This window comes from Astyanax mexicanus, chromosome 15 (assembly GCF_023375975.1).
Source record: "Astyanax mexicanus isolate ESR-SI-001 chromosome 15, AstMex3_surface, whole genome shotgun sequence".
Taxonomy (NCBI): domain Eukaryota; kingdom Metazoa; phylum Chordata; class Actinopteri; order Characiformes; family Acestrorhamphidae; genus Astyanax; species Astyanax mexicanus.
This window is the reverse complement of record NC_064422.1, coordinates 1,201,419-1,345,597: the sequence shown is the minus strand read 5'-3', so window position 1 is coordinate 1,345,597 and position 144,179 is coordinate 1,201,419. Positions and strand designations below refer to the sequence as shown.

General features: G+C 40.3%; 2 protein-coding genes across 3 annotated transcripts; both read right to left on the bottom strand.

Moving 5' to 3' along the window:
* Window positions 1-25,909: 25,909 nt before the first annotated feature.
* Window positions 25,910-98,569, bottom strand: fdxr (ferredoxin reductase). 2 transcript variants are annotated; one of them, XM_049464926.1, is made up of 12 exons: window positions 97,940-98,566; window positions 86,252-86,346; window positions 78,855-78,950; window positions 71,396-71,518; window positions 68,543-68,656; window positions 65,028-65,129; window positions 63,620-63,727; window positions 57,942-58,026; window positions 38,482-38,663; window positions 36,489-36,660; window positions 34,421-34,594; window positions 25,910-28,659 (listed from the first exon to the last, which is right to left on the bottom strand). In XM_049464926.1, exons 1-12 carry the CDS (start codon window positions 98,028-98,030, stop codon window positions 28,529-28,531), a joined length of 1,473 nt encoding a protein of 490 aa, XP_049320883.1. In that variant the 5' UTR covers window positions 98,031-98,566; the 3' UTR covers window positions 25,910-28,528. The 2 variants fall into 2 exon arrangements, with proteins under 2 accessions (XP_049320883.1, XP_049320884.1); XM_049464927.1 differs by lacking the exon at window positions 25,910-28,659 and having other exon boundaries at window positions 34,440-34,594; window positions 36,478-36,660; window positions 97,940-98,569.
* Window positions 98,570-102,780: 4,211 nt separating this feature from the next.
* LOC103025353 (uncharacterized) lies at window positions 102,781-130,717 on the bottom strand. Its single transcript, XM_007239499.4, has 4 exons — window positions 130,598-130,717; window positions 123,284-123,628; window positions 116,799-116,935; window positions 102,781-103,536 (listed from the first exon to the last, which is right to left on the bottom strand). The coding sequence occupies exons 1-4, from the start codon at window positions 130,662-130,664 to the stop codon at window positions 103,462-103,464; spliced, it is 624 nt and encodes a 207-aa protein (XP_007239561.2). The 5' UTR covers window positions 130,665-130,717; the 3' UTR covers window positions 102,781-103,461.
* Window positions 130,718-144,179: the final 13,462 nt, after the last annotated feature.

Below are 144,179 nucleotides of genomic sequence, written 5' to 3'. Positions count from 1 at the left end.
GGGTTTCCTCCGGGTGCTCCGGTTTCCTCCCACAGTCCAAAGACGGCACGTTCAGACTAATTGGGACTTGATTGAAATTGCCCCTTAAGTGTGAGTGTGTGAGTGACTGTGTCTGTTTGTCTGTCTGTGTCCGTCTGCCCTGCGATGTATTGGCGGCCTGTCCAGGGTGTATCCTGCCTTCTGCCCGATGCCTGCTGGGATAGGCTCCAAAGTTTTTCCCGCTTCCTCTTAGTTCTTAATGCATTTTATATATTTTTTTATACTTAATCACAAGCTTTGCTTGCTGCTGTGCAGCTGCAGTGTAACCAGTAGTATTGCTGGTGCTAGCTTTTCTGCTAACGCTAGGATCACGGATTCTGTGGTCATTCTCTGACGTCTGAATTTTATCGGCATATTCAGGGATATATATGTGGACTTTTCTGGACATTACTTCTGCTGCATTTTCCTTTTCTCATGGAGGATCATTTCCATCAACGGAATACATATTCCCGTCAAACAGCGGATTGTTAACTTCAAAGACTTCCTGCTGCAGCTCGGTAAAAACAATCAACACACCATCAATACAGACCCATTTCCCAAGGAAATACTTTGTAAGACTCATTCCATTACGGTAACTCCACTGACCATAAACAGAAAGCAACCAGAAGAGATAAGAAAAAGTTGTAATTAGAGCCAGATTAAAGCAGGAGACATGTAAACATTGGCCGCTCCCCCCTGTCATTCTAGCCAAGGTGCGCTCACTCTGTAATAAGTTAGATGAGATACAAGCTAGTATACACCACCTGCATGAATACAGAACTGCTTCTCTTCTCGCTTTTACAGAGACTTGGTTAAACAAGAGTGACTGGAACATAACAGGACATTGCATATAGATGGCTTATTCATCCCACAACAACTTGTATGAACAGTTCAATTCAATTCAATTCAAATTGGCTTTATTAGCATGACTGTTTTAAAAAACAATGTTGCCAAAGCACACAAATGTCAAAACCGAACCTATAGTGAAACAACGAGGAAAATGTTAACATAAACATCAATTAATTAAAAAAAAATCACAATAATGATAATAACAATGATGACAATAGTAATAACAATAATAATAATAATACTTTATTTTTATATAGTGCTTTTCTAAAACCCAAAGACGCTTACAGTCATCATTTGTGAAAAAGCCCGATCACCAAAGCCACGAAGTTTAGAGTCTGGGACTTTAAGAAGTCCAGCAGTAGCAGACCTAAGGGATTGAGATGGTCTGTAAGGAAGAAGAAGGTTTGACAGATAAGGAGGTGCAAGATTATTTAATGCCTTATAGGTAAGTAAGAGAATCTTGAATTGAATCCTGTATTTAACAGGGAGCCAGTGAAGATTTTGGAGAACAGGTGTAATGTGTTCATGGGTGCGAGTGTGAGTGAGTAAACGGGCAGCTGCGTTTTGTACCATCTGGAGTTTATGGATAGAGGAAGAACTAATGCCAGCGAGCAAGGAGTTACAGTAATCTAGTCTGCTGGAAATGAAAGCATGAAGGAGTATTTCAGCAGTGGACTGAGTAAGGGATCGTCGAATTTTAGCTATTCTGCGCAGATGAAAGAATGCAGTTTTCACCACAGAGTTGATGTGAGCTGTAAAAGAGAGAGTGGAATCTAGAAGAACGCCCAAATTTCGGACTTGGGTAGAGGGAGAAATTACTGTACCACCAAAGTTAAGAGAGAGAGTAGAAGTTTGATTGAGGACTGCCTTAGTGCTGATTAGGATGAGCTCGGTCTTATTACTGTTTAGCATGAGAAAATTATTCTTCATCCAGTTCTGGATCGCAGAGAGACAGCTTTCTAAATGAGTAGTGGGTGGGTTATTGATAGAACTAGTGCTAAGATAAATTTGGGTGTCGTCCGCGTAACAGTGGAAGTCTAGGTTAAAGTGACGCAACAGAGGCCCAAGAGGAAGAATATAGATGATGAAGAGGAGAGGTCCAAGGACTGATCCTTGTGGTACTCTGTGTTTAACCACAGAGGTATGGGAGGAATAGCCAGCCAATGAAATAAATTGTTTTCTGTCAGTTAGGTAAGATGAGAACCAGTCCAGGGCAGTGCCAACAATGCCAAGTTCACAGAGTCGAGATAGAAGGATAGAGTGGTTAATTGTGTCAAATGCAGCACTTAAATCTAGTAGCAAAAGAATGTTGAGAGCACCAGCATCAGCAGCTACCAGTAAATCGTTAATAACCTTGACCAATGCCGTTTCGGTACTGTGGAAGGGTCGGAAACCAGATTGAAAGGGTTCAAATAAGTTTTGTGATTCAAGATAATGTTGCAATTGGCAGGCCACAGTTCTTTCGAGGACTTTAGACAGGAAGGGGAAATTGGAAAATGGGCGATAGTTGTTGAGGTCAGAAGGGTCGAGACCAGGTTTCTTTAGTATAGGAGTGACTGCAGCCGTTTTGTAAGCAGATGGAACCTGACCAAGGAGAAGTGATTGATTGATGAGAACAGTGAGGTGGGGGAGCAAGGCAGGTAAGCAGGCTTTAGTTAAGTTGGTGGGGAGTGGTTCTAGAGCACAGGTTGTGGTCTTAGAAGACATTATAATATTAGTGATAAAGGAAGAGTCAATACTGTTAAAGGCAGCAAGAGAGGCGGAAGAAATGTTAAAATGAGAGAGGTTGGTAGTATGAGAGGAGTGAGAGGGGGGTCCAGAAGAAGCAGATGTCAGGGATCTATGAATATTTGCTATTTTGGAGTCAAAGAAGTGTAGGAAAGTGTTACAGAGGGCTGGAGAGGGTACAAGAGTGCTGTCTGGACTTTTAAATAGCTTATCAACTGTTGAGAAAAGGTGCAGAGAGTTTGTTCTATGCTGACTGTTAATGAGGTCAGAAAAGTAGGTTGTCTTAGCAGCACTAACAGCATCTCTATATGCAGACAAATGTTGCTTATATGCATTCGCGTGAACAGTAAGTTTTGTTTTTTTCTAGAGACGTTCTATCTGATAACCAACCTGTTTCATGCTACGTAGATCTGCAGTATACCAGGGGGAGTAGGTAGAAAAGGTCACCCTTTTTGTTTTCAGGGGGGCTAGTGTATTCAGGGATTCATTAAGGGCAGAATTTAGCAGCAGTGCATGTGATTCAGGAGAGGATGGGGCAGAGGTAATAGGAAAGATGGAAGAAATAGATTGATTAAGAAAAGAAGGATCAATAGACTGAGTCTTACAGAAAGAGATACATTTTTTGGTGGAGCGGCGGGGGAAGATCAAAGGGACAGTAAACAGGATAAGTTTATGATCAGAGAGTGGAAACAATAGAGAGTGAGGGTTGAGAACAGGCAGCGAGGAGGTACAGACTAAGTCAAGGGTCTGACCTTTGTCATGTGTGGGAAAGTGTACATGTTGTGTAAAAGAGAAGCACTCGAGGACAGACAGAAAATCAGAGGCAGCTTTGCAGTCATGGGTTGAAACATGGATATTAAAGTCACCGACCAGCAACAAGCGGGCAGAAATTGTGCCAGCAAGAGTGAGCAGTTCAGACAGCTCGGGCAGGAATAATGGATTAGGTTTGGGTGGACGATAGACTAGTATTGCAGTGACAGAGCCAGGTAATTTAATAGTGAGACATTCAAAGGAATTAGCAGATGTAATGCTTACTTCAGTAACAGTGATCTTGTTGTTAAAAATAACCGCAAGACCACCGCCTCTACCAGTGGAACGAGGTTTACAGATGTACTTATAGTTAGGGGGGGTAGCCTGATTCAGAGAATAATAATCACCAGTTTGTTGCCAGGTTTCGGTTATGAAAAGTATATCGATAGAGTTGTCTAATATAGACTCCTGGAGCACAAGTGCTTTGTTAGAAAGGGAGCGAACATTAAGCAGTGCAACAACAGTACCATTGTTAGCAGAAGGTAAAGTGCTTAAGTTAAATGGGTTAGCAGTACAAGACACAGCTTGTTGTACTGGGCGAGAGGTCGTCCAGAATGAGCAAATGTTAGTCCCAGCAGAATAGTGAAGAGTTCTGTTACGATGCCGTCTCGAGCCCCGATGGACATATCGACGGTGAGGTAGTATGCCAGCTTTACAGGCAGTCACAGAAACAGCTTTTGATAAGCGGTAGGAGTTATTAAATTTACGTAAATCAGTGGGAGAATAGGAGAAGGACTGCAGACTATAGCAAGTCTCAGTGAAACATTGAGTGAAAAAAGGGCCAGGGAGAGCTGGAGCCCAAGATAGCAGAGCCCACATAAATAAAGGCAGCATTGCTGGGTATGTAGTGAACGGTCACTTACTGACTGGGCGTGTAAGAACAGCCGCGCTCAGTAGCTTCACTGAGCCAACGTGAAGAGCAGAGAGTCCGGGGTAAAACAGCCGCTCTCCGTCACACACTGGGTCAGCGCAATGTCCGAGGTGAAGACAGCCGCGCTCGGCCGCTCACTGGGTCCGGGTGATGGGCCGGCGCGCAGAGCCGAGAGTCCGGGGTGAAACAGCCGCGCTCAGTCGCTCACTGGGCCGGCGAGTAGATCCGAGAGTTCAGGGTGAAACAGGCGCCCAAAAAAAAAAAAAAAAAAGGCAAAGACAAGAGACGCGGGGAGAAGCGGCAGTCAAACAGAGGGACGCCAGCGTGCTCTCACCCGTCAAGGCTGACGTCAGACCAGCTCAGCTGCCGGACTCGACTCGCTGATTCCCCAGCTCAGCACCGGTGCCAGCTAAAGCAACTCGACTCAGCGAGTCAGCTGTCTGGTTCGACTCTTCGAAACCTTGGCCCACCGCCAGCTTAAACTACGCGACGCAGCCAGTCAACTATCCGGTCCAACTCTTCGGATCTTTGACTCAGCGCAAGCTAAACTACTCGACTCAGCGAGACAGCTACCCGGTCCGACTCTTCGAATACTTGGCTCACCGCCAGCTTAAACTGCTCGGCGTAGCCAGCTATTCGGTTCGGTGCGTCAGATCCCTGGCTCATCGCCGGCATCGCTGCCTGGCTCTTCGCCGGCGCCGCTGCACGTCTCGTCGGATCCCTGGTTCAGCGCAGGCGTCTCCCAGCGCGATCGCTTGGCTCCCAGACAGCGCGGCCACCCTCCCTCCCTGCCGGTGAGGCCGATCTAATATCAAATTAATACATGGTTCCCTCGGTTTAATTTATTATTCCCTCTATTAAATTTATTCTTTCCTTGATTTATTTTATTGTTCCCTCTATTTATTCATTGTTCCCTAGAATTAATTAATTGTTCCTCCTTTAACTCAATTTATTGTTCCCTCTATTTAATATTTTGTTCCCTCTATTTAATTGTTATATTATTCATTGTTCCCTCGATCTATTTCACTGTTCGATTCAATTCATTTTTCCCTCGATTCATTTATCGTTCCCTTGATCTATTTCACTGTTTAACTTTATTTATTGTTCCCTCTATTTCATTTATCGTTTCCTCTATTTATTTAATTGTTCCCTTTATTAATTTTCTCTTCATTTATTTCACTGTTCCCTCGATCTTTCAGTTCCCTCAATCTATTTCACTGCTAGATTTAATTTATTGTTCCCTCTATTTTATTGTTACCTCGGTCTATTTCTCAGTTGCCTTGATTTATTTCTGTTCAAAGCTGTCCGATCTTTTAAAATTCTTTTGATCCTCTCATCGCTTTATGACCCTTTATGACTTGCCAAGGCTTGAGACAATGTATAATGTATTATTTCCACATGTTTGAAGAACTCACAGATGTTCACTTTGAGCACACACAAGAGTATCCTTACTTTAGGAAAAGAGAAAATGCAAAATGAAGATTTGAGAAGGAGGAGGTAGCATTCTGCTGCTGGGTTGCTGTCTTTCTACTGCGCCCTCCACATCTCCTGGTGTACCGGCCTGCTCTGGACACTGTGCAGACAGACACAGCCAGTGATGAAAGTAACGCCGTTACTTTTTACAGTAACGAGTCATCTAACTAATTACTCTGACTGTAACTATAACGCCGTTACCATTTCCGACACCCCGTTACTGCACGTTACTTTAGCTGCTCAATGAACTTTTTTTTTTTTTACCTTGCGCATACAGACAAGTGTGTGTGTGAGTCACAAGGGAGAGGAGGATGAGATAAACCAGGGTTTCTCAACTGGTGGGCCGCGAAGCACCCTCTACGGGTCCGCAGGCTCATCCTCAGAAGAAGACAGTTGTCTGTAGTGAGCGCTTTAAATCAGGCATCTCAAACTCGGCCACACTAACACTACTATTTAATTTTAAGTCGCGGACCACAGAATATCGCTGTGCGGGCAGCAACTTAAAACTAAATTGTAGTGTTAGTGTGGCCGCCCACATCCTCTCCACCAGCACAGCTCATCCTGTTCATTTCAATAGAGAGCCGCTGCATGAGCGCAGCCCCGCCCTCCGGCAAAAAGTTCAGCTGTGTGTGATACGAGCCTCACACAAACAGAACAGCTGCATTTCAACCAATGAGGAGAAGGCTGAAAACGGATTTATAGAACTATATATCACAGTGAGGTTGATAAAAAAATCTTAAACTTATAATTGACTACACCTGTTGCTTGATTTGAATAAAAAAAAAACGTTACGGATACGCCCACACGGCGAGCTGAGTGATCAGGTGTTCTGTCGAGTTGTGCTACCCGGTCAAACCGTGCTACTCTTATGTGTATATTTAAAGTACGCATAAAGTAACGCAACGTAACGCAATAGTTACTTTTACTGGTAACTAATTACTTTTATAGTGGAGTAACTCAGTTAGTAACTCAGTTACTTTTTTGGAGAAGTAACTAGTAACTATAACAAACTACTTTTTTAAAGTAATGTGCCCAACACTGGACACAGCAAACCTTCTTGTCACATCTCAAATTGATGTTGTACAGCTCACATGGCCATCCTGGATGAGCTGCACTACCTGAGCAACTTCTGTGGGCTGTAGACACCGCCTCATGCTACCTCTATAGTGAGAGAACTGACCAAATACAAAAGTGACCAAAACATCAGCCAGAAAGAATGAGAACAGAGAATAGGTCTCCTTTATAGGGGTTCTTCTTATTTCTACCTGTTGAATGTTCCATTTGCACAACAGCAGGTGAAACTGATACACAGTGTTGTTTCATCGTCATGCCTTGATCTGCCTCAATCTTCCTCTACATCCGTCTGACTTGCTCTACATCACTACATCACTCTGCCTCACTCTACCTTAGTCTAAATAGCTCTGTCTTAATCTGTCTCCCTCTACATCATTCTGTCTTACACTACCTCACTCTACATTACTCTGCTTTGATCTGCCTCACTCTACATTACTCTGCTTTGATCTGCCTCACTCTACATTACTCTACACTACTCTGCTTTGATCTGCCTCACTCTACATCAGCGTTTCTCAACCTTTTTTCTATCACGGCACCCTTTAAATATATGCGAGATGTCAAGGCACCCCAGTTTACGGACGGGGGGGGGGGGGGGGGGGTGGTGCTGGCGCAGTACTTCAGGTGAGAACGAGGGGTGTTGCTGGCGGAATATGAAATAAAATAGCGCGTGCATCGCGTGGGGGGACAAAAACTTTACAGTGTGTCCCAATTTAGGGGCTGCATCCTTCAGAGGCTGTATTCGAAGACAGATTGCGTCACAGCTGCGCAGTAATACGCCGCCTCTGTGGGTCGCATCCTTCAGAGTATGCTGCCTGTGAATTGGGACACACCCCGACACGAGCTGACTCTGGAAAGGAAATATGCACGTGAGGCGCAATATTTTGACGGCACCCCCGATGAAGCCAGACGGCACCCCAGGGTGCCGCGGCACCCTGGTTGAGAAACACTGCTCTACATTACTCTACATTACTCTGCTTTGATCTGCCTCATTCTACATTACTCTGCTTTGATCTGCCTCACTCTACATTACTCTGCTTTGATCTGCCTCACTCTACATTACTCTACACTACTCTGCTTTGATCTGCCTCACTCTACATTACTCTGCTTTGATCTGCCTCACTCTACATTACTCTGCTTTGATCTGCCTCACTCTACATTACTCTACACTACTCTGCTTTGATCTGCCTCACTCTACATTACTCTGCTTTGATCTGCCTCATTCTACATTACTCTACATTACTCTGCTTTGATCTGCCTCACTCTACATTACTCTGCTTTGATCTGCCTCACTCTACATTACTCTGCTTTGATCTGCCTCACTCTACATTACTCTGCTTTGATCTGCCTCACTCTACATTACTCTACATTACTCTGCTTTGATCTGCCTCACTCTACATTACTCTGCTTTGATCTGCCTCATTCTACATTACTCTACATTACTCTGCTTTGATCTGCCTCACTCTACATTACTCTGCTTTGATCTGCCTCACTCTACATTACTCTACATTACTCTGCTTTGATCTGCCTCACTCTACATTACTCTGCTTTGATCTGCCTCACTCTACATTACTCTGCTTTGATCTGCCTCACTCTACACTACTCTGCTTTGATCTGCCTCACTCTACATTACTCTACATTACTCTGCTTTGATCTGCCTCACTCTACATTACTCTACACTACTCTGCTTTGATCTGCCTCACTCTACATTACTCTGCTTTGATCTGCCTCACTCTACATTACTCTGCCTCACTCTACATTACTCTGCTTTGATCTGCCTCACTCTACATTACTCTGCTTTGATCTGCCTCACTCTACATTACTCTGCTTTGATCTGCCTCACTCTACATTACTCTGCTTTGATCTGCCTCACTCTACATTACTCTGCTTTGATCTGCCTCACTCTACACTACTCTGCTTTGATCTGCCTCACTCTACACTACTCTGCTTTGATCTGCCTCACTCTACATTACTCTACTTTACTCTGCTTTGATCTGCCTCACTCTACATTACTCTACACTACTCTGCTTTGATCTGCCTCACTCTACATTACTCTGCTTTGATCTGCCTCACTCTACATTACTCTGCTTTGATCTGCCTCACTCTACATTACTCTACTTTACTCTGCTTTGATCTGCCTCACTCTACATTACTCTACATTACTCTGCTTTGATCTGCCTCACTCTACATTACTCTACTTTACTCTGCTTTGATCTGCCTCACTCTACATTACTCTACATTACTCTGCTTTGATCTGCCTCACTCTACATTACTCTGCTTTGATCTGCCTCACTCTACATTACTCTGCTTTGATCTGCCTCACTCAACATTACTCTGCTTTGATCTGCCTCACTCTACATTACTCTGCTTTGATCTGCTTCACTCTACATTACTCTACATTACTCTGCTTTGATCTGCCTCACTCTACATTACTCTGCTTTGATCTGCCTCACTCTACATTACTCTGCTTTGATCTGCATTACTCTACATTCTTCTGCTTTGATCTGCATTACTCTACATTACTCTGATTTGACCTGGATCACTCTACATCCTTCTGTCTTGATCTGAGGCAAGTAGAGACAGAAGAATGTAGAGTGAGTCAGATCGAGGCAATGGATGAAGAGTGCGACAGATCGAGGCAGAGGGATGTAGAGTAATATAGAGTGAGGCAAAGAGAGAGAAAGAGGTAGAGTGAGGTAGAGGTTTACAGGGAATACTTACAACAAATGTTTTCTTATGCTGGGAAAATAGAGCTGCCAAGTTCTGATTTTTTAAATTTAGAATCTTAATTTATTCTGTTTCTCATCAATATCAGGATATCCAACAGCCATCACATTTCCTGTTTGTAAGTCCACTCCAGTTCACTTCAGGTGGTTTTCCTGGGCATTCCAAATTGCCGCTCTAATTGTAACATTTTGTAAACATTTCTGAATCGACACACAGCAATCAGTAGCATAAATCATCCTGGCTGGCAGTGATGGGATTTTCGGCTCTATTTTGAGATGCGGCTCTAATGGCTCTTCTTACTGTGGAGAGCCAGCTCTTTCGGCTCCCCATATATATTTTTTACATTATTAATTCATTAATAGCTTAAACCTAATTTTATAACATTTTGTTTCATTATTGGCATTTTTAAGCACTTGTGATGAGTAAAAATGCTGCATAACAATGCTTTATTAATAACAAAATTATTATAACCAATTATTAAATTGTCAAAAAATAGCACCACTTCCACAAAAATAACTTAAAATAAATTCAACAGTTAGAAATACATCACCCACCACAGTTGCCACAATACAAATATCAAATACAGGGCTTTTAAATTAAAGGATGAAGGAAAAAAAAGACCATGTGAACAACACCAGTTTTGAACCACTAGAAATGACTTCACTTTGTCCACAGTGGGCTTCATAGCCCTCAGAGCATTTCTCACAAATAGATTATTGGTGTGTGCCAGGCATGGATGGTGTGTCCATTTCAACAGCTGGATGGCTCTTGTAATGTTGGCTGCATCGTCTTTGCACAGCATACAACTTTGTGTTCCACCCCCCACTCTCTTGCCACTCGGTAGAGCCCTTCAGCCAAGTTTTCAGAGGTGTGTCGGTCACTAAACTCAAAACAGTCAGGCAGAGATGACACCATACTGCAAGTTCCTCGTCAATTGCATTCTGTCTTGCTGGAGTTAAAGCCTTCTGCAGGAATTGCTTCATTGAGCTCTGGGTTGTAGATGCAGGAGGGTGGGATTCAGGCTGGGATGTAGGAATGGGGGCAGATGTTGTGGCAGCTGAAGAAGTAGTTGCAGTTGATGCACTTGCACTGTCAGAAGGTTCCCGTTCTGGTCTCGACTCCTCCAGCAATACTGATGAGTGTGATGTCCTCATGTGCCTGTGCAAGTTGTTTGTCAAGCCTGCTCTATAAGAAATGCTGACTTAGCACAGTCTGCACTCTGCCCTGGAGCTCGACACCGAAGGACAAAAAAAAAAAAGACGACGTTGGAATAAACTGTTGGCTCTGTGGCACTTGCAGAGCACAAGCACAACGACAGGGAGGCGGAGAGACAGCGAGCTACTGAAGGAAAAAAAAACAGCCCTTCCATTGCTCAGAGTCCAATTAAGCTTCCTAGCAAATTGAAGCCTTTTTTTTTCCGGTTAGCCTCACTGATTAGTGTTTTTCTTAAGGCTACACAGCGGTTCAGTGCCAGTTCCCTTCACATTGTGCGTGTCAAAATGGTCTTACTGTCACTATTAAACATAACCCTGAGTTCTACTGTTTTTCTTTGATTTGATTTTACCAAATGTTTCAGCAAATCATTCAAGATTTTTTTCTGGCCACATTTCTTCCTCATAGACAATAGGTCCTCACTATCCTTTCAGTTTTTAATAATGCGCTGGACAGTCCTTAACCCAGTTTTAGTTTCTGCAATCTCCTTTGATGTTTTTTCTGCTTTATGCATGACAATGCTTTGACCCTTCTCAAACAGACTGACATCTATTCTTTCGCAATGGTTGTTTAAGAAGCAACTCTTTGCACCAGGCCGTGTATTTGCAGATTCAGATGTACAGATTAAAAAAACTCCTACACACTCAATCTTTTTTTCATTTTTTGTCCATTTCCTGGGGCTTTCAGAAATGATCCATTTCCTTTTGTTCAGGAAGAGATAAGGAGGAATTTACGAGAGAGAAACTGTCTCTTATTCCCATGGGCATGCATGGCATGACTCAGAGAGAGGGAATATTCTGTTAGTTGGAGGTGATCATACAATGTCTACAATTATATTACAAAACAGTTCAAATACAATTTAGATGAGTTAGATTTAAAAGTCTTTAATATAACAATTAATTTAGATACTAAAATATCTGTATTTTCCTTACTATAGTAAAATAAAGAAAGTTTGGAACATAAAATTGCTAAAGCTTGGACCTAAAACACTGCGGTTCCCTTTTCAAAAGACCATCCAGCACAACCAAAACAGAGCTGTAAAACAGACCAATTCCAAAACTGCTCGATTACAGTCTTGACTCACTATATATACACACTCTCAAAAGGTACAAGTATTGGAACAGTGATTGAGGTCAATCCTTTAATTTTTGAAGATGCAAAATCAATCAGAACCATTGCAAAAAGATTGGTCATAGTGAGTACATCTGTTTGGAGTGTTCTGAAAAAGAAAGTCGTCACTGGTGTACTAAATACTGATGTTGAACAGGTAGACCAAGGAAAACCACAGCAGTTGATGACAAACATTGTAAGTGCTGTAAAGAAGGGGGGAGAGAAAACAGAGTGTCTATTTGCACCCGGGTGCAAATAGCACGTGCCACACAGCAAGGCTATTTTCACCCCTTAATTTAAAAAAAAGAAAGAGAACTCATCTGCGCATGACTATCAATGAATGCGAGGGAGCGAAATTCACAGATGGGGAAACGGAGACCATAGGAAATGGTAAGCAGAATTTGGTTATTATTTATGTATAAAAGGCCCATCACTCAATTTAACTCTACATTTTAAGATAAATATTTAAGACAGAGTGTGAGAATTATTATCTATCGAACACTGTTGACTGAAAACGAATAAGCTAAGCTAGTGTTTTGGTGGATCTCAGTTTAAGTTATTTGATTGAATTAAAGTTTGAGGCAGTTAGGTAACTTGTATCTAACCTTATTTTAGTTATTAAGTAAAAAGTTTTGTATTTTGTTGCTTATTCTGATTAATTTAGCTAGCTAGCTAGCTTATTGCTGGCTAGTACAGAGGCCGGGAGGGGCCGTGGGTAAAAAAAAATAATTAAATCGAGCGAAGGATGTAGCAGTTCATGCCAACAATTTCTCTAATTCGTGCGAACGATTTCTTTTATTCCAGCGAACGATTAAGCCAACTCTTATTTCTAGATAGCAAAATGAATTATATCAGTAGTATAGTCCACAACAGACAGATGATGTGTATTTAGAGTTTTGAAAATGTGACTACAGTAAACTGTGAATTTGAAAAAGAGAATATTTTGACAAATTAGCCGTTGCAAATGTTATGTTGCCATGTATTTCCCTGTGCTGAGGGCGCAGTTGTGAAATAAAAGTAGCTTGTTATTCTGGAGTTTGATCGTAGGGTAAAAAGGTATACTTGTTTGCTCTCTCAAAATTCTTTCACTTCTGATCAAGCACTAAATTGTAGGCCTGGCTTAAGTCCAGTGTTTTCCAACCTGATGTTCCTGGAGACAACCTGACCTGCAGATTTTAGTGATATTCCTGTTCCACAAAACACTTGAATTCACTAACCAGCTTCTTAAAAAGAAGTGGATGTGTGTTCACTCTGTGTGTGTGTGTGTGTGTGTGTTTGTGTGTGATTTTTCAGAATGCTGAAGCCCTTTTGAAATTTGGAGTTCCTGCATCCATAAGCCACAGCCAATTGAACGAGATCCGGCTATACATTCGGGATCGAATTGTAGCAGCAGGGACTAATAAAGACTAAATCTTGTGAGGTCCCCCCCAGCCCCCCTACCCTCCCATTTCCCCCCCACCCTCCCATTTCCCCCCACCACCCCCACCCCCATTCTTCCCATTGCCCCCACACTCCCCCACTCCACATCCCACCTCAACCTAAAAATACCATAATTCCAGAGAACACAGTTCCACTTCTCTATAGCTCAATGCTGGGGCTTTATACCCCACTTGCTCACGCCTGGTATAGGCATGTTAAGAAACCTTGTTCTTTGGGTTGTTTGTTACATGTTTTTAAACATGATGTAAATAATAAAAAACCCAGTTCACTTCTTTAAAAAAATTACAAACTATCTAGAAAAAAATAATTAAAAAAGTCAAATCTGTCATCTGCATTCTGTGAAATTAAATTAAATTAAAGTGGCTGATAATAATGTACTGGTAGAAAGTAATTTATATATATATTTGTATTTGATCCCTCTTGCCAAACACACTCAATACTTAGTGGCAAAGCCTTTGTTTGCAAGCACAGCGGTGAGACGTTTGTTGTAGTTAACCACAAGTTTAGCACACACACCAGGGGGAATTTTGGCCCACTCTTCTTTGCAGATCCTCTCTAAATCATGAAGGTTGGTGGGCTGTCGCTTGGCAACTCTGACCTTCAGCTCCCTCCATAGATTTTCGATCGGATTGAGGTCTGGCGACTGGCTGGGCCACTCCATGACCTTAATGTGATTTTTCTTGAGCCAATCCTTTGTTGCCTTTGCTGTATGTTTAGGGTCGTTATCATGTTGGAAGACCCAACCACGGCCCATTTTCAGATCCCTGGCAGAGGGGAGGAGGTTGTCCCTCAGGATTGTGCGGTACATGGCTCCATCCATCTTCCCAGTGATGCGGTGAAGTAGCCCTGTACCCTTGGCAGAGAAACACCCCCAAAACATTATGCTTCCACCTCCATGCTTGAAGGTGGGCACAGTGTTCTTGGGGTCATAGGCAGCATTTTTCTTCCTCCACACATGGCGGGTGGAGTTGAGGCCAAAAAGTTCAATTTTGGTCTCGTCTGACCACAAAACCTTCTCCCAATAACTTGGTTCATCTTTCAAATGATCATTGGCATACTTGAGGCGCGCCTCCACATGTGCTCTCTTCAGCAGGGGTACCTTTCGGGCACTGCAGGATGTGAATCCATTGTTGCGCAAAGTGTTGCCAATTGTTTCCTTGCAAACTGTGGTCCCAGCTGCCTTCAGGTCATTTGCTAACTCCTGCCGAGTGGTTGCAGGACGATTTCTGACTGTTCTCAGCATCATTGCCACCCCACGAGGCGCAATCTTCTTTGGAGCACCGGGCCGAGGTCTGTTGATTGTCATGTTATACTCTTTAAACTTTCTGATAATTGCACCAATAGTTGTTACTTTCACATCCAACACCTTACTAATCTTTTTGTAGCCCATTCCAGCTTTGTGAAGGTCAACAATTCTGACTCTGAGGTCCTGTGACAGCTCTTTGGTTTTACCCATGTTGGAGACTTGAAATCTGTGTGATCTGTCTGATTCTGTGGACAGGTGTTTTTCACACAAGTGATTAGTGAGAACAGGTGGCTTCAGGTCAGGTAACAAGTTGATTGGGAGTGTCTAACTGGTCTGTAAAAGCCAGAACTGCTAATGAATACTAAGGGATCAAATACTTATTTCACTCCATGAAATACAAATCAATTAATATATATTCCTTAGATTTATTTTCTGGATTTTCTTTTTAATATTCTGTCTCTCCATGTAAGAATACATCTACCATTAAAAGTATAGAATGATCATGTCTTTATTAGTGGGCCAACGAAGAAAATCAACAAGGGATCAAATACTTCTTGGACTCACTGTATACACACACACACACACACACACACACACATTATACAGTGTGCTACATAAGGGTGCTACAGACTTTATATTAACTTACATTTTGTTTTAATATTATAATTTATCACTGGCGGTGTATATTATAATGTAGTATATACTGTAGCATGTGATTACTGTCATTAGTGGCAAGCGACTTAGGATAATTAAAATGCTATTCAAATTCTAAGAGCATGGTAAAGAAAAACAAAGAAGAGACTCCCAAGTGAAAAACTAAATTCAATAAGAACAAACTTTGAGGTCCACCCCATAATCCCAAACAAAAGTATGTTCACCTCTTGTAAAATAATCTGTAAGTAAAATTTGTTTTGTCACAAAACACAAAAGAATAGTACTAATCTCTTCTAAAACCATAATGTCAGGTGCAAATAGCACACACTGCTATGTAAAGCCGGGTGCAAATAGCAAACACTGCTGGATTTACCCGGGTGCAAATAGCACACACTGCTGCGTACACCCGGGTGCAAATAGCACACACTGCTGCGTACACCCGGGTGCAAATAGCACACACTGCTGCGTACACCCGGGTGCAAATAGCATGTGCCTAAAGAAAAAGCCTAAATCGACAGTTAGTGACATCAGCAACAACCTCCAGAGGGAAGGAGTAAAAGGATCACAATCTACTGTTTACAGAATCAAATCAAATCAAATTTATTTGTATAGCGCTTTTTACAACAGGTGTTGTTACAAAGCAGCTTTACAGAAACATGATTACAGGACAAAGAATCAGGCAAAACATTAAACATAGAAAATACAGAATACAGAACCCCCAGTGAAAAACTCCCTCAGAGCTGCAGGAGGAGGAAGAAACCTTGGGAGGACCAAGACTCACATTTGAGGGGGGACCATCCTACCACTGGTCAAACAGCTTTTAAATTAAAATTTAAAAAGTCTTTTATACATCCATATAGGTTTTATGTACTCAGGAGTGTAATAGTGCCACTAATGGCTTGGATGTAATCAGTAGTGGAGAATAAGATGGACGATGAGCAGCTGATCTGTGGTGGTGATGGAGAAGAGCTGACTTCAGAAACTTCCATCAGTCTGGCCGGACAGGAGACGCGAGAACCTGAGGGTCCAACATCGGTATCGGGTCAGACAGGTGGGCAGTCAGTAACTCGGAGGAAGGCAGAGAGATGGAATTAGTTTTGACTGGATTTATGTAAAACAGAGAATATAAAACATTATCAGAGTGTGACTAATGACTCCGGCAGAACTGAATAAAACAGCCTAACTAAAGGCAGAGAGCCAGAAGGTAACATAGACATGAAGGCTCCCTGAAACACCAGAATCCACCCACTCCACCGTCCACAAACCCGAGTGACCGTGTGCAGTGGGAGAACAGCAGCACCAGCATCTCAGTTTACCCACAATTCCCTCTGTCCATGAACCCCTGAATCTGTAGCCTTATCTAAAGGAAAAACATTAATTACCAAAAGCTAAACTAAACAAGTAAGTTTTCAGTCTAGACTTAAAGATTGAGACTGTGTCTGAGTCCCGGACATATTCGGGGAGATTATTCCAGAGTTGAGGCGCTTTATAAGAGAAAGCTCTTCCTCCTGCAGAGCTCCTCTGAATTTTAGGCACTACTAATAAACCAGCACCCTGAGATCTGAGTAATCGCGGTGGTTCATAACAGGAGATGAGGTCTTGTAAATACTCAGGAGCGAGTCCGTGTAGGGCTTTATACGTTAACAGGAGAATTTTATAGTCTATGCGGAATTTGACTGGAAGCCAGTGCAGTGCTGATAGTACTGGACTAATATGGTCAAATTTTCTCGTTTTAGTAAGGACCCTGGCTGCAGCATTTTGAACTAGCTGAAGTTTATTTAAGTTACTGCAGGAACATCCAGACAGTAGCGCATTACAATAATCTAGCCTTGAGGTAATAAAGGCATGTACTAATTTTTCTGCGTCATGCAGTGATAGGGCATTTCTTAGCTTGGCGATGTTACGTAGGTGTAGACAAGCTGTTCTAGTAACATTAGATATGTGTTTATCGAATGCTAGATCTGAATCTATGATAACTCCAAGGTTTTTAGCTGCTGAACCAGGGGTGGCTGAGAAGTCGGCCAGATTTAGCATTAAGTCTGATAATTTATTTCTAGCAGCTTTGGGGCCTAATAGGAGAACTTCTGTTTTTTCACTATTTAATAGGAGGACATCCACAATTTCACATCTTCTACACAATCCTCAATTTTCTTTAATCTCACTCTGTCGTCAGGTTTGGCTGATATGAAGAGCTGCGTGTCGTCCGCATAACAGTGGAAATTTACGTCATGTTTTCTAATAACTTTGCCCAGTGGGAGCATATATAGTGTAAATAATAACGGTCCTAATATAGAGCCTTGTGGAATTCCATATCTTACCTTAGTAAAACTGGAAGACATATCATTTATCCTCACAAACTGATAGCGATCGGTTAAGTATGATTTAAACCATGATAAGGCAGTTCCGGTTACACCGACCATGTTCTCTAGTCTTTCTAAAAGGAGAGTATGATCTATTGTATCAAAGGCTGCGCTCAGATCCAGAAGTACCAGTAGGGAAGCACAGCCTTGGTCCTACACACTCAAATTTTTTTTCATTTTTTGTCCATTTCCTGGGGCTTTCAGAAATGATCCATTTCCTTTTGTTCAGGAAGAGATAAGGAGGAATTTACGAGAGAGAAACTGTCTATTATTCCCATGGGCATGCATGGCATGACTCAGAGAGAGGGAATATTCTGTTAGTTGGAGGTGATCATACAATGTCTACAATTATATTACAAAACAGTTCAAATACAATTTAGATGAGTTAGATTTAAAAGTCTTTAATATAACAATTAATTTAGATACTAAAATATCTGTATTTTCCTTACTATAGTAAAATAAAGAAAGTTTGGAACATAAAATTGCTAAAGCTTGGACCTAAAACACTGCGGTTCCCTTTTCAAAAGACCATCCAGCACAACCAAAACAGAGCTGTAAAACAGACCAATTCCAAAACTGCTCGATTACAGTCTTGACTCACTATATATACACACTCTCAAAAGGTACAAGTATTGGAACAGTGATTGAGGTCAATCCTTTAATTTTTGAAGATGCAAAATCAATCAGAACCATTGCAAAAAGATTGGTCATTGTGAGTACATCTGTTTGGAGTGTTCTGAAAAAGAAAGTCGTCACTGGTGTACTAAATACTGATGTTGAACAGGTAGACCAAGGAAAACCACAGCAGTTGATGACAAACATTGTAAGTGCTGTAAAGAAAAAGCCTAAATCGACAGTTAGTGACATCAGCAACAACCTCCAGAGGGAAGGAGTAAAAGGATCACAATCTACTGTTTACAGAATCAAATCAAATCAAATTTATTTGTATAGCGCTTTTTACAACAGGTGTTGGCACAAAGCAGCTTTACAGAAACATGATTACAGGACAAAGAATCAGGCAAAACATTAAACATAGAATATACATAATACAGAACCCCCAGTGAGCGCGGAGGCAAGGAAAAACTCCCTCAGAGCTGCAGGAGGAGGAAGAAACACTGGGAGGACCAAGACTCACATTAAAGGGGGGACCATCCTACCACTGGTCAAATGGCTTTTAAATTAAAATTTAAAAAGTCTTTCATACATCCACATAGGTTTTATATATTCAGGTGTATAGCAGCTCCACTAATGGCTTATAGAGTGAGATGGATGATGAGCAGCTGATCTGTGGTGGTGGAGAAGAGCTGACTTCAGAAACTTCCAGTCTGGCCAGACAGAGGACATGAGAGCCTGAGGGTCCAACATCCCTCGGTATCGGTCAGACAGGTGGGCAGTCAGTAACTCGGAGGAAGGCAGAGAGATGGAATTAGTTTTGACTGGATTTATGTAAAACAGAGAATATAAAACATTATCAGAGTGTGGCTAATGACTCCGGCAGATCTGAATAAACAGCCTAACTAAAGGCAGAGAGCCAGAAGGTAACATAGACATGGAGGCTCCCTGAAACACTGGCATCCACCCACTCCACCCTCCACAAACCTGAGTGACCGTGTGCAGTGGGAGAACAACAGCACCAGCATCTCAGTTTACCACAATTCCCTCTGTCCATGAACCCCTGAATCTGCAGCCTTATCTAAAGGGAAAAACATTAATTACCAAAAGCTAAACTAAACAAGTAAGTTTTCAGTCTAGACTTAAAGATTGAGACTGTGTCTGAGTCCCGAACATATTCGGGGAGATTATTCCAGAGTTGAGGCGCTTTATAAGAGAAAGCTCTTCCTCCTGCAGAGCTCCTCTGAATTTTAGGAACTACTAATAAACCAGCACCCTGAGATCTAAGTAATCGCGGTGGTTCATAACAGGAGATGAGGTCTTGTAAATACTCAGGAGCGAGTCCGTGTAGGGCTTTATACGTTAACAGGAGAATTTTATAGTCTATGCGGAATTTGACTGGAAGCAGTGCAGTGCTGATAGTACTGGACTAATATGGTCAAATTTTCTAGTTTTAGTAAGGACCCTGGCTGCAGCATTTTGAACTAGCTGAAGTTTATTTAAGTTACTGCCGGAACATCCAGACAGTAGCGCATTACAATAATCTAGCCTTGAGGTAATAAAGGCATGTACTAATTTTTCTGCGTCATGCAGTGATAGGGCATTTCTTAGCTTGGCAATATTACGGAGACGTAGAAAAGCTGTTCTAGTAACACTAGATATGTGTTTATCGAATGCTAGATCTGAATCTATAATAACTCCAAGGTTTTTAGCTGCTGAACCAGGGGTGGCTGAGAAGTCGGCCAGATTTAGCATTAAGTCTGATAATTTATTTCTAGCAGCTTTGGGGCCTAATAGGAGAACTTCTGTTTTTTCACTATTTAATAGGAGGAAGTTGTGCAACATCCACAATTTCACATCTTTTACACAATCCTCAATTTTCTTTAATCTCACTCTGTCATCAGGTTTGGCTGATATGAAGAGCTGCGTGTCGTCCGCATAACAATGAAAATTCACATCATGTTTTCTGATAACGTTGCCAAGTGGGAGCATATATAATGTAAATAATAACGGTCCTAATATAGAGCCTTGTGGAATTCCATATCTTACCTTGGTATAACTGGAAGACATATCATTTATCCTCACAAACTGATAGCGATCGGTTAAGTATGATTTAAACCATGCTAAGGCAGTTCCGGTTACACCGACCATGTTTTCTAGTCTTTCTAAAAGGATAGTATGATCTATTGTATCAAAGGCTGCGCTCAGATCGAGAAGTACCAGTAGGGAAGCACAGCCTTGGTCGGCGGCTATAAGTAGATCGTTTGTTATTTTAACTAAAGCTGTCTCAGTGCTATGATAAGGCCTAAATCCAGATTGAAATTTTTCATAGATCTGGTTTCTTTGCAGGTAAGAGCAAAGTTGTTGGGCTACAGCTTTTTCTAAAATCTTAGAAATAAAGGGTAAGTTTGAAATAGGTCTATAGTTAGACAGTACACTAGGATCAAGATTTGGTTTCTTGATCAGAGGTTTTATTACAGCTGTTTTTAAGGCTTTGGGTACATGGCACAGGGTGAGTGATGAGTTTACTATCATTAACAGAGGTTTAATTACACTACCGTTCAAAAGTTTGGGGTCACTCAAACAATTTTGTGTTTTCCATGAAAAGTCACACTTATTCACCACCATACTTTGTGAAATGAATAGAAAATAGAGTCAAGACATTGACAAGGTTAGAAATATTGATTTGTATTTGAAATAACATTGTTTTTACATCAAACTTTGCTTTCATCAAAGAATCCTCCATTTGCAGCAATTACAGCATTGCACACCTTTGGCATTCTAGCTGTTAATTTGTTGAGGTAAGCTGGAGAAATTGCACCCCACGCTTCTAGAAGCAGCTCCCACAAGTTGGATTGGTTGGATGGGCACTTCTGGCGTACCATACGGTCAAGCTGCTCCCACAACAGCTCAATGGGGTTCAGATCTGGTGACTGCGCTGGCCACTCCATTACCAATAGAATACCAGCTGCCTGCTTCTGCTGTAAATAGTTCTTGCACAATTTGGAGGTGTGTTTAGGGTCATTGTCCTGTTGTAGGACGAAATTGGCTCCGATCAGGCGCTGTCCACTGGGTATGGCATGGCGTTGCAAAATGGAGTGATAGCCTTCCTTATTCAGAATCCCTTTTACCCTGTACAAATCTCCCACCTTACCAGCACCAAAGCAACCCCAGACCATCACATTACCTCCACCATGCTTAACAGATGGCGTCAGGCATTCTTCCAGCATCTTTTCATTTGTTCTGCGTCTCACAAACGTTCTTCTTTGTGATCCAAACACCTCAAACTTGGATTCATCCGTCCACAACACTTTTTTCCAGTCTTCCTCTGTCCAATGTCTGTGTTCTTTTGCCCATCTTAATCTTTTTCTTTTATTAGCCAGTCTCAGATATGGCTTTTTCTTTGCCACTCTGCCCTGAAGCCCAAAATCCAGCAGCCGCCTCTTCACTGTAAATGTTGACACTGGTGTTTTGCGGGTACTATTTAATGAAGATGCCAGTTGGGGACCTGTGAGGCGCCTGTTTCTCAAACTAGAGACTCTAATGTACTTATCTTCTTGCTTAGTTGTGCAACGCGGCCTCCCACTTCTTTTTCTACTCTGGTTAGAGCCTGTTTGTGCTGTCCTCTGAAGGGAGTAGTACACACCGTTGTAGGAAATCTTCCATTTCTTAGCAATTTCTCGCATGGAATAGCCTTCATTTCTAAGAACAAGAATAGACTGTCGAGTTTCAGATGAAAGTTCTCTTTTTCTGGCCATTTTGAGCGTTTAATTGACCCCACAAATGTGATGCTCCAGAAACTCAATTTGCTCAAAGGAAGGTCAGTTTTGTAGAGTCTGTAATGAGCTAGACTGTTTTCAGGTGTGTGAACTTGATTGCACAAGGGTTTTCTAATCATCAATTAGCCTTCTGAGCCAATGAGCAAACACATTGTACCATTAGAACACTGGAGTGATAGTTGCTGGAAATGGGCCTCTATACACCTATGTAGATATTGCACCAAAACCAGACATTTACAGCTAGAATAGTCATTTACCACATTAGCAATGTACAGAGTGTATTTGTTTAAAGTTAGGACTAGTTTAAAGTTATCTTCATTGAAAAGTACAGTGCTTTTCCTTCAAAAATAAGGACGTTTCAATGTGACCCCAAACTTTTGAACGGTAGTGTATATCTGGTAGTACCTGCTTTAATAATTTTGTGGGGACTGCATCAAGTGTGCAGGTTGTGCTGTTTGAAGAGGAGATCATTTTCTCTAGTTCTAGCTGTGGAAGTGGGTTAAAGACTTCAGTAACAGGGTTTTGTTCTAGATCAGCCAGACCAGATGACAGAGAGGATGTAATATTTATCTGTTTAATTTTATCCCGAATGTTTTCAATTTTACTATTGAAGAAGTCCATAAAATCGTTGCTGGTGTGAATGGCTGGAATCTGAGGTTCAGTACCTGCCTGGTTTTTAGTTAATTTGGAAATAACACTAAAGAGAACTCTAGGATTATTTTTATTTATCTCGATCTGTGAGGCCAGATACGCTGAGCGAGCTTTATTAAGTTCTTTTCTATATTTAACAAGACTGTCTTTCCACGCAGAGTGAAACACTTCCAGTTTAGTTGATCGATATTTACGCTAAATTTCGTACTAACTGCTTTAAGGTACGAGTTTGATCATTGTACCACGGTGCGAGCTTTTTCTGTCTCTCTATTTTGTGTTTGAGGGGTGCTACAACATCTAAGGTAGAGCGAAAGGTATTTTCTAAACCTTCGGTTAGTTTGTCTAGTTCTACTGGGTCTATAGGAGAATACATTAGAGTTGATAAGTCTAGAAGCTTATCTGTAAATTGTTGGGCTGTAAAAGGCGTAATTGAACGTTTTACAGAGTAGCTAGGGGATGTACGTATATTATGACTGAGATGTAATTTAAATGAAATAAGGTAATGATCTGAAATTGCGGAGGTTTGAGAACGAATATTCGGGTTATCTATGCTCACACCCAGGGTCAAAACTAAATCCAGAGTATGATTACAGTAATGAGTAGGTCCTGTTATATTTTGAACAGTTTTGCAGTGCATCATAGTATTTTGTTAATTTATTTATATGACTGAGCTTTAATATAGGTTTATAACTTACTCAACTTTTAGAATTATATATAATATAAAACTCTAAGGCGTTAAATTAAGGCTTTAATTAGTATTGGGTTTCCTTTGTCCCACAAAATTACACAATATATAAAAAAATCAGACTTCATTAGCAAAAAAAACAGCTGAAGAATGTAAATAATAGACTTTAAAAGATACATCAGCAACTTTACATGGCTTCCTTTACAAAACTAAATAATTAAAGACATATTAAGCCGAATCTGTGCCATTTCTGTCCTCAGGAAATTACATGTATGAATGTGCACAAAAATAACTTACAATTTATTATTAACCAAATACATTAACCTAATTGCAAAAGCAATACATAATATGTAATTACAAAATAATAATAAAAACTACATAGAACACTGAAAAAATACACATTTATCTGTCCCCACTCTCTAACTATAAACTTTACCATGAAATATAATTATTAAAATCCTTCAGAGATGTATTTTTTTGCAATGTTTTGTAACTCCAAATCACATATATGCTTTAAAAATATTTTATTCATAATAAATCCATATTATTTCAGTTTGAAAACATTTTAGTTCCTGGGTTTCACTCAGTCATGCTATTCCATCTGAACAATCTGGAACAGTCTACAAGGCACATCTACAACAGGAAGTGACATCAGTTGGCTCTTCTGAAGATCATGGGAAGACCAAAATTACCGGTAAATTCTCTCATTAGTTTTTCTGTATATTCGATCTTACTGTAACTCTGACTGAGGGATATTATTATTATTTTTATTTTTTTTATACAAATTTTGGGAAGATCACCAGAGTGGGCTCAGTGTCCTCATGCTATTAGCATAGCCGCCATTTAGCAATTTTTCATGTTTTTTTGCTAATTCAATGCTAAACACTAATTTCTGTTACTCAAAACATAAAAAGTAACAGGAATGATTTCCAGTAACAGGAGTGCCAGTAACTGCAGTGAGTTCCAGTAACAAGAGTAAGTGTCAGTAACTGGGGAGAGTGTCAGTAACAGGAGTAAGTGCAGTAACAGGAGTGAGTGCCAGTAACAGGAGCGAGTGTCAGTAACAGGAGTGAATTCCAGTAACAGGAGTGAGTGCCAGTAACAGGAGTGAGTGCCAGTAACAGGAGCGAGTGTCAGTAACAGGAGCGAGTGTCAGTAACAGGAGCGAGTGTCAGTAACAGGAGCGAGTGCCAGTAACAGGAGTGAGTGCCAGTAACAGGAGCGAGTGTCAGTAACAGGAGCGAGTGTCAGTAACAGGAGCGAGTGTCAGTAACAGGAGTGAGTGCCAGTAACAGGAGTGAGTGCCAGTAACAGGAGCGAGTGTCAGTAACAGGAGCGAGTGTCAGTAACAGGAGTGAGTGCCAGTAACAGGAGTGAGTGCCAGTAACAGGAGCGAGTGTCAGTAACAGGAGCGAGTGTCAGTAACAGGAGCGAGTGTCAGTAACAGGAGCGAGTGTCAGTAACAGGAGCGAGTGTCAGTAACAGGAGCGAGTGTCAGTAACAGGAGTGAGTGCCAGTAACAGGAGCGAGTGTCAGTAACAGGAGTGAGTGTCAGTAACAGGAGTGAGTGCCAGTAACAGGAGCGAGTGTCAGTAACAGGAGTGAGTGCCAGTAACAGGGGCAAGTGCCAGGTTTGGGTCTTCTTGAAAAGATAATAGCTTTCCTGCATATATAGTGATTTGTTTGTCATAGATATTCATTATTTGAACATGGTCAAACATTTCTTTAAAATAAAGACTTTATTGAGAGAAAATCTAAGGAATTAGTTTTTAAATGTCAGCTTAGGAACCTTATAAAAAATTGCCTGAGTTTGACCTGTACATGTTTAGAATAGTTATATTTATGTTATTAGATTCAGAGTTTTAAAAAAAGATACAAAATTTAGTGTAATTTGGAAGAGTAATAAAAAGCAAATGGCACCCATTTGGTGAAATGGCCCTTAAATAGTTCCATAAACACTATAAATGGACCTAAATACTTCATGTTTTAGAACAATTATATTAAAGGTATTTTTCAAAAACCATTGCCCAAATAAGACACAAGTTTATCAGTTTACTATATGCTATTCCTGAAGCCATTAGAGGCATTTCAATATTAAAATCAACCACATTCCCTTCTTTTTCCAGTTAACAAATAAAGTTTGGTGTACATTAATACTATCTTTCAATCTACAGTATTAATATATTCAAACATGTCTATAGTTCCTGCTCTTGAAGTTTTTTCTTTTTTAATCTCATCATTTGTGCTGAATAAATTATTCTGTACCAAGAACTGATTCTGGGTTTGTTTGGGGGGCGAGAGGAACTTTTTTCAGAGCTCTGGATTGATTGTGCAGTTCCATTCTTCTTAATTCTGAGTGAATAATAGCTGTTTGCTGTTGTTTTTCTATTTTACATTTCTCATACAGTGAGGAACAGCAGCAGGAGCTCCTCAGATAAAGTGCTTTGGTGGTGCTGTTCTATACAGTGCTCCGCAGCACCTCTAGTGCCATGGTGTAAAAATGCATTTCTATATACTGTATGAAACGATGTACCACCCAGCACTAAAATACGCTAAATGCTAAATTAAATGTGCAGTTTATCGAATCAATAACTGACTTAACACCCACACACGCATTTTCATGATATACTTTTATTAATTATATTAAAATGATTATCTCTCACAATTAAAAGAATAGCTTAAAAGAAGTGAAATACACTACTGTACATTAATATTAAAATACTATTTATGTTTGTCATTTCTTAATCATATAAAAATGCTAACTGAACAAAACAAAATGTCCAAAAAACTGCAAGATTTCAGAACCTGGATCTCACAGAGAGCTAATTAAATGCAGTGTGTTGATGCAGAAAAAAAAACAGAAAAATTCCAACTCCAGTTTTAAAACAAATCATTTCACAGATTGTGGAAATCACAGTGTGGCTGACATCACGTACAGTTAATAAATTAATAAATAATTGGACAATGACATAATCATTGATTTGGGCTCTGCCTGTCACCATACTGGATTTAAAATTAAACAAATGAGATGTAATTGTGTTTTTTTAAGGGGTTGAACAACAACAACAAAATTCTATAAAGGGTTTAGGAATTGCAAAAAAATTTCAACAAAGTCTCCTTATTTCATGGCCCCAAAGTAATGGGAAAAATGATCTAAAAAGCTATTTAATAGGCTTCATGAGCTTTTTCCTCCTTATTCCATCATCAGCTAAGCAGGTGGAGGGTCTGAAGCTGATTACAGGTGTGACATTTGCATATGTGAAAAAAGAGCGCAGTGGAACTTGGGAGGTCTTGGACTTGGAGGACAACAGTGATGATTGATCAAAAACTTCTTTCCATGGTGAAGAAAAAACCCTTCACATCAACCATAGTGAAGAACACTGAGTATCAGTATCCAGGACTACCATACAAAGAAAACTTCATGAGAGCAAATACAGATGAAAAACATTAACAGAAAGGCCCGATTAGACTTTACCAAAAACATCTAAAGAATCCAGAAGAGTTCTGGAACAGTATTATGTGGACAGGTAAACTAAGATCGACCTGTACAGAAATGATGTAAAGTAGAAAGTATGAAGGCTTAGAACAGCTCTACACAAAGCTCACCACATCCTCTGTAAAACATGGTGGTGGTAGTATAGGCGTGCATGGCTTGCAGTGGCACTGGGTCACTAGAGTTTATTGATGATGGGACAGAAGGATTCATTCTGAAGTGTACAGGGATCTACATTCTGCTCAGATGCAAGATTTGGGTCATAGACAGGGACCCAAAATATACGGTGGACGAGACAATCATCAGATCTGAACCAGGTCAGCATTTCACTTCTCGCTTAGAATAAAAATAAAAGTAGAAAGGCCCACAAACCAGCAACAACTGATGACAGCAGCAGTAAAGGCCTGGCAAAGTATCATAAATCCAGATATTTTTAAAAACTGAGGTTTTTGTATCCGTTTTTAAAAATCTCTCTGTCCACACAAGCAGTGTTTATAAAAATATCCCCCGTCCACACAGAAACACCACACCAAATAAACAAGCCAGCCTACCAAGTGCTTGCTTGTCCAGGCCTGATCCAGGTAAAATTTATACCTACAGACAGGAGGATCAGAAAAAAGTGCACGCAGCGTGTTTTAGTGCCTCCGCTGCGTTAAGTAATGTGAGAGTAACATTAAATTAAGCTGTAAATCTGTTATTAATCTGCACATCTCAGACAGAACAAAACCAGTCCAGGTGCTGTCCCTGTTCCAGGCTCATTCTAAACAGGCTAATCTAATGTAAACAAAAGGCAGACAAACGACTCGTTAAGTTTTCGGAAATGCAGAATGCCAAATTGGAGACAAACATATCTGGAGTCGTGTGGACGGGGCTCCAGCATTTGGTGATGTTCATGGGTTCCATACTTGATGCGGTCATTGCCTGCTAAGGTTTTTCTTTAGTACTAAAAAAGTACTAAAAAGAAAAGCCTCTGAAATGAGGTGGCTTTGTTACAACATGGGAGCAATTCCTAAAATTACATTTTTGACGCCCCATCTGACATTTGTGCCCTTTAAATAAACCTGAAAGTCCAGACTTTAATTACATTTCATTTGTTTTATGGTATATGGAGGAGGCATGTGTTAGCCCTCCTAGTGTTTGGAGCATTTCTAGTGGTGGATGAGTGGGTTGGTAACTGTCCTTTCAAATTAGGGAAATATTTTCTGTTCCATGACTTTTGGCATGTCTGTGTATTATACCACGAAATGTAAACAAGCACATATGATGTTTCTATAGTCATAAAGCCCAAGCAAGTTTAAGGTAACGGGCGACACTTTCCACAGTTTCACAGGTTTAGTACAAACTGATCCTCCTGTCTATGAGTTTTTTTGTTGGGCCAGGAAAGCCAAGCTGTCCAAGTACTAAATGAAACGTTCTGTCAGACTATAATTCCTACCCTCTTCAACTGTAATGAATTTTCCATACTCCTACTCCCCACAAGACGTGTGTGTGTGTGTGTGTGTGTGTGTGTGTGTTTATTTGTACAGCTGTGTCAGCAGTGAGTGAAACATAAAGTAATTCAATGCAGCATTCATTAAAAGGGGTGTCCAAAAACATTTGGACATATAGTGCACATCCTAAAAAGTAAAGGAATGGTTCAAAACGTAAACTGGTCGTCATTTTATTTTGTTGAACTGAGTCCCTGCAGTTAAAGTTGCGGTGGCACTGAATGAGGTCACTGATGCCTTCTCCAGATGTGCTCATGACCAGGCTACTGCCAGCATTTCTCCTACATCCAGTAACTTCTCCCTGGCCTTTCCAGCAGCTTCGCCTCTTTGGACTTCCTCCAAGTTAATCTTCTCCCACTCAGAGAAGGACACAGTTCTCACACCTGGGAGTATGAAAGAGTGACACACTTAAGACAGGAGTCAGTTTTAATGATGCAAGATTTTTAACCCCAAAAAAGTTGGGACAGTAAGTAAAGTACAAACTAAATAAAAAATGCAGCCTTACTTATATTAATTAACTATTAACTTTCATTTGATTGCAGACAGTATGAACCCAATATATTTAATACTTTGTCTGGTAATTTTTTAACAAATCATTTGTCAATTTACATCCATTTCTGCATTTCAGCTCTGCTACACATTCCAAAATCTGTTCAGGGATAACAGCTAAATAACACACAAACCACTTCATCACTTGATATCCTCAGTGCTAAAATGTCTTTTAAATTTAGTGATATAAATAAAAAAAGATAATATTACAAAGTAGTACATATTTTTCCAGCGTTTTTAAAAGGTTCCAGAAAGGTTAGCCTGTAACATTTCTTGAAATAATGTTCCAGACACAGTCTGAAAATATGTTACATAATAATGTTTTGCATCACAACGTTATTAGAACGTTTTCCCCATATTAGATTAGAGTGCTTTTTGGGAGTAATTCCCACAACGGTTCCAGACAGATGAACACTAATGAAAACAATAAGAGTAACATTTTCCAAAACTAAAAATGAAAAGCTTGACACAAGTGACTTTGCAGAAACGTTACCAGAACATTTAGACATTTAATAAAAATATTCTATGAACATTTGAAAACCTTGTGCAGAAATTAGTGGTCATATTAAAGTGCTTGTTGGGTGTAATTCCTCACATAAAATAAAAAAACTTTTTTTTTTTTTAAGATTGTAATTGTATCCATACATTCTCTTTCAGGGACCTGTCAGGGCTGCAGGCAGGCCAGTACCCTCTTCTTCTACAACAGCCGTTCCTGTATAGTGTGTGCAGTATATGGTTTAGCACAGTCTTGGGATTTAATAAACTTGTGGTAGCAGTGAATGTACAGCACCTCTGTATTTTCATGCTTGAAGAAAGTTAGTAATCTTTTGTTCATGTGGTTCCATCAGCTATTTTTAAACAATGGTTCTTGATGCAGTGTGTCTGAAGGATTAGACCTTCCTCCTTCCTCCTTAAATGGTTTAATGATATTATTCACTGTAGATGAAGAAATCAGTTCATTCAGTTTTTCTTTGAGGAACTTTGTTTTTAAACATTTTTATAATTTTTTCACACATTTGTAACAAAATGGTAATGCTTTTTTTAATCAAATGATTATTATAATCACCTATTTACATTATCTTTTTGAAAATCAACATCATCATTAGTTTTGTTATCTCTATACTGGCCAAACCCAAAACTGCCCTGTCCAAATGTTTTTTTTTTTTTTATGTTTTGCTGGTCTGAAATGAATGAATTAACACACAACATGTAAGTTTGGCAGACAAAACATAATATATTGGGGTTATACAGTCTGCATATATACAAATCATTGTAAATGTAAAACAAAATGTTTTAAAATTAGCATTTTCCATACTACCATTTTTTCTGATTTGTGGTTGTACTATTAAGTTTTATTTATTAAGTAGTATTTTATTTTACATTTTACATTTTATGTGAGGGATCACACCCAACAATAACTATTAGGACCACTTACACTGAGTAGGGCCTATACTAGCTCTTAAAACAATTGAAACAACTGCAAGATGTTGAAATCTTTCCTAGAGTCTCTGGACCATGTTAACAGGATTGCGTAATGCATGAGAAAATTGTTCAGTTTTATAACCCACAAAACATTTCATACGCTGTTAAATACCAGTACAGCCCAGCTGCTGTAGATCCAGATATAGAGGACTTTATGTACTGAACTGCTTTCACCTGATTGGATTAAATGATTAGATAACTGCATGAATGAATGAGAGAAGATGTAAATAATGAAATGCTTTATAACTATATACCTTCATGCGCTGTTGGTGTGTAAGGTGTGTGTGTGTGTGTGAGATATCATTGGTTGATTTATTATTTACATAGAAAAATAATAATGTAATTACAGGAAATACAGTTAATACTATAACAAATAACTTTAACTCTGTTTAAGCATCTATTAACACATGCACATTACTGGCGGTTTACATTTTCATTTCTGGAGGACAATGTTAGATAAATGGATAGATAAATAAATAAATAAATTAATAAATAAAATCCACTAGTCCACACACAGGGAAGTGAAGAGAGCACCACAATAGAGAACGTCACAATAAAGTTTTCAGCCTAGAATTCATACTACTATTACTTTTACTACTCTCTACTGCTACTACCACCAAAACTATTCATAAAAACACTAAACTATTACTAAAATTACTACTATGTGTACTACTGAAAAAAACTACTTCTACAACTGATACTACATTAATACAACTACAGCAGCTTCTAAAACAACAACTATGATTACTAGGACAATCTTTACTACTACAAATACTACTACTACTACTAATAATAACCTGCCACCACCACAACTATTATTCCAATAACTAATACAACTACTACCACCACCACCTCAATGATAAACAAAAACTATTACTTAAAGTACTACTATTACTACCACTACTAAAACCACTACCATTGCTACTAAAACAACAACTACAAATATTATACAACAACTACTACAACAACTACTTGAACTACTACTAGTACTTTATTACTACAAACTTAACAACAACCACTACCACTATCCCCACTACCAGAACATTTACCTCTACCTCCCACTACCACAACTACTATTCTAATAACTACTACAACTAACAAATCAAGACCAACAACCTCTACTACAACTACTAAACTAATACATCTACAGCAGCTCCTACAACAACCACTGCAACTATGACTACTAAGACTACAGCCACTACATCTACATTTACTACTGTAAATCATAATACTAGAACAACTACTACTACTACTGCTACTACTACTACTACTACTGCTACTACTGCTACTACTACTACTGCTACTACTACTACTACCACTGCTACTACTGCTACTACTACTGCTACTACTGCTACCACTACTACTACTACTACTGCTACCACTACTACTACTACTACTACTGCTACTACTGCTACCACTACTACTACTACTACTGCTACTACTACCACTGCTACTACTGCTACTACTACTGCTACTACTACTACTACTACTACCGCTACTACTACTACCACTACTACTACCACTACTACCACTACTACTACTGCTACCACTACTACTACTACTGCTACCACTACTACTACTACTACTACTACTGCTACTACTACTACTGCTACCACTACTACTACTACTGCTATCACTACTACTACTACTACTACTACTACTGCTACTACTACTACTACAACTGCTACCACCACTACTACAACTGCTACCACTACTACTACTACTACTGCTACTACTACTGCTACTACTACTACTGCTGCTACTACTACTACTGCTACTATTACTACTACTGCTACTACTACTGCTACTACTACTGCTACTACTACTACTGCTGCTACTACTACTACTACTACTACTGCTACTACTACTGCTACTGCTACTACTGCTACTACTACTACTACTGCTGCTACTACTACTGCTACTACCACTACTGCTGCTACTACTACTACTACTACTGCTACTACTACTGCTACTGCTACTACTGCTACTACTGCTACTATTACTACTACTGCTACTACTACTACATTAACACTAAATCTACAGCTTCTACAATAACCACTACATATAGGACTAATGCCACTACATCTACATTTACTACTGCAAATCCAACTACTAGAACTACTACTACTACTAACCTGCCACCACTACTGGAACAATTACTACAACTACCAGTACATTTAACACCAGGACTAATATATTAAAACAGCTACTATTAAAACAACAAATACTGCTACTAAAACAACAACCAAAATTACTACTACAAAACTACTACAAACACTGGAACAACTACTACAACTATCCCCACTACTAGAAAATCTACTGCAACTAACTATAACAAAAATAGTAATCTAGTGATATAATCACTCTGAAAACTACTAAACAACTAAAACTACTACTAATTAAATACAACTAGTAGTATTACAATTTCAGTTCAGTGTATCAGAAATGCTTTACACTTTGAGGTGAAGGGGGTGGGTTGGAAACATGATTTATGAGTTGTGCAGTTTAATATGAGACCTATTATGTCTGTACATCACGCCGTTCTTAAGTTATGGAATTCAGGACACAGCTTGTGCAGAAAGAGTCAAAGTAAAATATCCAAAATGTGTTTTAAAATCATATCACCATTATTTAAATATTTTCTATTGCAAAAAATATTGATACTGAATTATTGTACAGCCCTAAGCAAAGACTAATGTTAATTTTATACATCTGACCTGGAGCTCTCTAACCCAAATGCTGAAATACTAGCAGTTTTTTTTAAGGAGATTTCTTTTAACAAAATAAAATGTATTACACAACCCCTCTCTCTCTCTCTCTCTCTCTCTCTCTCTCTCTCTTTATCTCTTTATCTCTTACAGCTGTGTTTGCAGTAACATGTCTGGCAATAACAAGGGTGTGACCCAATGGATAAATTATTAAAATGAAAGATGTTAAGATAAAGCAAACTGACACGTTTAATGTAGTATTGATTACTGATCCATTTAGTTCAGTTTTTCAGTTGATCAGCTTCTCATTATTTATTACTACACTGCTTTTTATGTGAATTTAAACATATACAGTCAAAAGTCAAAAGTTACAAAACACCTTCTCATTCAATAGTTTGTCTTTATTTCTTTACGTAATGTATTTTCTACATTGTAAATTAATATTTAAGATATGAAATCAATTAAGTGATATGGAGTTACATATTAAACAGTAAAAAAGTGTTTGGCCTTCACAATCCCCTGACTTAATGCACCTGGAGAATCATATAATTGTTGTGTGGCCCTGTTTTAATTTGTTTATTTAAGAAAATATGCATATTTAAATCTAAATCATTTATATGGCTAATTCACAAAATAAACAATTGCTATGTTTTTTTACAACATTGTTTCAGTAATATTTAAAAATGAATGAAGAAAAAAAAATCTTAAGGGAAAACCTGGATGTGTTATTTCTTTTTTTCTCCATTGCAAAAGGATTGGGACTCATTTTCAACAGATACTCAAAATGAAAAGGCTCACACATGCACTCGGGAAAAAAAAAAGAAAAAAGGGTATCGGAACATTCCTAACTGAGATGGGTAATGGGGTGTGAGGGAATGAGCTGGAGCAACGATTGTTCAGCACCTCCAGGAACTCCTTCCTTCAAGATGCTGAGAAAACTTTTCCAGGTTACTCTCCCTCATAAAGACACTGAGATTAAAATACCAAGAGTGTGCAGATCTGTCCGAAAAAGATAAATGTGCTACTCAGAAGAATCTATAGTATAAAACATATTCTGCTTTCTTAATTCGACTTGTTCCTGCATAACTTAGATTAAATTTACAATATTAAATTTACAATGCAAAAAATCAAAGAGAAAGAAAAGACAATGAATGAAAAGAACTTTCCAAACTTCTGACTGTCACTGCATACGAGATGCAGCCGGTGTCTGATTGGTCCGTTATAGCTGCATAAAATTAATCAATGAACAAGGTTTTAACTTTATCACAGTGCATTGAAGAAAGTATTTTCAGAATTTGTCAGAATGTTTTGAATTTTTGGGAATTTGTTAACAATGTGTTCTTCTTTCTGCTAAATAATGTACAATCAGCATTTATTTTTTTCTGTGTGTTTCTGTGTGTATTACCTCGTTCTTGGAGTAATGCTGTGATCTCCTGAGCACCAGGTTTGTTGACAGACAGGTCCAAAGTTCCTTCCTTCATGTCCTTCAGCAGAACTCGTGCTGTATCAAAGCTGTCGTTCATAGTGGTGGCGATCACACCGGTCGGCCCTCGCTTCACCCAGCCACTGCAGTACAGCCCTGCACACATACACACACTTAAGATCTCACAAAGCTATTACAATTACCACTAGATCAGACGCACACACAAACACGTTTTCATAAAAATGGTATTGTCATAGTGGCAGCACTTTAGTCAGCTGGAGCACTCAGAGACCCAAAAGGTTTCACTCTTGATAAGAAATGTTACTGAAAATCCTGAAAAGTCCTCCAACCCTTTCATTTCATTACAGTTTCTATGTCTATTTCCAAACATGCAAAATTTGGGATTGATTCTACTTCACTTAATAATGTCAGATTAGTAAGAGGAGAGTGGACAGGCATAGATAAAGCATTTTTTTTTATCTACACTTGTAGCCATAGACGGGCCACTGTCTGTTAAGGGTTTAGAACAGAACATGGTCTCCATGAACATCTCAACATGTCTGCACCTGAATGTCAAACACGTTTTCATCAAATGTCAATTTTCGTCCTGTAAAGCTCTGCACTGTTGTGCAGGTTGCCAGATATCTAATGTTCAGTGATGAGAAAAAGTGTTTGCCCTCTTCATGATTTTTTTTTGTTTTGCCCAGATAAGGTTTATCACACCTGAGTTTCATTTCTCTAGCCACACCCAGGCCTGATTACTGTTCTCAATCAAGACATCATTTAAATAGGACCTGCCTGACAAAGTGAAGTCCACCAAAAGATCCTTAAAAGCTAGACGTCATGCCGAGATCCAAAGAAATTCAGCAACAAATGAGAAATAAAATTAATTGAGATTTGTTAGTCTGGAAAAGGTTATAAAGCCATTTCTAAAGCTTTTTGACCCCAACATGTGATACAGTGGTGAACCTTCCCAGGAGTGGCCGGGTGACCAAAAATACCCTAATTGTGCACAACGCAGACTCATCAGAGATGGCACAAAAGACCCCACAAGACCATCCAAATAACTGCAGGCTTCACTTGTCTCAGTTAAGGTCAGCATTTATAACTCCACCATAAGAAAAAGACAGGACAACAACGGACAGCATGGCAGAGTGCCAAGACAAGAACCACTGCTGAGAAAAAAGGACATTAAAGCTCGTCTCACTTTCGCAAGAAAACATCTTGATGATCCCCAAAACCTTTGGAACAAATAGTCTGTGGACTGACAAGACAAAAGTTGAACTTTTTTGAAGGTGTGTGTCCTGTTACATCTTGCGTAAAGGTAACGCCACATTTAAAAAAAGAACATAATTTCTACAGTAAAACATGGTGGTGGTAGTGTGATGGTCTGGAGCTGCTTTGCTGCTTCAGGAAGTGAAAGACTTGGTGAGAAAAATAGTAACTCTGCTGTCTACCAAAACGTCCTGAAGGAGAATATCTGGCCATCTGTTTGTGACCTCAAGCTGAAACGAACTGGGGTTCTGCAGCAGGACAATGATCCAAAACACACAAAATGAAGACTTTGGAGTGGTCTAGTTAAAGTCAGCCTGACCTGAATCTTATTGAGATGTTGTGGCATGACCTGAAAAAAGGCCGTTCTTGCTGGAAAACCATCCTGAGTTCAATTCTGAATTTAAGAAGAGTGGAAAACAACCAATTACTAAGTTTAGGGGGGCAAACACTTTTTCACACAGGGCCATGTAGGTTTAGGTTTATTTTTCTTTCATAATAGTAAAAACCTTTATTTAATAACTTAATTTTGTGTTTACTTGTGTTGTCTTTGACTAATATTTAAATCTGTTTAATGATCTAGAACATTTAGTGACATGCAAACTGATATTTTATCATTTGGACACTTCTTGATAAGTAAAAAAAAAAACAAAAAGAAAAGAGCAATATCAAGCTAAGCAAAATGACGGAGATTATGTCTATAAATTGTACAATAGAGCAATAATATTATTATAGTGACAAGTCTAAACAAGAATGCTCACTTTTACCTTCCTCTTACCTGCTGTATCTAGCACTCTTCCCATGTCATTGGGTATGATGGCACCGCGATGCTCAAAGGGAACGCAGGGGTCAATAGGTAAACTCTTGTATCCAATGCTGCTGATAACCATACCACACTCTAGATCCTCCATCTGGCCAGTGGGCACAGCCTTAGCATCTTCTCCTGAACCCTGGGGTAGAGAGACACAGGGGAAGCAAAACCTAGAAACACATTACCTCAAGAAAACGCAAACCAAAGATACATGCAACATGTGGGTATTTAATATAATAAAACAGGTTTAGACAGTGCAGCAAGCATATAGACCTGCATCATCAGAGCATCTTCCTCCAGTTTAGTGACTGAGAGAACTAAAGAACTTTACTACATCCTGTTATCATCACTTACGTGGGCGGAGACTTCTTATACATGACACTGATTGGTCTAAATAATGTTTTCAATCCGGCCTTTGAGAGCAGGTACATTATACATCAGAACGAGCATAACAGATTCTCTTCAGATTCTATTTATTTCTGTTTATAAATAAGAGTTAAACTACAGTGGCTTGCAAAAGTATTCATACCCCTTGAATTTTTCCACATTTTGTCATTTAACAACCACAAACGTAAATGTATTTTATTGAGATTTTAAGTAATAGACCAACACAAAGTAGCAAATAATTGCAAAGTGGAATAAAAAGGACACGTTTTTCAAAATTGTAATCCGTTTTTTTAGTAGTGTGACGTGCTTCTCATTACAAGTCACCTTTCATTACAATTACAGCTGAAAGTATTTTGGGGTTTGTCTCTGCCAGCTTTCAGCATCTAGAGACTGAGATTTTTCTTCTTTAATTTTTCTTTGCAAAACAGCTGAAGCTCAGCCAGGTTAGATGAAGAGCGTTTTCATGTCTTGTCACAGATCCTCAATGGGATTTAGGTAAGAAGCTTGACTGGATCATTCTAACACATGAATATTCTTTGATCTAAACCATTCCACTGTAGCTCTGGCTGTATGTTTAGGGTCATCGTCTTGCTGGAAGATGAATCTCCTTTGTAGTCTCAAGTCTTTTGCAGCCTCCAACAAGTTTTCTTCCAGGATTGCTCTGTATTTAGCTTCATCCATCTTCCTATCAACTGTGACCAGCTTCTCTGTCCCTGCTGAAGAAAAGCATCGCTACAGCATGATGCTGCCACCACCATGTTTCACAGTGGGGATGGTGTGTTCAGGATGATGAGCAGTGTTACTTTTCTGCCACACCTAGCACTTTGCATGTAGGCCAAAAAGTTCAACTTTGGTTTCATCTGACCACAGAACCTTCTTCCACGTTTGCTGTCTCTCCTACATGGCTTGTGGCAAACTTCAAACAATACTTCTAAAGTCTTTCTTTTAACAATAGTTTTCTTTTTGCCATTCTTCTATAAAGGCCAGATTTGTGGAGTGCACAACGTCTTCCTGTGGACAGATTCATCCACCTGAGCAGAGTGACCATGGGCCTCTTGGCTGTTTCTTTGACTAGTGATCTGCTTGCTCAATCTGTTAGTGTGGGTGGACGGTCTTTGTCTGGGAGGGTTTTCATGTTTTTCTTATTAAAATTATTAAAATTAAAAACACTTTACAACTAAATGCTACTTTGTGTTGGTCCATTACTTAAAATCTCAATAAAAGAAATTGAAATCTGTGGTTTTAAGGTTACAAAATGTGAGAGAGTTCATGGGGTATAATTACTTTTGTAAGCAACTGTTTATTGGGTTACAATAGTCAGCCTCAATTTCCTGTAATTGATCCCAAAGACTAAACCATCCAAAAAAGAAGTGTTTTCACACTGCAAATGAATCAGACCACATTTCAGATCCAGACTGAGAACAAAGGTTTGCTACTGTGCTCTGAGTTATAGCAGACAGCACCTTTTTCACCTGCTGTCTTTGGTTTAGACCAAACTGAAACATCAGAAGCAAAGCTGTTCATTATTAATAACTGATTATTCTCTGGGATTATTAACTGTAACAACTCAAACCTCAAGCTTGTTGACAGCCAGTCGAATCCCCCCAGCTCTTTTTCCATCAGCCCCTGGCAACACTTCCACAGGACTGCGTAAGAAACGAAATCCCCATCGCTTATCAGCACCGTGATCTCCCGCATCATTTTTTACTGTCTTCATCAGAAGCTCCGTCAGCCTCTTCCTCGGCCTGGGGAGGTCTAGACGAGCACAAAAACAAACTTACTCATGACAGATCACTGGGAATGACGCCACTTCAGTATTACCTCATTGGTTATGCAATGTGTCTGTTAAACCTCGCCACTAAAGCTAAAATTAGACACTTTTGCAGTGAAGAATATTTCTCACTTGTAGTTGTGTAGGTTTCTGAGAAATATTATTTTGAGTGTGGAGGATGGTATGGCTAAAATACCAGAAATAAACATTGAAATTGAGAAAATGATCTTTAAATACTGGTACAAACAAAATTACTTGCCCATGCAGCTAAATCAAAACATATTAAATAATGTAGCTGAAGTTCAGAAATAAGCATTAAATCAGTTAAAATGTTATCTGTACATTGATGTAACACAAATCAGACACGCACACTCACGCACACGCACGCACTCACGCGCACACTCACACGCACACTCACGCGCACACTCACGCACACACTCACGCACACACTCACGCAACAGGCACGCACACACTCACGCACACACTCACGCGCACACTCACGCGCACACTCACGCGCACACTCACGCGCACAATCACGCGCACGCACGCACACGCACGCACTCACACGCACACTCACGCACACACTCACGCACACACTCACGCAACAGGCACGCACACACTCACGCGCACACTCACGCGCACACTCACGCGCACACTCACGCGCACACTCACGCGCACACTCACGCGCACACTCACACACACACTCACACACACACTCACACACACACTCACACACACACGCACATAAAGTCTGTAATAATAGAACTACAAAGTGTTCTTCCCCCTTGGAGTGGGAATTACAGGGCATCTTACAATAACGATTACATCACAATATTGTGATTCTGCACTTTTCCTCAATAAGCAAATACCAGGAATTATGGATTTATTGCTGTCAGTTTTACACAATTTAACAATTGATATTTTTCACTGCAGTGAAATTGGGGGGGGTTTGTTGTCCTCAAAGAGCTCAGACCACCCATAGGCTGGGAAAGTCCAGCAGAGAGGGGACTTTACTACAGACTGTTAATCAACTAAAGTACATCATTTATCTGCATCTGTTAACAGTGAGATGTAGACAAGTACTTTCACTTTCAGGCCTGAGGACACGCCCACAGCCTTACACCTACACACACATAATTTCCCCTTTATCTGAGATTACACATAACTTCCTGCAATCAGCCGGACCAATCAGTCACCAACACTATACACAACATTCAGATTACATATCACACTCTCTCTCACACGCTCTCACACACTCTCACACACTCTCTCTCACACGCTCTCACACGCGCTCTCACACGCGCGCTCTCACGCGCTCTCACACGCGCTCTCACGCTCTCACACACTCTCTCACACTGTCACACACTCACACACTCTCACACACTCTCACACGCTCTCTCACGCTCTCTCACGCTCTCTCACGCTCTCTCACACGCGCTCTCACACTCTCTCACACGCGCTCTCACACTCTCTAACACGCGCTCTCACACGCGCTCTCACACTCTCTCACACACACGCTCTCACGCTCTCACACACTGTCACACGCGCTCTCACACACGCTCTCACACACGCTCTCACACACGCTCTCACGCTCTCTCACACGCTCTCACACGCTCTCACACACGCTCTCACACACGCTCTCACACACGCTCTCACACACACTCTCGCTCACAAGCTCTCTCACTCTCTCACAAGCTCTCACACTTTCACACTCTCACACGCTCTCTCACACGAGCTCTCACACGCGCTCACACTCTCTCACACACGCGCTCTCACGCTCTCACACACTGTCACACACTCTCACACACGCTCTCTCACACACTCTCACACTCTCTCACACTCTCTCACACGCTCTCACACGCTCTCACACGCTCTCACGCTCTCTCACGCTCTCTCACGCTCTCACACGCTCTCACACGCTCTCACACACGCTCTCACACACGCTCTCACACACGCTCTCACACACGCTCTCACACACACACTCTCACCTCACACACACTCTCACACACACTCGCTCACACACACTCGCTCACACACACTCGCTCACACACACTCGCTCACACACACTCGCTCACACACTCTCGCTCACACACACTCGCTCACACACACTCGCTCACACACACTCGCTCACACACTCTCGCTCACACACTCTCGCTCACACACTCTCGCTCACAAGCTCTCTCACAAGCTCTCTCACAAGCTCTCTCACAAGCTCTCACGCTCTCTCACAAGCTCTCACGCTCGCTCACACGCGCTCACACACGCGCTCACACACGCTCTGACACTCTCACACACGCGCTCACACGCGCTCTCTCACGCTCTCACACACGCGCTCTCACGCGCTCTCACACGCTCTCACACACGCTCTCACACACGCTCTCTCACACACTCGCTCACAAGCTCTCACGCTCTCACACTCTCACATGCTCTCTCACAAGCTCTCACACTTTCACACTCTCACACGCTCTCTCACGCACTCTCTCACGCACTCTCTCACGCACTCTCTCACGCACTCGCTCACACACACTCGCTCACAAGCTCTCTCACAAGCTCTCACACACGCGCTCTCACACGCTCTCTCACACGCGCTCTCACGCTCTCTCTCACATGCTCACACGCTCTCACACACACTCTCACACACACTCTCACACACACTCTCACACACACTCGCTCACAAGCTCTCACGCTCTCACACTCTCACACGCTCTCTCACACGCACTCTCACACGCTCTCACACACGCTCTCACACACGCTCTCACACACGCACTCTCACACACTCTCTCACACTCTCTCACACGCGCTCTCTCTCACACTCTCTCTGACACGCTCTCACACACGCTCTCACACACGCGCTGTCACACGCGCTGTCACACGCGCTGTCACACTCTCTCACACACGCGCTCTCACGCTCTCACACACGCTCTCTCACACTCTCTCACACTCTCTCACACGCGCTCTCACGCTCTCACACTCTCACATGCTCTCTCACAAGCTCTCACACTTTCACTCTCACACGCTCTCTCACACGCTCTCTCACGCACTCTCTCACGCACTCTCTCACGCACTCTCTCATGCACTCTCTCACGCACTCTCTCACGCACACTCGCTCACACACACTCGCTCACACACACTCGCTCACAAGCTCTCTCACAAGCTCTCACACACGCGCTCTCACACGCTCTCTCAAACGCGCTCTCACGCTCTCTCTCACATGCTCACACGCTCTCACACACACACTCTCACACACACTCTCACACACTCGCTCACAAGCTCTCACGCTCTCTCACACGCACTCTCACACGCTCTCACACACGCTCTCACACACGCACTCTCACACGCTCTCACACACGCACTCTCACACACTCTCTCACACGCGCTCTCTCTCACACGCGCTCTCTCTCACACTATCTCTGACACGCTCTCACACACGCTCTCACACACGCGCTGTCACACGCGCTGTCACACTCTCTCACACAGGCGCTCTCACGCTCTCACACACGCTCTCTCACACTCTCTCACACGCGCTCTCACACTCTCTCACACTCTCTCACACGCGCTCTCAGACTCTCACACGCGCTCTCACACGCGCTCTCTCACACACGCTCTCTCACACACGCTCTCAGGCTCTCTCACGCTCTCACACTCTCACGCGCTCTCACACGCGCTCTCACACGCGCTCTCACACGCGCTCTCACACGCGCTCTCACACACGCTCTCACACACGCTCTCACACACGCTCTCACACACACGCACACAAAGTCTGTAATAATAGAACTACAAAGTGTTCTTCCCCCTTGGAGTGGGAATTACAGGGCATCTTACAATAACGATTACATCACAATATTGTGATTCTGCACTTTTCCTCAATAAGCAAATATCAGGAATTATGGATTTATTGCTGTCAGTTTTACACAATTTAACAATTGATATTTTTCACTGCAGTGAAATTGGGGGGGTTTGTTGTCCTCAAAGAGCTCAGACCACCCATAGGCTGGGAAAGTCCAGCAGAGAGGGGACTTTACTACAGACTGTTAATCAACAGTACATCATTTATCTGCATCTGTTAACAGTGAGATGTAGACAAGTACTTTCACTTTCAGGCCTGAGGACACGCCCACAGCCTTACACCTTCACTACGCCTACAGCGTACAGCGAGGACACGCCCACAGCCTTACACCTTCACTACGCCTACAGCGTACAGCGAGGACACGCCCACAGCCTTACACCCACACTACGCCTACAGCGTACAGCGAGGACACGCCCACAGCCTTACACCTTCACTACGCCTACAGCGTACAGCGAGGACACGCCCACAGCCTTACACCTACACTACGCCTACAGCGTACAGCGAGGACACGCCCACAGCCTTACACCTTCACTACGCCTACAGCGTACAGTGAGGACACGCCCACAGCCTTACACCTACACACAATTTCCCCTTTATCTGAGATTACACATAACTTCCTGCAATCAGCCGGACCAATCAGTCACCAACACTATACACAACATTCAGATTACATATCACACTCTCTCTCACACGCTCTCACACACTCTCTCACACACTCTCTCTCACACGCGCTCTCAAACGCGCTCTCACACGCGCTCTCACACGCGCTCTCACACGCGCTCTCACACTCACACTCTCACACGCGCTCTCACACGCGCCCTCACACGCGCCCTCACAAGCTCTCTCACACACTCTCACACACACTCTCACACACACTCTCACACACACTCTCACACACTCACGCGCTCTCACGCGCTCTCACGCGCTCTCACACACACTCTCACACACACTCTCACACACAATCTCACACACTCTCACACGCTCTCACGCTCTCACGCTCTCACACTCTCACACACGCGCTCTCACACGCGCTCTCACACGCTCTGACACTCTCTCACACTCTCACACAAGCGCTCTCACACACAATCTCACACACACTCTCACACACTCTCACACACTCTCACACACTCTCACACGCTCTCACGCTCTCACACTCTCTCACACGCGCTCTCACACTCTCTCACACTCTCTCACACGCTCTGACACTCTCTCACGCTCTCACACACGCGCTCTCACACGCGCTCACACGCTCTCTCACACGCTCTCTCACACGCGCTCTCACACACGCTCTCTCACACGCTCTCTCACACGCTCTCTCACACGCTCTCTCACACGCTCACAAACTCGCTCACAAACTCGCTCACACACTCTCGCTCACACACTCTCGCTCACACGCTCGCTCACACGCTCTCTCACAAGCTCTCACACGCTCTCTCACACACTCTCTCACACGCGCTCTCACACGCGCTCTCACGCTCTCACACACTCTCACACACTCTCACACAATCTCACACACGCTCTCTCACACAATCTCACACACGCTCTCTCACACTCTCTCACTCGCGCTCTCACACACTCTCACACACGCGCTCACACGCGCTCTGACACTCTCTCACACGCGCTCTGACACGCGCTCTCTCACGCTCTCACAAACGCGCTCTCACACGCGCTCTCACACACTCTCACACACTCTCACACACTCTCACACACGCTCTCTCGCACACTCTCTCACACACTCTCACACACTCTCTCGCACAATCTCACACACGCTCTCGCACAATCTCACACACGCTCTCACGCACGCTCTCACGCGTTCACGCACGCTCTCACGTGTTCACGCACTCTCTCATGCACTCTCACACACACTCTCACACGCACTCTCACACGCACTCGCTCACAAGCTCTCTCACGCTCTCTCACACGCACTTTCACACGCACTCGCACACACTCGCACACTCTCGCACACTCTCGCACTCGCTCTCACACGCTCTCTCAAAAGCTCTCACACTCTCACACGCTCTCTCTCACACTCTCTCACATTCTCTCACACGCTCTCTCACGCTCTCTCTCGCGCTCTCTCTCACGCTCTCTCACGCGCGCTCTCACGCGCGCTCTCACGCGCTCTCACACGCGCTCTCACACGCGCTGTCTCACGCTCTCACACACGCGCTCTCACACGCGCTCTCACACGCGCTCTCACACGCGCTGTCTCACACGCGCTGTCTCACACGCGCTGTCTCACGCTCTCACACACGCGCTCTCACACGCTCTCTCACACACGCTCTCACGCTCTCACACGCTCTCTCACACGCTCTCACACACGCTCTCACACACACTCTCACACACACTCTCACACACACTCGCTCACACACTCGCTCACACACTCGCTCACACACTCGCTCACACACTCGCTCACACACACTCGCTCACACACACTCGCTCACAAGCTCTCACACTCTCACATGCTCTCTCAAGCTCTCACACGCTCTCTCACACGCACTCACACACTCTCACACACTCTCGCTCACACACTCTCGCTCACGCGCTCTCACACTCTCTCACACTCTCTCACACGCGCTCTCACACACGCTCTCACGCTCTCTCTCACACGCTCTCTCTCACATGCTCACACGCTCTCTCACACGCAGTCTCACGCACTCACACGCACTCACACGCACACTTGCTCACACTCGCTCACACACACTCGCTCACACTCGATCACACTCGATCACACTTGCTCACACACACTCGCTCACACACACTCGCTCACACACACTCGCTCACAAGCTCTCTCACACGCTCTCACACTCTCACACGCACTCTCACACGCACTCTCACACGCACTCTCACACGCACTCTCACACGCACTCTCACACACTCTCACTCGCTCTCACTCGCTCACACTCGCTCACACTCGCTCACACTCGCTCACACAAACTCGCTCACACACACTCGCTCACACACACTCGCTCACACGCTCTCTCACACGCTCTCTCACACGCACTCTCACACGCACTCTCACATGCACTCTCACACGCACTCTCACACGCACTCTCACACGCTCGCTCACACACACTCGCTCTCAAACGCTCTCTCACAAGCTCTCACGCTCTCTCACAAGCTCTCACACTCTCTCACACGCTCTCTCACACGCTCTCTCACACGCCCACAGCCTTACACCTTCACTACGCCTACAGCGTACAGTGAGGACACGCCCACAGACTTACACCTACACACAATTTCCCCTTTATCTGAGATTACACATAACTTCCTGCAATCAGCCGGACCAATCAGTCACCAACACTATACACAACATTCAGATTACATATCACACTCTCTCTCACACGCTCTCACACACGCGCTCTCACACGCGCTCTCACACGCGCTCTCACACTCTCTCACACGCGCTCTCACGCGCTCTCACACGCGCTCTCACACACGCCCTCACACGCGCCCTCACACGCTCTCTCACACGCGCTCTCACACGCGCTGTCACACGCGCTGTCACACTCTCTCACACACGCGCTCTCACGCTCTCTCACACGCACTCTCACACGCACTCTCACACGCACTCTCACACGCACTCTCACACGCACTCTCACACGCACTCTCACACGCACTCTCACACACACTCGCTCTCAAACGCTCTCTCACAAGCTCTCACGCTCTCTCACAAGCTCTCACACTCTCTCACACGCTCTCTCACACGCTCTCTCACACGCCCACAGCCTTACACCTTCACTACGCCTACAGCGTACAGTGAGGACACGCCCACAGACTTACACCTACACACAATTTCCCCTTTATCTGAGATTACACATAACTTCCTGCAATCAGCCGGACCAATCAGTCACCAACACTATACACAACATTCAGATTACATATCACACTCTCTCTCACACGCTCTCACACACGCGCTCTCACACGCGCTCTCACACGCGCTCTCACACTCTCTCACACGCGCTCTCACACTCACACTCTCACACACGCTCTCACACACGCTCTCACACACGCTCTCACACGCGCTCTCACACACGCCCTCACACGCGCCCTCACACCCTCTCTCACACGCGCTCTCACACACACTCTCACACACTCACGCGCTCTCACGCGCTCTCACACACACTCTCACACACAATCTCACACACACTCTCACACGCGCTCTCACACACTCTCACGCTCTCACACTCTCTCACACGCGCTCTCACACGCTCTGACACTCTCTCACACTCTCACACAAGCGCTCTCACACACACTCTCACACACTCTCACGCTCTCACACTCTCTCACACGCGCTCTCACACTCTCTCACACGCTCTGACACTCTCACACGCGCTCTCACACACTCTCACACACTCTCACGCTCTCACACTCTCTCACACGCGCTCTCACACTCTCTCACACGCTCTGACACTCTCTCACACTCTCACACAAGCGCTCTCACACACACTCTCACACACTCTCTCACGCTCTCACACTCTCTCACACGCGCTCTCACACTCTCTCACACGCTCTGACACTCTCTCACACGCGCTCTCAGATGCGCTCTCTCACGCTCTCACACACGCGCTCTGACACGCGCTCACACGCTCTCTCACACGCTCTCTCACACACGCTCTCACACACGCTCTCTCACACGCTCTCTCACACGCTCTCTCACACGCTCACACTCTCGCTCACACACTCTCGCTCACACACTCTCGCTCACACACTCTCTCACAAGCTCTCACACGCTCTCTCACACACTCTCACACACACTCTCACACACTCTCAAACACTCTCTCACACGCGCTCTCACACACTCTCACACACTCTCACACAATCTCACACAATCTCACACAATCTCACACACGCTCTCTCACACTCTCTCACACACGCTCTCTCACACTCTCTCACACTCTCTCACTCGCGCTCTCACACTCTCTCACACTCTCACACACGCGCTCACACGCGCTCTGACACTCTCTCACACGCGCTCTGACACGCGCTCTCTCACGCTCTCACAAACGCGCTCTCACACGCTCTCTCACACGCTCTCTCACTCTCTCACACACTCTCTCGCACAATCTCACACACGCTCTCTCGCACGCTCTCACGCGTTCACGCACTCTCTCACGCACTCTCTCACGCACTCGCTCACAAGCTCTCTCACGCTCTCTCACACGCACCTTCACACGCACTCGCACACTCTCGCACTCGCTCTCTCAAAAGCTCTCACGCTCTCACACTCTCACACGCTCTCTCACACTCTCTCTCACACGCTCTCTCACACGCTCACACTCTCGCTCACACACTCTCTCGCACAATCTCACACACGCTCTCTCGCACGCTCTCACGCGTTCACGCACTCTCTCACGCACTCTCTCACGCACTCGCTCACAAGCTCTCTCACGCTCTCTCACACGCACCTTCACACGCACTCGCACACTCTCGCACTCGCTCTCTCAAAAGCTCTCACGCTCTCACACTCTCACACGCTCTCTCACACTCTCTCTCACACTCTCTCACATTCTCTCACACGCTCTCTCTCACGCTCTCTCTCACGCTCTCTCTCACGCTCTCTCACGCGCTCTCTCACGCGCTCTCACACGCGCTCTCACACGCGCTGTCTCACGCTCTCACACACGCGCTCTCACATGCGCTCTCACACGCGCTCTCACAAGCGCTGTCTCACGCTCTCACACATGCTCTCTCACACACGCTCTCACGCTCTCACACACTCTCACACACACTCTCACACACACTCTCACACACACTCTCACACACACTCGCTCACACACTCGCTCACACACTCGCTCACACACACTCGCTCACAAGCTCTCACGCTCTCACACTCTCACATGCTCTCTCAAGCTCTCACACGCTCTCTCACACGCACTCACACGCACTCACACGCACTCTCGCTCACACACTCTCGCTCACGCGCTCTCACACTCTCTCACACGCGCTCTCACACGCGCTCTCACACGCGCTCTCACACACGCTCTCACACACGCTCTCACACACGCTCTCACACACGCTCTCTCTCACGCTCTCTCTCACGCTCTCTCTCACACGCTCTCTCTCACATGCTCACACGCTCTCTCACACGCAGTCTCACGCACTCACACGCACTCACACGCACACTCGCTCACACTCGCTCGCTCACACTCGCTCACACTCGCTCACACACACTCGCTCACACACACTCGCTCACACACACTCGCTCACAAGCTCTCACGCTCTCACACTCTCACACGCACTCTCACACGCTCTCACACACGCACTCTCACACACTCTCACTCGCTCACACAAACTCGCTCACACACTCTCACTCGCTCACACTCGCTCACACACACTCGCTCACACACACTCGCTCACACACACTCGCTCACACGCTCTCTCACACGCACTCACACGCACTCTCACACGCTCTCTCACACGCTCTCTCACACGCTCTCTCACAAGCTCTCTCACACGCACTCTCACAAGCACTCTCACACGCACTCTCACACGCACTGTCTCACACTCTCACACTCTCACACACTCTCACACACTCTCACACACTCTCACACACTCTCACACACTCGCTGTCAAACGCTCTCTCACAAGCTCTCACGCTCTCTCACAAGCTCTCACACTCTCTCACACGCTCTCTCACACGCTCTCTCACACGCTCTCTCACACGCTCTCTCACACGCTCTCTCACACGCTCTCTCACACGCCCACAGCCTTACACCTTCACTACGCCTACAGCGTACAGTGAGGACACGCCCACAGCCTTACACCTACACACAATTTCCCCTTTATCTGAGATTACACATAACTTCCTGCAATCAGCCGGACCAATCAGTCACCAACACTATACACAACATTCAGATTACATATCACACTCTCTCTCGCACGCTCTCACACACTCTCTCACACACGCGCTCTCACACGCGCTCTCACACGCTCTCTCACACGCTCTCTCACACGCTCTCTCACACACTCACACGCGCTCTCACACGCGCTCTCACACGCGCTCTCTCACGCTCTCTCTCACGCTCTCTCTCACGCTCTCTCTCACGCTCTCACACGCGCTCACACGCTCTCACACGCTCTCACACACGCGCTCTCACACAGGCTCTCACGCTCTCTCTCACACGCTCTCACACACACTCTCACACACACTCTTGCACACACTCTCACACACACTCTCGCACACACTCTCGCTCACAAGCTCTCTCACAAGCTCTCTCACAAGCTCTCTCACAAGCTCTCTCACAAGCTCTCTCACAAGCTCTCACGCTCTCTCACAAGCTCTCACACTGTCACACTCTCACATGCTCTCTCAAGCTCTCACACGCACTCACACGCACTCACACGCTCTCACACACTCTCACACATTCTCGCTCACACACACTCGCTCACACACACTCGCTCACACGCGCTCTCACACGCGCTCTCACACGCGCTCTCACACTCTCTCACACTCTCTCACACTCTCTCACACTCTCTCACACGCGCTCTCACGCTCTCTCACACGTTCTCACACACTCGCGCTCTCACGCTCTCACACACTCTCACACACGCTCTCTCACACTCACACGTGCTCTCACACTCTCTCACACGCGCTCTCACACTCTCTCACACGCTCTGACACTCTCTCACACTCTCACACAAGCGCTCTCACACGCGCTCTCTCACGCCCTCACACACGCGCTCTCACACGCGCTCACACGCTCTCTCACACGCTCTCTCACACGCTCTCTCACACGCTCTCTCACTCGCTCACACACTCGCTCACACACTCTCGCTCACACACTCTCTCACAAGCTCTCACACGCTCTCTCACACTCTCACACGCTCTCTCACACGCTCTCACACACGCTCTCACACACAATCTCACACACACTCTCACACGCGCTCTCACACACTCTCACGCTCTCACACTCTCTCACACGCGCTCTCACACTCTCACACGCTCTGACACTCTCTCACACAAGCGCTCTCACACACACTCTCACACACTCTCACGCTCTCACACTCTCTCACACGCGCTCTCACACTCTCTCACACGCTCTGACACTCTCACACGCGCTCTCACACACTCTCACACACTCTCACGCTCTCACACTCTCTCACACGCGCTCTCACACTCTCTCACACGCTCTGACACTCTCTCACACTCTCACACAAGCGCTCTCACACACACTCTCACACACTCTCTCACGCTCTCACACTCTCTCACACGCGCTCTCACACTCTCTCACACGCTCTGACACTCTCTCACACGCGCTCTCAGATGCGCTCTCTCACGCTCTCACACACGCGCTCTGACACGCGCTCACACGCTCTCTCACACGCTCTCTCACACACGCTCTCACACACGCTCTCTCACACGCTCTCTCACACGCTCTCTCACACGCTCACACACTCTCGCTCACACACTCTCGCTCACACACTCTCTCACAAGCTCTCACACGCTCTCTCACACACTCTCACACACACTCTCACACACTCTCAAACACTCTCTCACACGCGCTCTCACACACTCTCACACACTCTCACACAATCTCACACAATCTCACACACGCTCTCTCACACTCTCTCACACACGCTCTCTCACACTCTCTCACACTCTCTCACTCGCGCTCTCACACTCTCTCACACTCTCACACACGCGCTCACACGCGCTCTGACACTCTCTCACACGCGCTCTGACACGCGCTCTCTCACGCTCTCACAAACGCGCTCTCACACGCTCTCTCACACGCTCTCTCACACGCTCTCTCACACTCTCACACACTCTCTCGCACAATCTCACACACGCTCTCTCGCACGCTCTCACGCGTTCACGCACTCTCTCACGCACTCTCTCACGCACTCGCTCACAAGCTCTCTCACGCTCTCTCACACGCACCTTCACACGCACTCGCACACTCTCGCACACTCTCGCACTCGCTCTCTCAAAAGCTCTCACGCTCTCACACTCTCACACGCTCTCTCACACTCTCTCTCACACTCTCTCTCACACTCTCTCTCACACTCTCTCTCACGCTCTCTCTCACGCTCTCTCTCACGCTCTCTCTCACGCTCTCTCACGCGCTCTCTCACGCGCTCTCACACGCGCTCTCACACGCGCTGTCTCACGCTCTCACACACGCGCTCTCACATGCGCTCTCACACGCGCTCTCACAAGCGCTGTCTCACGCTCTCACACATGCTCTCTCACACACGCTCTCACACGCTCTCTCACACGCTCTCACACACACTCTCACACACACTCTCACACACACTCGCTCACACACTCGCTCACACACTCGCTCACACACTCGCTCACAAGCTCTCACGCTCTCACACTCTCACATGCTCTCTCAAGCTCTCACACGCTCTCTCACACGCACTCACACGCACTCACACGCACTCTCGCTCACACACTCTCGCTCACGCGCTCTCACACTCTCACACGCGCTCTCACACGCGCTCTCACACGCGCTCTCACACGCGCTCTCACGCTCTCTCTCACGCTCTCTCTCACACGCTCTCTCTCACATGCTCACACGCTCTCTCACACGCAGTCTCACGCACTCACACGCACTCACACGCACACTCGCTCACACTCGCTCACACACACTCGCTCACACTCGCTCACACTCGCTCACACTCGCTCACACACACTCGCTCACACACACTCGCTCACACACACTCGCTCACACACACTCGCTCACAAGCTCTCACGCTCTCACACTCTCACACGCACTCTCACACGCTCTCACACACGCACTCTCACACACGCACTCACACACTCTCACTCGCTCACACTCGCTCACACAAACTCGCTCACACACTCACACTCGCTCACACACACTCGCTCACACACACTCGCTCACACACACTCGCTCACACACACTCGCTCACACGCTCTCTCACACGCACTCTCACACGCTCTCTCACACGCTCTCTCACACGCTCTCTCACACGCTCTCTCACAAGCTCTCTCACACGCACTCTCACACGCACTCTCACACGCACTCTCACACGCACTGTCTCACACTCTCACACTCTCACACACTCTCACACACTCTCACACACTCTCACACACTCGCTGTCAAACGCTCTCTCACAAGCTCTCACGCTCTCTCACAAGCTCTCACACTCTCTCACACGCTCTCTCACACGCTCTCTCACACGCTCTCTCACACGCTCTCTCACACGCCCACAGCCTTACACCTTCACTACGCCTACAGCGTACAGTGAGGACACGCCCACAGCCTTACACCTACACACAATTTCCCCTTTATCTGAGATTACACATAACTTCCTGCAATCAGCCGGACCAATCAGTCACCAACACTATACACAACATTCAGATTACATATCACACTCTCTCTCGCACGCTCTCACACACTCTCTCACACACGCGCTCTCACACGCGCTCTCACACGCTCTCTCACACGCTCTCTCACACGCTCTCTCACACGCGCTCTCACACGCGCTCTCACACGCGCTCTCACACGCGCTCTCACACGCGCTCTCTCACGCTCTCTCTCACGCTCTCTCTCACGCTCTCACACGCGCTCACACGCTCTCACACGCTCTCACACGCTCTCACACGCTCTCACACGCGCTCTCACACAGGCTCTCACGCTCTCTCTCACACGCTCTCACACACACTCTCACACACACTCTCGCACACACTCTCGCACACACTCTCGCACACACTCTCGCACACACTCTCACACACACTCTCGCTCACAAGCTCTCTCACAAGCTCTCTCACAAGCTCTCTCACAAGCTCTCACGCTCTCTCACAAGCTCTCACACTGTCACACTCTCACATGCTCTCTCAAGCTCTCACACGCACTCACACGCACTCACACGCTCTCACACGCTCTCACACACTCTCACACACTCTCACACATTCTCGCTCACACACACTCGCTCACACACACTCGCTCACACGCGCTCTCACACGCGCTCTCACACTCTCTCACACTCTCTCACACTCTCTCACACTCTCTCACACTCTCTCACACGCGCTCTCACGCTCTCTCACACGTTCTCACACACTCGCGCTCTCACGCTCTCACACACTCTCACACTCTCACACACTCTCACACACGCTCTCTCACACTCACACGTGCTCTCACACTCTCTCACACGCGCTCTCACACTCTCTCACACGCTCTGACACTCTCTCACACTCTCACACAAGCGCTCTCACACGCGCTCTCTCACGCCCTCACACACGCGCTCTCACACGCGCTCACACGCTCTCTCACACGCTCTCTCACACGCTCTCTCACACGCTCTCTCACACGCTCACACACTCGCTCACACACTCTCGCTCACACACACTCGCTCACACACTCTCTCACAAGCTCTCACACGCTCTCTCACACGCTCTCTCACACGCTCTCTCACACACTCTCACACGCTCTCACACACGCGCTCTCACGCTCTCACACACTCTCACACAATCTCACACACGCTCTCTCACACTCTCTCACACACGCGCTCACACACGCTCTGACACTCTCTCACACGCGCTCTGACACGCGCTCTCACACGCTCTCACGCTCTCTCACACGTTCTCACACACTCTCTCACTCGCGCTCTCACGCTCTCTCACACTCTCACACACGCTCTCTCACACTCACACGCGCTCTCACACTCTCTCACACGCGCTCTCACACTCTCTCACACGCTCTGACACTCTCTCACACTCTCACACAAGCGCTCTCACACACGCTCTCTCACGCCCTCACACACGCACTCTCACACGCGCTCACACGCTCTCTCACACGCTCTCTCACACGCGCTCTCACACGCGCTCTCACACGCGCTCTCTCACACGCTCTCTCACACGCTCTCTCACACGCTCTCACACACGCTCTCACACACACTCTCACACACACTCTCACACACACTCTCACACACTCTCACACACTCTCACACACTCTCACACACTCTCGCTCACACACTCTCACGCGCTCTCTCACACGCTCTCTCACACGCTCTCTCGCACAATCTCACACACGCTCTCTCGCACGCTCTCACGCGCTCTCACGCACTCTCTCACGCACTCTCTCACGCACTCGCTCACACGCACTCTCACACGCACTCTCACACGCACTCTCACACGCACTCTCACACACTCTCGCACACTATCGCACACTCTCGCTCACACACACTCGCTCTCACACGCTCTCTCAAAAGCTCTCACGCTCTCATACGCTCTCACACTCTCACACTCTCTCACACGCTCTCTCACATTCTCTCACACGCTCTCTCACAGACTCACACACGCACTATCAGACGCGCTCTCACACGCGCTCTCTCACGCGCTCTCACACGCACTCTCACACGCACTCTCACACTCTCAGACACTCTCACGCGCTCTCTCACACTCTCTCACACGCGCCCTCACAAGCGCTCTCACACGCGCTCTCACACTCTCAGACACTCTCACGCGCTCTCTCACACTCTCTCTCACACTCTCTCTCACACTCACACACTCTCACACACTCTCACACACCTCGTAAATTTGAATTAATTGATAAAATCAATATATCACTCATATGACCTTTACATTAGTGGTCATTCTGTCACAAATTACTTTTTCTAAAAACTTCTCCTCAAGACTAAGGTTTTAATAAAGGAGATTTAAATGAAATAATATATATTAGATTGACAAAACTAAATGATATATTAGTAGAATCAATCTCTTAAAAAATAAGTGTATCAATATTGTTTTAAACAGTATTCAGCCATTTGATGTTTTTTTAATTAGAATGTTTCTTATCTGCGGAGTTAAATTAAGAGCTTTAACAGAAGAAACATCAGAACACATTAAATAAAAAATCAAATCCCATCTACTTTTCATCTCGACAGTAAACAACGCTGTGTTGTATATCTTAATAAAAACAGAATACATCATGATCTGTAAAAAAAATCACATCTGTTAACGTGTTAATGTGACAGCCCTATTTTAAATACTAGTGAAATGACCAATCCATGCAGTAAGATCCTTTTACCGGACAAAACATCCTAATGTTACATAACTGCAGTTCAGAAATGAGTATTGAATCAGTTCAGATGTATTTGAACACTAATGAAGCAGACCAACTTTATAGAAACTCAGTAAAAAAATAAAAATAGATTACACAAATGAAAATAGGCTGTGATAATTCTAAAGGTACAAAAAAAGATACAAATTCTGTTTCTGAAATTGTTCATATGGGATCAAACAGGCTATACCATAGTAATAAAGCATTCACCATAGTAAAAAACACTGATTATGAGACAATCATTCTTCATTCCATTTCAAAAGGCTAGAAAAAAAAATCTATTAGTCTGGAAAGGGTTATAAAGCCATTTCTAAAGCTTTGGGAATCCAGCGAGACACAGTGAGAGTCATTGTCCATAAATGGCGAGGACATGGAACAGGGGTGAACCTTCCCAGCAGTGGCCAGCCGCCCAAAATTACTGCAAGAATGCAGCGATGACTTATCCAAACATCATCCAAAGAACTGCAGGCCTCACTTGCCTCAGTTAAGATCACACTCTCACGCTCTCTCAAGCTCTCTCACACGAGCTCTCACATGCGCTCTCACACGAGCTCTCACACGCGCTCTCACACGCGCTCTCACACGCGCTCTCACACGAGCTCTCACACGCGCTCTCACACGCGCTCTCACACGCGCTCTCACGCGCTCTCACACGAGCTCTCACACGCGCTCTCACACTCTCTCACACACTCTCACACACTCTCACACACACACGCGCTCTCACACGCGCTCTCACACGCGCTCACACACACGCTCACACACACGCTCACACACGCTCTCTCTCACGCTCTCTCACACGCTCTCACACACACGCGCTCTCTCACACGCTCTCTCACACGCTCTCTCACACACGCTCTCTCACACACTCTCTCTCACACACTCTCTCTCACACTCTCTCACACACTCTCTCACAGGCGCTCTCACAGGCGCTCTCACAGGCGCTCTCACAGGCGCTCTCACACGCTGTCTCTCACACGCTGTCTCTCACACGCTGTCTCTCACACGCTCTCTCTCACACGCTCTCTCACACGCTCTCTCTCACACGCTCTCTCACACGCTCACACACACGCGCTCTCACACGCGCTCTCACACGCGCTCTCTCACGCGCTCTCTCACGCGCTCTCTCACGCGCTCTCTCACGCGCTCTCACACACGCACTCTCACACACGCTCTCTCACACACACGCTCTCTCACGCGCTCTCACACGCTCTCTCACACGCTCTCTCACACGCTCTCTCACACGCGTTCACACACACGCGTTCACACACGCGCGCTCACACACGCGCGCTCACACGCGCTCTCTCACGCGCTCTCTCACACGCTCTCTCACGCGCTCTCACACACGCGGTCTCACGCGCTCTCTCACGCGCTCTCTCACGCGCTCTCTCACGCTCACACACGCGCTCTCACACGCGCTCTCACACGCTCTCTCACACGCTCTCTCACACGCTCTCTCACACGCTCACTCACTCGCGCTCACTCACTCGCGCTCACTCACTCGCGCTCACTCACTCGCGCTCTCTCACTCGCGCTCTCTCACTCGCGCTCTCTCACACGCGCTCTCTCACACGCGCTCTCACACGCGCTCTCTCACACGCGCTCTCACGCGCGCTCTCACACGCGCTCTCACACGCGCTCTCACGCGCGCTCACGCGCACTCTCTCACGCGCTCTCTCACGCTCACACACGCGCTCACACACGCGCTCACACACGCGCGCTCTCACACGCGCGCTCTCACACGCTCTCACACACGCGCTCTCTCACACGCTCTCTCACGCGCGCTCTCACGCGCGCTCTCACGCGCGCTCTCACGCGCGCTCACGCGCGCTCGCTCACGCGCTCTCTCACGCGCTCTCTCACGCGCTCTCTCACGCGCTCACACACGCGCTCACACACGCGCTCTCACACGCGCGCTCACACACGCGCTCTCACACACGTGCTCTCTCGCGCGCTCACATGCCCGCTCACACGCGCGCTCACACGCGCGCTCACACACGCTCTCTCACGTGCTCTCTCACGCGCTTGATGTTCCGAAACATTTAAGTGTGACAAACATGCAAAAAATCAGGAAATCAGGAAGGGGCAAACACTTTTTCACACCACTGTACAGTGTACATGTTGTAGGTGAACGTAGAGTCAGGAGTGGCAGGCTTGCTTGGCCGGGGAATCAGACCCCAGTCTGCCACAGTAGAGGGCAGTGTGATATTACTACTCACTACATTATTGGTTCCCGTTGCGGTATTATTTTCACTTTGCTACACAAACCACAACCTTCTGAACACATAGTAAATATTTAGCTTATCAAAATAATCTGGAGCGATTCTGAACAGCCACCTTTAGCAAATACAACTATGTTCCACTGTTCTGCTCAGCATTCCTACCTTTCAGGGTCTCAGATATGCCTTTAAAGTCAGCAGGAAGCATGTCAGCTGTGGTATCAGGTAGATTAATCATTTCCCTCACCTCCTGAAGAACAACAGACAAAAATATTTATTTGATACACTTCCAATTTTGCAAGATTTCCCACCTACACAGAATAGGGAGGTCTGTCATTTTAATCATATGTACCCTAACTGACAGAATCTTAAAATAAAAACAAAAAAACACACAAAATCACACTGTATGATTCTTAAATAATTAATTAGCTTTTTGTTTGCATGAAATAAGTATTTGATACAATAGAAGAACAGAACTTAATAATTGGACACACTACAGCAAGGATTTTGGCCCAGTTCTCCATACAGATCTTCTCCAGATTTTTTAGGTTTCGGGCTGTCGCTGGGCAACATAAAATTTCTATTTTTTCTATTTCAGAACCTTAAAGTGCTTCTTATGCAGCACTCCTTGGTTATCCTGGCTGTGTGTTTTGAGTCACTGTCATGTTGGAAGACCCAGCCACAGCCCATCATTAATGCTCTTACTGAGGGAAGGAGGTTGTTGGCCAAAATCTTGCAATACATGAGCCTATCCATCCTTTTTTTAATACGGTGCAGTCGTCCTGTCCCCTTTGCAGAAAAGCACCTCCAAGGGATGTTTCCCCCACCATGCTTCACAGATTTAAAGTTCTATGTGGAGTTTTTGGTTGGATATCAAAAAGCAATATTTTTGTCACATCTGACCACAAGACCTTCTCTCATGCCTCCTCTGGATCATCCATATGGTCTTTGGTGAACTTTAAACAGACACATGCTGGAGTAAGCAGGCGGACCTTGCCTGCCCTGCAGGATTTTAATCTGTGTGTTACTAACAGTAATCTTTGAGACTGTGTTTCCAGCTCCCTTCAGGTCATTCATAAAGATGTCCCATGTAGTTCTGGGCTGATTACTGATCTTTCTCAGAACCATTCTTACACCACCAAGTGAGATCTTGCATGAAGCACCAGAGGGAGGAATACTGACAGTCATCTTGTGCTTCTTCTATTTTCTAATACTGCTTCTCTGCAAGCTGTTGTCTAATGTCCTGTAGCCCATCCCAGCTTGTCCTTAGACAGCTCTTTAGTATTGACAATACAAACCCCTACAAACTCAAATCCAGAGCAAAATGTTGCTACACTCTGTGATGGATTTTTTTGATGAATTATAATCAATGAGGGCATAGCGTTTTTTATTTCCTTTTTATAATTTTATTTCTCACCCGTGTATTTAGTCGATACGTGACAGTGTTGCAAAGACTGGAATGTGTGTACGAGACCACACAAATTTAGCCTGATTTGTAACTTTACCTTCGCCACAGGCTGTAGAAATGCACTGGACCGGACCAGTCGAGACCGGCCAGGTGAGGCACAAGGAGACATGGACTTTCATACTATTAAAGGCAATATGCCTGAGGAAGAATAAAAAAAACGCATGCTGTGTAATGTATTCTGTCTTTTCTGCAATTAAATAATTCGCTAATTACTTGATACAGACTCAGATTTTGTGTTTTGTTTTGTCACTAATCTTTTTTTCCACCACAACTCATACAAATAATTGTGCTACAGCTCGAAAGCCAATCTATTGTTAAAAGGGTGAATTAGTGCCTATGGTTTGGGCAGCTTCCACATCTGGAAAGGCACCATCAGTGCTGCACAGTATCTGGAGGCATACAGGTATACACATGCTTCTATCCAGAAAATGCCTTTTTAAGGAAGACCTTGCATATTACAGCAAGACAATGCTAAACCACATTTGAGATACCTCCAAGTCCAAAAGAGTTAATGTTTTTACTGAAATGTTAAATATCTTGCCTACTGTGAATAAAATACAGGTCTAAAAACTTTCGAATAATTGAATTTTAATTGTATTTACATTTATTTATATATTCTCCTCCTCTAATTCATATGAAGTCAGATGCCACCTCTTTTTGAACTGCTACAACACACTCTCCAGATCTCCAGCTCTGATAAATCGCACATCTGGGCCAGAGGTGAGAAGGGGAGAAAGCGCCACCCACTCACCCAACCAGAGACAGATGTGCAGAAATGTGCTCTCTCAGACTTGGTTCTTTTCGTATTGCCACACAGATGTTGCCACTACGGAAATCAAGCCAAGAAAAGCAATACTTTTGCAAGCAAAATAAAACTGCCAGATGCCTGAGCCCAATGTAGAAATTCAGCCCATGTGCAGAACGTCTTAATGGGTGAAGGCAGGTCAGAAGTGAACAGGTCAGAGGATTTCAGGCATCATTTTATATATTTTTACCATTTTCAACAACAAGAGAAACAGTTACCTTTATTTACACAGCCTAGTACTTTACCAAATACATGTATCGATTTTTATATTTATATAATTATAAATATTGTACTCAACCTATGGTAAATCCGAATCTTCGGTCAGCATCGAGCTGGTCTACTAGGCCTCTGAATGAAAACCGTTTTATGGTTCTCTTTACAGAAACTACATCCTGCTATATTGTGCGATTATGTGTAAATTTGCAGGATCTCGCAGGTCCTGCTGCCCATCAAAGCACAACTGACAGGTGTTAACGGAAAGAGGAAGACTACGCCATAGAGGCCAAACATGTTGACTCGATGAAGAAGTGTACATAGACCTAGGGATGCCTCCACTGATAAAGGAAGAGTGAATTTCTCTCTCTAAGCTGTTAATAGTCAGTGAAATGGTACATGTCACTAAATATTTCTAATTTTTTAATATGGGACCCCCCTTCATAGTTACAATACAATTTGCACTTTTTATATGATGGATGGTATGGGATGGTGGTGGGTTTTTTTTTTGCATTACTTTGTGTGTATAGTATATACAACACAAAAAAGTAAGAATTTTGCCCTGACAAAAATATTATATTCTTATAAAGTGAATATAAGTGAATAGATTAACTAAAACAGTTTTTCTATGCTGTTTCTATCACAGACCTACACAAACAAAGGACAAAGGCAAATTTCACATCTCAAACAAGAAAAGTGAAAGTGCAAACAAAAACTGAAACAATGTGGGGAAATACACAGAGACCAAGAAAGAGAAACTGAATGGACCCAAAGAGATAAAAGTCAAGAAGATATATAGGACATTTTTACAAAAAATATAATTTATATTATATGTTTATATTAATTATAACTTTCTGCACTTTCACATCAAATACAACTTATCACTTTTTATCAAAATTGCAAATTCTGAAAAATGGATCATCCTCAGCCATATTTAGGCTACATAAAACAAAACTTTAAAACAACAAAAAACACGTTTAAATTCTCATTATTTACATATGGGCCATTCCACCAAATGGGTGCCATTTCCTTGTTGTAACTCATCTAAATTAAACTGTTCTTTTAAATATAATAACATGTATTTAACTACCGTATTTTTCAGACTATAAGGTGCACCGTATTATAAGACGCACTATCAAAGAACGCCTATTTTCTGCTATTTTTCCATACATAGGGCGCATCGCATTATAAGGCGCGTTAAGTGACACTAGAAAGGGTGCCTATATCAAAGTGAACAGGGGTGGCGCCATGTTTCCCTTCCCCCACCGGGGGTGGTCGCTTGCCGGTGGAGCGTCTCAGTATATATAAATCTAGCTCTTTCAAAGTCAAACGAGTGCTGGATATTAATCTACACAGATTCCTCTCCTGAAAACTGTTTATTTGGGTGAGTAACGTGCTTCAGTTTATTTACAGTAAGCTTAGATTTCCAGATGTCCACTAAGGCTTGCTGCACCAGCGTTAGCATAGCTATCCGCTAGCACGCTAGCTAGTCACCTAAACTAGTAAAGTTAACCCAAACTTAAACGACAGCGTTACACTGAGTAATCCTACGTGTTCTGGTAAGACAGTGAGATATTAGCTAGCGATTCGTCCCCCGTAGCTTGTTTTAACACTGTAAACAAGCAGATTACAGGCTGATAAAACTCACCTCTGAGAGAGTTAGCGCTTAGCGATTAGCATCTAACTCTAATAATACTGCTCCAGCAGTATTAAAAGTGCTAAATTTAGAAAATACTGATCTCTGAACAGTGAAAAAGCTAGCTAGCTAAGCGGTTAGCATCTAGCTAATGCTATTGCTGCTCAGCCTCGGAGCTGCACGGCTCTGGACTCTGTATAGCACTGAAACTCTCTATAACGCTGCACGGAGTGTGTGTTTACTGCTCCTTACAACCTGACGAGTAAAATCCATACAAAAGGCGCACCGTATTATAAGACGCACTGTCAATTTTTGTGAAAATTAAAAGTTTTTAAGTGCGCCTTATAGTCCGAAAAATACGGTACTCAAAATATGTACTAATCAATCTCAGGCAGCTTTATTTATTTATTTTTCTAAGTTGAAGGTGGTTACAAAATGTGTGACATTTAAAAGGCATGTTTAAAAGCAAGTCCATTCATTCCTTTGAACTTCTCTTGAAAAAGCCTTTATTTTAAATAAATGGTTGACTGCATGTTCAAATAATTGATACTTATGACAAAAAAAAAAACACTCCTGTTAATGGCACATATTCCTGTTACTGAAGTTTACTCCTGTTACTGGAATTCACTCAGTCCTGTTACTGGCACTCAGTCCTGTTACTGGAATTCACTCAGTCCTGTTACTGGAATTCACTCAGTCCTGTTACTGGAATTCACTCAGTCCTGTTACTGGAATTCACTCAGTCCTGTTACTGGAACTCATTCCTGTTACATTTTATGCTTTGAGTAACAGGAATGAAAGTAACAGGAATGAGTTTTTAACATAGACTTAAAACATAAAAATTGCTAAATGGTGGCTATGCTAATAGCATGAGGACACTGAGCACATTCTAGTGATCTTCCCAAAATGTGTTATTAAAAAAAAATAACAACATCTAAGAATTAGTTTGAGACTGTTCTCCTCAGTAGTTACAATAAGATAAAATATACAGAAAAACTAATGAGGGAACTTAATTTTGGTCTTCAGAAGAACCATCTGATGTCACTTCCTGTTGTAGATGTGACTTCTAGATGTTCCAGATGTTTCAGATGATCAGGGTAATGTTTTACAGTAACAGGATTGAGTGAAAAACCAGGGACACAACTATAATATTTTAACTTAAATATTATGGATTTATTATTATTATTTTTTAAAGAATAGATGGGATTTCGAATCACACAACAATGCAAAAAAAAAACATCTGTGAAGGATTTTAATTATAATATTTCATGGTAAAGTTTATAGTTAGAGAGTAACACATTTTGTCAGTGTTCTAAGTAATTTTTATTATTATTTTTTAATTACATATCTTACTTTTGCAATTAGGTTGATGTACAAGACACTATGCGTAATAATAAAATGTATTTTAAAGCCACTTTGTGTGCACATTTATACAATTTCCTGGGGACACAATTGGCACTCATTTGGTTTTTGTGGTAAACAGACAACGATAAGTCTGCGAAGTAAATGCTGAAACTTGATTGGCTGATGGTGGCCATGTTTTTTTCAATTACGACATCAGATTCACAGATGCTGATCCAGGATAGTTATCACTGTTATCATTGTGCCAATTTAAACGTCAATCGGACAATGTTTGGTTGCCTAACAATTTTTTGCTTATAATAGCGCCACCTAGAGTACCACAAAACGCCTATGTGACGAAAGAAGAGGGGGTGTTGTACCTTAATTGTGCCAGCGATTTGCAAAGGTCCCCTTCGTCCGACGATTAGAACCCTGCGCACTCGGCTGGCAGTAAGAGCTTCCAGTGCATGCTGGGTAATGTCTGTCTTCTGTAGAAAAAGTGGAGGAAATGGGGATCATTTAGTGGTGCAGCACACATGGACTTCTGGGACCTAAACCAACAAAATACACTCCAGATGTGCTTCTTCTCCCTTTTACAGAAATAGTGGTGTGTCAGACACTTTGTAGTGCTGTTTAAAATCTCAACAGAACATTCCCTAAAAAAGTTCACTATCCTGCACGCTGCACATGATCACTCAGGTTTGTGGAGGGTGGAGTGGGTGGATGCCGGTGTTTCAGGGTGCCTCCGTGTCTATGTTACCTTCTGGCTCTCTGCCTTTAGTTATTTTATTTTATTCAGATCTGCTGGAGTCATTAGTCACACTCTGATAATGTTGCATATTAACTGTTCTCCATTAATCCAGTCGAAACTAATTCTATTTTTCTGCTTCCTCTGAGTTACTGACTCTCCTCCTGTCTGTACAATAGATATTTGACTCTCAGGTTTTCCTGTCCCCTGTCCAGACAGAAGTTTCTGGAAATCATTCATCCCAGTCACCCACCACAGATCAGCTGCTCACTGCCTAGTTTTTTCCACCCGTCATAAGGTCTATAGTGTTATATTAAAATTATATTTTTCAGCATTAATATTTGAATATAATATTATAGTCATTATGGCTTTTAGAACAAATGTGTTTTGGGGAAAGGGTGGAGTGCACTATAGGCATTTATTTCCTTACATTCCTTACTTTTACTTTTATACTTTTAGTAATTTTGAAATTGTCTGAAGAGCCAAATCAGAATTCATGCGACTTTTAAATTAAGGAAAGAAAAGAATAGCCAGTGAGAAGATGGAAAAAGGGGCAGAAAAACTACTTTACAGACCTATAATACTAAGACTGATGTGTTCCAATTATATCAGAATGCTTTCCTGAAACTCCTTCATAGTTCCAATACATTTTTTGTAAAGATTAAAGGGAAACTTAAGGTCAAGCTTTGATCTTTTACACATCCACATTCAGAGAGATGTCAGATATGGGTCATATTTAAAAGACTGCTTAAACAGCCCTGGTTAGAAATTTGGATTTGGGCTGCTTTTATCTGCTGTGCGAACTTAACTACTGTGCCTCAATAAAGGGCCAACTATAACCCTGAGGAGTAAATTTATCTAATTATTATTCTCTTATTTTTTAAAAAGCACTAATGCTAATATTTGTGTGTAAAGGGGGTATTGCAAAATATTTAATAATGTGCAACACAGAATTTTTGTGATAAAATTTTAGTGATAAAAATATAATGCGATTATCTCAATATAATATTTTAACTGGAATAAGTTTGCTGCTTAGTGACCTTTAGCATGTCCAGTGGAGATAGCAGAATCCGGGCCACGTCCAGCGCCACATTCCCCTGCCCTAAAATCACCACCGTCTCACAGTTCAGGTCTGGATTGAGCTGTAAAAAAACCCAGAAAAAAACAGAAAAAAAAAACCAAGTTGTGACCTGTAATGGGTATAATGAGTTTCAGCCCTGAGGAACTCTTGCACTGCTACAGCATTACGTGTAAGTAGCTTCCTATCTACTTAGCTTTCTTAAATATGCACTTTAAATATACTTTTTCCTTACATAAATAACTTACATGAATTTGCTATCCCACCTTAAATGCTGCTAATTTACCATTCCGCCTTAAATGCTGCTGTCATGACACAGCCTTCAGGCTGTAGTAGATACGCTTTTAAGGTGGAACAGAACATTCAAATGGGAATCCATGTTCTGTTTTATATGGACTGTTGGTGATTTCTGCACACCCTAAGCAGAAATGTGTAAAACTATATTATCTACTACAGTCTAAAAAGTGAACTGTGTTTTAACACAGAGAAAATCTGTTTTTATCAGAGGAACTGTTAAGGTGGAATGGAAATGTGTTTTAAGGTGGAAGGTAGCCTAATGAGGAATTAGTTACTCAGATGAGCAGTTTTACAGTAAACTGGTGCATTCCTACATCTCCCCTTAACATTTAATGTTGTAGTCCAAGTGTCAAAATATGTGAATGAGGTGGGGCAAAATCTTTATCTACAGGGAATTTCAGTTAGATTGTTATTTTCTATTTATTTAAATTAAATAACAAGTGATTCCCGTGGGAGAGATCCTGTAGAATATGAATTAAAATTTAATGGTGAGAAAGCTGATATGAGACAGCAGCCAGTAGCATTGTGTGTGTTTTTGCAGGATTAACTGTGGATTTTGCTGTATAATATATTATTGATGACTATAAAGGTTAATGTGTGGTATGTGCTACATAAGCTGATGTAATGAATTTATCTTTGACCTGCTGTAATGTTAGACATTACAGTTCGGAAGCGAGACATTTGTAAGATTTCAGTTTAGTGAAGGACAAGCCTCCGCTGTACTGGTTTCCATTTACACCCCGGAGAAATACTTGCTCCCCAATTATCATTGTATAATTTGCACCCTATGCTAAACTATACACTGATATGCCAAATGTTATGGGACAACAGAACACAAAAATAGATCATGAATTATTACCTTAGGGGATGCCCACACCTAAAAGTGGTGAGGTATTACAGTAGTTAAAATATGTATTTGATGCACTGCAATTATAATTCGATAAGTTGCAAGTGTTTCTACCTACAAAGGATAGAGAGATCACACTGTATGAAATTTAATTGAATGAAATAAGTATTTGATTTTTTTGCATGTTTGTAACTCTTAAATGATAGTCAAACAAATTTAAATATAAGTTAAAGACAAAATAAGTAAACACAAAATGCAGTTTTTAAATGAAGGTTTTTATTATTAAGGACGTAAAAATAGCTGTGTGAAAAAAAGCTGAAGAAAAACAAAGTGAAGACCTTGGAGAGACCTAGTAAAAGTCCTGTTGGAAAACCCTCTAATGATGGTGGAATTACAACAATTATGTAAAGTGTTGACAAAATTGCTGCTGTGAAAGACTCACTGCAACTTACCACAAAAACTTGTGACACACAGGGTCAGGTAGGTTTGGATTATTTTTTTTTTGGATAATGGATTTTGGACAATGGAAACCTTAAAAATTGCATTTTGTGTTTACTTGTGTTGTCGTTGACTAATATTTAAATTTAAATACGTTTGATGATCTACAACATTTAAGAGTAACAAACACCCAAAATTAAGAAATCATGAAGGGGCCAACACTTTTTCACTCCTGTTTATTTTTCTTGCAGAAGCCCATCTATTCTGCAATCATTACCTGTATTAACTGCACCTGTTTGAATTAAAAGACACCAGTCCACACACTCAAACGATCTCACTCCAATCTCTCCATCGTGGCCGAGAGACCAGAGAGCTGCCTAAGGACACCAGGGACAAAACTGTAGACCTGGGCCCTCATGTACTAAAGGTGCATACGCACAAAAGCATTGCATACGCCATATTTCACACTCAGATGTACTAAATGTGACTTGAACGCGAGAAAGTGTGTTTTCCCACGGCACTTTAATTTCAGGCGTACGTATGTTTCTAATGTGTTTTTGTCATTTGGCGACATCTAGAGGCGATGCATTGAAATTACATCTATGAAGATATCCTTTACGCACACATTAAAGTAAGCCATTTTTGTATATATAAATAAAGTAAATTAATCAGACAATTAAACAGTAAATTAATAAGGTAATTTCATTGACCTACTAAAATAATCGTTCAACTTGTTTTCACTTCGCCTAGATTATAATAACACGCATAAAATGTTGCGCTGGAGTTGTTGGAGATGGCAGCGTCAGCATTATTAAAAGATATTGCTAATGGCCGAATTGGTCCGTGACCATGATGATGACTGGCTTATAAGCCGTTTCAGAGCTATGCTCTTGAAACTCTGTGCTGAGTTGGGTCCAGTTTTGGAGAGAGAAACGGCGAGGAGTCGTGCAGTGCAGTTCCTTTACAGGTGCTGCAACGTTCGGCTTCCTGGCAACTGGCTCGTTCCAAAGAGAACCGGCAGACGGGTCGGGGATGTCCCAGTCCTCTTTAAGCCGTGCCATGCCAGCTGTTTCTGATTGGATGGGATCATCTGCATGTCAGCTAGATATACAAGGTACCCATATGATGCGATGGACCAATGAGAGCATTAAAGCGCAATTTACAGCGATGGTCGGTTTTCCTAATGTAATCGACTGCACATGCATTGCTATACAGCACCATCTGAGAAGGAATTTGCTTATGTACTTTCATTCCATAAACGTGCAAAAATGTGCCTTACTAATAGTGGCACGATGTCCTGGATCAACCCATGATTCTTACATCCTAACAAACAGCATGGTTGGGATAAGATTACAAGCTGAGTGCGTGAGGTGTGGCTTCTTGGTAAGCAACTCATTTAAAGCATTTAAAGAAAAGCCTTTTGTTATCCAGCTTAGAATAATTTATTTAAAACAACATGGGTAATTGTTTAATTACTTAGAAGACAGTGGCTACGCGCCTTGCAACACTTTCTGTACGGAACATTTTAGCAGGAAGTCCACGCAAGTCTTAGTACATGAGGTGATGAGGCGATGTCAAATATGGGAGTTGGAATGAAGTCTGATAGTGTGTGTAAATGGATGAGATATTCCATTTCTGAAGTTGTGAGGGGATTTTTTCAACACTGGATCCACAAAGACACTTTTGTTCTGGGAATATGTGTCACAGTATGGCACAATGGATGCTAATGATTAAGACCAGCAGCTTCTGGTTGGAATGGTCAGCACAGGTCAGCACAGAGATCTTCAGTTTTTAATGGGATATGGCAAAAATTCATGGGACACAATACTAGTCCTATGATATTTGGCATGTCAGTGTACATGCTGTATTTGGTGTATTGGTGTATAGTAAAATACCTTTTGGTTGCTGGGAAGTCCATTGTACCATCCTACAAAATCTCTGGCTGAGAACACACCGGCCAGGTCTTCCCCTGGAACTCCCATACAGCGATTTGCTTCTGCACCATAACTCTGCACAGACACAAAGGATTTATTAGGGATATCGTATCATATCACAACACTTTGTTTTACAACAGTGTTCCAATTTTTACAATTACAGCAGCATTTTTTATTATTAGTTTGCATGTAAAGATTGGAACCAGGCAGTGGTTCATTTAGTGTTGTGTGTAAACCAAGTCCAGTAAATAGCAGTGTTATACTCTCTCCCACTCTTATGACTGCATAAAAGTAAATGTTTATTGTACTCAGATTTTAAAAATAAGACAAATAAGTGTTTTTTTTTTACTATGACCGTTTTCCTAAAAGTGTATTAAAACAATCGCAATACACTGTATCACTATGCTTACAGCGTTACAATACATCACTATATATAAAAAAGCAAACCCTGTATCGTGATATCTTCTTACGCATTATCAATTACTTTGTGATACGATATATTCATTTCCAGATCATTTTGAAGCATTTCTTTTGGTCTATTTATTTTCAAATTCTGACAAAATGTGGAAAACACAACTGACAGATGCACATTATGTCAAAATGTAAAAAACATATACAGCCTGCACCCCAGAAAGTATTTCTCAGAGAAAATTTTTGCAATTACATATTTTGCTACACATGTTTATTTACGTTTTGTGTATTGGAACAGCACAAAAAATGCTATAAATTGAAAAACTCATGCTAAAATGGGCCGACTCCAACTATACTGTAGGTACTGTTCTATTCACTGTAGGCCTCACTCTGTAAACAGTAGAATTATGTTACTTACTTACTCCTCTTTGTTCCTTTTGGAACCACTCTTCTACACCAGGGGTTTAAGTCTTCCATGTTTTTTTTCAGGTGGTGTCTATCTTAAAGAAACTCTTGGGATGCAGATTTAGTGTCTTAATGTAATGTTTGTATTGATTGTTGATTTTCTTGTTTAGATGTTGGTTGGATATTTTGTTGGGCCAAAGGACCTGGCAGAGGATTTGATGTGTTGTAAGTCAAGTCTCCTCACATCTGTAGAGACACATTCCACCACTCTGAACCATCCAGGACAGACTTTTTATTGATGTTGAATTGCTGTTGGGATTGGGTATATGAACATCATCAAGTTTTGGGGGTGTCTGGCATATTTGTTTAGCCTGTCAGATTTCGTTTGCATGTTACGATGATTTACTGAAAGCTGATCAAGGTCATCTGCAAAGTCACGGTCCACCGGATGTCTGGGTTTATCTGCTGGTGTGTTTGCTGTGATCCAGTCTGTTGCTAGTAGGAAATGGAAGGAAGAGATAAAACCCCGATCTTCCTCTGGATTGTACAGGAAAACATTCGGTCAATGTGTTTCCTAAAAGGACAATGCTCTCAAGTTTTTTAAAGAAGATTTTTATGATTGTAATCATAAAGGTGGAATTCCGTAGTAATAAAGTATCTAACAAAGAGTGTTATTTTTTCAATGGACACTGTCAAATGCTTTCTTGAAATCCACGAAGTTGATGTGCAGAGTGTTTTTCACTATAAGCACTGCTGTACGGTGTTTTGCAGTGCAAATCCCTGATCTACACATCCTCTTCTTCTTTCCTGATGTTCTTGTCTGAGTCTGGAGTCAATAGCTGGTGGATTCCTCACCATCGGTCACAGTTTTTGGTATCGCCTTTCTTTAGGATATTGACTAGGAGCCCTTTAGACCAGTCTTCTGGGATAGTGTGACTATTCCAGATGTTTTGTTAGTAAGGACTTCAGTGGATGTTAAAATATCAGCCTTCAGCATCTCTGCATGGATTGCATCCAGGCCACGTACCTTGCTGTTCTTTAGGGATACAATGTCATTTTTAATCTCAAAAAGGAAGCAGAAAGTAAGCAGCTCCTCAAAATATTCGGCCCATCTGACTGCTTGCGCACACTCTGATGAGCATATGTTGCCGTTTTTATCCTGAACACAGTCACCCCGGTTTCCCCTCTGCCACCCTCTGGCTACTTGCCTAAGACCTTTTTCACCATGGAAAGATTACAGCACAAGAGAAGCCGAATGATGTGCTTTAACTTGGTCTCTTCAGTCCACAAGAAGGATGTTAGCTTACTTACATACATTTTGGTAAACTGTAGTCTATATTTTTTTATGTCTCTGTATTAGCAAGAGGGGCCTCCTGGGTCTCCTGCCACAGTGTTTAATTTTATTCAAACATATGTGGACAGTTTGCAGTGACACAGATGCACCCTGAGCCTGCAGGGCAGTATGGATTTCTGTGGAACTTGATTGGGGCTGCTTATGCACCATCCGGACTATCCTGTACTGCAACCTCTCATACATTGTTCTCTTCCATCCACTAACAGGGTGGTTAGCTAAAGTGCCATGGGTTGTAAACTTCTTGATTATATCGTTCATTGTGGGCAAAGGAATAATAAGAACTCTGGAAACGGACTTGTAATCTTGAGATTGTTTATATTTTTCCACACTTTTTGTTCTTTTCTCCTCTTCTGTTCTCCAAGCCCAATGAGGCACACAGAGACCCACAATGCAAAGACTGAGTAACCTTTTCTCCTTTTTGCAGCAAGTGAGTTTAACAAGTTGAAATAAAGTGATTTACCCAGTATTTTGAATTGTTGCCAATAATTTGTACATTTTGCCTATTTTCCTATGCCGTTTTTGTGTTGTTTCAATATATACAAATGAAATAAACATGTCTATAACAAAACATGTAGTTGCAAACCTTTTCTGGGAGAAATACCAAGTTGATTCAATTCTAATCAATAAAAATAAAAGTTCCTCACAAGCACCACAGCATGATAGGCTTTCTTCAGCTCCTTCACAGTGACGTCCACACCCACGTTCACATTTCCATGGAAAAAGCAGCGCTCGTGCTGTGCCGTCTGCGTGAATGTGTTAATGACATTCTAAAAAAAAAAGAAAATATGTTAAAGCATTCTTTCTTAAGGACATAGTTCTAGGCTGCTGAAGGAGGACTATCTGTCCCCCTGACAGAAGTCCTTGTCTGAAGGACAACACTCTCACCCACCCACACACCCACACCCCCACACACACACCCACCCACCCACCCACACACCCCCCCCCACCCGCCCACCCCCACACCCACACCCACACACCCACCCCCACACCCACCCCCACCCGCCCACCCACACACCCACCCCCACACACCCACCCCCACACCCACCCCCACACATCAGTCAGTAGCGCAGTTGTATTTCTCGCCACCAAGATAAAAAACACGCCAAAAATGTACCTAAACACATGTCACTTACAGACCACCAGGCCATTGGCATCAATTTATTTCTAAACTCAAACAATATTTTAACGATACGCGCGCATAAACATAGACTGTTGACGGACTGCTAGATAGCAATGAGCATCCCGACGCACCTTTTACAGGGTGTACAATAGGGCCCTAAATCATAAAGTACACAGTGATATGGGACAAACAATGAATTGGATATAAAATGCAAAGCACTGTGATATAAGAGATTTAACATGCGGAGTAAAGAGGAATCGAAATGCATATAAATAATGACCGTGTGATCTAAAACACCTAATAATGTAGATTGTACAAGTGTTTTCCGTGCTGTAAAATTCAGGCAGGTTCTATTAATAATAATACTTACTTTTAATTTCTTTACTAGAGTCTCAATATGTACAGGGAGAACCTGTTATCTAACCAAATACAAGTACTTGTAGGATGAAACACATTAATGTTGTCTCAGAATTTTAGCAGAATTAAGATCTTAGAGTTACCCCTGGAAAAGATTATATTTTTGTTTTTCTTAGAATTAAGAACCAGTTTTAGATCATTAAGTGAGACTTGCAACTGATTTAAAGGCAAGCTGTAGCTCATCAGTAGCCTGATTCACAGAGGAAGCAACTGCCATCAGCAGCCAGTTCACTGATGTAACATGTAGAAGTCCTACTACATGCTCTGCTGCTCGATATCCCTCCACCGAAGGAGTCACCTTTTCCTTGTTCACTCCTCTCACTGAGAACGAGACGAGGCTCTTCTAACACGTAGCTGTCCTACTACATGTCCATTTAACCCCATTACTACAGACCTACTACAAACCATTGCACCTATTTGTGTTTGCAGTTTGGAAATGTATGTTTTGAATTAAAAAATATAACTTATCTAAAAAAGAAAATCAATTGGTCATTCATTATTAAGTGAATTTTTTTTTTCTTGTGTATTTTTTAATTACTCTTTAAGCAAACAAATATGTTTTATCCGATTACTCAATTAATCGAATACATTTTTCAGTAGAGTACTCGATTACTAAAATAATCGATAGCTGCAGCCCTACTCTCTCACAGAATGCTGGACCTCTCGGCACCTTGAACACGGTCAACCACGACTTCCTCCTAACTATACTCTCAAGCATGGGTATCTCAGACAATCTCAGCGCGGTCATGGTTTAAATCATACCTCATTCAAGGTGTTGTGGCAAGGACAGCTGTCCTCAGACCACTCATTATCCACTGGGGTTCCCCAGTGTTCAGTACTGGGACCCCTTTTCTTTTCTATATATACACCGCTCTAGGTATAGCTGCTGGCACAGGTCAAACAGGTGCAATTTTTCAGTTTTAATGTCTTTGTTTGGTTCACTGGAATGTGTGCTCTCCTTGCCATATTACTTTCATTTGATTTAATATAAATATAAAATGTTTTAAAATGGAAATAAAAATTTAATTAATCCATTATGGATTGCTATAGATTATTTACTACCAAAATGCATTGATAATCGTTTTATAATCACATCGCAGACCTCTGAATCGTAAATGAATCGAATCGTAAAGTGATGCAACAGGCCACTCAACTCCTGGTACAAGCTGTGGTAATCTCACGCCTCGACTACTGCAATGCCCTGCTAACTGGCCTCCCAGCCTGTGTAGTAAAACCACTCCAGATGATCCAGAACGCAGCAGCACGTCTGGTCTTCAACCAACCAAAACAGGCTCATGTCACTCCGCTGCTCATTGAGCTCCATTGGCTACCAGTTGATGCTCGCATCAAATTCAAAACTCTTACAATCGCCTACAAGGTGATACAGAACAGCTCCTTCCTACCTGCACTCACTCCTCATCCTGGTGTGGATACAAAATTTGGAGATAGGAGATGCATATACATACATTTAGCTTAGCTTTGGTTTAACATTGCAGTTTAATAAGTGGCTTAACCCATAAGAGCCCAGAACCATTTCTGAATATTGATGACAAATTCAAAATTGAATCAGATCAGAACTAGTTATATGGTAAAACATTTAATTAAAGCATCTTAATTGTTAAACTGGTTAAAACAGAGCTGTAGAAGCAAAAATATACACTTTTAAAAGGAGCTAGTTTAGTTTTATCTCCATCACTAACCCAAAACACTCCTACATTCTGTAAACAAGGTCAGATAAATGAACACAGATTTACACACTGTCCTGTGATGATTCTCTTAGGATGATCACTATGTGTCATTTAGGAACTTTGTAATTTAAAGTAAAGAACAGAGTGCTGTAAAGGAATTTTAAGCATCTTTTAAAGGGGCTGTGACACTATGGGAATCCAGCTCTCTGTAAGCACATGCTAGTTACACAGCAGAATGAGCAGAACAGATTCCCCTCGGATTTCTTTTATTTCTGATTATTAATAAGGGCTAATATCCAGTTACACTAGATACAGAAATCACCAGCATGATCTGTTATACCCATACTGTTGTGTCTTGAGCCGGCATGCTAAGGGGAAGCGAATTTCAACACAACGTCTCCGCTTTCAGTCTTTTATTGCTTACTGGTTGATGGTATCCTGCCTCAATTTCCTGTACTTGTTCTAAAAGTCTGAACCACCCAGTTTCTCACTCACTCATCGTCAACCACTTAGTCCATTTCAGATCGGGCGGGGAGCTGAACCCAATCATAATAGACTGTTAAATTGTTTTTGTTTTTTTTTTAGATTTTTTTAGTTTTTTTTCAATTTTACCTTGTTAAGATCATACTTTAACACACACACACACACTATATGTCAAATGTAAAACACCACATAAAAATTTCATAAAAAGAGTTTCTTTTATTTTACCTAATTAAAAAGCTCTGGAATATAATCAAGAGGAAGATGGATGATCACAAGCCATCAAACCACCAAACTGAACTGCTTGAATTTTTACACCAGGAGTAAAGCAGCATAAAGTTATCCAAAAGCAGTGTGTAAGACTGGTGGAGGAGAACATGCCAATATGCATGAAAACTGTGATTAAAAACCAGAGTAATCCAACAAATATTGATTTGCTTTGTTCTGCTTCTCTGCTCTGCTGGTCTGCTGCTGAAAGCTTGCTCTACTCTTCAACTTCTAAATTTTTCTCTGTTTTCTTCTATTTACTCTTCTCCATACTAATCCACTTTTAGTCTGCTTCCTCTTTGCTCTACACACCTATTAATCCACTCTCAGTCTACTTTTATAGACTTTTTCCTCAGGTTTGCTGGATTAGCTGCTGCAGTTTGTTTGTGTAAGTTTCTAATTTCAACTGAAACAAGGTGAGTGCTTTTTTCTCCATGGCTACTGCTGTGTAGACTCTGGCATGTTTAGCTTAGACCCTTTGTCCACCGATACTGGTAACAATAGTGGTATTTGTACTAAGTGTGAGATAGTTAGCACCTTGGTGGATAAGGTGAATAAGTTAGAGCTGCACGTCCGGGGTTTAATAAGAGATAGACAGCAGGATTCACTGTTAGCAGCCCCTCGGCGTCTCAACGGCATAGTCAAAAGGTTAATGCTAACGCAAAGGCCACAGCCAGAACAGCCTGAACACCACGCTCCCCCAGTTCACGTGTCAAACACCTGCTGAGGAGCCTGTTAAAAGGTACTCTGGTGATAGGACACTACATGTGAACATCTAACATCCTGATCTCACTTACACTCTTGTTGCTGAATGAAAATCAATCCTAAAAACAACCAAATGCTCCAAAATCTATTACAAAGCTTTCCAGGGACAGTAAAAACAGTTACTTAAACAAAAAAACAAGATCCACTCTTTTTAAGATGCATGATTTCAGAAAAAAACAGCTACCTAGCTTGCTAGTAAAACAAACTACTAGGGATTAGTTTACACTTATTATGAAGAAAATGGCCACAAAACTACACATTAAACTATGGTAATATAGTGGATTTCGTACATTTTAACATGTAAAAACTACTTAAAATTGAGGGTTTCTTTGGTTGCTTGTGATGCCATCCTGCCAGTGATTTCTCATAGTTCAGAAACCTAGCTGCTGCTGGTTAACTAGTTAACTTTAGGGCTTTAATTGTTTCTCTTCAGAAAGGGGGCAGGTGGTTCCACAATTATTATTTTTTCCATTTCTTAATCCTCTGTGATGTGGAGCATTTATTAACCTTTATTAAATTTTCCTGTTCCACCTTAAATGCGGAAGCCTCTGCCGTCTGTTGCACCATTTAAGGTAGAACAGGAAAGTCAGCTAGCTAGCTGAAACAACTACTAGGGATTTGTTTATGTTTAATATGAAGAAAATGGCCATAAAGCACTCAAACTTCTAACCAAACTATGGTAATATTAAGGTTATCAAAATTGTTAACAAGGAAAGTACTCAGAATTGTGGGTTTCATTGGTCATTGGTCGCAAATGTCTTTGTTAAGTGAGAATAACCTTGTAAATCAAAGATCAGCAGCTGAATATATAAGTGCCACTGCTCCACCCTGAATATTATATTAACGTCAAAAGCAGCAGGTTTCTATAGGACGATGAACAGCAGAGAAAAGAAGGATTATAGAGGAGTGGTAAAAAAAAATAACAACAAATGACTGTGTACTCTAATCAGACCAGAATAACTATAACTGCCAGTCCTTTTATAGGAGAGAGAATGCATTGAAATACAACAACAGATGAAATGAACTCAACAGAATAAGAAATGAAGATAAAGCGATAAAGATAAAAACAAGAAAAAAAGCTGCACCGTCACCTTCAAGCACAAATTCACTTTATGTTCAAATATTTGCCTTTGAGTTTTATGCATTTAGCCATTTTAGTGTGCTCTTAACATAATGTTCAAATAAAGAAAATAAAAACAAGTGTTTAAAATATTCTTATTTCAAGTCATAAAATCTGAATTAGACAAGAATGCCTGTTAATGATTTCTACACATACAAACTTGTGAAAAATAAATCTGTAAATTCATGTAATGTGCACCTTCATACACATTATTCACTCAGTTCCAGACAGTGGTAATATTGTATATTTTAAATATCAGAAATGTTTTAGGTCATGATAAACACTGATCAAGCATAGAATTATGACCACCTCTTTGTTTTTCCACCCATTATCCATTTTGCAGTTCTGTAATTACAAATTGTAGTCCATCTGTTTCTTCTTACACTTTGTTCTGGTATGAGAGGATCAGACACAGCAGTGCTGCTGGAGTTTTTAAACACCTCAGTGTCACTGCTGCACTGAGTCACCAACAGTGTCCTGTGGAAATGATGAAGGACTAGAGGATAACCATACAAACTGTGCAGCAACAGATCCAGAGCTTTTGGGCCATATTTTAACGACATGTAGGCAAGCCGTCAACCTTGAACTGCGTAGCTTGATTTAGGACACGTCAGTGTGTCTGCTATCGTAACCACAGGAGGCACAGCTCGAAACGTGCAAAAGGCATGAACTTCTCTTAAGCCAGGTGCACTCTGACTTTGGTGGATTGCTTTTTTAATGGTGCTGCACTTCTGGGCTTTTCAGCAGAGGAAACTGACCTGCTTGTTCACGCTGCGATGGCACAGCTGCATTGCCAAGATAGCAATGAACATCTGACGGTTGACTGTTGTCAGGGTTCTAATCAGACAAGCACCTTCAAGCACCTGTGTTTTCTATTGCCAAGATAGCAATCCGCCAGACATTTACCTGAACACACCAGACCATTTCCAGACCACAACGCCCATCATAGAGCTGGGCGATATGGCCCCAAAAAAAAAAATCTTCGATTTAAAAAAACAAAAAATCTGATTTTCGATTTAAATAGATTTTTTCCCCCTACTTAAATCTCCTAGAAGTCGCTAAATGACGCCTAATTTGCATAATACATGTTTTTGAAGCTGTAAAGGATTAACATTGTGAGAGAGAAAAAAGTGATTTGGCAGTCACGTCTCAAAATAACGTTATTTTTACGTGAATTACATAAATCAGTTTTTTGCCGTGTTTTTAAATGTTATTATAAGAGCAGTTTTTTTTTTATTAATTTTTTCTTTATTTTTTAAACCTATAATAGACAAATTGTTGAATAGCTTTTTACAAAAGAGGGAGACACTGTGGAGGAGGTGAGTGACAGGCTGTGTGGTGAATGAGGTGAGTGACTGACTGAGACTGTGTGAGTTAAATTCAGTGATTTATTTTCGTGTCACACTGAAGACACAGTTATATCTATATTTGTGCTCTGTAAATACAGAGCGGGGTCAGTCAGCGGTGGCTTTGGGCGTGCGCAGTTCATTTGCAGTGTGTTGGTGGAGCAGTGTGTGTGTGTGTGTGTGTGAGACTGCACTGTGAGTGGTGTGGGCGGGGCTCACGACACCCGCTGCAGCGCGGAGGACAGTAACTGAAGAGCGCATGTTCATCTCAGAGTCACCAAAAGTCTACAATAACACCACAAAAACTCACTAGATTTGTCGCTTTTTTACAAAAAAAGTCGCTAGAGGGTCTGAAAAAAAAGCTAAGCTAAGCTCAGGGGAGCGTCGGTGGTGAAAATGAAAACTCAGAGAAAATCGATTTTCATAAAAAACACATCGTCCTTAACTGTAAATTCGAATTAATCGATAAAATCAATTTATCGCCCAGCTCTAGCCCATCATCGTAGATATATTCACAAGCATCTTTACTAGTTAAACGACGCAAGCACAGGTCATGAAAATAGACTGTGTATAGTAGCAATGAGTATTGTGACGCGCCTTGCGCAGGATGTAAGATCCTGCCTTCCTGTCTCTGATCTACTGCAGGTAGGAGGTTCTAATAGAGTGGAGGACAGTAAGTGAACACATTGTTTAAAAACTCTAGCAGCACTGTTGCTGTATCTGATCCTAGAATAAATCTGTTATTATGCTTTTTTACCAAACTTGTAACAAACCATGAGGAGAAATATCATTTTTTTAATAGTTACAACACAACCGTAAACACAGTGTAAACAATATATATATATATATATATACACTGTCCAGATTTTTCAGTCAATTAAAGAGCATTAAAACACCAACCTTAACCTCTGGGTGATCTGGCGCCACCCCAAACCGAACCAGGCCAAACGGGACAGGCAGGCGTTCGTATACATCCACAATTACATCATCCCGGGCCTGAGAAAAAATACAGACACAATACAGGCTCTGCTCCAACATGTTCTCTGTAGATCCCAGGGTTTTATATGAAGTCACATATCAACTTCACATCACATCACATTATTATAAATCATTCCTGTAAGCAGTAAAAGAGTTTATGCTGTAAAACTCCAGATCAGTAAAAAGAAAGAAGTTGTTCTCATTTTCTAGAAATCACCTGATTTACCATCATCAAGCTCTGATTTAACAAACCAGCTGTTATGATGAGAACTCTTTTTTATATGCAATAATTATTTCAATATTAGAATAGTCAAACAATTCTAAAGTATTCAATGTAATCAATGTAAATATCTCTTAATATTGAAATATTTAATCCTTAAAAAAAATTATCCCTTAAAACTAAGTTTATCAGTGCTCTTCAGGACATCATCCAGCAAAAATCCCTCAGTGTTTCCAGGTATCCTCTGTTTTATGTCACGGCACCCTTTTTCTAAAATAGAGTATTAATATTTGTACATAAACACTAAACATATACATATAAAAATGTTTTTGAGGTAAATCACTGTGCAGTTTGAGACACAGGGTCAGAGCAACAGTGTTTTGTTTTTATTTTTCAGACCATTTGGAGATAAATGTAAAAACTATTTCACTTTGTCCATTAGGCATAAAACCTTTTATTTATTTATTTACTTATATTTTTTGGCTGTTTTTCAATTTTTCTACTTTTTACATTTCTGCTCCTCACAACTTAAATATAAGGAACAAATTAAAGAAAAGTATTGTACTATTTTGTTTTGCTTGCCTGAATATTTGACATCATTAAATGACGTCAAAATTTCCTGACCTTGATATTACCCGCTGAATTCAATTGCATGTGTTTTTTTTTGAGACATTATTTCTCAGCCGACGCCCGTATGGTGTCACACACACACACACACACACACACACACACACACACACACACACAATCACAAACATCTGCTTCAACACAAGAGAATCACGGGACTTTCATTTGCAAAGCGGCTGACCGAAAATATGTGGCCACTTATTCCAGGCTGCAGTGGTGTTTTTAATGTGCGTCACTCTTAAATGTTTCAGATTAAACTAGTTTAAATATTAGTCAAAGACAACAAACTTAAACACAAAATGGCATTTTAAATGAAGGTTTTTATTATTAAGGGAGGAAAAAACTAAACCTACATGACCCTTTGTGAAAAGGTTTTTGCCCCCTAAACCTAATAGCTGGTTGTTCCACCCTTAACAGCAACAACTGCAATCAAGCGCTTGCTGTAACTTGCAGTGAGTCTTTCACAGAGCTGTGGAGGAATTTTGGCTCCACTCTACTTTATAAAATTGTTGTAATTCTGCCAAATTAAAGGGTTTTTGGAGAATGGAGCACCTTTTTAGGTCACACCTCAGCATCTCAATAGGATTCAGGTTTGACTTTGACTAGGCCACTTAAAAATCCTCTTTTTTTATTAGCCATTCAGAGGTGGACTTACTGGTGTGTTTTGGATTATTGTCCTTCTGCAGAACCCCAGTTCAATTCAGCTCGAGGTCACAAACAGATGGAAGCAGAATTCATGTTTCATTTATGGAAGCAAGTCTTCCAGGTCCTGAAGCAGCAGAAGTCCACACAGTATTTTCCCAAAAGTCGTGAGGATCATCAAGATGTTTTCAGGCAAAATTAAGACAGTTAAATATAAAATAAAATTAAATAAAATTAAGTCTTAAATATTCTTATTCTTAATGTTTTGCTCAGCAGTAATTTTTGTCTTGGCATTCTGCCATGCAGCCCATTTTTGTCCAGTCTTTTTTATGGTGGAGTCATGAATGGCCTGCAGTTCTTTGGATGGTGTTGTAGGGTCTTTTCTGACCTCTTGGATGAGTCTTTGCTGTGCTCTTGTGGTAATTTTGGTCAGCCGGCCACTCCTGGGACAGTTCACCACTATTCCATATTTTTGCAATGTGTGGATAATTGCTCTTACTGTGGTTCGCTGGATCCCCAAAGCTTTAGAAATGGCTTTATACCCTTTTCCAGACGGATAGATCTCCTTTCCTTTATTTCTCATTTGTTTCTTTGGATATTGGCTTGATGTCTAGCTTTTGAGTATCTTTTGATGTTATTTGCTTTGTCAGGTAGATCCTATTTAAGTGATTTCCTGGGTGTAGCTAAAGAAATTAAACTCAGGTTATGTATTTTGTGTTTACTTGTGTTGTCTTTGACTAATACTGAAATGTAATTATCTGAAACATTTAAGAGTGACAAACATTGTACACCACTGTAGATAACTCCTGACCTGATCCACACCCCTGCTCCATTTTATGTGGTAAATAACCAGGAATCTTTCTGAACACAGAGTTTCTGAGGCAATCCTGTAGGTACCCTAGCCAGCCAGATGAAGAAATAGGGGTGTGGCTTCGCAGATTACAAACCCGCTCTTCCTCTCAGAGTTTACCCCTCCACAGGTAACACTGCTTTTTTCTCCCAAGACAGCTCGGAAAAACAAGGAAAGCAGCCAGATGCAGTTACAGTGGAGACGCCACGCTTAAACTCGCTCGCTGGCATGTGCGTACCCGCGAGAACTTTCCTTTACATATGCAATCTCTCTCTCTGTCTCTCTCTCACACACACCCATTGCTAAATAACTGCTGTTTGTGATATTTGTGTTTAGATTAGTTTGTGTTAATAAATGTTCTATGTTGATTTCATGAATGCTGGTTGCTGCCAATAACTGTATAAAATAATTCACATTTATGAAAACCTTCAGAATCTTTAGATCTTTAATATTGCTTTCTCTAGTTAGAAATTAGATATTGTGATATTAATGATTCTATTATTTATATGAGACTTATTTTTAATTAATTAATGAGAATGATTTACTTTATTATTTGAGAATTCTGAGGCTGGGCATTAAACCTAAGGCCGTAATAAACACGCCCTTTTTTCTGTATAAATGCCTACATATTTTATACACCCCATTTCCCCCCTACAATGTCATTAAATGTGATTGAGCTGGTATGTCAACTTTACTCAAACGTGTTTTTAATGTATTTATTTGTAATTTGTAATTTTGCTATTATAGATAAGAGAGGAGAACACTGGGGAAATGTGTATATTCATATATAAAATACATATATAAAAGTGTTATTGTGACAGGATAACTTGTAACAAAAGTAGGTTGTAGGTTATGCAATCAAACTTTTGTTACAAAAAGGAAAATTTGTTTTTTATTCAGTTTTCAGAATTCCAGGTCATGATGGGCAATAATGAAAAACTAAACTTAATGAAAATTGAACATTGGAAAAATAATCGAAATCCGACTTTTTAAATGATATTTATTCAAACTATATTTAAAATAGAAAAAATATAATGAAGTTTTACACCCAATTTTCTATTTTCAACAGATTAACTGAAAAATTACAGTGACCACACAGCCTCTGAACAATCACTCTGTTGTACTGTGCTACCAGAAAGCTGCATGTATGATAAGCAGCTTATTGTATAGAGCAACCCATGCGTTTATGCTGCACATGAGGCGTTTTTGGTCGAGTCTAAACAAGCATAAAATTAAAGTATTTCAGGGTTGACACGGCAACACATTTAATAGATAAATAATCTGTAAATACAGAAAATACAGAAATACAGTTAAAGCATATGGTGAACTGCAGAAATCCTATCACATGATTCCTGTGAATAAGTGTTTGTAGAATGTAGGTCAAGTCGAGTCAAAAATAACATGAATATTATTAGAGATTTGTTCTAAGTAAAAAGAACCCTGAAAAGAAGGTTAGATAGATTATATACATATAAAGCACAGTTATGCAGTTTGGTGCTGCTGTTTTATTTTGGTATAATAAATCCACTCCACTAATATTTGTATTTGTAGAACTAGAGATTGCAGACCTTTTGTTTCTCTACATAATGCATTTCCTTCCTTTCCTTTCAATATCTCATTTCCAGGAGTTTGTGTGATTGAAATCATATCCACAAACTACTGGGGTTTTCTGTCATTGCAGGATGTGTGAGCTCATGCTTGTGTGAGAGATCTCCACCCTGCCTGGAAACTGAAGAATTTAACACAACAGGTTGTTATAGCAAAAAAAAAGAAAATAGAAAGTGTTAAAAAGGAGTGGTTAAGAAACACCACCACACGTACCAATCCTTTCGGTTCTATCTGATACACAATAGAAGAACATGCAGTGAATCATTCAATCTAGTCAGACAAGAAACTATTGAGCTATGAATAGACATCAATAGAATAAAGAAATGAGGGACAGGGAAAGTAAATGAGGTTATAATAACCTCCTGCTCTCAGAGCTTTACTGTGTTTTTTTTTTTTATGTAAGCCAGAAAGCAACTTCAAAACTGTAAACATCTAATTTCCTCCACCTACGCAAGCTCACACAAGCAGCTTAGCTGGGAACAAAAATGCAAAAAAAAGGGACACTGTTTCCAACATAACTGTTAAACAAACAAAAAGGGATCTTTTTTACAGTAGGGGTGTAATAGAATTCTGATACATAAACGTACCGTGATTTTTTTGTTTTACAATACAAAATGTATTGATTTTCAGTGCTTAGTTTACTATAAAGATAGTTGGCAGACAATGGTTGATTTTGTGTTGTGTTTTTATAAATAAAAAATAAGTAAACCTTTTTCATTCTTTTCCTAAAATTTGCCTTGATAAATCGCAAAATCTGCCTTGTTTACTGTACTGCAATATATTGTGATAAAATTAAAATCATAACCCCTGTATTACCATATATATCGGCTCACCAAGTACTTGCCAATGCAAAATTTACACTATAACATCAGTTGGGGGGAAACCAACATGGAGGCTACCTTTTTTCCCCCCCACAATTGTTTAAGCATAGGTGTTTATATGAGCCCAGTTTCGAGTCCAAAAGATGGTTTCGAGGTCTTTTTCTCAGTAAGAGTGGAGAGCTGATAGTAGTGTAAGAGTGCCAGAAAATATTGGTATATTGATTGAAATATTGATATAGTTGTTCATTTAGTTGTGTTTAAACCTCACCCACTAAATAGCAGTGTTGTACTCACAGTGTCATTAAATCCCACTGTTCTGGGGTGGGTTTCCCAAAAACGATCAATCTTAGCGAATAACGAACGAACGAGTGACGTGAGTAAAGAACGAGCCAGTTCTGCCAGTGTTTCCCAAAGAACTTCACAAAGTGAAAATTAACAAACAAGTTTAAAGAACGTCTTTATTGACTCCTCCCCCGAAACAGCGCACTCAATCCATCCACAAATATAGATTCAACACTGCCAAATATGCAGTATTTATTCACTATTACACCCTAAAAACGTAGAAATGTGTTGTAATCATCAACATTATACATATTCTGCTATTTAAATTACAAAAGGATGTACATTGGCATTGATAAAATACTACTAAATATACATATGACTAAATATGTATTTTAACTTTTTTAAACTATTATTGTTAATATAGATTATAGAGGTGTGCCAAAAAATCGATTCACATAAGAATCTTGATTCTCATTTACTACGATTCAGAATCGATTTAAAATGTCCCAAAATCGATTCTGAGGGGCGGGTTTTAGACTGATTTTGGGCTGGGTATTTTTGTTGGACCTGGCAACCCTGGGGATAGCGCTTGTCCCTTTGGAGATCTTCCAGACACACACAGAGCGTAGGTGTTTGAGAATCACCGGTAAGATGGCAGAACAAGCACTATATTACCTTAGATTAACGTGTAGTTTTAATGTTTTATGGCAGAATGCTTCATAACAAGCATAAAAAAGATCGCTAGTAGTTAGTTTCAGTAACTGTTAGCTAGCTAATTAGCTAACTTTCCAGTTCCACCTTAAATAACGCTACAGGTGGCAGCGGGCTGCAGCATTTAAGGCGGAACGGAAAAATAACAATAAGCTAATCAGAGCTAATTTCAGCTCCTCATCACAGAGGAATTAAGGAATGGACAATATGAATTAATTTCTCCACCTCCTGCCCCCTTTCTGAAGAAATACAACCACCTTAAATTAACTAGTTAATCAGCAGCTGCTCCTGAACTTTAGCGCTCCACTGCTAACATTAATAGATAGTATACTAAATTAATTAAATTAAAAATATTAAGAAAAAACATTGAATGAGACGTGTCCAACTTTTGACTGGTATTTATATATTTGTGAGCTGACACACCCCAGAGTTTGCCCAGATGAACGGCCACAATGTTGGTTAGAAGCACCTGATTAAGGAATAATATTAAATATTACCTGCACATTCACCGATACCCTTTACAATACGTGTAGGTGTGATTAAAGTGATCGGAGTCTATACCAGCAGGCATCGGGCGGAAGGCAGGATACACCCTGGACAGGCCGCCAATCCATCGCAGAGCAGACAGACACACAGACACATCCACTCACACTCACACCTAAGGGGCAATTTTATCCGCCATCCAGTTAGCCATCCAGTTAGTCTTTGGACTGTGGGAGGAAACCGGAGCACCCGGAGGAAACCCACGCAGACACGGGGAATAATATAATATAATATAATATAATATAATATAATATAATATAATATAATATAATATAATATAATATAATATATAATATATTTTAAGATAATATAATGTAATATAATAATTTTAATAATTATATAATAATATAATTTATTATAATTAATAGTAATGTAATATAATTGGTTCAACCACGGAAATGATAATTTTTCTTCCTCAAAATTGGCGGTCCCTGGTGTTTAAGGTGCTGAACTGCAAGTCGAGATCCCCTAAAGAAGCTCTTTAAGAATAAAGATTGGGTCAGGTTACTCGTTAATCTGCGAGCGAGATTACGTAGTACTTTAGTTACGCACGGGTTTGGGGAAACACTCTTTAATTAACGATCAATCTTAACTACGAGTTAACGAAGTTCTTAGCGTTACGAAAGAAGGAAACCCAACCCTGATTGGTTAAAAAGTACACTTTTACTTTACTCAGATTTTATAAATGACAGAGTTTAATACTACAATTGTAAAGCTAAATGATTTAAAGATAAAATCTAAATTGTAAAGATATGATTTAAACAATCTATTACAATATACCATCTTTCTTACAGTATCACCATATACTTGCAATATATTATGATATATTAAATCACAACTCCTGTATTGTGATGTGTTTTGTATTACCAAGTTACTGCCAATACAGTCCAGTAGCATTCCACACATTTTCATTCAGGGACAGGTCTGGCAAAGCCGCTGGCCTTAGCACATATCTGTTGAAACCAGTGTAGGTGAAAACGAGTGTAGTGAAACGTGTTACAGAATGAAAACTCACCTTCAGGAGATGCTGCGCAGTATAAAAGCCCGCTGGACCACCTCCAACTATGCATACCTTCGGTCTGGATCCACTAGATAAGGACAGCTTACGCACTGCAGTGGAAAAAACAACAAGTCTGGTCATGAGTTATTTTCATTGTTAAAACATAGTTAATAGTTTAGTCATCTGGTCTTTTTTATGTATCCTACAGCAGGCTTTCTTCACTGAACCGCTGGATGTCGACGTGGTGCGCAGAAAATCACGTGGGCTTTATAAATAACTGCCTACAGTTTGAGGGCAAGCCTGTTTTTTAGGTAGGGACGACGTCCACATGCTGCTGATTATCCAGAGCCGGGACCAGGCCGCAGACAGAGAGGCGTAACTGACTGTCTGTGAGCTGAAGAGAGACGTTACCAAGAAACCAGTGTATTCAGACTGTGTCTGTCCCCCGAGTCAAACAAAAAAATTTGAAGAATTCAAACAGTCAATCTAAATAACTTAACTTATATTAAACAATCATATCCAGACTGTAGTACTAACACTTCAAACCTAAAGATTGGTTTACTTAATATTAGATCTCTAAATTCAGCAGTTGTAGTGAATGAAATGATAACTGATCAGAAATTCGGCTTCAGAAAACTGGCTGCTTATTGTCAATGTCAATTCATTTCTATGTAAATAATAATCTCTAGTGGTAAAACTGAGATCTGGCTGACAGTATTGTATAACATTATTTTCCTCACCATTTTTAAATGCTAAATTTACTTTTGCTATTTACTGTAAAGCTTAAAGAATTTTTTGTCTAATTGTTTATGATAGCAGTTTGTATGCCTGTACTCATTCAAAGAACAACGCTTTAATAACTGCAGTAGGTGAAGAAAAAAGTATATATTTCCTAAACAATGAGAAAATAGTGTGTTGTCTTTATAAGAGAGTATTTTTTTGTAACGCTATTCTGTTTTTTATTAGGTCAGTGACATTTAATGGTCTTAAATAACATATAACATTATTGTTTATCACATAATTTCTGAGACAATATATCATCCACAAATAGTTCTTATTGTGACAAGACTATTCTGCACTTTAATATTGTGGTGGATTTTTGTTTTGTATGTTAAATCATTTATTTTTTTCCTTTATCATCATTTTAAACCAGATCAGTGTCTTGGTAAGTTACTGCTGCTTAAAAACTTAACAAGACTTTACAGACAGTCTCTGTGTCTAATAAATGTTTAAAACTGTTACATAAAAATATACAAAACCTTAAGAGTTATTTTGTTGCAGTACTACATTCCTGAAATTAATACATTATTTTCAGTGTTTTGTCAAGATAATAATAATACAAAATGGGTAAGCTACTGCTAAGGCCCCCAAGCTTTAAGCATCCCAAGGAACACTGTTCAATTCATCATCCAAAAATGGAAAAAGTATTTTACAACTTTTTGCAATTTTGCAAACCTACCAAGACACCCAAACTGACAGATCAAGCAAGGAGAGCACTGGAAGCAGCCAAGAGACCCATGGTCACTCAAGAAGAACTGCAGAAATCCACACCTTAGGTGGGAGAGTCTGTATACAGGACAACTATAAGTTGTGTGTTCCACAATTCTAGCCTTTATGGAAGAAAAAAACAATGCTGTAAGAGAGACATCAGAAGTGCTGTTTGAAGTTTGGAACAGAGCAAACATGTGGAAGAAGGTTCTGTGTTCAGATGAAAGTTGAACCAAAGTTGAACTTTTTTTGGTCTAAATTCAAAGTGTTGCAGAAGAAACACTGCTCATCACCCTGAGAACAGCGCCCCCACTGTGAAATGGCCCTACACAGCCAGAGCTACAGTGGAGTGGTTTAGATTAAAGAATATTCATGTGTTAGAATGGCCCAGTCAAAGTTCTGACTTACAGTGAGGAAAATGAATATTTGAACACCCTCTCTCCCACTTAGAAATCATAGAGGGGTCTGAAATTTTCATCTTAGGTGCATGTCTAAATCTAAGGTGCATGTCCACTGTGAGAGACATAATTAAAAATAAATAAACAGGTGAAACTTTCGTGCTACGCATGACTTTAAACTATGACGTCTTTCTTGTGTGCATTACCCACAGTAACCTTGGAAACAGTGGTGCAGGTCTCTTCCGGTCACTACCCAGCTTCTCCCGTGCAGTTCTGGGCTGATTCCTCAGCTTTCTTAGGAACATTCATGCGCCACGAGGTGAGATCTTGCATGGAGCCCCAGTCCGGGGGAGATTACCAGTCATGTTTAGCTTCTTCCTTTTTCTAACAAATTGCTTCAACAGTTGATCTTTTTTCACCAAGCTGCTTGGCGATCGTCCCGTAGCCCTTTCCAGCCTTGTGGAGGTCTACAGTTTTGTCTCTGGGGTCTTTGGGCAGCCGTTTGGTCTTCTGGCCATGCCAGTGGTTGGAGTTTTCCTGATTGTGTGGGGTAGAGAGGTGTCTTTATGCAGCTAACGACCTCAAACAGGTGCTTCTGATTTAGAGTAATAAGTGGAGTGGAGGTGAACGTTTTAGAGGCGGATTAACAGGTATTTGATGGACAACAATTTTTGCTGATTGGCAGCAGTGACACAAATAAATATAAAAAAAAAGAAAATCATACATTGTGATTTCTGTTTTTTTTTTTATTTTTAGATTATGTCTCTCACAGTGGACATGCATCTAAGACGAACATTTCAGACCCCTCCATGATTTCTAAGTCACAGGGTGGTCAAATAATTATATTTCTCACTGTAAATCTTACTGAGCATCTTTGACAAAACATTAAAACTGCTGCTTACAGACGCTCTCCATCCAACCTGACTGAGCTTTTACGTAGAATGGGCTACATTTTGGCCTATCACTTAAAATCTTATTAAAATACATTAAGTTGTTGGTTGTAAGGTGATAAAATGTGTATATATATAAAAAGGTTGTGTAAAAAGGGGCATGAATACTTTTGCAAGCCACGGCATGTAGGGCAAAGGTGTTGGAGAGGAAGTCTAGTACATTTTGTTATTGACTCAGAGCGGTTATTTCATCACCGTTAAACAATAATAAATGTTTTTGTTTCATTTTTAAAAACAGTCAGTTGAGCCGGATCATTACTCACACCCCACAGACAATTCATGCTTCTGTCTTTTACTCCTACACACTTTTCCACCTTAATACATCACTCATCACCCAAACAGAGAGCCAAAAACACTCTGGAGAAGATAAACATCAACCTATTGACCCCAACATCCTGATCTCACTAACGCTCACTAACTACTGCTGATGACTGCAGTCAAATCCTCACTGCAATGCTCCAAAATACTGCAAAAAGTCTTTTCTGGACAGTAGAGGCAGTTACTCCAACAAAAGCAGGATCAACTCTTTAACATCATTAATTCTGCAAGAAAAACAATGAATGAGCAGATACACCTCCTGATACACTGCACTAGAGAATGTACATCCTGGAAATAGTAAATCAGATATGGGCCCTACAGTTTCCAGTTTAATTCACAGGACCTGAACTTAATTCACTGCCCTATTCACCCCTCCTTATCTGGATTTATTTACTGATGCAAACAGAGAGAACAGCTGACATTCTTTCAGTCTTTTTGAACTTTATCTGATTCAATTATTGTTCTGTTCACAGATGCAGCCTGGCCTACTTCTATCTTTTCCCAACAGAGGTAATGGAGGTTTCACCCTAGAGCAGAGTAAGCCATGGAGAATTTATTTTGTGGGTTAAATATAAATTTAACTTTTTTTTATTTTATTTTATTTTATTGTCCTGTACAGTTTTAACTCTGTTAATATGGTTTGCATATTTGAAATCTCTAAATGGTGAGGTTTGTTATTATTATCATCATGGTACATGTGTACATTAGAAAGTGTAGATTAGTCCTTATTTATAAACAGAAATAAAAGCAATCCAAAGGGAATCTGTTCAGTGTCAAGTAAACCTAAATGCAGCAAATGTTTCAACCGGTCTGACACTGCTTTTGGATAAATTTATGCTGCTTTACTCCTGGTGCAAAAATTCAAGCAGTCAGATTGGTTTGATGGCTTGTGATCATCCATCTTCCTCTTAATTATATTCCAGAGGTTTTTAATTTGATAAAATCAAAGAAACTCTTTTTTTAAGTGGTCTCTTATTTGTTCCACAGCTGTAGACCTTTAGGAGCACATACAAGTATGAGGGGAGCCTGTCCCATTATCACCTTGTAGGCAACCATAAGGGCTTTTTGTTTAATACGAGCAACAACCAGTAGCCAGTGGAGATTAATGAGTAATGGGGTGACAAAAGTCTGTTTTGGCTGAGTGGCCTGTTGAGTTAGAAATGGTCAAATATGTCTAATGCTGTAAAGCACAAAGCAGCAAGACCAAGCAACTGAAACAACATGGTGTGTAAAGAAGAGCAGGTCATCTACCATTATTACAAGTTTTACTGTTATAAAAATATTTGATTAAGCTATCACATTCTCTTAAGCTAAAGTTTCATATTCTGTTTTCCCAGCTCATTATTTTAATTTGCTATGGGAACTTATGTTAAGGCAGAGCCTGGACAATTGGGGGGCATTCGCAGACCTCAGCAGGTGAGGGGCAGGCAGTGGAAGAGGAGCCGCACCCACCCAAACCAAAAATGAATGGCATGGTAGAAATAATTGCAGGGTAATCAGAAAACAAAATACTGTCATGCTAAAATGTGTTTTGTGCACAAAGTTAATTATAAGACACAAGCTAAATAGCTTTCCCTGAATTCCAGTGCAGTGAGCAGATTATACATCAATTAACTACATTAAAACCGCAACATTAAAACTCCCTGCCAGTACAGTAATGGAATCTGTGTGGAGCTGCCTCTAACTCATTCCCCAACAGTAACTCCACCACTGAGGTTGCCAGGTTTAATAGCAAAAAAGCAGGTCTGCGGTAATGGAAGCTAGCAAGCAAACCCTAGCTGCTACTCAGCCTAAAAAGCCTGGGCATATAGCCAGAAAGCTCAATGACCAAAGAGGGAATACAACAGGAGTAAATATCGACAGCAATTCTGACAGAAGTCAACAAGAAAGAGGACAACAAGCCATAGGCTACTTTTCACCTGAACAGGTATCTACTTTAGACAGTTTATTCATCATCACCACTAGGTTAGCTTACTAGGGACAGATTTTAAATAACTTAAAAACATGAGTGTTTACATTCATATCAGTAGTTAGTGTGCAGCTGGGATAACAGGGTAGAGGGTAAATGAGATATATACATCAGAAACTGTAAGTTAAACTTATACTCACTCAATTTAACTACGAATGTGATCATATGTTTAGAAAATTCTAGCCTCCAAAGCAAGTAATGGTAAACTTTACTCCTGACCATTCCTAGCAACTTGCTAGCGTTAGCTATTTAGCTGCTTATCTTCAGTCTGTACTGACTTCTCTTGACACCAGTAAGCAGTTCATAACTGAGATCTATATCAGGCTGCAGATTTATGTTATCTGCTAAATATCACTGAGGTCTGTAAAATAGTAACTTCTCATGAGCTGGTTAATAACCTTGCTTCCCACAGTAGAAGTCTTGCACTCGCTCATGTAGGTTAATGCCGACCTTACACCAAACGATTCTCAAGTGATTTTACTGACGCAAAATTCCAGTATAGGGATAAAATGACGAGAGTCTTGCTAGAGTCGAGTTGTGGTCACGTCACATAGATCGTTTAGTGTAAATTGGTTAGGAGTTACGGTTTAAGCGAGTCTTTTTCATTCCCATAAACTCAACCATGTTTACTATTATCGTCTTGAGACTTGGCTCATGCTAATAGAGACATAATCAATGTCATCAACCAATAGGAGAGCTACGGGAAGCCGCAAGGCGAGAGCAGGAATGTTTGCAGAACTGGACATGAGTAAGACTCCAATAATGATTAGGAAACCATGGTTCAGAATAATAATAATAAAAAAATTTATATGGGTCAATGACGTATAAGGATTTTCAACATGCCAATTTTAAAATACAAAAAATAAGAGTATCGGTTGCAATTGTTCAAAAATTTGTGATATAAAGTGTTGTGAACACATAAACTCATTAAAATTTTAGATTAAGTGATTTTAGAGTATTTTTATTTAGAAGAATTGGCCTTGGCCTTACAAAATGTCATGTGGTGCGACTGTGATTTATGTTAAAATTAATTTCCTTAATATATTTTATTTTTATTTTACAAATTTCCACTAATATAAAGTGTCTATAAATAAAATATTTGCATTATTTTTTTGTTTCTGTGAATAATTATCTGAATTTTGTTTTTCAGTGTCACAATCACTGGCTATAATGTAGTTAATAGGGTAATTTTGTAAATCCTATAAAACTGTTAAATGTGTTCTAAAATACCATTAACTTCAGCATACAGTATCAATAGTTAACATTTCAGCAACAGGAAATGGATACTTTATTTTAAATTTAATACAGTTTCTGTGAGGTTGCATCACATGATGAGTGGTCGCTCCAAATGACAAAGTATCGTATCATTACTATTACTATTTAATTATTTAATTATAAATACAAAAATAGAATTCCATACAAAACCAGAACTGTTTTAAATTTTTTTCCCAATTTTTCCCTAATTTACATGACCAATTACCCAACTCACTGAAGACTTCCCCTATTACTAGTGATGCCCCAACACCAGGAGGATGAAGAATAGCACATGCCTCCTTTTTTTTGTTTTTGTTTACAAAAATCTCATCACAATATAATATGTGTAAAACATAAGTGTTATGATGTGTTGTAAGTGCAGCGAATATTATAGCTTTGTTAAAAACATTTAATTCTAGAATTGAAAAAAAAAAACAGGTTTGAGGGTGCATTGCGTCAGTACCTAAACTATGTTGGAGAAAGCTTTCTAAAAGTTACTAGATGTTCTTAATTGTTACAATAGTTTTTCTGTTTGTTTCTGGTTGCACTTTAACCACTAAAGGGAAATTTGAGTAAAAACAAAAATAAATGTTTTTAACCATTTCTTTATCATCTCTAGTTTAATAAAACATTTTTGGGGCCATATTGCCCAGCTCTACACCTCCCAATAACTAATTTGTGCAGCATCTGAAGACAAAACCTGGTGAATTTTAAGGTGCCCCTAACCGTGGTTAATTTGCCTGGAAATATTACATCATGTTTCTGAACGCTCTCAATAGCAAGTAATAGTTGACCCTGATTTTTTGGCCAGCATCTCATCTCAAGTCTAATATCTGCGGGATTAGAATTATGGCGAGCGTTTTTCACTCTGCTTGACAGCGGCATCTGGTAAAATAGATTTACAGTTGTAAAGAAATAGATAAAAGTTAAAAGACCTGCTTGTTTTTTTTTCCATTTTTATAATTATATTTGACAAAGATTAAACATAAGCTGTAATTTGACTCAAAATGACTTAAATTGCATTAAAATATTTTCCAAAAAAATACTAAAATATAGTACTTTGTGTGTACATGTCATCAACTAAATATAAAAGCACAAAAAGTGACAATCTAGCCCATATATCCATCATGGAAAACACTCTGCAATGGTCGCACCATATGATGTTTTCAAGTTTAATCAGAATTTACAGGCAGAGAATTGGCCACCTAAACAAAATAAGCTAACTTCCCACAAAAGGTCACTGTGAAATTTATAATTAAAGTATATATATTTGTAGAAATAACTTAATATTCATTATTTTTTTGAGGTTGTACCACATGATATCCAAATGTGGCAACTACATACCAGCTGTTAAAAAGGTTATTTTTTATCAAATTTGAGAGAGAGTTACAAACTTGCATGCAGCTTCTACAGGTCCCTGGCAAACTGGTAAATGATGTAACTTCCTGTATTTAAATTGGTTTTAACATAAAGGTCCCAAAGTAGTAGTTTCTTGATGGTCGCACCACATGATATTCTATTAAATGGAGATTATCTGGGAAATGTTGCGTATATTACGATGGAAATAAAATTACAAATGCTTTGCAGTTTTGTACAGGACTAAAAAACACTTTGAAAATCATGCTGAAAAAGGCAACAAAATAAAATATATTGGTTAGGGGTAATTACAAATAAATTGTCAAAACAATAGTCATGGTGGGACGGACGCACCACATGATATTTTGACACTTTAAATGACCAAAACTTTCTGATGAACTAATTATTTTGAATAAGTTAAAGTAAGTACAAATGTGAGAGAGAGACTACAGGTGCTGGTCAACGAATTAGAATAATTTGAAATAGTGCAATCATGAAATTCTTTGAATGCATTTTTTGTGCAGAAAGCAAATCAGGTGTTCACCGCACCTGTCCTACTCGTTAGACTAATCACAGAACTCGTTACCTGGAAAAAAATTTGCTCAGCTGAACTTTCCAAAAGGCCCATTTAGGCCATTTAACTGTGACACTGTTGTTTTATTGAATTAGAATAATGGAGAAACCGTTTCATTGAATTAGAATAATTTTTATTATAATTACAATCATCACTTTCTCAGTATTTTGTGGCTGCTCCCCTTGGCTTGTATGACTGCCTGAAGTCTCCGCGGCATCGATTTGACCAGCTTGTCGCAAGTTTCCGCACTCACAGCTTCCCAGGCAGTGGCGATGTTCTGCTTCAGTTGGTCCAGCGTAGTAGGCTTTCTGTCGCGAATTTTCCGCTTGACGATGACCCAAAGGTTTTCAATGACATTGAGGTCAGGCGAGTTGGCCGGCCATGCCAAAACTTCAAGCTGTTTTTTAGTGAACCAATCTTTGGTCGACTTTGCCGCATGAGCCGGTGCAAGATCCTGTTGAAATATGAAGTCTTCTTCGCCGAACTGTTCCTCAACAGTCGGAATCAGGAACGTTTCCAGAACATCTTGATATACGGCAGCATTGACAGTCTTCTTGAGGAAGCAGAGTTTCCCTACACCTCGAGCGGACATGCATCCCCAGACCATAACGCTCTGGGGAAACTTGACGGATCTTTTCACGCACTCGTGGTTGTAGGTTTCGCCACCACGACGCCAGACACGAGGACCTTGGTCACCGAAGGAGATGCAGAAGCGTGATTCGTCACTGAAGACCACTTTCTGCCAGTCTTCAGCAGTCCACTCGCCGTGTTCTTTGGCCCACTTCAGCCGTTTCTCCATTTGTTTCTTGTTCAGCATCGGTTTTACTGCTGGAACGCGAGATTTGAAGCCGAGTTCGCGCAGACGACGGTAAGTGGTTGATCTGGAGACGTCAGCGCCGGCCTGCTTGTTCCACAAGTCGCCGAGCTCGGAAGTGGACTTGAACCGGTTGCTGACTGCGATCTTTCTCAGCTGCTTGTTGTCGCGAGCAGAAGTTTTTCGGACGCCGGAACAGTTGGTGCGCTTGCTGCAGTTTTTCTTGAGAGCTTTGCAGACGGAAGACTGGCTGATGCCGAGCTGCTCAGCAATTTTAGTTTGGGTCAAGCCTTGTTGGCGAAGGGCTTGAATTTGAGCCACTATTCCGGTTGAGAGGTCGCGCTGCTTACCCATGATTGATTTTACAACTTAGAAATTCTACTCAACCCTGACTTTATACTGCACAGTGAACACTCTTCACAGAAAACAAAAATTCGAGCATTTATTCTAATTCAATGAAACGGTTTCTCCATTATTCTAATTTAGGGCTGGGGCGACGCATCGACATAATCGACGTCATCGATTACAAAAATACATCGATTTGCATAACGTGCGTCGGCGCGTCGTAAACATGGCGGCGCCTGTGGAGAGCATTAGAGGTTTTAGAGGTTAGATCGGGCCCAAAAATTCCAACTGGCTGTTTTCGGGCTGTTTTAATGAGCGAAATATGATCAGAATTATGTTAATTAACACGGTAACATAGAAGCATAGAACTATTATTTAATTAAAATGATTTTTAAGAACAGCTAAACACAGTTCTGCAAGTCAAACGCGGAGGAGTTCACGTGCGAGAGAGAGAGAGAGAGAGAGAGAGAGAGAGAGAGAGAGAGAGAGAGAGATTTGCTTGTTCTACTCACAGGTGAAGATTCTGCAGCTCCCTCAGTGTTTTCTGCCGTATTTTGCGGCTAGCGCGAGCGCTTACAACTGACACCGCGGACCGCGAGGTGCCGCCGCGTTTGTGCCGAATCCGACTCTCTGCTGAATCTGACTCCCGCTTCGCGGACAGAATCGGCACAACACCCCCGCTGTAGAACTGCGGTAGTGAAAACAGCGCTTATAAATAAATTAGTTTAGTTTCACTTTCAGTTTTCGTTTTTTTTTTTTAAATAAAAATATAATTAAAAAACAGACGCCTACATCTCGGACTATTTTCTGGAGCCCGGGTCGGATTTACGGGCGGGCCTCGGGTCATGTCGGGTTCGGGCAGAGAATCTAAGCTCTAGAGAGCTTGGACTCCGGAGAGCAATCTCCAGCTACAAAAAAACGCCAGCGGGCATCTAAAGTTTGGGAGCATTTCACGCAAAAGGGCAACAATGTGGTCCTCTGCCATATGTGCAAAAGGAGCACTTGAAGCGCAAACATCCAGGAGCACTATGTCAACAGGGTCACACAGTAAGTTACCGTTTACATCAGGGTCTCCGCGGGTGTCCTTAAAAAGACTTAAGGCTGTCTACCAAAGGTTTTAAACCTGCCACAGGCAGAAATTATACATTTTTGGTTTATATTTGTGCATGGCATTTCGCAGTTTCCAGAAACAGTAGCATTATTCATAAGTTCAGGTGTTTAGCTAAGCTAGCTGCCTTAAGTTATTTTAGCTAGCGCCGTCGGCGCTGCGGTGTCACACCGTATTCTGTCACCGTCGGAATTTTGTGACCAGTGCTCACGGTTATGAGCGTTCATTGGCAAAACGGAAGCTTTCTATACCTACACCTTACCCTCAGCCCTAAACTGAACCGTTTTGGCCAGTCGGGGTAAACATTAGAAACGAACACGTTTCGAATCGGCCAGTGCACCGGTCTGCTGAGAACTACTTGCCAGTGGTCACAAAATCTAGCGGTCACAGAAAACAGTGCAACACACGGTTGTGGTGTATGGGAGCTTATCCATTTTTAGCGTTATAGATCTAAACAACGTGCTGTACATGTAAGGGATTATAAGTGTGGGGTTTGGTTTAGTAGGCTTGTGGTGTTGTTGTTGTTGTTATTATATATAAATATAGTAATTTATCGTTTGCTTTAAAACGTAAAATAATTATTTAAATATGTTTCTCAATGAATAGATTAGTCGACTAATCGAAAAAAATAATCGTTAGAATAATCGTTTAAAAAATAATCGTTAGGGACAGCCCTATTCTAATTCAATAAAACAACAGTGTCACAGTTAAATGGCCTAAATGGGCCTTTTGGAAAGCTCAGCTGAGCAAATTTTTTTTCCAGGTAACGAGTTCTGTGATTAGTCTAACGAGTAGGACAGGTGCGGTGAACACCTGATTTGCTTTCTGCACAAAAAATGCATTCAAAGAATTTCATGATTGCACTATTTCAAATTATTCTAATTCGTTGACCAGCACCTGTACATAACTAACTTGTAATGCTTTTAAACCTTTTTTTAATTGAAAAAATTGTAGTTGGACACAAAATTTAAGCATCACGTCATTGACCCATATATTAAATTGTATACTCAGTATAAATTTAGTGCAAATTTACATAATTAAAAAACATAATTTAAGTACAGACCTATTTCAGCATAATGAAATACTTTATAAATTATTTCTATGAGGGTAGATAAGCTGGGAGACTTACCAAATGATGACAAAGCACCATGAACACCATGGACACCAGATGTCTGCAGCATCCACCTTAAAGCAACACAGGATCCCCTGATTCTTCTCATGTTCACACATCTACAAGTCCAGCTGAAGTGAAGGCGGGGGTCGTGGGAAACCAGTCCCACACAGTTATAAGCTGCTTATGCTTCTGCAGTACCTGAGCTCTGATCCTGGGGCAGGGGGGTGCAGAGCCTGATTCTCGCAGCTCTGCTTGAACCCAGTGGGCTTTGCAGCTACAGCCCAGCCTTTAAACACTTAGAGAGGCACAGCGGGCACAAGAAACTCCTAACAGCCTCACACACACACACACACACACACACACACACACACACACACACACTCAGCAGAGTCAGTCCCAGCTCCTGAACACCAGCACAGCAACTCTAACCCTGCAGACTTCAGCTATAATAAAAGTCCTGCAGAGAGACGAGCTCCAGCCCCAACTCCCCTCTCTAAAATATCTACACCCCTCTATATAATCACAGCCCCCCGCAGAGCTCACACAGACCCGCTGAACCCGTTCATTTATTAATTATTAAATTAATCCTGATATCTGACCATCACCAGCTCTACACTCACAGCGGAGACCGCCCTTCAAAAACAACCGCGGAGAAACCATGGCCTTGAACAAAGGTTCCGGATTTTATGGTCCCCCGCTAGCCTTGACTGAAGGTTCCTCTCTCTCTCTCTCTCTCTCACACACACACACACACACGCACGAACACGAGCACATATTCGCACGAACACTCACACACGCGTGCACGAATACGCGCACATACTCGCACACACACACACACACGTACAGATTTATTTGCTTTCTTTATTAATCTTCAAACAGAAATTACAACAGTATAAAATAAAGATACAAAAATAAAATCCCCCGAATGTGCCATTTGCTTGTTGTAACTCTATATAATCTAATAACATAAATGTAACTATTCAAAACATGTACTAGTCAAACTCAGGCAGCTTTACATAATTTTTTTAAAGGGTTTTTAATTTGAAGATGGTTACATAATTTATGTGACATTTAAAAAGCATTCCATTTCCTGATTTTATTTCAGGAAAGTCTTTATTATAAAGAAATGGTTGACTGCATGTTCAAATAAAAACACTCCTGTTTCTGTACTCACTCCTGTTACTTTTTATTTTGAGTAACAGGAATTGAAATAGCAGGAATGAGTTTTTAGCATAGAATTAGCATGAAACAAGTAGAAACAAATAGAAAAAACATGAAACAAATGGCGGCTATGCTAATAGCATGAGGTCACTGAGCAGATTCTAGTGATTTTCTCAAACTTTGTATTTAAAAAATAAACAAATAACATCTAAGAATTAATTTAGGGAACAGGACACAGTGTTAAGACTGACCTCCTCAGTCATAGTTACAATAAGATCAAATATACAGAAAAAACTAATGAGGGAAATTACTGGTAATTTTGGTCTTGAAGTAACTTCCTGATGTAACTTCCTGTTGTAGCTGTAACTTGTAGAATGTTCCAGAGTTTTTAGTCGGGGTAATGTTTTACGGTAATGGGAACGAGTGAAACCCCAGGGACACAACTAAAGTGTGTGTTTGAATTATATATATATAATCTCTTAAGGAGTTTAATAATTATATTCCATGGTTAAGTTTATAGTTAGAGAGTGTGTAAATTTTGGTACCTCAGCAGAAAATTACCTTAATATTAAGTAGATCCTCCTTTTGCAGAAACACTATAGATTATTCTTCTTTACAAAACATCTCCAGTTCAGTCAGGTTGGAAGGGTTCCATGCATGAACAGCCCACTTTTTAAACACAACAGATTTTCAATAATATTCAGGTCTGGGGACCGAGATGATCGTTCCAAAACGTTGTTTTGTTGCTTTGTATGAAAGCTTTAGTAGATTTTGAAAAGGTTTAGGGTCGTTGTCTTGTTGAAGCATCCAGCCCCGAAGCAACTTCAACTTTCTCACTGATTCTTAAACATTGTTCTCAAGAATCTACAGATGTTAAATGAAATCCATGCAACCCTTAACTTTAACAAGATTCCCAGTATCTGCACTGAACACACAGCCCCACGATGAACCACCACCAGATTTTACTGAGGGGGCAAGTGTTTCAAGTGTTTGTCTTGGAATGCTGTGTTCTTTTACCACCATAAATACCACCTTCCAAATGACTCAATTTTAGATTCATCAGTCCACAGAACCTTATTCCATAATGAAGCTGGCTTGTCCAATGAGCTTTAGCATACCTCAAGCGACTCTGTTTGTGGCGTGTGCTCAGAAAAGGTTTCTTCAGCATTTCTCTCCCATACAGACTCTCCTTGTGTAAAGTGCACTGAATTGTTGAACGATGTACAGAGACTCCATCTGCAGTAAGATGATGATGTAGGTGTTTGGAGCTGATTTGTGGGTTGAGGTTGACTATGACTCCTCTCACCATCCTTCTCCTCTGATTATCTAAGATTTTTCTTGTTCTGCCACTTCAGTCTTAACTAGAAGTGTGTCTGTGGTTCTTCCATTTCCTCACTATGTTTCTCACAGTGGAAACTTACAGCTGAAATCTCTGAGATTGCTTTTTGTATCCTTCCTCTTAAAGAGGACATGAAACATTTCTGTTTGTACAAGTTTTCTAAGGGATTAAATATAATGGAATTTATTTGGGGGGGGGGGGATTTTTATATAAAATGTTTACTCACTAAATTATAATATATTTATGTTTGTTACGTTTGCGCTAGGGCACCGCCATGTTGCCCGTGCAGCACTGGTGACGTCACGAGGTTGGTTGGTAGAAGAGTCCAGGTACATAACTAGTGTAAAAGAGCTTGTTGTTTGTGGAGATTATGGATGAAGGCGAAGCTGAACTAGGCTAACGTGGATCATTTGCTCAGAGATCTTTCCTGCAGAAACCTGACAAGATGGCGCTGCGCTTACTTAAGAAAATGACATTTAGATTCAGATTCAGTTTCACTGACAACTGTTAACGTATAAAATTTGTTAGAGTGAAAATACATCTTGTGAATTATACTAAATACTTGAAGTGTTTCATGTCCCCTTTAATCATGATGTTGAACAATCTTTGTTTTTTTAGGTCATTTGAGAGTTGTTTTGAGGCTCCCATGTTGCCACTCATTTAGACTTTATTAAAGTCATCTGCTTTATTTGGTAGCTTATAAGAACAGAAACAACAATGTGAAAACTAGGAAATAAAGATAATAAAAACAATGTGTAACTATATACAGTACAGGCCACAAGTTTGGACACACCTTCTTATTCAATGTGTTTTTTTTCATGACTATTTACATTGTAGATTCTCACTGAAGCATCAAAACTATGAATGAACAGCTTTGGAACATTCAAACATTCAAGGGCAAGACTATCCTGCTCCCAAAACTATGTGTGTGTGTGTGTGTGTGTGTGTGTGAGTGTGAGTGTGTGAGAGATAAAGAGAGAGTGTGTGTGAGAGAGAGAGATTTTCATTTATAAATGAACATGTGTTCATTTATAGTTTTGATGGCTTCAGTGAGAATCTACAATGTAAATAGACATAATATATATAGGAAATGTAGGAAATACATAGGAAATGTATTTTATGCCAGTAACCACATTATATTATATTATATTATAATTTCTGTAAGTAAAAAAAAAGGTTATACTGATATATAAAAAATTAAGATCTCATTACAACAGATGCAGGTAAACACAAAATTATAATCCTCCAGCATGCTCTAAAATCAGTGAGAGAGTGTTTATTACAGTGTGGTAAGTGGTCACTAGCCTGTAATATAGGTTACTCATAAACCTTGTGTCTGAAAAATGACAGCTTATAGTAGGAGAAAAAGTATTGCAGTCAAAAGTCTGTGTAAAAAAAGGTTTTTAATTCCAGTTTATTTTGGAGGTGCTAGTAGTAACTGGTAGATTTGCATATAAAAACACACACATATGTTTATATTAGAGACTTCACATTTAGACATGGCTATCTTCCCTGTTTTTGTTATCTGTATTTCAAGGCTTTGGAACATTCAAGGGCAAGACTATCCTGCTCTAAAACCTGTGTGTGTGTGTGTAAAAGGTAAAGATAGAGAGAGAGAGAGAGAGAGATAGATTTTAGAGACTTTACACTTTTATATAACATCCTGACTATCCTGCTCCCAATAAAATGTATGTGTAGGTTTGTGTGTGATAGATAGATGTATAATAGTGTATAACAGAAAAGCTGTGTTTACACTGTTACATGAAACATCCACCAGACATTTTATATATTACTTTAGGTTATTTGGGTTCATTTTTAATTATATAAATAACTGGCAGATTTATCAAGTCAAAAAATAAAACATGTCAAGGCCAGGAAACATTCAAGGACATTCCGTTCAGCTCCCAATGCTATGTGTGTGTGTGTGTGTGTGTGTGTGTGTGTAAATGTATACAGCTTGAGAGGTTTGTTTAGTTAACAGTATCTAATTACAGTTGGACACATGCGTCAGGCCAAGTTTATTATTATAAGCTCAAACAAAAACTTACTCAGAATAACTGTTAGTAACTGTTTTGTTTCTGGCTTTGTGCTTCAAAAGTGCTTTTGGGTATGATAGCTATTGTAGTGATTGTGATTACCCTTTACGAGAAGCCTTTAATGTAAGATTAAACAGATACGAGAAGCAGACTGGAAACATGGGTGTTAGAACAGGATGTTAGAACAGAACTGTCAGCAGAATGAAAAACAAACGAGTACAGAAGAACTAGGACAGGATATTGCGTGACCTTTTTTTTAAAAAAAGGAAAAAAGCTTTTTTTATTCCACCACATACAGTATAAACCCAAGATATTTCATGTTTCATCTGATTATATTCATTTCATTTATTGACAAAGATCCATTCCTGCGTCACATTCCAAAACAAAATGACATAGTAGAATTTTTTTCATTTTGTGATGTTGTCAGTTCTTTACACATGTCCTACTGTAAACAGATCAGATCAGTCCAGTACACATACCCTTTTTATTCATAGTCATTTTTATTATGTGTGCAGCATCTGGATTTACATTGTCTTGCTGAAAAATGCACAGATGGCCCTGGAAAAGATGAGGTTTTATAGGCAGCAAATGTTTCTATAAAATATCAAAATACTTGTGCCCTTGCCCTTTACAAACTGAAATACCTCCCAATTCCTTGAACAGTTTAATAATATCAGTTTAATGGGCTGGAGAGGAATTATTCATTTACAAACAGATAATTCTCTGACCATCTTGACTCTCCAAAGACTGCTTTTGTACCAAGTCACAAATATAATCAGCTCTTGATATCGCCTGTTTAAAATCATATCTTTATTTGTTAGATTTCTTTTCTTTTACCTCATTATGAGCCTCAAATTGCCCCCGTTTAAAACTTTTGGAATAACACTGCATATTGCATAACACTGGTAAAATTTGATCATTTCAAAAGAATATGACATTCAAGCTGCTGTTATGTTCTGCTGTTATGTTCTGCTGTTATGTTCTGCTGTTATCTTCTGCTGTTATCTTCTGCTGTTGGGACAGTGGGGTAGGTGACTCCTTTGATGCACTTTATAAGGCGTATAGCGCTTATTTGACTGTAAAAAAAAACAAGGAAACAAACACAAATTACAAGATCATCCACAGTAAAATACTATAAGTTTACATTGTTACTCCATACTGTATCATTACATTAAAAAAGGGCTACTCTACACTGTAAAATATTTTAAATCCCACCAACTTGCGCCTATTTTCTTAGTTGGTCTAATTTAAGTACTGTAAAATGCATATTTTAAGTTCTGCTGACAACCCTACATTATGGTCCAATTAAAGAAAATATGTTGCGTCAATTAAATATTATCTGTTAAACAAAGACACCTAAGTCCAACTACCCAGGCAGCATATGCTCACTCTGAGCAACACAGAACACAGCAACTTGCTCTTACAGCCTTCAACAATAAGACCAGGCAGTTAACTACTATATAACACATACAGAATATAAACCCCAAAAGCAGCAGCAGCAGCCTGTGGGGAATGACTACACACTGATGATGAGTGAGAGGTGGGAGGACAAGCCCAGTGTGCAAATACAGTGACCAACATCAGGTGAAAACCCCTGCAGAATTGCTTAGTAGATCCCATTTAAGCATTGAGCACTGAGCATGTGCAGAGTAATGCAGAGTAGTTGGCTTGACCACAACTAGAGTTCAACTACAATTTGTAAAATTTGCAAACACAAATGACTTTTAACAAAAAACTTAATAATGTTAGCTGAGGTAATTAGCTTGCTTTAGCTCAATATTTCTTGTTCAGCTGACTTAAAAATCACATTATGGAGAGCAATTTTAAGATTAGTTTTTTTGTTTTAAATATATAAAAATAAAAATGTCTATGAAAAAGATTCACTTTTGATTAAAGAAACTTTCACTTGGCCTTTTAAAAACATTTAAAAACAAAAAAGGATCTTCTTGGACATCACCCCAAAAATCTCTGGCAGCAATTTTAGTTTTGACTACCCCTTAATCTTTCAATTTGTGTGTACTGATGTTTTCAGCAGAGGGCAAGAGCAAAAAAAAAAAAAAAAAAAATCCAAATCAGCAAAGGAAGCTGATTTGTTTATTTTCACATTATCATCTAAATTCAGACAGGATATGTAGAGCATAGAGCATACAATCTGTAGCTTGATCTGATCTTTTACCATGGGTCACATAACTGTGCCCACTGTGTGCAGTTTTTAAAGAAAGGTTTTTATTAAACCCAATCCCAATTAAATCCAATCCTACATGGCCCTGTGTGAAAAAGGGTTTGCCCAAGATGATTCAAGATGGCGGCACGCATGAGTGCAGCAGCTCAATGCTCTCTTGCTTGGGTGCTTTTGTTTATTTGTTTATTTGTATCAGTGAAAAGCGCTACATACATACGGCCGTCAAAATTTGGTGATTATCAGCCTGCAGTGCAGTATTGATATCAAAAGTGGATTTCAGAAGGCTCAAAACATTGCAGATGACATCGCTCGTCCACCGGGATCTCCTTGGATTGTTAGCCAGCCTGGCAGGCGAAGACGATTGAGAGAACGCAAGCAAAAACGAGGATGTTGAGCAGGAGCACAGGCTAGGCTAAGGAGGCTAACTGAAAGATCCCGGTTCCGAGCATCTTTCTTACGAACGCTAGATCCATTACACATAAAATGGATATATTAAGGATGTTTACTACCGACAACCACCTCATCCGGACCTGTTGTGTGATGATTATAACTGAAAGCTGGCTACAGACACTGTGGTGCAGCTAAGAGCAGAGGAGGGGGGATCTGTATTTACCTAAATAATGACTGGTGTACAAATAGCAGAGTTGTATCCCAACATTGTGACTCTGATTTAGAAGCTCTCACTGCGATATGCAGACCCTTCCATTTACCCCGAGAACTAAGTGTGGTAACAGTCACTGCTGTGTATGCCCCACCTGATGCTAATGTTAGCAATGTCCTTAACCACCTGCTATCTATTATAAACAGACAACAGAAAGATTATCCGGATGAAGCACACATTACCACATGGGGATTTTAATCAGGCATGTTTGAAAACTGTCCTTCTCCATTTTTATCAGCATGTGGATCATGGGGAAAAATATCTTGGACAAGGTTTACTTAAACATCAAACAGGCTTACAGGTCAGTAGCTCCTCCTCACCTTGGTCAGTCAGACCATCTTTCACTATTCCTGTTTCCTGGATACATCCCACTCAGGAAAAGAAGTGTGCCAGCTATTAAAATCATTCGAATCTGGCCTGAGGATGCTATTCCACAGCTGTTTTCAGAGCACTGATTGGGACCTATTTGATCAAGGCAATCTGGAGGAATTTACAGAGACTGCGCTCTTCTATTTCAAATTCTGTGTCAACGACAATGTCACAAACAATAAAACTATCTGGGTGTTTCCCAATCAAACACCCTGGATGGCAAAAAAAACTTCCAGAGGCTCTTAAGAAACTGAAACATCACCTTCAGAACAGGGAACAGGGTACAGTATAGCACTGCTAGAGCTGAACTGAAGAGAGGCATTAAAGAAGCTAAGGAAGGAAAGAGGATCAAGAACCACCTAGCACAAACAACCCTGAGAGGATGTGGTAAGGAATACAACATCTAACTAGCTACAAAAGCTGTACCAACAGCATTATGAAAGCAGATGCCCCCCAGGCGAAGAAGCTGGACTGCTACTTTGCCCGGTTTGGGGTGGAAAGGACAGGTACAGATACACCTGCTCGACCCCCTCTTATCTCTAACACCGATATTCATGTACCAGCACTGCAGGAATATAAGGTGAGACGTGAGCTGAAGATGGTAAATCCAAGGAAGTCACCTCACCCGGATGGGGTACCAAATAAAATACTTCAGGCTTGTGCCACCCAGCTCGGCGGGGGGTCCTAACCAGGATTTTTAACAGCTTTCACAAGCCAGGGTACCATCCAGTCTAAAGTCAGCCACCATCACCCCAGTTCCTTAAAGGCCAGTCACAGAGAACCTAGAGTACTACAGACCTGTAGCACTTACACCATAAAGGGCTTTGAAAAATTGGTCCAAAAACGTATCAAACCAATCTACCTACCTTCTTCGATCCACACCAGTTCGCCTACAGACCCAACAGGTCCACAGAAGACGCCATCTCCACTGCAGTTCACATCGCACTGAATCACTTGGAGCAGCGGGGAAGCTATTTCAGAATGCTGTTCATAGACTACAGCTCTGCATTCAATACAGTCATCCCAGACATCCTGGTAAGCAAATTGCTTAACCTGGGTATACCCTCTCCAATCAGTTTCTGGATAAAAAAATTTCTCACAAGTTGTTCACAGTCTGTCAAACTGGGCCCCCACATTTCTTACACCATCTACATTAACACCATCTACATATTCTCTGTCTTGACTTAGTAATATGAACTTAATACACATCAACAGCCCACAAATACAGCTACAAACCACAAAAGTATACAATAGACCCAACAATTAATGCTTAATGTTCCTACAAGTACAACCGTTCAACAAAGATCACTCATTTGTGTGCCTACAGTTCACCAGGCAGCCAAAACATTAAGTACACACAAAAACTCACTAGTCGAAGGAGTTCCGGTTACGTCACCAGCTAGATGGCGGCATAAGAACTTGTCTCCCGACTAAAAGAGCGAAAAAACGCCCCAGAACTTGAAAGTTACTATTAAAAAGTGGATATTACCTTTGCATGGAAGACGGGGCAGGAATGGCGACTAGGCTTAAGGGTAAAAAAACGACCCAATATCCAGAAAAGCGCGAGGACGAAGCTGAGCCTGGCGATAGCACTTCTCTTGCTAACGCTACAGGCCAAGATGGTGGACGAGCGGAAGAAACGGCAGAAGGAGCTAATCTGGAGCTGATTCTTAGAGAAATACGGGATTTTCGACAAGACTGCAGATCCCAGCTCGAATCCATTAAAGGAGAGATTTCGAAAGTGAATTCTAGGATGGATGAGGCAGAAACACGAATCTTACAGAACGAAGAAAGAATACAAGTCACGGAGGATGTCCTGGCTGAGATGCTAAAACTTCAGGTGCAGCTACAGGGGAGGCTAATGGACCAGGAGAGCCATTCAAGACGTGAAAACGTGAGGATATATGGCGTTCCAGAAGGAGCAGAGGGGAGGCAGACTCTGTGATTACTTTTGTTGAAAAGTTGCTCAGAGAGAACCTCGAAATACCACCGCGCTCTGGGTCCGCGACCCCCCCCCCGGGGGCTCCGCCGAGATCACTGGTGGCCAGATTTCTTAGCTACAGAACGAAGGAAAACATCCTAAAACTGGCATGGCAAAGGAGAGGCTTTGTGTGGAACAACAGCAAAATAAGTCTGGATCATGACTACACATCCGGAATCCTCATCAAACAACGAGAATTCGCAGAAGCACGAAAAGCTCTGAAAGATAACAACATAAAGTTTCGGACTCTGTATCCAGCAAAGCTGAAGGTATTCTATGACGAAGGGACAGTAATCTACGAGTCAGTGGAGGAGGCGACACGAGACATGGCAAACCGGGGACTACCTGTAACTGTGATCTCTCAGCCTGACAGGCTTCTGGACCAGGTTCGGCGTTTGACCTGGCACCCAAGCAGACCACCGTCCAGACGGGGCGGTCGCGATAAGGGAGCTGCTGGCTTTAAAGAAAAATTTAGTGCCTTTAAGCGCTAGGCACTAGCGAGGTGACAAGACCAGAACAATCTCTTCAATCAGGTACCAGGGTTTAGTTATGGAAAACGAACAAACGGCAGGAGAAAATGCATCCTAGTATATTAAAGTGAACTAATTTAGTCGGGATTGATAGGAGATGCCAGTAAAGGCAAAACATGGAGGGCCCTCTTAAAAGGACAAAAAGTAGAGGTTATCCCTCTAGATCTGTTGACTTTTACAAGGTCTGCATTAAGACCTCATTCTCGGAACTACCAAAGTCATTTTCATTTGTTCTTTGCTTAAAATTGTTTTACTTATTTCTAGTGAAATTGCAATTGTTCTTATTGCGATGGGGATTTTCTAACTATGTTACAGAGGAAATTGGAGGAGGTCGGTCTATGTATGTACATTTATCTGTATTTGCTTATTTTCGATACAAAGGGGAATGCAAACAAATAATGTTATAAAAATTATTTCTTTCAATGTCAATGGGGTCCTAAATCCAGTTAAGAGACGTAAAATTTTGTCCAAATTAAAAAAAGATAAAGCACACATTGCGTTACTTCAGGAAACGCATCTAAACAAAGCAGAGCATGTTAAGCTAAAGTCAATGGGTTTTAAGCATTTGTATTTTTCCTCATATAAGGCAGGACATAGAAGAGGAGTAGCAATTTTGGTGTCAAATGCACTGTCATATGAACATATATCAGATGTTACAGATGAGGATGGACGGTTTGTAATGGTTACAGGCAAAATAGAGGGATCAGTAATAACACTTTTAAATGTGTACGCTCCTCCAGGAAGTGATTGGAGTTTTTTTCAAAAGGTTATTTGATTTGATGGCTAGTTCCCAGGGTACACTGATTTGTGGGGGGGATTTAAATATTCGTCTGAATCCAAATCTAGATTCTTCTGGAGTAAGCATTCAACAAAACTCTACATGTAAGAAAATAAATATGATAATGGAAGAATTAGGATTAATAGATATATGGAGAGAAACATATCCATCTAGTAGAGATTATACACTTTATTCTTCACCACACTCAACATACTCAAGAATAGACTATTTTCTTCTGTTTAGTCGGGATAAGTACAAGGTTAGGGATTGCGATATTGCTACAATAGATTTGTCTGATCATGCCCCGGTTTATTTATCATTAATCTTGGATAGGAAATGTAGATCAACATTATGGAAGCTGAACTCAACTATTTTAAATAATCCTCAGACAGTTCAGGGTTTAAAAATGGACGTAAAAGAGTACCTAGCACAAAATGACAATGCAGACACGATTAAAAAAATTACAGACAATGAATTACAAAACATCCCAGACAAAACTGAAGCAGGAAATAAATACATTAAAACATGAAATAAAGGAGATATATAATTTGGAAATACAGCAGAAACTCTTGTTCTTAAAACAAAGACATTATGAAGTGGGGGGGGGGGGGATCTGCAAAACTCTTGGCTTATAGACTGCGAAAACAGCAAGCGGATAATACTATTTACAAAATTAGAAACCCAAAAACTAAAGTGATTGAATCTAAATTGGATACAAGAAAGTTTTAATACATATTATAAAGATTTATACTCCCAACCCACTATGTCACATGACCTACAGATTGATACATTTCTAGATACTTTGCATTTACCAGTAGTAACAGACTCACAAAATGAAACACTTCTAGAGGAAATTTCAGTTGAGGAGTTAAATCTGGCCATTTCTAGATTGAAACCGGGGAAATCTCCAGGAACGGATGGATATACCTCTGAGTGGTATAAATCACTCAAAGAGGAACTTGCTCCAGTATTGTTATCAGCTATGAACTGGATTTTAGAAAAGGGTGAAATCCCACCTTCGTGGAAGGAAGCAATTATCTCAGTTATACCCAAAGAAGGAAAAGACAAATCAGAATGGGGTAACTAAAGGCCAATCAGTGTACTTAATTTAGATTATAAACTATTTACATCTATTCTAGCAAGACGAATTGAGCAGTTTTTGCCTAACCTTATCCATTTGGAACAGACCGGATTTACACAGCAACGACAAACACAGGATAACATAAGAAGAACCCTACAAATAATGCCATACATTAAACAAAATAAACTTGAAGCAGTGTTAGTGAGTTTAGATGCAGAGAAGGTGTTTGATTCGGTTAGATGGTTTTTTATATAAAGTTTTAAAAAAATTTGGCTTCCATCAGACGTTTATTAAAATAGTACAAACAATATATAATAAACCCAGTGCAAGAATTAAAATAAACGGGGACCTTTCAGACTCATTTGTGCTAGAACGTGGAACAAGACAAGGTTGCCCAATTTCTCCCTTGTTGTTCTCTTTATTCATTGTCAAGCAATTAGACAAAATCAAAACATTAAAGGAATTGATGTTTATGGTGTTGAGCAAAAGCTTGCATTATTTGCGGATGATGTCTTAGTATACTTAGGGCAGCCCACTCATTCGTTTGGGAGACTGATGACTATGCTGGAAGAATTCAGGCTTCTTTCAGGATATAAACTTAATATACTAAAAACTCAGGTGATTTCAATTAACTATGTCCCACCAAAAACTCTATGTGACACATATCCATTTAAATGATATAAGGTATTTAGGAGTAGTTTTACCAAAGGATTTGTCTGAGCTGCTCCAAGCAAATTACGGTCCCTTAAATGTTAAAATAAAAGCAGATTTGCAAAGATGGAATTTAATTCCATGCCTTACTCTAATTAAGAGAGTAGAGACAGTCAAAATGAATATACTACCTCGATTACTTTATCTTTTCCAGAGCCTACCAATAGATATATCTGATCAACAATTTAGAGAATGGGATAAATGGATTTCTCGATTTGTTTGGCAGGGAAGGAAACCTCGAATAAAATATACCACATTACAGCTGGGAAAAGAGAAGGGAGGTGTCGCCCTCCCCTGCCTCCGAGATTATTTTTATGCTTCTCAGCTAAGGCCTTTAATATGTTGGTGCGATAACTATTATGCAGCAAGATGGAAAGAAATTGAAAATGCAATGGCACCCAATTTTCCATTGAGTATTAATGAAACAACTTTTGGATACAGAGAATCCCTGGATTGGCTTAACTTTGAAGATTTGGGAAAGGATAATTACTCTAAGTGATACACAGGGTTCTATAAAATTGTTGAGATGGTGTGCCCATGACAGTGACTTCTCCCCCAATAAAGTGGATAGTGGCTTTAAAATGTGGGCTAAGAGGGGTCTAACAACATACATTACTTTTTACAAAAGGGAGTATTTCAATCATTTCAGTCTTTAAAAGAAAAATATGGATTTTTATAGATATCTTCAAGTACGAACCTATTTTAATAAATTAATTAAACAGGCCGACCCACAAGCGCATGAGAAAGGAAATCTTAAGTTTATTTGGTCAACTATTACATCAGGTGTCTGTCCTGGCCTCATCTCGAGGCTTTGTAAAGAATTCAACTCTCTTAGGAATGACAAAACACTTTACATTAAGGAAAAATGGGAAAAAGAGGGGGGGGGATGTCGCTGTCAGAGGAGGATTGGAATAAAATATGTCAAATTCAGTGGGCAACAACAAGTTCCTTAACCTGGAGAGAATTCTGCTGGAAAAACATCCTTAGATTTTTTGTAACTCCTGTGCAGAAAAGGCATCAGGGTTCTGGGTCTAATTGCTGGAGATTATGTGGCACAGACGGTGCAGGTCATTTTCACATTTTTTGGGATTGTACTGTATTGTCTGGATATTGGAGGGCTATTTATCAGGCTGTCTGTACTATATTTCAGTTAAATATACCCTTTTTCTTTACCTGGGGCATCTCTCTTTGGACATGTGTTCAAATGATACAAAATGACTGAGTATCCTGCTTGCTGCAAGTAAAAAGGTAATCACACGGAAGTGGTTATCTACTAAGCCTCCTCAAATTCAAGAGTGGTATGATGTTGTTTATGAAATTTTTATAATGGAAAAACTTACTTATTCATTAAGAATCCAAACTGATCAATTCAATCGGATCTGGTCTAAATGTCTAGTTTATATAAGACCCCAACGACCTGATTTTTTGTAGACCCTATGACCTCTGACTTGAATCTTTCTTTTCTTTTCTTTGTACTGAAACTTCCCCACTTTTATTGTAAATAGTTATTTGCCTTAAAATAAATAAATAAATAGATTAAAAAATGGTGATTTACATCCTAGGGAAGTCAGATTACATTGTTAAATAGAATTACCTTTGTTATTTTATTTTGTACAACATTGTCAATTGTTCGAGATGTATGGACACAGAGCATAATGAAAGTTTTTTGTATTATCTGTTTCTCTTTGATGGACTTCTCCAATAAAAAAAAAAAAATAATAATAAAAAGGCTTTTTAATATGATGTGACACAATATCTGTCTCATTTACAGTCGCTATTCTTTGATAGTTAGCTTACTACTTACTATTGAATTAATCCAGCATGAACTCCATTTTACGACTAAGAAGGGATTAGACAGCCATGGCCCCGCCCCCGTAGTGAAAATCATGAATCTGATTGGTTAGATTGTCCTTCGACTTTACTAACAAACTCACTACTACACCCTTCAAAAAATAGAAGAAGGGTCCATGCAGACACACAGGGGCAGAAGCCATTTTAAAAAGCTTTGATTGGTTAGTACCGCTGTCAGTCAGATAAGAGTCCTGTAGCAACTGAAAAACACAGATTAATGCTTTGAATTAGTTGCAGTTTTTTATTGTAGTTAATTTATAAAATAAATGCTTTGTTAATAAAAATAATAACAATACAGATTAGTATTCATGCCTCCACCATCAGAAAGAGACTGGGCAAAGTTCTGAATGGCTAAAAAAAAAGTGGCTTAGTCAAAGTCCTGACCTGAATCCTTTTGAGATGCTGAGGTATGAGGTAAGTTGGTTAATGGTCCAAAACCCTCCAAAACTCACTGGAAGTTACCGCAAACGCCTGATTGCAGTTGCTGCTATGATTTTAGATTTAGTGGTTAAACACTTTTTCACACAGGCTCATGTAGGTTTGGATTATTTTTCCCTTAATAATAAAAACTACATTTTGTGTTTACTTTTGTTGTATTTGACTAAAATTTAAATAGATGATCTGAAACATTTAAGAGAGTCAAACATATGCAACATCCAGTGTTTCACAAAAGTGATACAATCAGACTTTGACTAGGTCACTTTAAAAACTTCATTTAGTTTTTTTAAGCCATTCTGAGGTGGATTTGTTTGTGTGCTTTAAATCATTGTCTGGTAAACAGCAGAATTCCTGGTTTATTCTTTTACAGCAAGTTGTCTCGGCCCTGAAGCAGAAAAGCTGCCCGAGACATTAAACAGACATTAACTGGTTGGGGTTAGTAGTGAAATTGGACTCAGCTTTCCAAAAAGTGTGATTAATCACAGTTCATTTATGGGGGGCAAACACTTTTTCACACAGGGTTAGATTGGTTTGGATATTTTTATCAGTATGACAAAAATGAAAAAAAGGGCCAAATACGTTTTCACGCCACCGTATAAGAGCAAGTCACAACTTACTCTGCTGCTGAGAGTGGCTTTATGATGGCTTAAGGCAATAAAGACAACTCATGCATAACGTAATAACTGGTGAATATTACTAGATTATAAGTTATATAAAGACTATGATTTTAACTGAATTAATCTATTTTAGTTCAGCTTTAATGAGTTAAAAGTGATGTTGGTTTAACAAAATATAGTTGTCTGTATTTTACATCAATTTAAAGCTATTAATCAATATAAATCGATATATATATATATATATTGGTTAAACAAAGAAATTCATTTTGAGCAGCTTTCCTTTGGCACAGTGCAGCTTTTTCCTTTGCATGGCAATGAGCCCTGAAAGTGGTCTGATGCAATGTCACCAAATAAACTTTCCCAAGCTGCTTTTTTTAGAGATTACCAGCTACCAGTAAGACCGATCCAGTGTGACTTCATGTTGTTTATGCTAAAACAGCAGATTTTTGTTATCACTGGCTTCCCTGATTTAATGTAGACATCATCTATTCAGGAAACAATAAAGTCTGAGGTCTATTTCTGCATTTCCTGACCGGGTCATCTGGTAGCAGCAGTTACAGGCAGTGAGCTTCCCCTGAGCTTCCTGCCTTTACACTGACACACCAGCCTCACAAAAACACCTAATGAACTTTCTTAACACCACCAGTTCATTCATCCTTTTCATAAGAAATCCCCCCCCCCACCCCCCCTCGGGTCAATTTGACTTTGATTATTAAATATCACAAGTTTAACATCTCTAAAAAATCTGATTTACAGTTAACCCTTGTGTGGTGTTCGGGTCTGTGGGACCCGTTTTCATTTTTCATCAAATGATACTAAAAAAATATTTTTTTAACTTTTTTTAATTTTTTAACTCAAACTCATTGTCATTGGCTGATTTTCGATAAACACACACTGTACACCCCAAGGGCTAATAAACATTGCTTCATTTGTAAATTTGAAACTAAACAAATTTTCTACTCATATCTTGAGTTTAATTCATTTTCTTTTACATTTTATTAAAAAACTAATAAAAAAAGAGTAGCACTTTTTAAAAGAAATGTAACATAAGAAAGGTAAAGAGCAAATATTAACCATGTAAGCTGTTTATATTGCTTACAATTTAGGTGAAGCGAGCATGTGTAAAGCATTTTAATGTAAAATTGCTTCATTTTGCTGAATTAAATACAAGTAACAAAGTAAACGAGGAACAAAAATATGATCACCACACAAGGGTTAAAGACAATTCCTAATTCAACAAAGATAACTAAGTAATACTGGAGTTTGTACATCTTTACATATTGAATATTACATTCATATTTTACAATTAAACATACGTTTTATATAAGTTTAAAACAAGTTGTATTGTGCTTGCACGTTTTTTACTTCATTGACAATACATTTAAAAGAAACATAAGTTTCTATATTTGAAAGCTCTAAATGTGTTTGTTCTTATTATTTTGGCAAATCTAAAAAAAACGGTATAGAACTGTAAACTTTTTCAGTTGTTATGAAATAACTAAAAAAAATAATACAGCAATTGAGAATCATATTTGAAGAATATAAAAAATATATATTATATATAAAAATATAAAATTTTGGAAACACCTTCTCATTCAATGTCTTTTTTTTTTCCAAATATTGTTAATGAATAATAAAGTCATTCAGACTTTAATCTGGGGCTGATAACTCTGATGAGGAAATTCTTGCTCTTATTTTCCTGGGGCGGTCCTGATGAGAGCCAGTTTTATCACAAAGTTTTTGATGGTCTTTGCGACTGCACTCGAGAACACTAGTTCTTGATACTTTTCAGATTGACTGACCTTCATTTCTTAAAGTATTTTTTTCTTTATTAGTTGCGTAGTTCTAGCTATAATCTGGATTAGAACGTTTTTTTAAATAGGGCTATTCACTGTATACCAACTTTACTTCTTCACTACTTTACTTTAACTGATGCTCTCAAACACTTTATTAAGAGACAAGAAATTCAAGTAATTAACTCTTGATGAGTTCAGCACAGCTGTTAACTGAAAGCCTGAATTCCAGATGACTCTACTTCATAAAACTAAAAAAATCCAGCCAATATGTGCAAAACTGTCAAAACAAGCAAGAGATGCTACTTTAAAAAATCTAAAATATTAAACATATTCTGGTTTGGGTGACATTACCTTGAACCTATGCAAAAAAAAAACCTTTAAATGTATTTGTTTTAGATAATATTGAGGTCACTATTCAGGTCACCCTCCCCTTTAGGCTATAGAACACTATACATATTAAAACATTTAAACATGTTTTAATACAACAAAAGGATATGATTTGCAAATATTGAATGCCTATATTTATTTTCAGCAGATCGTAAAACATATTTCCGTTTTTGAAAGTGAGATGTTTACTATTTCACAAAAAAATTAAATATTTAGAACTTAAAAAGTTGGGACAATTTGCAAACTAACTTAGGGTATAAAAACAGCATTTCAGTCTCTCAGAAGCAAATATTCTACAAAATCTGTCTTAACATTTTAACAAAGTTCCAAATAAACAAAAATACAATTGGTAAGACTTTGGATATCCAACCATCTACCTGTAATATCCTCAAAATATTCAGAGAATATGGAGAAATTTCTGTGTGTATAGTATTGTGTATAGTGTATAGTGTATTGGATGCTGGTGATGTTTGGGCTGTACTGATTCTGTACAGGAAATCACTGCATGGACTTAGCAACACTTCCAGGAATCTTTCCTGTCTGTGAATACAGTTTGCTGTGCACTAATCCATACATGCAGGTTAAAGCTGTATCATGCAAAGAGGAAATCACATGTCAACAATATCCAGAAACAGAGGTGTCTTCTTCTCTAGTTCAAAGATCTAAAATTTAAAATTGACTGAGGCAAAATGGAAAACTGTTCTGTGGTCAGATGAATGAAATGCACAGTCATGTATATATGTATAAATTAATCCCATACTTTTTTTAATTGGGGGTGTAGCTACATACATAGAAACATAAAATATCTAATGCTGAAACTTTTTGCTACATTTAATCACAATAATTCACTAGAGGTTTAAATTGTGGGGGTGTTAGAATGTGTTAGTAAACTAGAGGACAACCCGAGGGTTAAGCTACAAAAACATGATGCTACAGAAATGAGGGGAAAATCTTACCTGTTTTACCTGCTGGATTCTCCATATCAGCAGACCAGCGCATATAATGAACATTGTGACAGTTATGGCCACGCTGATCATGAAGAGAACGTGATGAATCGTGCGTTGTTTGTTGCATTCTTCTTCTGGGTCTCCATCTGACAGATAAAATTCAAACAGACTTATTCACACATATAATATAGTTACTGACCTCCCACCTACACGCCTGTGAGCTTAACTCTAAACATCAGAGCTAAACTGATGGTGAAAAATAAAGCAGCTCTCAGCAAATGTTTGCATGCTGTATAAAGTATAAATAAATGTGGTCCCACTTTATATTACAGTGGATTGCAAAAGTATTCATACCCCTTATTCACATTTTGTCACCTTACAACCACAAACCTAAATGTATTTTATTGATATTTTAAATGATAGACCAATGCAACGTAGCACAAGGGAAACAATGTATGGTTTTAAAATATTTAATAAAACAAATCTGTGAAAAAGTGTGAAATACAAAAATATTTAGCTACCCTATATCAATACTTAGTAGAGTCTTCAGGGGTATGCCTCTGCCAGCTGTGCGCATCTAGAGAATGAGATCTTTGCCCATTCTTCTTTACCAAATACACTGCCTGGCTAAAAAAAGAACTATACAAAGCGCTGTGGTGACTGGTATTAGTCAGCATTAGTCAATCCTTATAGAGTTTAACTCTTCTGATATGTAATGTCTGGTTGTAAAACTCCTTTACCCTCAGAGCTGTGGTGTTTTGAAGTGTCACGTAACATTTGAGTAATGTGCAACATTGTAATAAAAATCAATATATTGAATTTACATTGAATGATTGATAATTAGGACTGATCCAGAACTAGTTGGATTAGTAGTGTACTTTTTCTATTTTCACAAAGCAATCAATACAATACAAACATCAATCATTATACAACCTTGGGGGAAACTCTGGACAAAAACAATGTTGTGACTTTTCAGAAGCTTAATCAGAGTTGCCAGGTCCAACAAAAATATCCAGCCCAAAGTCAGTCTAAAACCCGGCCTTTAGAAGCTTAAACTAGCCCAAAATATATGTCTGTTACAAGTTTGAAGCAGAGGGCAAAACAATTATGAGTGTACAACTTATTATTTTGTTTGTAAGGGATTTATTATCAATATTGCTTTTTATCATAAAGTCATTAATAACATTGTACTATTAGTGTTTTTTTAGATCTTTTAAAACAGTTTTATATCCAAGTCAAGAACATTTAATATTTACATTATTAGCAAAAAAAGAACTGATTTTTCTCATTTCTGTTCTTGCCCCTCCCTGAACGTTTTTTCTCTCCTTTTTAACGTTTCTCTCTCTTTCTTTTTCTCTTGCTGGCTCACTCTCTCTCCCTCTCTCCTTTTCACACTGTCCTCCCTTATGTCATTTTGTTCACCTGGTTCTTATTATTGTAGTCAATCTTCCAAGAAAGACTGATGTAAGTGTCGAATTGTACACGTTTTCTTGCATGTTTTGACGCAACATCCAAGGCAATACCCCCGTTTTTTTTGTTTTTTGGTGGCTGTGTAAAATTCAGGGCCGCCCCTGTACATTTACCCGTGACTAGATTTTCATACGGGCGGCACGGTGGCGCAGTGGGTAGCACTTCCGCCTCACAGCAAGACGGCCTGGGTTCGATTCCCGGCTGGGGCGACCCGGGTCTTTCTGTGTGGAGTTTGCACGTTCTCCCCGTGTCTGCGTGGGTTTCCTCCGGGTTCTCCGGTTTCCTCCCACAGTCCAAAGACGGCACGTTCAGGCTGATTGGAACTTGATTGAAATTGCCCCTTAGGTGTGAGTGTGTGAGTGAATGTGTCTGTGTGTCTGTCTGTGTCTGTCTGCCCTGCGATGGATTGGCGGCCTGTCCAGGGTGTATCCTGCCTTCTGCCCGATGCCTGCTGGGATAGGCTCCAGCCCCCCCCGCGACCCTTCACGGATAAAGCGGTTGACGATGAGATGAGATGAGATAGATTTTCATACAAGCCCAATTTGGTGGTAAAACTGTGAACGTTACTAGGCACTGGTGTTTAAATTAATATAAGAATTGTGAAATTGAGTTCACATTACTATTAGTGGTCTGTGTGCAGCTGAGACAAGGCAGAGGGTGCCTGAGAGAGAGACAGATCGGTTAGCAAGGTTAGCTAAAGTGATCTGGACTATGCTAGTTAACGCAGTCGTGCTTAGGGTTGCCACCTTTCAAATAAGTGACACCCACCACGGCTCCTCTGGGCCATGTCCACCACAGGCCCGACACTTGTGAGATGGGGCACCCGCAGCAGTGGTGTGTTTTACTTTGTGCATATATATAAAAAATAAATATTATTAAAAAATAAAAAAATATTTATTTATTAACTGTTAATCTATTAGTTTGATCAGTTCTTTAAATTGCCATATATAATACTTATTTGTCTGTAGATAAACTGTGCACAGAGGAGCAGAGCGGAGGGAGGAGGGGTTTAGTTTTGATTTTTAAGAGATATACTCGTGGATTGGACATTTATGGAAATATGGAACAAACTGCATCCCTTATTGGTTCAATACAGGACGCAACATTTAGTTGCCAAATAAAGGACAATTCCGTATTTTACGGGACGGGTGGCAACCTTAGTCATGCTACACACACTAACATGAACTGACCTCAGAAACAACGTTGGAGCAGCCGTGTCACATCTGATTAATACCTCGGTAGTGATGAGTACTCCAAAAATGTACCCCAGAAACCTAAAGTTAGTCTTTATATTGACTTCTATGAATGTGTCTATGTATTGAGTGATTTGTTACGTCCAAAACGATTAATGGAAAACATAACTCACTTCAATATAAGCTAGATACAGATTTTAGAAAAAATTAAAATTTCATTTTGTGACTTAATCAGATGGTATGATCCCAGCCTTCACTGGCTTTGCTTAACAGCAGTGAGGGCAGGTCATAACTGATATCTAGATCAGGCTGCAACAAGATAAAACCGTTGGCTACTCATATGTATGTTATCTGCTAAACTACCCAGTATATTACAAGGACCTGTAAAGTAGTAACTCCAACTTTAGGGTGTGTATTTTTGGAGCAGTGGGATTTTTCCAGTATAAGCTTGGCTTAAGCTAAAGCAGCTAGCGGTGCATAAATCTAGGTTAGCTAACTGAGATGATTTGTAATGTGCAAACAATAAAAACACTTTAAATGTATTCATTAGCTGATTAACAGAGTATGACTTGTCATTGCTTGCCATGGTAGAAGTTACAGAACTTGCCTGGATTTTGTAGATTCAGCCTTCATAACTTGGCAACCCAAGTGAGCTTAGAGACTGGGGAGGTGTGGGTGTTTCTCTCTGTGGTGTTTTGAAACTGGACTGCTGTAGGGAGCTAATTTACATGCTCGCTCTCATTTCCTACTGAATGCTCCTTTAAAATGAACTCTTAAATGTACAGGCAGACAGTGGAGGGAGGCCAGAATGGGAACTATATGCTCTCTCTTTTGTAAACCAGTTAAAAGTCGGACAGCAGCATTTTGCACTGGAGGCGTCTGAGGGAGGACTGACTGACTCCAAAATAGAGTGTATTACAGTAATCCAGCCGGGATGTAATGAAGACATGAATTACTGTATAAAAGTGCTCCTGTGTGAGAACTGAGTAATTATTGGTTTGTTATGTTAATTCCTGTTAAAGCCAGGCATTCTACAGTGACTGCTTTACAGGGGATGCTTTCTACTCCTGCCCTTTATAGTGAGCGCCCTTGGAGGCAGCAGTAAAATGCATTTAATTGTCTTGTTTAGTGTGTAGGTTGTGTGTTGTAGAGTTTTTTTTTTTTGGTATGTTCTGTAACTGATCTTGAAATTTTCTGTTGATCTTGAAGAATCACCTCTTCTATTAATGTTTATAATGTTTATTGTTCTTATAATATCATACGCAACAGTCCAGGATGGTGTAGTATATGGAAGAAGTTGAGTAAAACCAGTCCTTCATTGTTTTTTAAGTTACGTAAGTTTCTTTTCAATGTTGTGCAAATATTTAACAAAAAAATAACTGTTTTCTCCCTAATTAAGAATAAATACAGTATAGCATGAAAATACAGCAGCATGAAAAAGTATTTGCTTTTTGTTTTTTTTTGTCATACTGATATATTTTTCTGATTATCAGAAAAGCTTTAATATCAGACAAAGCCAATCTAAACCAATTTAGCTCTGTGTGAAAAGTGTTTGCCCCCTAAACCTAATAACTTGGTTGTGCCACCCTTGGTGGCAACACCTGCAATCAAGCTTTACCGACCTTAACTGATGCAAATGGACCTGCAGTTCTGCTGGGTTCTTTTGTGACCTCCTGGATGAGTTGTTCATGCCCTTTTGGAATAATTTCAGTCGGCTGTTCACTCCTGGGAAGGTTCACCAGTGTTTTATGTTTTCTCCATTTGTAAATAATAATAGTTCTCACCGTAGTTTACTGGAGTCCCAAAGTTTTGTAACCTTTTCCAGACTGATAGAGGATAAATGAGATTTTTCATCAGTTTTTAAATCAGCATTTAAAAAGTGTCAGAATATCTTTGTCTGATATTAATGTTTGATTATCTGAAAAATGTAAGTGTGACAAAAATTCAAAACCAAATATTTTTATTTTTTTTTTTGCCACTGTATATATGGTTATTTAGTGGAATGGCTCATATAAGGGCTCATTTGAGAGATTAAAGAGAATGTTTCTGATGTATTTTCACAAGTGTTAATCATGAGGAATCCTAAATATAAGGGGTAGTTTCCCAGACAATGAACAGTATTTAAAAAGAGAGTTTTTCCATTGAAAGGAAAGTCATCAATTATTGGAAACTGGCACTAAATGTTTAAAAATAGATTGAACAGCCCCTGTTTAGCTTGCAGTTTAAAATTAGTATAAAACTATTTTAGAGTTTAGAAGGTACATGGAAAAAATGATCTCATATGAAAGTCAGTAATGAGGAAGTTTACTCAGCTGTTACATTGCCACATGATGGAAGAAGCAGCTTAGCTGGTTATACTGCCAAAAATCACCACTATTGACTAGAGAGAGTATACCACGCATTTTGGAAGATAGATGGTGTGAGGCCTCATGTTCTGCATGTGGATGTGATTTTTGTTAAAGTCGCTTACGGTCCCATTGCAACAAGGCAAGCAAACCAATCAACTGTCTCGGGCTGACTGGTTATGAATTGAATGACTGGTTATGAATGGAATACAAAAATGAACTGTGTGAGCGCTCCTTTAAATTTAGTTACAGGCCAATGCAGGAAAGTACAGCAACATTCTCCCCACGGTCGAGAAATGTTATCAGTGCTGTTATGCAAGTGGAGCCTGCTCGCCCACCACCACCCACACCCACCAACTAACGCTAATAAACTCTTACCTTAGACTTGGTGATTCAGTGCTTGGACAGTTTCACCACATCGAAGCCCCAGAGTCTGCTTTATACCATAAAATCTGACGTGAACAGCGCTCGCTTTGACCGGTGTTCTGTCAAGTTGTTCTACCTTGTCTAACGGCGCTTCCCTAGTGTATATTTAAGGTCTCTGTAAAACACAGAATCAACCAGTGATCCGATTTAAACCTACAGTTACTTACACAAGATAGCCAACATGAACTAGCTGGTGTAAACTGAACTGTTAGCTCTTTAGCTGGCGAGAGGCTCTGCTGCAGCTCGGCTTTAGCTCTGTCTGTGGGCGGTCCCGAGCCGAGGTGGGCGAGTTTTCTGATTGAGTATTTTCTTTTACTAGCTCCTGCAGACAATGGAGGTTGAAGAACAGTTTCATGCATGTATATATAACTCAGACCTATTGTATTTTATAAAGAACAAGAAAAATGGATTTTAGCTGAAGGAGACCTTTAGAGGAGCCCCTCCTACTAGTAGCCAGCAGTAACAGTAGCTCGCCAGATTATCATTTCTGTAGCTGGTAAAATATGAACCCTTAGCAATTATGGGGCAATAGAGTTATCCATCATAAGCCAGAGAAAAAAGAAGAGAAAAAGAAGAGGAAGAAAAGACAAACAAGACAGCAGTAAGTAATCATGTACACTGGATACAATAGGCATACGTGTTGTGTACAAGCTGTGTAATTTAGCAGCACACAGACTAGAAACAACATATATAGCTATATGGGTAATGTTTCTGTTAGCTAACAGCTACCTGACTCGCAGTGACAAACTAGAACAGTGAGAGCAACTTTTTTGAAAGGGCTGATAATATGATTACTCACTGTAATATGTTTTATTTACATATAAGATGTTCCAGATTCACTGTTTATCGTATTTAATCACATGATATTGCAATGACTGACTCTTTCATTTACTTTTCATATATTCCATACTTATGTTAAATAAATAGGTCTTAAGAAGAACAGGAGTGATTCATTTTAGATTAATCACAGAACAATGTTGTGATAAATATGATAACGTTTTTAAATGATTGACACCACCACATTCAGTTCTAATATTGTGCATGCATGGAAATATTATACCTCTTATTATGATGAGTGTCTCAGTGGATTGCACTTGGTTGATTCTGGGCTCTGTTAGCACCCATTCACAGTAGTATCCATCAGAGTCTCCGATCTGCAGCTCAGTCAGTACGATGGCAAACTCACAGCACTTTCCTTTCACTGATACGCGCTGTTTGTAGTCAGGGTGGATTGTTGTAGTTGAGTGTTTGAAATACAGATACAACACTTCTCGCTTGCTGGAGTAGCGCTGTTTCAGATACAGGGCGACGACATTTTCGTGTGTGGTGGAGCAGTGCAGCTCAGCTGTGGAGTTGAGCTGGTTCAGGACGATGGCTGGTGGACTCTGGGAGAGTATAGGTTCATCTGCACAAACAGAGAGGAGGAGAACGGGGGGGCAATCATTTACAGTTATGTAAAAAAGTGTTTATGATTTATTTTTTGCATGTTTGTCTCTCTTAAATGTTTCAGATGGTCAAATAAATTTAAATATTAGTCAAAGAAACTCCAAATAAACACAAAATGCAGTTTTTAAATTAATGTTTTTATTGTTTAGGGAGAAAAATAATCCAAACCTACTTAGCCCTGTGTGAAAAAGTGCTTGCCCCCCACCACTTAAAGAATAACATAACTGTGGTTTATCAAACAGTTCAGTTCAGAGTTCAGATTCTCCAGCCACACCTGTTCTCAATCAAGAAATAACTTAAATAGGATCTGCTTAACAAAATAAACTCAAAAGCTACACATCATTCCAATATCCAAATAAACTCGTGAATAAATAAGAAAGAAAGTAATTGAGATCTCTCATTCTGTTATTATGCCTCGTTCATGCTGTGAAGGTGCACTAGCAGAAAAAAATTTACAGGAATAGCAATGTTGTTTTATCTCGTATTCTGTTTATTGTTGATGTAAAAGTTTGTGAGGTTTATGAGCTGCTGCACGTCCATGTTTGCGTAACAAGCGTGAGTTTACCAAGATATTAATGAACGTCTGACTGGTGACGTTTTGCTAGATTGTTTCCAGTCAGTTATTGCACCTGTGTTATCCAATGCCAAGATAGCAATATGCCAGAAATTTACCTAAACACACCTTATTTCCAAACCACCACGCCCATCAGCGGAGATAAATTTGGCGAAATGTAAGATAGGGTACAAAGAGACTGTAGATTTAACAGGACAGTTTATTCTCAACTGCAATGAACTCTGAGAACAAGTAGCATAACATCTCCAGTTAAATAATTAATCTATTCAAAATTCCTGATATTGAAATACATTCCTTTTTTGTATTACTTTTGTATACGTAGCGTTTTGTTTATTATTCATATTGATGGTATATTATTACAGGTCTGCATTCATTTTATGCGTATACTGGTACATCTTAAAACATTTAAATATTCTCGAAATGTGTTTTAAATAATTGGTTCTGTATGTATTACATAGATTCTATTCACACAGAGTGATCAATTTCAAGCATTTATTACTTTTAATGTTGATGAATATAGTTTACAGCTAATGATAATCCAACAGTCAGTATCTCGTTAACTTATAAAATTATATAAGAGCAATTGGTACTTTCGAATGTGTGGGCGGTGTGGCTAATCAGCAGGGAAAAGCATGAAGTGATCTAAAATGATCTGGGAAAACACTGCACTGACTTTGGAATTGATAAAACACAGTGGATCAACACCACCAGATGACATGTCTCTCCAAACCATCACTGACTAGTGAAACTTTAGACTAGACCTCAGGGCCGCCGCTCTGCATACGCAGACAACGCAGCCAGCGTTAGGCCTCAACCATTTTGCAGTTGCAGGGAGCCAAATTGACTGAGAATGAAATGTGTTGAAATTATGACATTATTAAATTTAAAACCCAATGTGAATTATTTATGATACGCTCATCTTTTTTGTCTTTAAACATTGCATGGGGCACCTACTCTACTACTTAAAAGCGGCACGTTATTATTTTTGTGCATAATATAATGCCCCCACCCCTATTGCCTGAAATGGCACGGCTCGGTTTGCTCTGTTGGTTGTTGCCAGATGTGACATTTTCCAGTCAAATAAATAATCAAAAAATGCATGGAGGCGCTAAATCTTGCGCATGTTTAACCATTTTTAAAGTGTATGTGGCCATTCTATACAAAAACTTGTCCAGTGCAATATTTGTGTAAGTTAAAAACTTAAAATAAAATAAACAAATAGGATGAAAAATCGTAACTTATCTGGCAACCTTAGTCCTAACTAAAGTAGCAACGCTACTTGAGTTTGGCAGGAGACAAGTTCACCGCGCGAAGTTGCTACTAAATGGTAATTCAACTATGAAGCGACGGTTTGAGTCTGGAGCTGAGAAGAAGAAAAAGAAGCAGAAAGATGAGGCCCATGCATCCCTTTCTGGTGAGTAACTTCGATGATAAAGGTTTAAATAGTTTTGATTACTTCATGTTCAGTGGTGTTGCCTGAGCTAGTTATGTTGGCTTTGCTGATTTGGTAGCTTTAAACGCTTAACTAGAAACTAATCTGGGTATTGCAAGGCACGTGGCACGTTTGCAAATAGTAGTAGTGTAGTTTGAAGATTTTTAGTGACTTTAATAAAAAATTAATAAACAGAGTAGCCTACCTATTGACTAATGCCGTCAGTGCACTATCCAAATGGTCTGTATGACAGCAGGATCAGACAGCTCTATAGATTTTGACAGGCTGATATAAATACACCACGAATATAAACGATAATTTCATAACCTTTAAGGCTGGCTTGTGTAAATGACGTGTCCACTGCTTAAAATAGACATGCATCGTTTCATTTATTATTTATACATTATAAATAGTACTCTTGTGCTGTTCTTCACTGTTATTGGCCTTACTTATAACGTTGTAAATATTCACAGTTACAAGTGTAATTTTAATAAATAGTAAAATTTTGCGTAAACCTTTTGTGTTTGTGTGTGTGTGTGTGTTTTTATTTTATTTTTATTTTTTTGGGGGGGGAGGGGGGATGTAGGGGGCCTCCCTGACCAGTTATGCTTAGGGCCTCCAAAACCTTAGCAGCGGCCCTGCTAGACCTCAAGCAGCTTGTACTGTGTCCACTCTTCCACTCTTCACTCTGGGTCCAAGAATTCCAAATGTAATGTAAAATGTATTTATGGTTAAAAAAAGGTTGTAAATCAATCATTTTGAGGGGGCTTGAGGAAAATGTGAATGCATCCAATCAAACACTAAAGATGAAGGATTACACAACTGAAAGAATTCTGCATGAAGGAGTGGGATGAACTTGATGTAACTTGAGTTGATGTAAGAGACTGGTAGATTGTTATAGGAACTGTTTAACTGAGGATATTTCAGCCAAACGTTTTCCTCACAAGAAAGTTTTTTTTTTTACATTACAGTTTACAACAAGTGTATAAGTTTATAACATACCATATGACATGCCCATAAACAAGGTCAATAAAAGTTTTGTATATATAACTATATATAGTTAAATGTATTGTAAAGTTATTTCTGTAAAATGAAAATATGCTGTAAAAAAATAATAGCTATAAATATATATTAAATTAATATATATATAAATATAAAAGTAACATATTAAGAGAAGGATTGTATTTTGTACAACAGTGTAAACATAACAAAACTGTACAAAAGGTTCCATGTACTTGTTTGCACTCAGCAAATAAATGGAAACAAAAGCAAGAAAGGACACTTAACGTATGACTCTGTCTGAATAACCTGGAAATTACAGCAACAATAGAAGAGCAAGTAGGCCAGCATGTACTGTGGTAGGCCCCTGGGGTTAGGGGCGTGACCACTGTGACCCAGAAGGAGGAAGCTCACAGAGATACACAGACACGGGGAGTAAATGAACTCAAACGTACCTTTATTTAGGCTTTGAAATGCCCTCCACCACACCCAAAAACAACTCAAAAGAACATACTACGGCCCAGTGGGGCTCTAGAGTTCAGTATTCTCTTTTTTAAAGTGTTCATACGAGTCTGCGCAGCCTCAGCCCTCAGCTCCCCAGTGAAAAGTCTCCAAATGAGGGCCGAAGCTGAGTATATATGCCTGTCCCAGCTGGCGGCTCAATCAGCCCTCATGCGGGCCAGCTGAGACAGGCATGGCTTTGCGCTCTGGTGTGGGGCGGACCCACAACTCCTCCACCTCCTTACGCCAGAGTACTTAGAAGATCTGACCTTCATTAAATAATCAAATAAACCCAATAAAGCAATATTCAACTATAGTAAGACTATATAAAGCTTTTTTCATGCTTTAATAAAGTTTGAATTATTATTGACACCTCGTGTGGTGTGTGGAGCAATCTGGAACAGTTATGTAAATGAGGTGGTATTTAAGCAATGGGCAATTATGATGGGTTTTCTGAATTGCTTTAAACAGCAAAGGTGTGAAATGGAATCATGTTTATTAATAGGAGTAACAAGGCTAAAGAGTAGAAATTACAGATAATTGAATGAAAAAATTAACTACTTTAGTAAATTATAGATAACCAACATATCTCCTTTAACCAACATTAACCAACATTTGTGTACTTGCATAATAACTGGCCTGAACAAGTACTAGTCCAGCCCTGATTAGTATGTGAGAATGCCGTCTCATCTACAAATGAAACACACTTTGTTTTTAGCTACCCTGATCTCTGTAGCAGCATTAAAATAGTGCTCTAAAGAGGAAATGTAACACAGATCATATAAAGTACATAACTGAACTGAAGCCACTTGCAGCCCTTTCTTATATTTTTTGCATGTTTTTCACACTTAAATGTTCCAGATTTTAAAACACATTTAAATATTAGAAAAACAACACAAGTAAACACAAAATACAGTCTTTAAATTAAGGTTTTTATTGTAAAGGGAGAAGAAAAAAAAAAAAAACCTACACAGGCCTGTGTGTAAAAGTGTTTGCCCCCTAAACCTAATAACTGGTTGTTTCACCCCTAGCAGCAACAACTGTTTTGGATCATTGTCCTGCTGCAGAACCCAAGTTAATTTTAGCTTGAGGACAGCAACAGATGGCCAGTGTGACAAATATCAGGACCAGGGGAGACAAACGCTGGTTAGAAAACACGGGTTTATTAACAGAGTTTGGCAAACAGGGCGAGTCAAAACCAGAAGGGCAGCAATAATAAATAACATACCTAGAGAGTGATCGATAAGCAAGCAGGGTTTGGTACAAAAAATATCCAGATAACAGGGAGCAGGCAAGAGAGTAGTCAAAGAGCGAAAAAGGTCAGCAACAGTAAATCAAACAAACTAGAGGAATAAGGTAAAAAAGCAAACGAGAGGAAAAACCAGGTCAGAAAACAGGAAATCAAAAGGCAGAATAGAATGCTTTGTACAGAGCTAGAAATCTAGATAATACGCAGCAACTAAGGAGTTGCTCAGAGGGAGTATTTATACTAGGCAGATCAGGTGGAATTAATTAGCAATCAGTCAGCAGCTGGGTGACGTAGAATGCTTGAAGACTCTTGATTCTCAGAATCACTGTAGTTCTGATCCTGAGTCTTTAAGCAGAGAGGCTTCAGGAGCAGATTGACAGAGTCAGGCGTGACAGCCAGACATTCTCCTTCAGGACATTTTGATAGGAATTCATGATTCCGTTCATCACAGCAAGTCTTCAGAGTTCTTTTTCTGAAATGTGGTGTTATTTTTTGCCAGATGGGATGGGACACACACCCTTTCAGCAAGTTACATGTTTGTCTTGTCAGTCCACAGAGTATTTTTCCAAAAGTCTTGGGGGTCATCAAGATGTTTTCTGGCAAAATTGAGAGCTTTAATGTACTTTTTGTTTAGCAGTTGCCTTTGTCTTGGCCAAGCAGGCCATATTTGCCCACTTATTTTCTTATGGTGGAGTCATGAATGGTGTCCTTAACTGAGGCATGTGAGACCTGCAGTTCTGTGGATGTTGTTGTGGGGATGTTGTTGTCTTTTGAGACCTCTTGGATGAGTCGTCGCTGCGCCCTTGAAGCAATTTTGCGTCGGCCAACTACTCCTATATTTAGGTTCACCTCTGTTCCACGTTTTCGCCATTTGTGGATATAATAATAATAATAATAATGTCTAATAAATAAATATAATAATATAATATATATAATATAATGCAATATAATAATAAGAAAAATAATAATGTCTCTCAGTGTGGTTCGCTGGAGTCCTAAAACTTTAGAAATGGCTTTATAACCTTTTCCACAAGTTTGGTCAACTAAAGGGAAATAACTTAAAAATTATATTTTACTGCATTTGCACCAAATAATTCTGTTTATGGACATTTAGGACAAAATAAATCATGATTAGGCTGCCATAACATTTTTTTCAATGCCACAATTTTTCCTTTTAAGCATTAAAAGCATTTTTAGGCATCAGAGAATAAGTGACCTTTTTGCACTTAGAACATTAAGACCACATGCACCTTTTGGTCAGGGCTGCCCAAACTTGAGGATGGCATAATAATGCATATTGTTACTATCAAGCAAAGACCACATATCTCCGAATGTTCAACTTTACAGGAGAAGAAAAAGAGAACATCATTGTTGACTTTCATTAAGTGCTTCAATATCAATAAAAACTGGAAAACTGTTAAATAAAATAACAGTGTTCTAAAACTTTTGAGTGGTTGTGTGTGATAGATAACATCTCATCAACAAAGGAAGAACACCTTTTTGTTTTTAGCTGCTGTGGTCTTTGCAGCAGCATTAAAATAGAGCTCTGAAGAGGAAATGCAACTTTTCATATACAGTTAATTGTACCCTGAACTCAACCCAACCCATGTGCCATTTCAGCTTTTTTTCAACTTTTTATTCAGTTAACATTGAATAACGTTTTGATGGTCTTTGATGGCGTCTGCACTTGAGGATACTTTTAAATTTCTTGAAATGTTATGGATTGACTGACCTGAATTAATGAAAGCCATTTTTCTTTACTTAGTTGAGTAGTTCTTGCCATAATATAGATTAAAACATTAATCAAATAGAGCTATTTACTGTATACCTGTAACTCTACCTCTTTACAACTTCACAACTGATGCTCTCAAACACATATTAAGAGACAAGAAATTCAAGTAATTAACTCTTGATAAGTTCAGCACAGCTGAACTTCGATATTTAGACATTTGAAGTTGTGTAATGAAAAAAAAATACTAATAAAAACAAAGTACTTATTATATTTATAAGACAGGACATTGCATGTGCTTGAAGTAAAAATAAAATATAATTTGTAAATATTGTATAAACCTTCTTCTATTCAATATTTTTTTCAACATTAAAACTCTATCTAACCACCTTATATCAACCACATTTCTGAAAGTCAGTGGCCGTTGATTTGAGTGGATCTTACCTTTTATGGCCAGAAGTGATGGAATACAGCAGTAGGCCACAATCAGCCAGAGGAGCATCAGATCCATCCTGCTGCAGCTTCTCTGAAGCTCACTGAACAATATACCCTTCAGCTTCCTCAGCCACACAAAGCAGAGAAGTAAATAAACTTCCTCCTGCATCATCTCACAGGAAATGTGGTTTTGCGTCTCTGCTTTCTGCTGATGGTGGAGAATCTCTCAGCCTGTCTCACTCAAACTGTTTGATGTGAGGATGATGCTGATCATACGAAAGTGCTGATCTTTTTCACCTGTTTCCTGTAAATTCTCCACAAACACTCAAAACCACAGGACAGTAACAAACACACAACCATTCCTCTGCTTGTGTGATTAAAAAGGAACCACTTTAAATTAAAATTGTTTTCATAAAGGGTTTATACATGGTTCATAAATGAGTTTATTAATTAGATTTTAAATGTTTCAAATTCCATTAATATGCAGTTAGAGCACATTAATAGAAGGGGCAACAGTGTCCTGTCATTTGCTTAATAGTCTAATAAGTTATTTCACATTCATTTATGTTGTTAAGCCTCAGATCATTCTGGATGTTTTTTACTTTGTCTTTTAAATCAGCCAGCATTAACATATTAGCTAATAATAATCTGTTAATTTATTCATTTAACTATGCAGATGAATTATTTATCCACTGATCATACTGTGGTGTATACTAACTAATATTAAACGATTAAACAGACTTTCTGCAATATTTTATTATATACAGGTTAATGCTGACTGATGCTAATGGAACCATGTGTTTGTCTATTTTAACTAAATGCAGTAGCCAAAAGTTTAGACACATCTTTTCTCATTCAATATGTTTTCTTTTATTTTACAATTTTGTAACATTGCTCATAATAAAGCTGTACAGAGACACATGCAAAATTATTTTAAAACAAAAGGGTTAAACAATCCAGAATATGTTTTATAATATACATTGTTCTAAGTAGCACATTTATCTTTGAGGACAGATTTGCAGACTGGTATTTTAATCTCAGTGTCTTCATTAGGGAGAGTCACCTGGAATAGTTTTTTAAGCATCTTGAAGGAGTTTCTGGAGGTGCTGAACAATAGTTGCTGCTTTTCCTTCACGCTGTGAAGCTCCAGCTCATCCCAATTAAATCACCTCAAATCACCATCTCAGTTCATCAGGTTTAGATCAGGGGATTGTAGAGGCGAAACACTTTTTACTATTGTTTTCATTTTTTAATATCAATCTACAATGTAGAAAATAAATTAAATACAGAAATAAAGAAAAACACTAAAGAAAAATTAAAACAAATCAAATCAAATTTATTTGTATAGCGCTTTTTACAACTGGTGTTGGCACAAAGCAGCTTTACAGAAACATGATTACAGGACAAAGAATCAGGCAAAACATTAAACATAGAATATACAGAATACAGAACCCCCAGTGAAAAACTCCCTCAGAGCTGCAGGAGGAGGAAGAAACACTGGGAGGACCAAGACTCACATTAAAGGGGGGACCATCCTACCACTGGTCAAACAGCTTTTAAATTCATTTTAAAAAGTCTTTGCTCTCCTTTTGAAGTGACGCAAAAGTGGATGGATGATTCAGGGCTGAGCCTGAACTTACTCTTTCCTTTTTTATCAAATATCTAACTGTGAATAACTAGCTAACAGCATTTTACCCAGAAACAGTGAGTTGTCAGGTGTGGTACTTATAATTTCATCTGTCTAGTCTGCTAACTAGCCAGATTACCTTATGCTCACTCACTTATATGTAGAGAAAAACAAAACATGCAAATGGGCAGGGGTTTAATAGCATTTTATAGGGTTTATCAGAGGAGTTTTTTCCTTGTGTCAGTGACAGGTGATGTAACGGTGAGATTCTTTGTGTGTTTGTAAAGCATCACATTCACATTGTTTTAGTTTAGTCAGGCTATTAGTACACAGAAACTCAGATAGAGCATTAGAAATAGCTTAATCTGTCATTTTCTCTTGTTAACAAAGGATATAGTCCTGCAGTACACATTTTTTTCTGAACTTCGGGACTATATCAGACATTTAGGATCATGACACTGATTACTGATTCATTTGAACATTTGTATTTTATTCTAGGACTTATTCTAGTCTTTAGGATTCTATAGTTGTTTTTACAGACCAAATGTTGGGTTAATGGGAGAAAAATTTAATACAGGTAAAGTCTTCTGTTGAAATCACATGTTTCTAGCCATCTGAACGTCTAAAACACTCTGGGATATTACATCAAATGACAATTAATCTAGACACAGATTTAGCAGAGTTTTGAGAAGATATTGGGTCTAAAACCTGTTCCTAAAAACAAATATCATTAAAATATTGGACAAATACAAATACATGCAGAACTACCCAAATAATAACAGTTCCCAAAAACCCGTTCACACAATATTTTGGTCACACTTTATAATGCTGTTTCATAATTAATAGGTAACTAAGCAGTAACTAACTAATAGTGCTGCATTAACACCTAAATCTCATCTATGAACTAACAGGAAGTACTAAATAATTACTCAGTAGATAGTACTGAACTAATGATTATAGTAGTTTACTAATAACTCCACATTAATTACTGAGACTTACATATCTCCCAGAGAACTACTTACTAATTATGTCTCCTTTATAATAACTATTCATTAATTACTGCTCAAATCAACATGAACTACTCACCTGGGGAACTATGGAGTTAAATCAATGTACTTGAACAATTATTCAGTCAGATGGTGATATTAAAGGCATATTTGAATGAAGCCAGTAACACAATTTGTAGCAGTAGTAACCGTAATTACCTCACTATCCTCAAATACTAAAATACTACAGTGTGTAATAGTCTGCTTAACCCCTGTTTTTGGAAGAAAAAAACTTTATGTAGCATTAATAAGTAGGAGACATTAATTAAAGTTCTCCAGGAGGCATCTAAGACTCTTTACTGAATGTAAGACTGTAAAACATTTTTGTTTTAATGATCACTGCTTTAATATTAAGCACCAACCTTATAAAAGTTCATATTCAGCTTTGCAATAATTTATGGTGTGCACTATTAGGGTAATTACAGTAATTTCACGCAGCTCACCTGGTTCTCAGGGTGAAGCTTAACATTTAGTGACACGTAGCTTCCAGAACCGGCCGCTCTGGTCAATAACCTGTACCACGTATGTTTTATGGTTGATGCCTGAGGGATGTGATCATGTGATCACCTGTCCTGCACGCCCATGTAACCCACGTACGCACATTCTAATCTCTGCAGCTTGTCAGTATCTTCAGTCACAATTACATACATGATTAAGGAATCATTTACCCTCCTTATTGATTATGAATCACCTTAAATAAATACATTTCCATCACAATTCCCTCCTTTGATTCTAATCAATCATATTTTTATATATAATTATTTCAGGCCCCGTTTCTTTATTTAATCCTACTGGTTCAGTATTCATAATTTGCAGGAGCTGCACTGTAACCCCGAATTTCTTTTGAAATAAAAGATTTGAGCAGTAGTTAGTTAGTTTATTATGTTTCGGAAATATCTCATTCTAAAATATCTAATTAGTTGTTAGTTAGGTTGAGCAGAAATGTAAATGAGTTGAGGGTATGTGTGCTGCAGGTGAAGAGTTACTTATCTACTTACGGCCGCTGTACACCAAAGTTAGATTTTTAAATCAGCGATACTTCAAATAAGTATGTAAAATAGTTCATGTTAAACGAGAGATATGTGATAAAAAGAGACTTTTCACTGAAAGGGGGCTGACTCAGTTTCGTACACGAACACAAGCATGTGAGGAGTGGATGAGGAGAAGCTGATTAAACGTGCTAAATGTATTAAATAATAAGTTTATTTATTTGTTGGACCATCTTTAGTGTGATCTAATTATCTGTCACGGAGCTCTCACTTTGGCCGCGGTGCTGCGCTGCATTCCGCTCTTTTTTACAGGTTCTCGTGGAGATGGGGTGGAAGTTAAGCAGTTTTAATGTCTATTTCTATGTGTTACATTGCTGATAAATTTGTTGGTGGTTCAGAAACACAAGGACTGGTACTTTACAACACTTTGCCAAAATTTTACTTTAGAACTTTTCTTTTTCAGAATTTATTACTTATAAAACTAATCTTTCTTAGTTATGTTTTAAGTAGTAATTAATAATGTTATTTGTTATGATTTTTTATACTTAAAATACTTAAAACTTTAGAGAACTAATTCAATTAATGATGTTGAAGAAAGTCTAATAATGTAGTTTTGTCTACTACATCCAGTTAAGAGTCTATATTAATTCAATAATCATTTAGTTTCGCTTTTGTGTAAAAACTCAAGTAATTTAGGCAATGGTGTTAATATGCAACTTTTCTAGTCAACTAATCTGCGTTACGAGAGTGATATCTCGTCTGAACTCAGCGAAACAAAATGCCATATATGTCTGTGTACATTTCAAAAACAAAAGGATCATCTGCAGCGTGTGGCATCAAAGCACAAACATAACACGTATTATTACACCTGATGTGTGCTATGAAATTTGCGTACTGCCAGAAACATTCTTCTCCAGATGTCTGACATGAACCTAATCAGAATCATCAAAGCTACGTTTTGCAGTCAGAATATAATAATGTCCCTATGATGGTCAGCAAACAGCCCAGTCCCGCTGCCATCACAATTTAGCCATTTAGCGCTGATCATTTTTAAGCTATTTCTTCAGATTGGAGCCTTCTTGCATATGGAGTATGATGAACCATGTTCCTCGTCCTTCCATCCATCTTCATCTGGTTGCGTCCACACTGCTTTCACCTGGACACAGACAGAACACGCCTCATACAACGAGACGCTATACCGTGAGATAATGATCTAGTAACTCTTTTCGTTCAGCGGAGATGAGCTTAATCTCACATGTGGGTCTGCCGAAAACTTTCTCAAAGACCCTCAGACCTGTTTATTTTATTTTATTTTTCTCTGGTTCCGCTTTGCCGGAGGACAATTAATGCCTGTTTGTTTTGTCAATTTTGCTAAAATATTTTATTTAATGGTAATAATGACCCTTTTCTACTGCCCCAGCACTAGCGGTTCTTGGTCTTGGATATGTTCAACTGCAGTTGGTTCAGTCGGTACCAAGCAACAAAGTCCACCTGTCTCCTGTCCTCCTCCCCTGACCACCCTTGACACACCCAGCGATGGCAGTGTCGACCGAGAATTTCTGCAGATGGTACATCTCAGAGTTAAACTGGAAGTCTGATGTGAAGAGAGTGAAGAGGAAGGGGAGAGCCCTGTGGTGCTTTTTATCCCCACAGAATTCGTTTTTTAAAACGTTATTCACCTCTATAAAAAGGTGTGTTTATTGTAAAAGGGCTGGGTTACCCCTAGCCAGGGTGGGACCAATGACTGTATGGGTGGGACCATAGACTGTGAGCTCTGTGGAGGCAGCCCTCAGGGGCGGGGCTGTCTCTCCACAGTCTTTCTCCCTCCTCTGGTCTCTACTGCTCAGACTCGGGATGTAGGATCGCCAACATGGCGGAAGATTTTGGCTTCATTTTCACTGAATGAATGAAAACGGTGACATCTTTTTTACAGGTTCTGGTCCGGAGGGGCAGAGGCGGAGGTTGCTGTGATGGCAGGACAGACAGAAGCAGATGAGGATGAAACAGGGCAATCAAACCGGTTATAGAAGATTTTGTTCGCTCCCTCCACACCACCAGCTTTAAGCAAGACTTGAGTTCACGCTGGATGTTCTTCAGCTCCTCCTGGTTCTTGTCTTTAAAAGGCCCAGTGTCCATGCAAAAGTTCAGATGTCAGTTGTGCAGTCTGTTACCCCTTAATGTCTTCTCCATGAGAGTCCTGCAGCACACGTGTGAGAATTCCTGTGGGACATAATTTGGTAATAAACTGCAAGCAGATCAAAGCAGATCAAAGCAGATCAAAGTCCCGGCAGCAGAAATTCTCTTTAACAGTCACATGCCCAGGATTACACCATCGTGTTAATGAGGATAGGGAGCCAAGCACACATAGCTTTGCCGCTGTCCCTGCAGCCTCTGAAGCTGTGTCTCAGAAAAATGGGGTACATTGCGCCGGCGTGTCTCTTTGTTCTCAGCGAGAGAAGTTCTCCCCCTAACGTAAGCAAGGTTTCTGCAGCCCTTATGCAAATTCTGGCGATCTGTATCCATGGGATACATAAAAACACACACTACAGTAGTAAGAGAAGATCACAGAAAGTAAAGAATGAAAAAAGTTCAATTACGCTCGCATCGGCACCGGAATTAAAGAGAAAAAAATACCCTGGATCGGTCAAGGACACTTTGTGTGTTGTTAGACAACCCTTCGGATGTGTGTTAGCTAACATTAGCTAGGTTATATGTGTGTGTTAGTTAGCTAGATAAGTTAGCTAAGCTGTTAGTGTTAAGCTAGTGCTATCTAGCTAAGTTAGCTAGGTTTAATTTGTGTTAGTTAGCTAGGTTAAATGTGTGTTTTATCTTAGGGTTAAATATACAACACTACACAGTGTATTTGCCAGTGTTAGCACGGTTAATTAACTAGTGTAAAACCAACAATCACACTGTGAGATTTTAAACATTAACAGTGATAATCTAACATGAACACTGTTAATATAACATGTGCGGGAAAACCAAATTAACTGCATGACTCTTCAAATGTCTCATTATTATTGTTGTTATTATTAACATATATTTCACTTTATAACACTGTGACATGATCTGTAGTAACTCTTCAGTTATAAGTAGTTAGTGACCATGTTTTTCACTTTATAATACTTAATAAGACAGTAACTCATCAGTTATTAGTATTGAGTTATTGCGTGCTGCTCTTAGCTCACAAAAAAGATGGGAGGGACTTTGAATTAATTATCTATAAAGAACACAAGGACACCTAGTTCATTATCTAAAACAATTATTCATTAATTTAAACAAGATTAGGATGTACGACACAACCTACAGTAACTCATGTACAGTGTGTCACAAAAGCGAGTGCACCCCTCACATTTCTGCAGATATTTAAATATATCTTATCATGGGACAATACTGACAAAATGATACTTTGACACAATGAAAAGTAGTCTGTGTGCAGCTTATATAACAGTGTAAATTTATTCTTCCTTCAGAATAACTCAATATACAGCCATTAATGTATATACCACCGGCAAAAAAAGTGAGTACACCCCTTACTGAAAGTTCCTGAAGAGTCAATATTATGTGTGGCCACCATTATTTTGCCTTAAACTGCCTTAAATCTCCTGGGCATGAGGAGTTTACATTCACATGTTTTGGTCATGACCACATCCTGCAAACATTTGGAAACAAATCTACACCACACTAGAGACAGCTCTCGATTGCAGTTTTGATCCGGCTCCCCTGACATCTGTTTGGCATCTGTTGTGCTTGAATACATCAGAAACAGTGTGACACTGACTAAACATGATAGTGATGTTTCCCCCCATTTTTATTTATTTATGTATTTGTATATTTATGTATATTTATGTGTATTTATGTATTTGTATATGTCTGTGTGTTTACCATAGATTGTGTATAGCTATATATAAAAATAGTATATATAAAAATGCAAGATGTAATTGCCTTCGCTACCCTGCTGGCGAGACGAGTTATTTTGCTCAGGTCATTATCATGCTGTCCTGCGACCCAGTTTCTGGAGGAAGGGGATCATGCTCTGCTTCAGTATTTCACAGTACATATTGAAGTTCAGGTGTCCCTCAATGAAATGTAACTCCCCAACACCTGCTGCACCCATCCAGCCCCAGACCATGTCATTTCCACCACCATGCTTGACTGTAGGCGTGACACACTTATCTTTGTACTGTTAACAGGTGAACATTAATCCAGAAGAGTCACCGACATCTTATTCCTCACTTTACTTGCTTTAAATTATCCAAAGATTATAAAAGGTAGTTTGTTTCTAATACTTCTACTGTACGGCTCACAGTAACTATACCTTAAACGTGGTGCTTTGGTGACATTATGTATATTAAACACGTGTCTGTCAATGACTCTTGCAGCATAGTTGCTGTTTACTGCTGCACAGAGCTCCGTGTGTGATCCTGCTTTAGTCTGTGCTCTTAATTGTACTGAAGACCAGTAAAGATGACTGAAGGAGTAGTGATGGGTCAGTTGCGAATGATCCGACTCTTTAAAATGAACGACGGGAGCCGGCTCCTGAGAGTGAGACGATTTTTTCTTTTTTCTTTTTAATAAATTTAAACTTTTATTGAAAGTTTCAAGATGATATACATAAACCACTATATAAAACAGCATAAAAATATACATTAAGGTAGGGAAAAAATGTATATTATAAAAATTGAGAAATGTTAACAAAAGGTCAGTAAAAGCACATTTTAAGTTCAGTAAGAAGAGATCAAATTTTGGTAGTGAAGTCAAGTATTGACAATGGTGAATATAGTATTTACTCAATAAAATAATAATATTAATAATATACTCTATATCAAGATCAGTTTATAATTTTTTTTATCATATTCACAGATATGGAGTGAATTTTGTGCCAAAAGTTTTACACAAAAAAATTAAATTTGCAATCAAAATGTTAAGAATCAAAAGCAAACTGTATGCTGCAAATTCAAAACAGAAAAAAATATATCAAATATATATTTTTAAATATACTTGGTTACTTTATTATTCTTTGCAGTTATTTGAAAATTATTTCTGTTTGGATTTTGCCAGTCTTTGCTTTTATTTATGTGTTTTTGTGAATTTTCTGGGGATTTTTTGGGGATTTTTCTGTTACAGACTTTTGCTTCTGGAATCTCTTGTTTGCTTCTGCTTCAGATTTTTGCTTCTGAGTTTTGGCACAGTTTGCACGGGTGGGCGGGGCTTAGAAGAAGGGGTTCCCCTCGAATCTCCATTGGTCATCTGGTTCTGGACTGACGGGTTCCCTGAACCCTCGTCTGAGACTGACCACGCCCCCAAACACCCGCCAGCTTCAAGCGTCCTTCCAAACACGGAGTGAACAGCAGCTTCCAGCAAACAGCAGCAGATACTTTTACAATTAAATATTATACAAACATTATGTTTAATGTTATATTATTCGTTATATTAACGTTTTGAAGCTGGCGGGGTTTTTGAGGGTGTGGTCAGTCTCAGAGGAGCTTTCAGGGAACCGTCAGTCCAGAACCAGCTGACCAATGGAAATTCCGGGGGAAGCCCCGCCCACCCGTGAAAACTGTGCCAAAACTCAGAAGCAAAAATCTGAAGCAGAAGCAAACAAGAGATTCCAGAAGCAAAAGTCTTTAACAGAAAAATCCCCAAAAAATCCCCAGAAAATTCACAAAAACACATAAATAAAAGCAAAGACTGGCAAAATCCAAACAGAAATAATTTTCAAATAACTGCAAAGAATAATAAAGTAACCAAGTATATTTAAAAATATATATTTGATATATTTTTTTTCTGTTTTGAATTTGCAACATACACTTTTTGCTTTTGATTCTTAACATTTTGATTGCGGATTTTATTTTTTTGCGTAAAACTTTTGGCACAAAATTCACTCCATACACAGAGATGTTAGTTTTCTTTTAAAAGAAAGAAGAAAAGTCTTGCCAGAATTTAAATACAATGGTACATTAAAAAAAAAATAAAAAAATATATATATATATATATATATATATATATATATATATATACTGTATATAGATATATAAAACAAGTCCCAGAAGAATAATAACACTGCTCTTCAGAGTTAAACACGGCGATGCAGTGACTGGAAAAAAGGTCTCTACCCCATTTCGGATTGGCTTATTGGATAGTAGGCCTAATATGGGTGTAGTTGAGCATAAAAGCTCCGCCTCTTAGACCAGGAGGTCTGTTGGATCACTGGGCAAATCTGATGATCTAAAGCAGCCCACTACAGGCCAAAAGGGAAAGTCAGGGATGGGAAGATAAGGGAAAACCCATGAGTTGCGATATCTGTTTTGTTTACTTTTAGAATTCTCCCCCACCCCATCCCACTGGTTTAAAAGACATTGAAAAACATCACAACTGTTTGTTCAAGCTGTGTAGTTTAAGTAAACATATAAAAAAAGAACAATCATCCACACTATGAAAAAAAAGTTGTTAATAACACCATAATATGTTTATAATTTAGATTCTTCAAAGTAGCACCTCTTGCTCAGATGTTTTGTACATGTTGGCTGGATTTTCTCCATCAGATTTATGAGGTAGAGTCACCTGGAATTCAGGCTTTCAGTTAACAGCTGTGCTGAACCTGTCAAGAGTTCATTAATTGTGTTTGGGAGCATCAGTTGTAAAGTTGTGAAGTGGTTCTCAAACTGTGGTACAAGTACCACTGGTACTCGAGCATCCCAAGGTGGTACAGTAGATAACCTGAAAAAAATTCTGTTTGCATTAAAATTTTAAGAACTGAAATCTATCATGTTTCCTGCTGTAATTTTCATCACATGATATTATTATTAATATCAGTTTCATTGACCCTAAGGTAAAACCCTGTGAAACCTTACAAGAAGAGTTATATTAACCATTCACCAATTGTTCACAACAGTTTCTACATTACAGTTAATAGCTGATATCTCAGTAGAAAAACTGTATTAACCAGAAACAATAATCAATCAAACTCTTGTAATACCATACTAACTTACAGAAAAAGCAGCCAAGCTCCACATAACAGGTAAAGAACAATTGGCTACAGATATGATGTGTCGATTACACCTCTAGCTTACTGTGTATATAAATAAGCATGTGTGTGGTAACTACATGTGTTCCAGTAAAATGGTTGGTGGGTGGTACTTGAAAGTTTTCCGTCATTGGTGGTACATGGTCTTTTGACCAGTTTAAGAACCACTGTTATAACCCATGTTATGGTGAGAACTAATAAACTAATAAAGAAAAAAATACTTTAAGAAATAAAGGTCAGTCAATCCAAAAAACATAGTCACAAAGACCATCAAAAAAAGTTAAGATGAAACTGGCCCTCATCAGGACCGCTCCAGAAAAGTAAGAGCAAGAGTTTCTTTTGCTGCACAGAATAAGTTTATCAGAGGTACCGTCATCAGAAACCGCAAGTTAACAGCACTGAATATAATCAATATAAAATGACTACAATTTCAACTCTGAACATTTTAAAACTCAGAACATCATTATTATTCAGAATAAATTATTCACTTCCATTCTTTTCACTTTACTGTTTTGCCATTTTCCGCCAAACAATTAGAGTTGTTGAATATTTAGTGCATATATAATTACAACTGATGCATGCAGAAATCTGTCCTGAACCCTGTCCTCACACTCATGTCCAGAGATTAGCATGTGTTGTTTATAGCTGTCTCATTGCTGAGACGATGCTTGAAGATAAGGGAGATGACGCCGCAGACCCTGGAGAGAGACGTTGCACAATTCGATGTTCCTGCTCCACCCCTGGACTGAGGGACCTGCTTATATAGAGTGATATGGTAACATCTGGAAACACTTACTCATGTTTTTGTTTGTTGAGGCACAAGCTCTCACTCTGGTTTTACATTTTTTTGTTGTTTTCAAGTTGTCTTCAAGATTGTCAGCAATAAATTGTCACTGAATCATCAGTAAAGATTCACACCGTTATTCTAGTGGGAATCCTACAGAAACTCATAGATATATTTGGGAGTATTTCATCAGTAATAAAGAGGGAATTGTTCATGACTTTACTGATCAAACAGCTTTTAAATTAAAATTTAAAAAGTCTTTTATACATCCACATAGGTTTTATGTATTCAGGAGTGTAATAGCGCCACTAATGGCTTGGATGTAATCAGTAGTGGAGAATAAGATGGACGATGAGCAACTGATCTGTGGTGGTGGATGGAGTAGAGCTGAAACTCCATCAGTCTGGCCGGACAGGAGACGCGAGGGCCTGAGGGTCCAACATCGGTATCGGGTCAGACAGGTGGGCAGTCAGTAACTCGGAGGAAGGCAGAGAGATGGAATTAGTTTTGACTGGATTTATGCAAAACAGAGAATATAAAACATTATCAGAGTGTGGCTAATGACTCCGACAGAACTGAATAAAACAGCCTAACTAAAGGCAGAGAGCCAGAAGGTAACATAGACATGGAGGCACCCTGAAACACTGGCATCCACCCACTCCACCGTCCACAAACCTGAGTGACCGTGTGCAGTGGGAGAACAACAGCACCAGCATCTCAGTTTACCCACAATTCCCTCTGTCCATGAACGCCTGAATCTGCAGCCTTATCTAAAGGAAAAAACATTAATTACCAAAAGCTAAACTAAACAAGTAAGTTTTCAGTCTAGACTTAAAGATTGAGACTGTGTCTGAGTCCTGAACATATTCGGGGAGATTATTCCAGAGTTGAGGCGCTTTATAAGAGAAAGCTCTTCCTCCTGCAGAGCTCCTCTGAATTTTAGGCACTACTAATAAACCAGCACCCTGAGATCTGAGTAATCGCGGTGGTTCATAACAGGAGATGAGGTCTTGTAAATACTCAGGAGCGAGCCCGTGTAGGGCTTTATACGTTAACAGGAGAATTTTATAGTCTATGCGGAATTTGACTGGAAGCCAGTGCAGTGCTGATAGTACTGGACTAATATGGTCAAATGTTCTAGTTTTAGTGAGGACCCTGGCTGCAGCATTTTGAACTAGCTGAAGTTTATTTAAGTTACTGCAGGAACATCCAGACAGTAGCGCATTACAATAATCTAGCCTTGAGGTAATAAAGGCATGTACTAATTTTTCTGCGTCATGCAGTGATAGGGCATTTCTTAGCTTGGCAATATTACGGAGGTGTAGAAAAGCTGTTCTAGTAACATTAGATATGTGTTTATCGAATGCTAGATCTGAATCTATGATAACTCCAAGGTTTTTAGCTGCTGAACCAGGGGTGACGGAGAAGTCAGCCAGATTTATAATACAGCCAGATAATAACACAATACACTCTCATATAAAAACAAGTTAATGGATGTGCTATTTTTCTTTTTACCAATGTAACAGCCTCAGATGTCTTGTTGCTTTTACAAATAAGTATGACATAACAATAAAACAATAAAGAGTATTAAACTCTCCTGCCAAATAATCTTCTTGGAATTAGCAGTAAGTCATCTACAGGTATGTATGTATCACAGTAATAGAATAGACAGCATTCTGGAAAAGATGACAGGATGGACATGCAGGTGTCTGTGTTGTATACTCAAAAATATAAGTGTATTTTTGTATGTATGATTTTAAATGTTAGCATTCTATAAAATATAAAGGATGGAACTAAAAAAACAAACCATGTGCATTCAGAAGGCAGATGTGTTACAGTATTGTATGAGGAAGAGAATGTGGGATGTCAAATGGAAACCACATGCTTAATTAACATATTAATTACTGATATATTCATATAGTGTACAAAGCCTTCATTACCCTCATATTCATTCATTCGTACACACATTAGTTAATGGTGAGGAATTTAACCTTGCAGTTATTAATGTGTTTGTTCCTGCTTAATTCATCCTTAATTACTGATGAATTCATCCTTAATGAATCCCTTAATTAATGTCATGTCCTGTACCCTTATTATAAAGTGTTACCAATTTATGTC

Coding starts and splice junctions, on each gene's coding strand:
- fdxr (XM_049464926.1), bottom strand. CDS start 98,030: ATGAGAAGAATCAGGGGATCCTGTGTTGCTTTAAGGTGGATGCTGCAG. Junction 38,664..57,941: donor CATATCTGAGACCCTGAAAG/GTAGGAATGCTG, acceptor GTGCTCGTCTAG/ACCTCCCCAGGCCGAGGAAG. Junction 36,661..38,481: donor TGGCTGTCAACAAGCTTGAG/GTTTGAGTTGTT, acceptor TCTCTACCCCAG/GGTTCAGGAGAAGATGCTAA.
- LOC103025353 (XM_007239499.4), bottom strand. CDS start 130,664: ATGGATCTGATGCTCCTCTGGCTGATTGTGGCCTACTGCTGTATTCCA. Junction 123,629..130,597: donor ATCACTTCTGGCCATAAAAG/GTAAGATCCACT, acceptor CTGTTTGTGCAG/ATGAACCTATACTCTCCCAG. Junction 103,537..116,798: donor GAATCCAGCAGGTAAAACAG/GTAAGATTTTCC, acceptor TTTTTTTTACAG/TCAAATAAGCGCTATACGCC.